Genomic DNA, 121,896 nt, shown 5'->3' on the forward strand with positions numbered 1-121,896 from the left:
TGGCTGCCATGGTACCCTGTCCGCAGTAGTTTCCTATTGCTGCTGTAACAAACTGCCACACGCTTGACAGTTCGGAAACAATACAGACTGATACTCTTATTGTTCTGGAGGCCAATGTCCAAAATTTCTTTGGGCTAACTCAAGGTGTGGGCAGGACTGCCTTTTCGACTGAGTTCTGGAAGAGAATCTATCCATCTCTGGAACTTCTAGAGCTGTATTTCTTGCATTTCTTGGCTTATGGACCTTTCTTCCATTTTCAAAGCTAGCAGGATACCATCTTGAAATTTCAGTCTCTCCTGCTATCTTCACATTATTTTGTCTGTTTCAAGAACTCCTGTGATTACTCCTGGCCCACTGGGATAATCCAAGACAATCTTCTGATCTCAAGATCCCCAATGGAGCCACATCTGCAAAATCTCTTTTGCCGTATCTTTCTGTACAGTCACAGGTCCCAGAGTTTAGGGTGGACATTGTTGTGTCCATGGTGGGAGGGGTGGAGGGGCACCATTAGTTTACCACACCATTTGATGTTGGCCAGCTGCTACTGCCATAAGGTGCCCTAAATTCAACAAGCCACTGCTTGTCAAGCGTGCTTTGTAATATAATACACATCTGAGGCGGAATTTTGATCCTACAGTAATACAGCATGAGAGCTGGAAGCAGAGTGTTTAGCAGGCTCTAGAGTCAGTGTCTTGATTTTAATCCTGGTCTCTGTCCCTTCACCACTTACAAACCGTGTGGCCCTAGGCAAGTTACTTGACCTTTCTAAATCTCAGTTTCCTTTGTAAAATGACATCTGTCTCCCACAGTTATTGTGACAGTTAAATGAGACAATGCTCATAAACTGATGAGTACTGGGCCCAAAACATAGAAAATAATAATTACTCACTGTTATTAGTATTATTGGTCTGTCTTCCTTACTGTACAGATAAAAACAAGAGGCTTAGAAATGTTACCTTTGCCTCACACCCTCCACTTCAGAATCTAGACAGGTGGAAAACCAAGTAAGACTGTTTGGATCTTGGAAAGAAACCCCTGTCCCCTACCTGCCCAAATGCTGCCACTGTCACTGCACTAACACAGTCCCCCACACCAGTCCCAAGGGGCTCTGAGCCTTCCGTCCTCTTCCTTAGCCAAGAGGCTCCTGTCTTCTATCCTACTGCTTTCCCAACATGGACCCTCAAACGTGTCTCAGGAAATGCTGGCTGCATCGCCGTTTTGATTCATTGTCCCACTACAAATGCTCATTCCTACTAATTTGCTATCTAATGTGTATTTCAAAGCCAGTATGTCAAGACCAAACTTTTGAATACCCCCACCCGCACTCCCATGGTCCCTTCCTGAATGCTGCTCATCTCCATGAGTGTGACTGACACTGTTCTCCTAAGTTGTTCAAACACTTCAGGGACCCCCCTTTTTCTAACACCTTGTGTTCAACCTAACCATGAGACTTATGCCTTCTTCTCCCTTCAAGTCCAACTACTTCTCATTACCTCTACTGACACTACCCAATCTCAAGTTCCAGTATCTCACATCTCAAGTATTCCCTCCCAGCAACTCTCCTTGCTTTCTTTGTTACCCTCACAATCCTTCTACAGATGGTTCAGGTAATGTCACTTCACTGTTCAATCTTCTTCAATGGTTTACAGCTAATTTGAAAATTGTGGTCTCCAAGGCTCTGTGTGATCTGGCCCGTGCCGGCTTCTCCGACCTCATTCCCTACCATATTCCCTTACACCTCTTGAGCCACAGTGGCCTTTTTGCTTTTTTGGGAACCTACAAACATGCCCTTGCCTCAGGACGTTCTATGTGCTATTTCCTAGACAGCCTTATGGTTCGTGTCCTCGCTCCTTTCAGGTCTTAGTCAAGTATCACCTCCTCACAGAGGCCTTTCCTGATCACCCTATGTAAAACAATTCTCATCACTCTCTTGTCTTTAGAGTGCTTACCATTACCTGCCAGTGTATCTTATTCTACATCGTTTGTTGCTTTATTATCTGTCACTCCACTGGGATAGAAGTTCCACACTCATCATTCTATTTTCAGCACCTAAAACAGCATTTGGTTCATAGTTGTCACTTAAGATATGTCTTTTAATTAAAAAAATTAAAAGCTTCTTATGTGCCAGGTAGTGTTCTACATACTTTGTAAGTATTAATCATCTTAATCTTCCTAATAGCCTATGAGATAGGTTCTGTTATTATCTTTTCTTAGAGATTCGGGGCAGCTTCCTTCTTAACAACATGATCTACAAGCTTCCATAGTTACCCAAACACCTTTCTCTGTAAGTATCCAGAGCATTGTACAGCAGGTCCTGGTGAGTAGATCTGTGTAGCCTCAGCCTGAGTATTCTTCTTGAGGGAAGGTACTTGAAGGACCGTGTGAGCTGTCACCTCTATGCTTGTAAGGTTCCCCCAAATAATTGGTATTTTGCATTTGTACTGTATAGCCCTTATACATGTGTTCAGACCTCCTTTGCACAACAATTAGATATTTCTGTATTGAATTAGCTTTGTCATTCAAAAAGAAAGCATGACCCCAAACCCATAAGGAGTGTCATGAAGGTAATTACTGTATTGATGAAGTTCCTAAAATGCATTTCAACCTGCCGGTACTTGGTCTTTCCTGCTCTCTGCCAGAGCCTCCAACCAGCATGCACTTCCTGGAAGAGAACCTGGTAACAGAGCCCTGGGCTTGATTCCAAGACCACCTGTCTCACTGAGCTGACCTTGCTGGAAGTTCTAGGTGCTTCACTTCCCATCTGGGGCTCGGGGAACACTAAGTTTATCAGAAGAAGGCTTTAAAGGAAAAGTCAAAATACCTTTCTAAGAGACCAATATACTGAATGAGATACTATTCTTTGTCCTTTCCATATACACTAGAGTCTCTTTCTGTAATTTTTCTGCTTCTTCCAAGCCATTTTGTTTGCTTTTCCTCCGCCCTCTTAGGATTTTGCCTGAAAGCCTTTATTTTTATTTGATGTAAAAATATAGGGCAAAGACTCCCATGTTCCAGATATGTTCCAGTTATGTTCCCATCATGTTTGCTTCATGGGTCAGTGTATTCTTTAATTTTCAGATGCCAAGTCTTTTTAGAGATGATGATGCCATTCCTTGGTTTTTCTGTAGACAGTTTACACTCGCTGGTATTTCTTAGAACCATTTACAATGCCCTGTTGGATGGGCTTTTTGTCCCACTGAAATTCTATCTGTAGTGTTTTTTCCCATTAATTAAAAAATACATGTACACACAGAGAGAGTCTTTTTCTCTCCTACCACCAACCCCTCTTTTGGTTGTACAGTAGCTTTGGCTCCAGAAGCACCCTAAAGTGTAAGATCTTTCACTTTGGTTGGGATGCTCAGGCTACAAGGAAAAAGCTCTAAAAGCTGAGCAACTCCAACAGAAGATTAATGTGTGGGGTGTGCAAGTCAGGGGGTCAGAACAAGGTGGCTGCTGTGCCGGCTGGCGGCAGGCAGGGTTTCCTGCTTCTAGCACCACTCTCCCGAGGTGGTGGTTTGTTACAGCTGCTGCCTGTGGCAGAGTGGAAGTCAGGAGAGGACAGGATGGGGCAATAGCTGGGAGCTGGAGCAATTAGCAACTCAAGGCCAGTCCTGGCACAAGTGGTAATGGGATGTTTTGCTTTTCTCCTTTGCCTCTCTTTCCTTTCTCTATTCTTCACCTTTCCTCTCCTCGAAACTCATGCTGCTTTAGTAGCTTTCTTCTTTAGCATAGAGGAAAATGCTGGCATGAGAATACACTATTTTTTTTAGGATTTTATGTATTTATCTTTAGAGGGGAAGGGGGGAAGGAGAGGAGGAGGGAAACATCAATGTATGGTTGCCTTTCATGCGTCCCCTGCTGGGAACTGGCCTGCAGGGAACCGGCCTGTAACCCAAGCATGTGCTCTGACTGGGAATCGAACCGTGATCGTGTGGTTCGCAGGCCCGTGCTCAATCCACTGAGCTACACCAGCCAGGGCAAGAATACACTATTGAAGGAGTAAAATGTATAATTGCAACAGAATACTGGTGCTGCTCAGGGGTAAAAGTGGCAGCATGGCACAGTTGCCCTTTTGAGCTTTGCTGTTCAAGGCAGGCCATGACCCTGGTCTGCCTTTCCTCTTCTCTGTGCCAGTTCCAACCATCGCAAGAAGTAGAAGGTAGAGGAGATGAGTAATACTGCACGGATGCAGCACGATTAGTCACAGGGCCTGTCTCTGCTTTCTCAAACCTCTTCCATGGGAGGGCCCTGGTTCCTTCTTTTCTTCATACTATGTGCCTACTATATGCCAAGTATTAGTGCTGAGTATATAGTGGTAATCAATATAAAAACAGTCTTGTGCACCAGCAAGGAAAAAAGTTATTGGAGTAATTGCAATTGTGATGTGTTAACCCAAAAGCATATTAAGAACACTAGGGGGGCACACAGTGAGGGAGCCATCTGATTCCCTTTACTGGTAGGCTTAGCCCTGCCTAGGCTATAAGCCTTGTCCATCAGTTAGTGAGTCCTTAGAATTAGACCTGCTGAGAAAGATGTAGAAAGCTGGATGCCTGGAGTACCCATGTAGACCTACCAGACTGCAGCCTTCCCCAGTTATCTATCCGCCATGTTTGTCCAGGAAATTTGGGCTTCATTCTTAGTTCCATTGTCCTGCACTCTAGTTCTTTGCTGGTGTTTGGCCCCTTTCACCCTGCTCAATCCTTGCCTAGTCGCTTTCCCGTAAGACCAACCCCTTTCTCTTGTTATCCTCAGTCACTGACTGAGTTCTGCAAGGACTGGACTGTTCTCTGTCCACCTGACACTGATTCTAGCCTGTCCCTGGGATTCCTACTATCATGCCCCATCCTTCAGATTAGACCACCCGCCCTAACCCAGCCTGCGCTGGTCCTGGACCATGTATAGTTTCCAGAACTGATTTAGTTGTCTTCTCTGTCCTTATTCTACTGATTCCTGGTTTCTCCCCCACTCTACTTCATTTTTTTTGTGACCCAATAGGCTTTGTGACTAAGTTCAAGTTGTGATATTGTTACCCAGAATGCTCTGGGTTTTTTGACAATTGAATACCTATTGATTTTTTTCTTTCTTCTTCCCACACAGTTTTACTGACAATTTATTCAACAAAAATTTTCAGAGTGCTATGTGCCAAACACTGTTCTGAGCAGTGAATAAATGCCAGCAAACAAAACAAGATCCCTGTCCTAAACTTGATCAGTGTGTGTGTGCTCTCTGTGAATACAGATCTTTAAAATCAAACATGCTGTGATGTGAGATCAATTGGGTCCTCCACTCAATGTACAAGACACACTGTACTCCCAAACACCCAAATTTCCCCAAAGAGCCCAGGTATTGCCTTAATGCCACACCTCTTACTTCCTCCATTGAAAATGAGTTCCTGCATGGATTATTTCCAAACCACCCTGTTAGAAGCATGACATCAGCTCACAAGTTGCATCATCAAGTTTATAAACCACAACTGATAAGTGAGTTTAAGGCTTGGAAATCAAATAATTGCTCTTTGAGGCTTGTAGGCTAAACAACACAAATTGCTCATTGTTGACAGGAAGATTCCAAGCTAAGGTTTCTCATTTCAGAGGCTTTAACCATACTATTTAAGGCAACACAAATTTGACTTTTGCTCTGATTAAAACCTATGAATCACTGTTGGATGAATACTCCTTTATTTCGCCTTCTAATGGAAACAGAAACTTGGTGGTAAACACACACACACACACACACACACACACATTCTATGTGGGGTGCGTGTAGCCATGAATGTACGTATAATTGCCTATAAATTTTCTTTAGCTGTTTTCTTCTGTGTTTTGCTTTTCTTCTCAGTCTCAGAGGTTTCCTATTGACTATCATTATTATGGAGCAAAGAGAACTATTACTTAACAAGAACAATTACAATTAGGCAGAATTTTGAAATTATGACCTAGGACTGACCACTTTCCTTGAGCCTTAAGACAAATGTCACCCCACACTCCAGCTGAGTAGCAGACAAGCTGAGGTCAGATGGCCTCTCTGGTTCCTCCAGCAAGCACAGGGTGTGCCAGTGATGTGAGACAGAGCCGGGCAGACATCAGATGGGTGGAGAGGGTAACTGACCATGTGGGGTGATGTGAGAGATTCTCAAAAAAGGGACTGGGTTGAGAAAGCCCTTCCTCTTTGTTACAGATAGGAGTTATTTTTATTGGAATTACTTGTGAGATCAGTCTCATCGCTCTGACTCTTTCTGCGTCTACTAACATCTTATCTCTCTAATAAAGGTTAAGGGAAGTTTAATGACTTGGCCAAAGTCACAGATTTTGAGTGTCTGCATTAAGCAAATGCATATTTAGGTCTGGAGTTCAGCAGAGAAATCTGGGCTATTTCTGTAGATCTAGGATTCATTCACATTAGCATGGCAGCTGGAAGAGTGGAAGTAAATGAGACTACTGATGGAGAATGCTGAAGAACAGAGGACACCATTGTTTAGGAGATAGGTGAAGACACTGAGGGAATGTAGCCAGAGAAAAAGAGAAAAACTGAAAGAAGTAGATATCATGGAAGCCCAAGACTGAAACTAATCTGCAGTCAAATGTGGCTGAGAAGGCAAAATCCAATTGAATGGGAAAGGCTTCAAAGAATCAATAACAGAAGCCATCTTTGTGTGTCAGTATAGATTTACACTATTCTTTTTAAGAGCTGTGTAATAGTCCATGGATGCTGTACCACATTTACTTACCCACTATCTCCTAGGAGACATTGTTTTCTGTTTTTCTAAATTATTAACAAGTGTGAATACACGTTTTCAAATTTGTGTAATGTTGCAACAGAACGATTGCAACAAAGAGCATGTACATCTTATGTTTTGATACTCCTTGTCAGATTACCCTCTGGAAAAGTTATACTATTAATACTTTACAGTACCCTCGGAAAAACGCAAAATAGATATACTTCTCCTAACCTTGTCAATGTGTGAGTTTGAGCAATTTTTAAAAATCTATGACAATCTGATAGGTGACTACCATCTCATTGTTTTAATTTGCCTCTTTAAATATTAGTGTAGTTGAACATTCTTTCATGTATTTATTGACCAGTTACAGTTTAATCACCTGTTTGTCACTTTTGCCCATTTTTTTATTGTTTTTATTTTTCTTTTTTTTTTAATTTAATTTATTTATCTTTAGAGGGGAAGGGGGGAAGGAGAGGAGGAGAGAAACATCAATGTATGGTTGCCTTTCATGCGTTCCCTGCTGGGTATTGGCCTACAGGGAACTGGCCTGCAACCCAGGAATGTGCCCTGACTGGGAATCGAACCGCGATTGTCTGGTTCGCAGTACTTTTCTTTATTTGTACAATTCTTTTAATGTTATGGCTGTTAACCCTTTGCCTTGTATTATTGTTAATATTTTCCTCAGTTTGTCTTTCTATCTTATATGTGATTTTTTTTGCCCTACAGAAGTTTTCAATAGTTTTTACTCAACATTATTTATCACTAGTTTTTCCTGCTCTTTTACTTTTATGTTTTAAAATATTTACATTTAATTTGGCTTGTCTACAATCATTTAGATTTAGTGAGGCCATGACCTAATATTTCCCCTCTAGTTGCTAGACCATTTTCACAACATTTTTTACTGACTCAGTCTGTTCTCCTGTGATTTGAATGCCATTTTTTGGTCACAAACGTAACTAGTACCTAGTTCTTTCCCATTTCCCCACCATCTGCAGACCTGGGGCTCTGCCGTGGTGTCAGAGCCTGAGACCCAGCCCAGCCCCCAATTCACACCCAGCCAGGGGAACTGGTGAGCAGTGTCTCAGATGGAGTCCAGGAAGCAGGGGGAGACTCCACACTTCAGCAGCTCTTGGGGAACAGGGCTCTGACTCATGCCATGACTGGAACATCATGGGCGGCTCCTTCGAAGCAGAGAAATAAATGGGGATCTAACAGCACGGTGGCAGACTGCCTAGGCATTTAGTCCCTGGACTGCAGCACTGGGAGGATGATTCCTCTATTCTGGACATGGCTTTAGGCACTGGCATGATGCCCACGCACAGAACTACACTTAATCAGTAGGGTTCAGGGTGACCGAGACCTCCAGGATAAATGCCGATCTCCAGCCGGTATCAGAAGGCACACCTAGATTCCAGGGTCCCCTCCCTCTGTTCCTGCTTCAGGTACCATTGCTTGTCTTTTGGACACTACCCCAAATGTATTTCTCTTTCTTTTGAGACAATGAGAGTGGCCACCCTATGAATCTGAACACAACCTTACAAAAATGGCATTCCTATATCCTGTTGTTATGTTGTTCTAAGGATAGCTTCCTTAAACCCTTATACAACTATCCCCTTCAAAAGGGAGTTATTTTTAGTGTTTCAAAGATAAAGAAGAAAAAAATGTTTCATTTATCTCAAGGTATTCTGTTATATAAATTCTTTATTTAAAAGCAGCAGCAGCCCTGCTTTAAATTGGGAGAGACAAGCAAGGATCCTCACCATTCTTGCTCCTTCAATCATTTCAGGAAACTTGGAAGCCGGTGCTGCACCTGCTGTTGCTCAGCCCCTAGAGATCACCATTGGTCCTTCTACTCCTGGAGATGCCACTATGGCTCCAATGCCTAGAATGGGTTGTCCACCCCTAGAGTCTTTTGAATTCAGCCACTGTTGTTGCCATTCCTGCTATTGTCTTCTATCACCAAACCCATGCTATTTTCAAGTCTCACTTTTACCAATGTTGGAAGTCCTTCCTTTTGGAGAAGAGGTAGCTTGCTTACCCACAGATACCTGTGCAGTTGGGACCCTGCCTGGCTGAGGGGTAAACATAGGCTGATATTCTACGGTCACCAGAGTCTTGGCATGATGCTAGGGGGTAAGGGGTGCAGGTCTGCCTTGAGGAAGGCTTACCTTTCTAATCAGCACAATGACACCATGGGGGCTGGCAGAAATCTTGGCTATGGGAGGACTTGGAGGAACCATGAGTTAGTCCAGAGTCACATACAGCCTTTTGCATTGGGAGAGCAGACCAGACCCCACACAGTATTTACTGGAAGGGACCATTTCCCATGCTACACATTTTAGGTGCTTCTTGTCAGCTTCTCTCGAGGCCCTCTGATGGGAAGACTGTCACTAACTATACTTCAAGTGACTGTGAGCATTTCACTTCTTCTTTTTAGCTGAGAGGTACCTTTGCTACTTTGATGAAAAACTGTTCTCCGAGGCGAAGTATCTGGTGGACGGCTCTTCACCAGCTCTTTAACCCTCTTTCCAGAAGTTTAGAAGTTTGTTAATAAGTAGAACGGCCTATACCCTCAAAAAGAGCAAAAAACACCTATGGAATTGTCAGCCCAGTGCCCCTCCAGCTCCCTTCTCCTAGGAACATCTCTCCTCCATCCTCCCCCCGACCTTCATCACCATGGCTATGTCAGAAGTGCCATTTTTTTATATGACATATCTCCTAGGTTTGATTCCACCTGAAGCCAAAGGTTGTCTCTGGGATTTTTAAAATTAAAATTGAGAAGAACTGTCCCTCTTTAGGAATAAAGCTGTAAGGTTTTAAAAGAATGAAGGAGTGTGTGGCCAGGTATCCTCCTGGTAGAGAAGGCTGATCCATACCCAGCAAGGGTGGCACATAGACTAACAGGGACTCAAAATGCAGAAGGTTCTGGCTGCTTTCCAGTCTCTGGTTCCCACTGTTCCAGAGGCTCAGCCGCGTTCCCATTTCCACACCATTATTCACCTCCTTGGATTTTTTGTGAGCCAGCAACCCCTGCACCCACCCCCCTCTCTTGGGCTGATTCAAGCTGTGTTTCTATCACTGAGAAACACAGAGCTTTACATATACAAAGACAAATAAAGTACCTTAAGAATGTCTGCTTTTCCAGTTAGACTTTACTGGGCCTGAGCTGTAAATATTATTTCACCTAGATGAAAACCAGAGGTCTACTGGATCGTGTCTCCTGGATTGCTAAGTAGGATTCATTTCCTGCTCAAGTATATCAGTGAAGCTAGTAGTTAAGGAAACAAAGTCTACAAGGGTTTTCCGTTTCACAATGATGCTGATTTCCTGAGAAGATTGCTTGACCCCAGACAAGGCATTTATGAGAATTGTTTTGTTTTAAACAACAGAGAGCTATTGTATAGCAGACATTCTTGAGATGACTTACTTTCTATACACATACGTGAGCAAATTAAACAGGGATACGAGCAGAATAAACAGGACAAACATTGACAATGTGTACACGTGAAGCACAGTATGCAGAATCTCCACCATAGCTTCCTAAGATCAATGTTACTGTAAATCTAGTTTTCACATTTGCATTAATGACAATCATTCATTAATACCTGCTTTGCAGAAACCCTATGGAGGCTACAGAGTTGGACAGAAGAGTTTCTTAATACAGGATGTTCACAACCCTAGTCTGGAAGTACACTCATGAGAAGAAATTAATTCAAGGCCAACTGACATCGATGTGTTAACAGAGAGGATGAAGCATGCTGAAAGCGCCGAGGGAGGAGAGACTAACTCCAGCTGGGGCGAACACGAATGGCAGATTTATATGGTCTAAGCTCAGAGAAAATGATCTGTAAATCTGAAATGTCAGCTAACTATTTTTCAATGATAATTATTTATGACAAGATTCCAGACACTTCTTTGGTTGTACGCAAGCTTACCGCAGTGCCGTTAACTGACACCCAATACTTTCCATTCTGTTTTACGATGAACATTTCTCAAAGTCCCTCACAATTCTAATGCTGCAGATTTTATAAGGTGAGAGGTAAGGCAGTGAGTGGTCTAAGGGATTAAGTCCAAGGGGCGAATCTCTTTTCTTACTAAAAGTGAACAAGGGTTGGCAAGCCTGTTTTGTAAAGGGCCGGATAATAAATATTTTCAGCTGTGCAGGCTGTGAGCTGTCTGTTTCCACTATTCAACATTGCTACTTTAGAGCTGGAGCAGCCACGGGCAATACCTAACTGATGAACACAGCTGTGTCCCAGTAAAACTTAAAAAAAAATTAAATTTATTGGGGGTGACATTGGGTAATGAGATCATATAGGTTTCAAGTGTATGTTTCTGTGATACATGATCTGTATATCCCAAAAAAACTTCATTTACAAAACAGGTAGAAGGCTGGATTGAGCTCACAGGCTGTAGTTTGCTGACACCTGAACTAAAAGAAGAGGAAAAGGTTACGAGCATTTCATAAAAGACAGTACTAGCCCATTATTTTTATAATGTGGAGACATTATAAAAATACAAAACACAGTATAAAAGAGTCCAAAATCCAGTACAGTAGAGACTATCTATAAGCAAGTAACCTGAATATGATGTAAAATGGGGTGTGAGAACCAAATACTTCTGGTTTAGAAAAGTGAAAAGGTACTGGATCTGCTCACCTGGAGAGAGGAAAATAGATTGTATGAAAAGCCTGTAAAAGGTGGACGGGGACAAGAGAGCATGAGGTGGGAACAAGGAACCTTTAGAAGGAAAGTCTGATACATCTGATACATAGTGGTGAGCGTGTCCCTTGTTTCCTGTCTTTGCCTTCCTGGAGCCTCACAGCTGGGTGCCCACTCTAAAATTAGTCTCTCTCTCAGGGCCATCTCAGCAGCTGTAGCTTCACCGAGGTGGCTTGGAATAAAGCCCTGCTCCTGGGGCCCAGGGTCTGGTGGCATCAGCACTCGTGCCCTGCAGTCGTGCCCCCTGAGATTCCGTCACTACTCAATTTTCCATGCCCCGTATTTGTTTTCTCTTTGATAAACCTTAAACTTTGTCTGGTTTCTCCTCCTAAGCTGCTCTGACTAATATACCCAAGTGCCCCTTTAGAAGGAGGACCCAAACCCAGCTGTTCCTCCCTGGGAGGGAGCAGGGGAGAGATCCAAGAAGGCTTGGGAAGTTGTTAGGAAGGCTTCACGGTGGAGGGAGAGAGTAGACTTAAGGCCAAATATAGGAATTTGAAAAAAGAGATATAGTTAATGAACTCCTTTTCTTCCTTCCCTTTTTTCTTTTTGTAAAAGCTGTGTACTATTCCCAGTGGAATTTTCAGGAAAAAAATCTCTTTCAGTAACTAACATTGTTAAATGGAGTTTTGTTTTGGGGAAACAAGAGGATAAGTATACTTCTGGCATAAGGTTTAGAGACATGAAGGAAAAAAGCATATGATTGCAATTTGCAAAAAATCAGTTCATACCTTCAACTACAAAAAAAAGAAAGTTAAGACAATATCTTCAAGATATTGGTTTGAAGAAGCACCAAATGAACAGCTTATCTGGAGCTCATGGATGCATTAATGTAGGCTGGACAGTACTTCTTACACATTACTCTGTAATACTTTACCTTTTATATACTAAAGACACCTGAGGAATGGAGAATTTTTCAAGGTGGTATTGCCTGCTGATTTAATGACACTGTTATTTCTGTTAAACAGTAGTTTGTGCAGTTATTTCAATATTATATTTGCACCTTGTACTTATTATTTAATAAAAGTTAATAAAAAACAGAAAAATAAAAGTGCTGATACTTGTAAAAAGTGTAAAGCTATCAACTTAATACAACTGAGAAATGGGATCTAGGAAATCGAGGATCCGACATGAGAAAGTGACACAGTCAAGTCCCCGGATGCCGGCCTGTGTCTAAAGGCCATGCCTGCAGCAGGGTGACGGGGTTCCAGACTGAAGCATGGGTTCAATTAAATGACCGATGTGTCTGGATTTGAAAAACAACTATTGTTATAAATGCAGCAGAGAGAACTTAAGAATTATGAACACTGAAAATTAAGCAAGTGAAAAAAATTAGTGGTTAACCCCAGGTAAAAATAGAGAGATGTAAAATGAAAAATGATAACAATGAGTACTCACCTTAATAGTGAACCACAATTGCATATTATAATAGTACTATTATAATTTGTATATTATTATACATATAATACTATTATTATAATACTACTGATTTACCCCCACACTGAGTGAATGAGAGTAGAAAGAGTAGTCCTGGCCGGGTAGCTCAGTTGGTTAGAGCATCGTCCCATATGCCAAGGCTGCAGGTTTGATCCCGGGTCAGGGCACGTACAAGAAACAACCAGTGAACGCGTCAATAAGTGGAACAATCAACTGATGTTTCTCTGTTTCTCTCTTTCCCTTACTTCCTCTCTTTCTAAAATCAATAAATAATTTTTTTAAAAGAATAGGGAAAGTAGCATTAGAGCTTTATCGTCTACAAACAGAAGTTAACAGATTTCTAAAATTAGTTAAGTCAAGAAATAATCATACAGGTAAATTATTTAGAAATATGCCAAAAAAATAGATAAAAAATGAAGAGTTGTCTGTTAAGACATATATTGGGAATCGGTAAATGGTGAAGCAGGAGCTGCTGTTTTTTCATTATAAGCCTTTTTTTTTTTTACTTTTTGATTGATTTAACCATACATCTATTGTTTTGATAAAGATTTAGTTAATTTATTAAACAATGCCTTTTTAAAAAAAAGTCAGGTATTGCCCATATCATCTCTTTTATACCTTTCACCTCTTTTTAAGAAGTTTAAACTATCGTATGCTGGTTTGTTCCCTTTGACATATATATATATGTCATATATATATATATATGTCATATATATATATGTCATATATATATGTCATATATATATATACACACACACACACACAACAGATGATACTGACAGGTATTGTGACCAAACCTACGATATTCTAACTTCTGGGAATCACATAGTGGATATTTCAGGATCTGTCTGCGGGGAGCTGTATAGCAGAGCAGCCCACCTGTTGGCAGCTGGTTTTCATTTCTGCTAATACTGGAGTACTTTTGCTCTTCTTCTCTGACTCTGGCCCTTCAGTGTGGATACTTCAGTTAGCTCCAAAGTCCAGTACTTTTTTTCTTCCCAGTTTTGGGTACTTTGGCTTGACACTGTGAAAGTCTATATCCTTCCTTGCTCAGTCTAAGCTAAGTTTCCCTTCTCATCTTTCTGGAAACCTTTTCTCCTTTCCAAATTTTCTTTCAAACTATGCTTTTTCTTTTTTAAACATGCTTTCCTAATTCATCCAACAAGCGTTTTTTTAAGCCACTACCCCTGGTCAAATCCTATGCCACAACCTGGAGATACAGAAAAATACATGGTTCCGTTTAGCAGAAGAAATTAATTTTCTCAAGTTACAGTTTGGATTTCTTTTGTTTTTCAGATTTTATTTATTTTCTTTTTAGAGAGAGGCAGGGCGGGAGAAAGAAAGGGAGAGAAACATCAATCAGTTGCCTCTCGCACGCCCCCAACCAGGGACTACAAGGCCTGCAACCAGGCATGTGCCCTGATGGGGAATCGAACCAGTGACCCTTTGGTTTGCCTTTTGGTTTGCAGAACGACATCCAACCCACTGAGCCAACCAGTCAGGGCTGGATTTCTTTCAGAGGATTAGGGTGCCGCCAGCCCTCTGGTCTTCCAGAAATATGCATGCAAAGATTGTGAGGTAAATGAAAATGGCACATACCATTATCTCATTCCAGACCATAGTCCATCCCCTCAAATTCAAGGCTGTGATAAACTGCAGTGTTAGAGACTGAATTTTGATTCTGGCTGTACTGCAGTTTCCTACTTTGCACATCGGCAGTCAATTTTGGTATGTAAATATTCAGGCATGCTGCTGCAAAGTCACAGGTGGGACCTTCTGAACCAAATGCGCATCTACAGACAAAAGGCAAGCACCACAAGACTTTTTAAAACTAGGCCCCAGGACCTGACCACATGAACCTGTCACTCTGACAGGAAGTGGGAGAGGCTGTGGGCTCCGAAGTGAATAAGAGGACAAGACAGTATTGAGCACTGCCCCTTACCCTTCAGTACAGGTCTCAGCCACTAGTGAAACTGGTTCAGCAAATGTCCCCAACTCTGACCAATCATCTCAGTTACTCCAGAGAGGAGGAACAAAGAAAGGGGTGAAGCAAGAGAGGACAGAAGTGTAGCAGAGTTTTCCTCTTCTTTGGTCTATGGCAAACAAATGGAGAGAAAAAAAAAGGTCCCTCCCTCTTGAACAATATTCCTTACTCACGTGTCATTCTTCGTTTCCTAAAAATAATTAGAAGCACAAAGATATAGAAGTACCTCGGTGTTCAACTAGATTATAATTAAGCATCTTTCCTGTTATTCATTAACATGTGAAAATATTAATGAAGGATATTTATTACATATAAATATGGCTACTCATAAAATGCAAACATCAGGAAGAATTTCCCTCAGGAGATTCTGGGGCTCAGTGTTCTGAGTGCCATAATCACATCACATAAAATTATTGAGTTGTTTCGAGGATTGAGTGAGTTAAAATGTGTAAAGTACAATATATAGAATGGTGCCTGGCATGCAGAGAACCTTAGTGGTGATGGTTGTTATTAGTACTATTAGTGTTATTATTAATTTATATTTGTGTATCATATTACAGTCATTATCACATTTGATTTTTATAGTAACTTGTGAAGGAAGTAAAACAAGTCATATTTTAAAAAATACTTTTGCTGATGAAGCTAGTCAGTACACTAAGTCTGCAATTCAGATTTTCTGATTTTTAGTTTAAAACCTGTTTCCCGATGTGGAAGGGTCTCAAGAAACAGAAAGGTCATCTTCATCAGACAGCACAGCTTCCCATGGCATCAAGCTGCCTCTCTCGTTGGGTAATTCAAAAAGAAATGGGGGCGGGGGAAGAAACATGGTTAGCCGGCAGATAGTGGTAGCAGTAAGTGAACTTGAGTGTTGCTTTTTGTCCTCCCTTCTAAAGTCACTGGCATAATTATGCTTTTTTCATGGGACTTAGAAATATTTGGCTTATTGATATTTTTAGTTGGTAAACAGGGGAGAGACCAATATTTCAGTCTTCTTCCCTGAAATCAGGTAATGCAGAGGCTATTTGGATGATGCAAAATCTCATTTCCAAAGAAAGTTCTCCAGGGAAGACTGAAGCAAGTGGAGTAAGCAATTTCAGAGCCATAGGTTTGTTCATTTTGGATGTTTATTACTCTCTATTTTGCTGAACTAGCTTCCTCTAATCTGTATATTTCTAATGCTATCAAGATAAATTCCTTGTCTCCAGCAGCAGGAAATACATTTCACTTTCTCTAGATATGTTCAAGGGTAATCATGAAGTTTAGAAGAGATACCCCAAGACTTTCCCTGTGCAGTTCTCTGGGCCTGTGCTTTGAGCAGGGATCCGGCTGGTTGATTAATTCTGAAGAACTGAGTGGTGTGCATACAAATAAGGCCTCTCAGAACATGGAAATGTGACATAATGGAGAATACTTTTAGGTCTGAGCTAATCTTAGGAAAATGGTGAATAATTTATTCTCCCAATTAGTTTTCTTAAAATCTAACCAGCGATTGCTATTTACCAGTAATTAGGATCTCCAGTTCAGCTCCTTTCAGAGAAAGAAATAGCAGAATGAATTTTAAGTTGGTAGTGGGTAATTAAATGGTTTTCAACAATGTTTTAAATTTAAAAATATATATTTACTGTAGAAAATGGAAAAAATTACCAGAATCATTAAAACTACTCCTAATTTTGTCAACTAAAAGTAATCAACTTTATGTATATTTTTAATATTTCATACCATTGACACATTGTTTTACATAGATAAAAAATATATATGCATAAAAATGTGTATATATTGGGACCATGCTCTGCACACTGTTTTTGGGCTCAACCATGAATATTTTTTTGAGTCACTAAGTTTTTCTTTTACAACACACTCTCAAAGGCTGCATAGTGCTTTACTGAATACATGTACCATAATTTATTTAACTAACTTTTATGGCTCAACATTTCAATTTCTTCTGGTTTTGCATTATTATAAATAATCTGTGGTGAATAACCTTGTCACTCTCTCACACCCCTGATTATTCCCTAAGGGTAAGTGTATAGAAAAGGAAAAACATCAAGTGTAGATATCCCGTGTTTCTGCCTGCCCAGCGTTCCTGTCCTTTTGCAGATGATAGAACCGACCTCCGATGCCCTGTTTCCATTTTCTTTCAGGAATCCCTTCTCCCCCACCTGGTGGAACTTTCTATCACATGGCTGGGGTTAATCAGAATTAACACAGTGCCTGGTCCAGGAGGGAGCATGTGATCCACACAGGGTCAATACTTGGAATAAAACATCTCTTTTCTTCTGAAATTACAGGTGCCAAGGGCCATTTAAAATGAAACTGACAGGGCCATCTCTGCCATGCTGATGCCCACACGGAAGAAAGCAGAGCTCAGAGATGGAGGGAGGGGGGGGATTTCTGATGACCCAGTTCCAGTTCCTGGTTTTAGCCATGCCAGAAGCAAGATGCTCCCCTAGACTTTTCCAATTACTTGGCCTAAGAAATTCCCCTTTTTTGCTTAAAATAATCTGAGCTGGCTTTCTGTCTTTAGGGCACCAAAACTCTAGACTAATATTGATATAGTTGAGATTTAGATGCATATTTTCAAATATATATTCCCATATATATTGGTGAAATTGGAATTTTGAATTGAATCACAGCTGATATTGCTGTAACTGGCCAGTGTAGAATTACAGTATGAATCAGCCCTACCCCTTCTTTCCATACCCCTGTCCCCTCCTGACTAAAGGAGAGCAACCCAGTGAAATCATCACACTCAAGTGCAAGTGAAGGTGAAGCTTGTGATGAATGTAGACCAAGCTAGGGTTATAGTATGTCTACGTGTCAGGTTGAATAAAAGTTCTTGCTGTCAACGAGGGGAAAATAGGCCAATGTTCTCCTTAGCCAATTATATTGTGAGTCTCCAACACCTATACTTTCTTCCACTCTCAGAAGTAAAAGAGAAGACATAAGAGGAGGCAGTTCCAAGAAGGGAGTTAAATTCTTCAGGAGTAAGTTGTCAACTTCAAGTCAGTGAGTCAAGGAAGAGTATTTTGGAAAGAAACTATGATGGAACTAGGTGGCACCGAAGTTTTGGAGTCAGATGAGAGGCAGGCAGTGGGAGACTGGGGGAGGAGTGGGTGGGGCGAGGTGATTATAAAAGGATGCTGAGAGAACACTGGCAAAAACAGCAACTCTAACATTTCCCTGGAAGGAACTGGAAAGCAGTGTCCTTTAACTCTGGCTTTTCTATCAACTCTTTATGTGGCTAAGGAAATGGAAATTGGTTCCAGGTTCATGAAGGTAGCCACTGCCCCCAAAAGGATATGCAAACAACACTCCTTATTAGCAGCAGCCCACCTAATTGGGGTATTTTTGAGATGAACGTGTATATCAGTGATCACATGAAATTCCTGAATCGATTAATGTGTGGCCTTGGCAGTTTCTTATGAGTGGTTTGTTTGACTCATCCTTTCATGTGCCTCTCAAAATGTTTTCTGCTTCATTAAATTACCAACAAACAAAACTGAAGAGAGAAGAGGGCTTTAGAAAATGGGAACCGGTTGTATTTTTTTAAAGAACATTTCCTATCCTTCAGCTAGTGGGAGTGAATTAGTAAGTAAATCTGTTTCTCAATACACGTTTTATTGATTTAAAAAAGTAAGTTTATCCATGTAACAAAAACTCTCCTTCATTGTCGGTGGGATGCAAAATGGTACAGCTAATTTGAGAGACAGCCTGGTTGTTTCTTACAATACTAAACACCATTACCATATGATCCAGCAATCATGTTCATTGATATTTACTCGAAGGAGTTGAAAACTTATGTCCACACAAAAACCTGAACAAGATATTCAGAGCAATTTTATTCATAATTACTATGCCAAAATTTGGGAGAAAACAAGATATCCTTTAGCAGGTGAATGGCTAAATAAACTGTGGTACACCCAGATAATGGAATCACTAAAAACAAATGGTCTACCAAGTCAAAAAAGATATGGGAAAACCTTAATGTATATTACTAAGTAAAGAAGCCCATACCTACTGTATGATTCCTACTAGATGACATTTTGGAAATGTAATAGGAAGATCAGTGGTTGCCAGAGTTACAAGGAGGGAGGATTTTGAGGGCCCTGAAGCTATTTTGTGTATTACTGTAATGATGGTTTACATCCATCATATATTTTTCAAAACCCATAGAAGGTACAACACCAAGAGTGAACCCTAATGTAAACTATAGAATACAAAATGATATGGGTAATACTGATGTGTCCATGTAAGTTCAATGATTGAAAATATGTACCACTCTGGTTTGGGATGTTGTCAATGGGGGAGGCTGTGCATGTGTGAGATATGGCAGCTTTCTTTACTTTGTGCTGAATTTTCCTGTAAACCTAAAACTGCTCTAAAAATTATATTTGTTATAAAGTGATGAGTACAAGCAATGAGTGAGAGAGAGGGGGATAAAAGTGTTGAATGGCAGATGCTAGTTTTCACCTATGTTACCCTAAAGAAAATTTGCTTTCTTCCCCAACATCTTGTATTTCTCACATCATCCCTACCTCCATTCTTTTAAGCATTCAGTCACTTTGTTTTTCTCCAGGTGTTCATTTTATTAGTCTGATCTCATATTAGTGTTTCTGTATTTCAGGGTTGATACACTTTACACCCTAGGCCATAGATGGACGATGCTGAGACAGTTCCACAGTGATGGGCTCATCCCTAATATGAACACAATTCTATGTGTCTGATTCCCACCTGTTTGCTCCCAGACTTTCTGGTCTCCTCTCATACTACCCTTCTGTCTCTAGTTCTTGGGTGCTCTGGATCCAGAACCCCCACGCTCATAGTATAGTGGACATGCTGGGATAGACTGACCTAACCTGGTCCGGTCATTGCCAGCCCCACACTTCTGAGTGTTTTTTGCCCTCACAAACACCCAGATGACTAACTTGGCCATTTGATTGGGAGTGGGCCTGCAAGGGAGATAGCTAGTGTTTCTCTCTCTCTTTCTCTTTCTTTTTTTTTTTTACATTAATTACATTGTACTTCAGAGGGATTCACCAACTCTTGAGTCAATCTGTAAAGTTTCTCAGTGGACATGTTACAGGGGTCTATGAGATATAGACAGCTTTAAATTGTCACAGTTAAAAAAAATTAAGCCATATAAGAACTACTAAAGATTTTACATCGTTTGAAATAATTTTTACAGATAATTGTATCATACAAAGAAAATAGTGTTTTCACTAAAACTCCAGATTACAAATGGTGTCTGATGAGTTGAATCTTGGAACCAATATATCTGAGTTTAATCTCAGTCGTTCTCAGACACTTAACTCCTTCTCATCTTAGCATCCTCGTATATACAAGAAGGGAGAGACACTAGATAATGTCAAGTGTCTTTCAGGTTTAAAATTTTATGATTTCTATACTTTAAATACAAATGCAAATGATAACTAAGTACAGTTTCCTCCTGTATCGTGTTGTTCTCAAAATGAAACCCAAAAGCCGAAAAAAGCTTACTCTAAATGGCCACATTTCAGATTTCATCAGCTCCCCCAAAAAGATTGTTTATGGCTCAGAAATCCTCATCTTGAAAAGGGGCGAGTCCTAACTTGTACAGATGTTCATTTCACTCAAATGCAGACAGTTTTGTGGAAATAGTAGAAGAGTTGAGCCAGCCAGAGGCCACAGTCTGAGTGCACTGAAATGTCTTCCAACGCAACCACTCCCAAGGCGGGTCCAGTTTCTATGAGTCGAACAAACAGCCCCTCCCAAGCCTTTGAGGCTGAACTGGTTCAGCGACCACCCTTTGAGGTCAGGTCCACTGTAGCTGCCAGTGAGCCTTGGGCAACAATAAATGTGGAAAAAGTGGTCCCTGCTACTTGACATGACAGCAGCCCCTGAAACAACATACCAGGTTTTTCAGTCTGGTAATAAATAATGTGAGCCTGTGCCAAACCTGGAACTCATTCCTTGGTCTATCCTGGCTTATTTCAATGTGGCACAGTCAGGACTGGCTGTGGGGAAACAGGAGCCAGGACTCTATGGGTTGAAGTCTTGTTCTTGGCCAGACTGGGAAGCTATTTGTCTTGGAGTTCTCCTAGTTAGTTCCCTTTTCAACTATCCTCTCACCTCCCTTGTTGAAGCTTTCTACTCTCCTAGCAAACTGGCTTCTCTCCCTGTCTCAGCTGCCTACTGTGATGCCTTTGCACTCAGACAAGGGTCAAGGCTGAAAAGGATTCAATCAAGTCAAACAAGTTTGGAGCAAATGAGAATTTAAGAGGTCATTCCTCTCAGAAGAATTTTTATTTCATAGGAGACGATAAGATTGTAGTCTTCAACAAAATCTCTAACATGGAATCCCACACTTTTAGGAGAGAGATCTGGATGGAGCACTTTTCAACAGCTTCTAATAATGCAGTACTTGATAATACAAAGAAACACTCATTGAATGCCAACCATGTGCTAACACTGTTTTATCTACATTACCAGGGACAACTCATTTACTCCTGACTGCCATATGAGGTAGGTACTTTTATTATTCCCATTTTATAGGCAAGAAAACTGAAGAACACAGAAGTTAAATCACTTTCCCAAAGGTTTCATAGTTAATAAATGGCAAAGCTGGGATTCAAATTCAGTTTGCTTCTAGAAGCCATGCTTATAACAACTCCTGTGCTATTCTGCTTGCTCTGTTTAACACTTCTTCCAAATCCACCCTAAAAGCTGAAAGCCAATAAAAACTACTTCTATCATCGTGTTGAGTTAAATATTTTTCAGTGGAGAGCCACATAATGTGCTATAATTACATTTATTTTCTTGTGCCACCAATTTTCCTTATAATTGGCATTTTTTCATCACGTTTCAGTTAGCACTGCACAGAAAGCCCCTGTGATCTGGCTCCTGCCTGCTCTCTACCATCTTCTCCTGCCACTCTTGTTTCACTCTCGCTCTTCTAATACACAAAACTCATTTCTACCTCTGGGCCGTGGCACTTGCTCTTTCTTCTTCCTGAAACAGTCTTCCCCCAGAGTTTCGTTAGACCAGTTCCTCATTTCGTTCCAGCTTCACCTCCTGTCACCCCTCTGAGAGTCTTTCCTTGCCCACCTTGCCTGAATAAGCACACCTCTCCTTTCGCTATATTTTTCTTCATAGTATTTATCACTTCCTACTGATGCGGACACTGGCCTGAGGTGTCTGTGTCATTATGGATGAAATGAGACATTCACACGAACTACCAAGTCCGGTGGAGGGAAAAGGACAGCATGGCTTTTCTCTCAAGGGGAACAAAAGCCTTGGTCCTTGCCATGACTGGGCTTTACTGGGTTTTTCAGCACATTACATGATGGTCCTCATTTACTATGCACAGGTTGCTTTAGATGGTTACCTTTTACAGAATACAAAGGAGCCAATGCTGCTAATCACATCACAGAAGAGGGATATTTGCAAATGAAAAGGGAAAAGCAGTTGAACTGGTTACACACTCCTCCTTGGGAGGTTTTAGCATGGATTTTAGGAAGTTACTTTGCAGTAAATGTTTGCCACTGGGGGCTGGTCTCTTACATCCTACAATTAGATTATATACATATAAATATGTACATAAATACCTCTCTTTTATCTCTCTTATTGGAATATAATTGTTATTATGACTTTCTTATTAGTGGCTGAATCCCTAGCACCTAGGAAAGTGCATAGCACAAAAAATTATGCATCTATGCATCTTGGAATATAAAACAAGGAAATGTGGCAAAATTTAGAATAAAAAGACATTAAGGTAAAAAAAATAGGAGGGAATGTTAAGAAATAAAGAATCATTCCATAAAGTCCACACTAGCTAAAAAGCATCTCAGAAAAAAACAACAGCAACATGATAGAAAAGTTAAATGGAGAAACATGTAATCTTTACAGAGCAAAAGCCCCTTAATTGCAAAACAGTACAAGTGAAGAGAAAAAAATCCAGCTATGCCCCTGAAAATGCTTTTATTTGCACTGGACTCATTGCATTGTCCCCAAAAGCCTTCTGAATCATCAGAATAGTTTCCACAGAGGAACGTTCAAGAATAATGCAAAATTTGATGCAAATTTATTGCTGTACTTCACAAGTGGCAAACACAAGGCCCACAGACGGAACCTGGCCCACTACCTTGTTTTATCCAGCCCAGCACCTTATTTCTACCTGGTAGCACTACGCGCTCTCCCTTAACCGTGAAGGAGTAGTTACATTTGTACAGTCCTAAAATTACATTCATCCCTTTGAAGGCAACTGCAAGGCTGACGTGGCCCCTGGTGAAAATGAGTTTGACACCCCTGCTCTACTCAGTCATTTTGAATGCAATGGCCACACAGTACACATGCTCACTCAACCACATTTACCACCCCCAGTCACTAGTACAGTGAAGTTGTCATTGTTCACATATGTGCATTCCAGTCCACTCTCCTTGGCTGCCAGGTTACATCGATGTCCCACAAACCATTCTTGTCATATTAACAATGACTGGACTTTTTTCTGCACAGATCTTGTATATAATCATGGCTAGATATAATGGTTGTTTTATTCATTTTAACCACCTTTAACCTCATTTTTATGTATAAAATACGGATATTTAAAAAAACCTATGCAGTACTAATTTATGGTGCAATGATGATGATGATGATGATGATGGTGATGATAGTAGTGATGACCTAATATTACTGTAGGAAGTAATTTAATTCTTGCTTCTATTTTGCCAAAGTCTGTTTTTTCTCACAACATCTCTGAGAGTTCTATTGATGTGTTTTTTGACATTTTACATTTTTCCTAGTGAACCTTCCTATTAGGAAGCTTCAATCCCCTCACCACTTTCATAAATTCTCGTTCTCAGTGTTATAATATACATTTTAAGATTAGTTTCACAAAAAGCTAGTTTGTAATTCTGTTTTTTTATCACTATTTACATATTCACTTCAAAAAAAGTCAAGTTAAAATATTTGGTGGAGATTGCAAAAGCCCATGTCTGATCCATGTGTCAATCTTATTACAGATCAAAGTGAGATTTTAAGTTCATGGGTCCACTGGCCAGTCTATCATTTATTGCTTATCTGGTGGGATCTCTTGACTTTCATACTCTATTTCATTCCTTTATCTTGAAAGAAAAGTGGAAGGTATACTTAGAATGACCCATTGCCCTGGTTTGCCTACTACTGAGGGAGTTCCCAGGTTGCCGGATTTTCAGTGGCAACCCCAAGAAACTCCCAGGAAAACTGGGGTGAGTTTTACGCCTTTAGGATGTGTGTGTGTGTGCACAAGCATGTGTGTGTATGGGATTAGGTCTGTGTGGCAGACATTATTTTCTATTAAATTTTATATCCCATATAACAACTTAAATATATACAGTGTATATATATGCACATATGTACCTATCTATCCATTATTTATCTACCTCCTTTTAATTCTTCTTTAGTTGAGTCATCTTTAAAATGAGAATAATATGCAATGTGCTCACAGGAGTGTTCAATTGCTTAATTAACGCCTGTGAATTGCTTTGGGATCTTTTGATGAAAGCACTAAGTTACTGTGTAAGTTTATAACACTATTATTCTTATTTTATTTGGAAGAACTCAGCAGGATTCAAATACTGATTGAACATAAAGGAATAACTTTACCATTATCTCAATACTATAATTCCCATGGAGGTTCACTAAAAATATTTACATAATATGGAACTAGTTCACAACAAGTTGTTCTTTAAAAAAGTATCAAAAAGAAGGTAAATGCTACAGGGACTTCAGATCTAAAGAACAAAATACACAGGCAGGAAAGAGGTAGCTACAGAAGTCTGAAATAAATGAAACCATTTTGTAATGGCTTTGTAAAAAACTATATAAAGGGGTTCCTGTAAAAAAAAAGGCTCTATTTTCCTTGTATGCATTCTAGGTAAACATATTTCTGAGTGATGTATTTACTCCTCCTTACTGAAGATGTCAGGTTCTCCATTGACAGATACTGTAGTTTTTCCTGGGGCTAATTTGGGAATATTTGAGATAAAAATAAATGTAACGTTCAAATGGAACATTTTATCCTTTTATGCTTACACATTCCTATGTGTGTTTCTTAGGAACAGGGACATTCTCTTACATAACCACAGAACAATTATCAAAGTTGGAATATTTACATTGACATTTTCTAATTTACAAACCTTAATTGTATTTTTGCCAATTGTCCTAGTAATGCCCTTTATGGCAAATTATAATTTTAAAAATCTAGTTAAAGATATAACTGGGGATTAAATATTATGTTTATCTGCTTATCTCTTTAGCCTTTTAAAATTTGAAACGAGAAGATGGGGGCATAAGTAGATATACTTTGCCTCCTTGCACAACCAAAAGAAGGGTAACAACAAATTTAAAAACAAAAAACAACCAGAACTGCCAGAAAAAATGAACTGTATCAGAAGTCCAACAACAAAGAAGTTAAAGAAGCGACATACATCCAGACTGGTAGGAGGGGCAAAGACAGACAGCTGGGGTGGAGAGGACATGTGGCAAGGCTGCAGGTGGAGGACCAGGTGGTCCCACATTCACCTGCAGATAAACGGAGAAAAAACTGGGGACCGAGACAAACTATGCAACTCAGGGTCCCAACACTGGGAAAAGAAAGTTTCAAAACCTCTGGCTGTAAAATCCTATGTGGCAGCAGGAGAAATTGCCAGTTTCACAGGAGAGTCTCTTGGAGGGGGCAACAGGGTCCTAGAACGTACACAAGCCCACCCATTCGGGAATCAGCACCAGAAGGGTGCAATTTGCTTGTGGGAAGCAGGGGAAGTGACTGAAAACAGGGCAAGAGTTGAGCAAGTGGCATTGATCCCTTCCTGACCCCTCCTCCACATATAGTGCCACAATGCAAGTGGGTTGCTCTGCCCTGGCAAACACCTAAGGCTCCGTTCCTTACAATATAACAGGTACTCTGAGATAAAGAAATATGGCCCAAATGAAAGAACAGATCAAAGCTCCAGAAAAAATACAACTAAGCATTGAAGAGATAGCCAACCTATCAGATGAAGAGTTCAAAACACTGGTAATCAGGATGCTCACAGAATTGGTTGATTTTGGTCACAAAATAGAGAAAAAAGTAAAGGCTATGAAAAGTAAAATAAAAAAAATGTACAGGGAACCAACAGTGATGGGAAGGAAACCAGGACTCAAATCAACGCTTTGGACCAGAAGGAAGAAGGAAACATTCAACGAGGACAGAATGAAGAAACAAAAATTCAAAAAGATGAGGAGACACTTAGGAACCTCTGGGACAACTTTAAACATTCCAACATCTCAATCACAGGGGTGCCAGAAGGAGAAGAGGAAGAGCAAGAAATTGAAATTTTATTTGAAAAGATAATGAAAAACTTCTCCAATCTGGCAAAGGAAATAGACTTCCAGGAAGCTCAGAGAGTCCCAAAAAGTTGGACCCAAGAAGGAACACACCAAGGCACATCATTAAAGATTAAAGATCTTGGGTAATGACTCTTAAAAGCAGCAAGAAAAAAGGAGACAGTTACCTACAAAAAAGTTCCCATAAGACCATCAGCTGATTTTTCAAAAGAAACCTTGCAGGCAAGAAGGGGCTGGGAAGAAGTATTCAAAGTCATGAAAGGCAAGTACGTACATCCAAATTACTCTATCCAGCAAAGCTTTCATTTAGAATGGAAGGGCAGATGAAGTGCTTCCCAGATAAGGTCAAGTTAAAGGAGTTCATCATCACCAAGCCCTTATTATATGAAGTGTTAAAGGGACTTATCTAAGAAAAAGAAGATGATCAGAAATATGAATAGTAAAATGACAATAAACTCACAACTATCAGCAACCGAACATAAAAAAGACAAAAACAAAAACAAACTAAGCAAACAACTAGAACAGGAGCAGATTCACAGAAATGGAGATCCCATGGAGGGTTAGCATCGGGGAGGGAAAGGGTGGCAAATGGGGGAAAAGGTACAGGGAATAAGAAGAAGCATAAATGGTAGGTACAAAATAGACAGGAGGAGGTTAAGAATAGTACAGGAAATGGAGAAGCCAAAGAACTTTTATGTATGACCCGCAGACATTAACCAAGCAGGGGAATGTTGGTGGGAGGGTGGTGCAGGGCAGAAGGGAATAAAGGGGAGAAAAAATGGCACAACCGTAACACCATAATCAACAAAATATACTTTAAAAAATAAAATAAAATCTGAAATGATTTCTCAGCCTGTTTTTTTATAACATTTACACTTTAAAGAGTATAGGCCAGTTATTTTGCATAATATCCCTTACTTTTTTGTCTGATGTTTTCTCATAGGACAACATCAGACAAAAATGATTAGGGGCAAGCAGGGTGATACAGAAGAGATGTGACCATATGAGGGTGATCCCCCCAAGAAACTGAAGTTACAATCTGGAGGGTGGGCCCCTTGTAGTACAGGTTAACCCCACTAGGTGAGTGTCCTAGGAACTCACCTGCATCAGTGTACCAGCTGGTGGTGTTGTGAGAGTCTGCGCTTGGCATCATTGAATTTGTTTTGAAGACTCAATGCATTTGCCTATTTCATGATGGGTGATTTACAAGTACACCTGCCCACACCATGCTGAATGTTCAGCAGTTTTTGACAAAAATGACACGATTCCCAAACCCCCCTCCCCATTCACTGGATCTCACTCTGAGTGAGATGTTTTTTGGTTTCCTCAGATGAAAAAAGTCCTCGAAGGGAAACATTTTGCTGATGTGAAAGAGTGAAACAAAGCACTAAAAAGCTTTCAAATTGAATTCAAAAACTCTTTTGAGCAGTGGGAAAAATGTCTCAACAGGTGTACTGCACCAAGTGGAGAGTACTTTGAAGGTAACTGAAATTTAAACATGTAAGAATAAGCACACAAATTTTAATAAATAAATTCCAGGTTTTTCTGGCTTCCACCATTGGTATGACTTGAAGAGGCAAAATAGAATATTTATTGATGTGAAAGCCAAATACAAATTGCTTGCCTTCTGCACCCACCCAGACTGGGATGGAACCCTTAATCGAGGTATGTGCCCCAACCAGGAATCAAAGCCACCACCCTTTGGTGCAAAGAATGATGTTCTAATCAACTGAGCTACCAAACCAGAGCACAATGGAAGATTTTTAAAGAGCAGTGTTTCATGGGTACATGAAACAAGCCTAGGCTGAGGACAAAGCCTTCAGTGGGCTGATGGTGGATGCTGTGGGGCACTACCCAAATCCACAGCTGCTGGGAGAGTTGGTTTCTGACTACCTGTAGCTGAGTACCTTACCAGTTATTCCCTCAACCTATGTAGTGACCTGTTGCTCCCACATTCAACAACTGGCTGAGGTTGGGGCGCAAAGGCTCGGTGAACTCTGAAGAGCCCTCTAAACTCCAGAGTTCCTGTGGGATAGGCTGTGGTTTTAGCTGCACCTGCATCTGCATTCAACTTCTCCCTCTGCCTAATCCTGCTTGTTGCCTCTCTCTCTCTGCCTGAGTTGTTCCAGAGATCATTATGCAGTAATCTCCTGCTCATTAATTAATATGAGACCTTCAAGATTTCTTCCCCAGGAAATCTGACCTACCACTGGGCCATTTTACATATGTTAGTCTTTTAATAATCATTTCAAGCATTAAAACAGGTCAGTTTAAAACATATTAACATTATTTAAGTAGAATGCAAGCTAATCCTCTTACACAAGGTTTATTCCAGCATGATTCTACCATAAGAACTGTGCAGTGAGAGAACAACAATACAAAGATGTTAATAAGAGACTGTATAGATTGCTTAGGATAGTCAGAGCTTTATTCTTAACTGTGCATGTTCAGAAATTTAACTTCATCACAGGTGATCGAAATCAGAGAAACTAATACAGAGTAAGGGCAATCTAACTCAGAAAAGAATGTATAACAATTTTTCCTCTATTTAAATTGAATTTATAGAACAACTCTAATGGCATAATCAATAAAATAAAAGTTAAAAAATATGAAAAATAAATAAATTGAATTTATTGAGATGATATCGACTAATAAAACATGTAGCAATTTATAATGAGGAATGTAATTGTGGAATAAACCAAAAACTCTTATTGGCTAACTGGCATACTCTTATTCTGTAAGAAAATCTACATGGGAAGCCAAATCAGAAATTTACTTGATATATAAGATGATTTATACAACTTTATCTGATTTATCATGATCTAATCATATTTGCACTATCCAGCCCCGGTGAGACATTCTTACAAGGAAATCAGATATTCACTTCTGCTTACCAAGGTACTCTAACCCCAGATAATTTACAATATCCAACTTAATACTTACAAATATAAAACAGCCCCCTAATGGTCCACTAATATCCCTTCTGGTTTCCCACAGACCAGTTCTCCATGTTAGAAGCAGAGTATGTTTTTAAATGCAAATTCGATGCCACCCTCTGCCTAAAACCCTTCAAAAGTTTCTTATTGCTATTAAGTGAAGATAAATCTCTTTAAACGTGTCCACAAGGTCACGTGCAACCTAATCAGAAAGAAAATCAATTATCTGAAAGCCCTATTTGGGTTACTTCCTCCAGGAAACTGAGTCAGCATAAAATGCATGAGGAAAACAACCTGACTCAGAGGAAGGTTGGAAAGTAGAAGCAGACTGAGAGGCAGATCCAGTAACTTCTCCCCACAACCCTTATCTCTAAATTTACAAAACCACCTTGCAAAAAGAATTGTCTTGCTTGCTCCAGATTCTACTTAAATTCTCTATGTTCAAAAAGCCACAGGTTTTATGACTTACTTCCCTACCCAGCCTTGCCCTCAACCTTACCCCAAAGCTGAAGGGAAGAAGAGGAACTTAGATTGTGTGTGGGTGAAGTAGCTGTCATTTTACATACCTTATCTAACTTAGTTTTCACAACACTGTCAGACAGAGGGATAGAGGCCTCCTTATCCACATATTTTTCCCTGAGTGCCCATTGTTATAAGGTTGTTCAAGGAAGCAAAAGTCATTGAAACATGAAAATATATTACTTACTAATTAACCTATTACAAAATGTCTCTATACAAACTTCCCATTCTGCTTAACACTAGGGTTTATCTGTAAATATCATGTCAAGGCCTCAGTCTCTCTTTCTTTGGCAAGATTGAAAACACAAAGCCTAGTGTAAACAAGCACGTGGGAAATGGAAATTTTCTTGTACAGCTTGTTTGTAACAGTGGGAGTTAGTGAACCTCTAAACAGTAGTTTGGCAATAGTAGTTTACATTTTGGAAATGTAAAACGTGCATTCCCTTTGACCCACTTCTAGGAATTTGCCCCAAATGTGACATTCTCTGGTGGGAAGAAATAAAAGAAGGAAGTTCAATTGTTTTAACTATTTTAACCTGATGGAAACTGTTGAAAACAATGATTTAAAATAAAAAAAATATAAGCATTAATAGATCTTAGAGAACATATTTTTCAAGAGCAACACTTTATATGATTGTGATGCAATGTAATATGTAAACTGAGGGATGCCAATTCACATCCTACAATAGGCTAAAAAAATCTCTAACGCGATTTAGTTTTTGTCCAGTTTAAGTAGTGCATGGCAGCAATTGTAACCTAAATTTTTTCAGTTTTTAAAATTATGGTAACATACAGGTATCATGAATTTCCCCTGTACTTACCATAAAACTTCTTCCGATATTTCATTGTTTTTCTGGTAACAATTACCTTCTGATAATGAGGACTTCTAAAATTTTCCCTATATGGATGAGTAAATAGAGGTCTAGAGAGTTTAAGAAATGTGCCCAAGACGACAAGACTAAGGATTCAGCCCTTGGTCCAAATATAGATCTGCTAGTAGCCCCTGTGTTGACTTTCCCTTCAGGCTCAGACTGCAGTAGGAACATGTGTTAGTATCTGGTGCCATTATGGAAGTATGAGTTAGAGACATTCTCCACCCAGCCTGTTTCCCAGACCCAGAAATTTCAACATTGGAAAATAAAAATGAAGTAAAAAAGAAAGTAGGCAGATAATTGAAGGAGTAGTACCTGCACATCGAGTCACTGACTAGGGTGGCTGTAAGAAAAGGAAACATTCCCACCCACAAAGATGGGAAAGGCAAAAAATAAATATCCCCAAAGCCTTTTTAGTTTATAGATTATTTAAGACCTGCCACCCTCTCAAAGCGTTAATTCTAACAATTCAAATAGACTTTGAAATAGTCATAATCACCTATAAAGAAATCAACTTATTTACATATTCCATAATAAAACAGCTAATGTATTGTAGCGGAAGAACCAAATAAAGTATTGGAACTCTAGTTCAGACCCAAAAACCAAACTATACACACATACACACACAACTCACAGTTAAAAACAGGGTGATATCATTAAAATTTCTTTTAAAACTAAAAAGCAATTGCTTTTTTAAGTGTTAGAATCATAAGATATGAGTAGATACTCAACAACAAAGTGACTGTAATAATTTCCTAGGTATCTGAATTATTTTAGCTTTTCTTGGGATGCCTACACTAAATATCAATGTTATTTTTGTAAATTGAATTCCACTATTCTGATGAAAAACAATCTCTTAGGGGTCTTCTTTCTCTTACTTGAGAAAACAAAATTTTTGGACTCAATCCTAAAATAGAAATGAGAAGAGCAGTGAAATTTAAGGAAGAAACACTTTCTGCTTTTAAAAAAGAAAAGTCCTTAGAGTTTAACTATCAGCTTTTATTTAAAAGGTGACAAAAGGGAATCATGTAATATCTAGAATTTTGATAGTGTTTTTTCACATACACAATATGTAGGCATCACTAGTACGACTGCCAAATAGTTCTGGTTTTCTCTCCTTCCTGGAATGTCAAAAATGGTACCTCCTATTTCCCTTTTATTTGTATTGATCCACACAAATACTTTTGGCTAATGGGTTGTGAGTAAAAGTTTCTACTTGAGACCCTGGAATCTTATCTTCTCCTTCTGGCATGAAGGTTAGCAAAGTTCAAGATGACAGCTGCTCCACTGGCCGGGAACCATGTGTGATTCTGATGTGCAAAGCCTTATTGCTGACCTGCAAAGGTCATAAAGCATAAATAAATAAATCCTCACTATTTTAAGCCACCAATATCCCACGATGGTCTGTTACTGCAGCACCACTCAGCCTTATCTTACTTATGCCTGTATTTCCTGTATCACAGATGGAAAATCCACTCCATCTGTATCTCTGTTAGTATCAGAAATTTGTCAAAAATTAATAGAGGAGATAAGAATGAAAGCAAGAAAAGTCTGACAGGGACTTTTTCTCTCTTCATGAATGTAAATTTGACAGAAATGTTCCTTAAATGCAGAGAATCCATTCTATTTATACTTGACAAAAGAAGAGTTTCATTATGAAACATGTTTTTGTTATATCACTAATTATTAGTATTAGCGGCAATAATAATAGGTACCTTGAATTTACTGTGAATATATTCTGGATCCTACACTAGCTGCTTAATTTATATTACCTCATTTAATTTCTCTTAAACTCAGTGATCCTAAGAGGTAGCTATTATTCAAACAGATCTATCCTCAAAACAGCAATATTTCTATTACGGCAATGGTGTTTTATGGTTTGCAAAGTACTTTCACCATATAATATCATATTTTATCTTTGCAGCAACTATTGGGTTAATATTCTCCCATTATACAGAACAGGAAATAGGACTTCAGAGAACTTTTTTTTGATGTGGTAGGTATAAGGTGGTAAAAGTACCAGGTCCTTGGAATATAAATCCCATGTAGTCGCTATACTTTGCAGAGCAATAAACATAATGCAAATAGATAGTTATACATAATATATTTTTTACTTTTCTTTAATGCTTTTCTTCAGGCTTCTGATTTACATAGGTGACATATCACTTTTGGAGAGAAATAGGGTAAATCTTGAAATGCTTTAAACTCTAGGTGATAAATACATAGTTAGCAGTTTAGTCAAACCAGTAAAAATTAAAGCAGGGATCAATTAGAAGTCATTGTTTCCAAGTTTACAAACTGCTTTGCAGAAGGCAGTCTGATGAGAGTTCTGAATGTAATGTCATGTGTTTGAGCTTCATTTTAAAGCAAACAAACTCAATTGCATTTAGTCCTGTTGAGCTAGCTCCTCTTAGAAAGTCATGGCTATGGGTGGGGCCTGCCAGTCAAGATGGCTGCATAGGTAGACACAGCTTGTCTCCACACACAACCACATCTAAGTTACAAATAAACACAGCAAAACCATCAGAAATTGAGTAGAATGGGATTCTGACGACTACAGAATTAAAAAAACCACATCCATCCAGACTGGTAGGAGGGGTAGAGATATGAAATGGGCTGGTACCACATCCACGTGTGGTGGATAAAAATTCAGGAGGCATATCCTGGGAGTGAGGAGTCCCAGCCCCATAGCCAAGGATTCTAGTGCCAGGAAGATAAGTCCCCATAACTTCTAGCTGCAAAAACTAGTGAGGCACACTTCTAGAGTGCCAAGAAGTTCCTCTTAAAAAACCCACACATAAGCTTACTCAAACTCCCTCCCTTTGAGTTCCAGCACCAGGGTAGCAGCTTGAAAGGCACCAGTGGCACACAGGGAGGACCTGAAGTGTTTGGCATCAATGCAGGAGCTGGGGGGACAGCTTTCTCCCAACAGAAAGGCAGGCAGAGGCCACTGTCCCTTTTCTGAGCCCTAACCCCATATAGCCACAGAGCTGGCAGGCAGATGACATATGAGACTCCATTAATCTGGCTAACACTGTTTGCCCTGCCCTGGAGATCCCCTGAGACTCTTACTGGCACACCTCAACTGTTAACAGTGACGTTTCCATATGAATGGGTAATGTTGGCTCATGCTTCACAACTTCCTGAAAGCACTCAAACAAGCAACATCTAGCCTCAATGAGCCTCCAGCCACCATACCTCTTTCTACGTGGCCCTAGGCCAAGCACTAGCAGCAGCCCTCCTACATTCACAGCTTGGCTTCCAGGGAATCTCCAGCACAAGCAGCAGTCTTCTCAAATTGTTTTGTAGCTCAAGCAGGGTAGCCTCGGAAAAAATACAGGTGAGTGTCGATCTTGGCCTGCATTACCTGGAAGCCCCTGAGCCTGCATACCCAGTGGACAGCAATAGAGCAGGTCAGAGCACTACCACCCTGCCCCCCACACAGCTGATTCTCCATGGAGGGCGGAGGTTGGTGGTCAGTGTTCACAGCCAGTCCTTGCAGCTAACTGGCCTGGGTAAATCCTTCCCATTGACCTGCCAACAGCAACCAAGGCTTAAATACAAGAGAAGGGTGTATTCAGCCCACACAAAGGGCACACCTTGAATACCCTCCTTTGGTGATAGGGGAGGCTGTGCCACTGGACCCTACAGTACTCCTACTACGTTAGGCCATGTACCAAGTCAGGGACTCACGGCAGTTCTACCCGTGACGCCCTTTAATTTAAGCAGTTCTTAAAGGGATTTATTTATTTTATTTTTTAAAGATTTTATTTATTTATCTTTAGAGGGGAAGAGAAGGAGAGAAGGAGAGAAATATTAATGTATGGCTGCCTCTTGTGTGCCCCCTGCTGGGAACTGGCCTGCAACCCAGGCATGTACCCTTACTGGGAATTGAACCACGATCCTTTGGTTTGCAGGCCCGTGCTCAATCCACTGAGCTACACCAGCCAGGGCTAAAGGGATTTATTTAAGAAAATGAGGAAGATCAAAACTATGAACAATAAAATGGCAATAAATACATATCTAACAACAATTGAATCTAAAAAACAAACTAAGCAAACAAGAAGAACAGAGACAGAATCATAAATATGGAGAGTGTTTTGATGGTTGCCAGATGGGGGGGAATGTGGGGGAATGGGTGAAGAGATGAGGGGATTAAAAGGTACAAATAGGTAGTTACAGAATAGCCATGGGGATATAAAGTACAGTATAGGAAATGGAGTAGCCAAAGAATTTACACGCATGACCCATGGGCATGAACAATGGTGGGGGATTGTCTAAGGGAGTGGGGGCTGCTGGATGGAGGGAGACAAAGGGAGAAAAATTCGGGCAACTGCATCGGCCTAATCTATAAAATGTAATTTTAAAAAAAGGAACTCATGGCTATGAAAAGAAGACCTAAGAGTCTAGCACGATAGTGCTAAACTGAAAAAACCCATTCAATTTAATTTTTTTCTATCAAATTTACATTTCTCCAATAAGAAAAATAATTATGGATTTCTATTAGGACAGCCTTCCAGGATCGTGAAAAGCACCTATTTTTTCTTTCTCTCTTCTTCTGAGAAAGTCTATTGGCATAACGATGCATATCATAATGGTTTTATTTTCCTAATCACATTGAGAGTAACTTAATTTTAGTGTTTTTCTTTTCAGTCTTCAAATATATAAGCAAATATGTGTGTTATGAATATACACATGCTCACATATATAGTTTTCAAATAATTTTTATACAAAAGATCTTATACCATTTGTAACCTGCTTTAAAAGAACTCCTAACAGTGTCTTCTGAACATCTCCCCATGTCATTAACCCTTTATCTACATATGATTTTTAACACATACATGGTATTACATTGTATGGATCCGCCATAATTTTTGATACTAATCCCCATTTTTATTCATCTAGATTAGTTTCAACTTTTTGCAGTTAATAATTGATGCTAGGATAAACATCCTAGAAAGCACATTGCTGCCCATATATCCACACATTTGAGGGGTGGTCTTCTTAAGACCACCTAAAGTATGGGGATTATCATAATAATAATAGCTAACATTCATTTAATATGTTGTAAACAAGCAAGTGGCTTCAAACATACTGGTTTCTTTGTCTCTAGATTCCATATTTTTGTACTTGTTTAGCATTTCTTTTTCCTGCTATTTGGAATCCAGATTGTTGGCTTTACAACTTGCTATTGGGGTGACTTTAAGTAAGTTATTACAGCTCTCTGAGTCTCAGTTTCATCATCTATAAACTAGGGATAATAATACCTAACTCACAGGCTTATTGTAAAGATTAAATGAGATGGTACAAGCAAGGAGCTGAATGCTTGGTACACAGAAAGAACTCAGTATTAGCTACTCTTTTATTCATGTGAAAGGGAGTGCTCAACCAGCTTGTCTCAAAAGTTGTCTCTTTTTTTAGTCATAATTTTTATGCTTTAAAATTCTCCACACCTCCATTTTCATTCTTACTGCTTGAGTCTTGTCTTTTTTTTTTCTCCTTAACCTGGATTAGGCTTACCAAAGTTTTTCCAGTTTCCTTGACTTTCCAAAGAATCAGACTTTGGTTGTTATTGGTCAAACTGAGTCTTTAAAAAAAATTCCCTATTGAATTTGAATTTGTTAATCATAATAGAATTTAAATTTATTTAAAAAATAGAGTGATATATAGGAGTGAGTGCATATTTCATCTACAATACTTGGTTTACTTAACCGGGGACCTATGGAGGGGCTTCTGCTCTAATCTTCATATGTTTCTACTTTCTTTGGATTTATTTTGTTTTCTGTTTTAGGTTTTCTGAGCTGAGAGCTTGGTTCATTTGCTTTTATATTTTTGTGTATTCTGTTAAATGCAATGAATTACTTTCTAAATACTGTTTTGGCTGAATCCTATAATTGTAAAGTTGCATATATAGAAAAGCAACTTTACTCACTTGGTAGAAAGGTTTTATTGGTAATTTCCTTCTATTATCATTTACCACTGTAATTTGGCATTGACATTGTTATTGGTTATTTACTAATAGGCCAGGAGAGTGAAAGTAATACTAAAAGTCCCTATGGTCAAGGAGCTTACAATTTCACTGAAAACAAAAGTCAGATGAATTCTGAGTGCTATAAAAGTTTTCACCATAATTTTTTCACTCTCTCTGGCCTACAATTTTAGCTTATCAAACTATAGTTAGCATAAATTTGAAGAAACGCATGAAAGATAGCAGATAGCCATTCATACTCAACTACAGGTTAATAAAATTAGCAATGTCCATGGTGTACATTTATTACCTGGGCTTATTACCTGAACTTTCATTCTTTGTCTGAAAACATTGCTACTAAGAGTTTTGGAAGGCCCTACAAATAATCTACTATTTAGGGCAAGGATTCTTAATCTGGGTCTGTGAACTTTGATGAAAAAGTGTATATATATTACATATAATGAATATATAAGCATATATAATGTATATATAATATATACTTATATGTTAACATATATGTATATTTATATATTTTCACTAAACTGAAATAGAAAATGAGCATTTCTTACATTATCAATGTAGCTAATATAACAACCTATGTCTTTGCCTACAGCAGAAATCACACACACTTACTACCACATAAAAGTTGTTGCACATATCTGAAAATACTATTTATGTGCATTACTACAGCAAAATTTCTGTAGGTTTTAATCTTGCTATAAAATGCATTGATAAAGAATCAAGTATATAACTACTAGTTATCTATGGCTATGTAACAAATTGTACCCCAAATCAGTGGCTTAAAACAATTATTTATCTCACAGTCCCCATGGGACAGGAATCTGGCACGTTGCCAGTATCGACAATACTCCCCCCCCCCAAACAAATGGCTCAAACAGAAGATCAAAACCCTAGAGCCAATACAGCTAAGCGACCAAGAAGTAGCCAACTTATCAGATACACAGTTCAAAGCACTGGTGATCAGGATGCTCACAGAATTGGTTGATTTTGGCTGCAGATTAGATGAAAAAATGAAGGCTACACTAAGTGAAATGAAGCAAAATGCACAAGGAACCAATAGTGATGGGAAGAAAACTGGGACTCAAATCAATGGAATGGACCAGAAGGAAGAAAAAAATGACCAAACAGAAAAGAAGGAAGAAACAAGAATTTTAAAAAATGAGGAGAGGCTTAGGAACCTTCAGGACATCTTGAAACATTCCAACATCCAAATTAGAGGGGTACCAGAAGGGGAAGAGGAAGAGCAACAAGTAGAAAACTTATTTGAACAAATAATAAAGGAGAAATCCCCCAATCTAGCAAAGGAAATAGATTTCTAGGAAGTCCAGGAAGCTCAGAGAGTCCCAAAGAAGGTGGACCCAAGAAGGAACACACCAAGGCACATCATCATTACATTAGCCAAGATTAAAATCAAGGAGAGAATCCTAGAAGCAGCAAGAGATAAGGGGACAGTCACCTACAAAGGAGTTCCCATCAGACTGTCAGCTGATTTCTCAAAAGAGATCTTACAGGCAAGAAGGGGCTGGAAAGAAGTATTCCAAGTCATGAAATCTACATCCAAGATTGCTGTATCCAGCAAAGTTTTCATTTAGAATGGAAGGGCAGATAGAGTGCTTCTCAGATAAGGTCAAGTTCAAGGAGTTCATCATCACCAAGCCCTTATTATATGAAATGTTAAAGGGACTTATCTAAGAAAAAGAAGATAAAAATATGAACAGTAAAAAGACAGCAAACTCACAGTTATTAACAACCACACCTAAAATAAAAACAAACTAAGCAAACAACTAGAACAGGAGCAGAACCACAGAAACGGAGATCACATGGAGGGTGAGCAACAGGGGCATGGGAGGAGAAGAGAGGGGGAAAAGGTACAGAGAATAAGTAGTATAGATGGTAGGTAGAAAATAGACAAGGAGAGGGCAAGGATAGTGTGGGAAATGTAGAATCTAAAGAACTTATGACACATGGACATGAACTAAAGGGGGGGAATGTGAGTGGGAGGGTGTGCAGTGTGAGGGGAATGAAGGGGAGAAATGGGACAACTATAATAGCATAATCAATAAAATATATTAAAAAACCAAAACCAAACAAACAAAAGAACACTATTCTGAAAATAGTTCCATAGATTTCAACAAACTTCCAATAGGACACATGACTCTACATCTATTTCAGTTCAGGCACCTTCAACAACCTCTCCAGAGATTATGTTTATAATGGCCTCAATTTAGAAACTAGAGGTCAAAGTTTAGCCTCCTCCATATTATCCTAATCTGATACCCTGTACTAGTCCATATTAGTCTTGTGCTACGAAAAAAGTATGAGACATTTGAAATCATAAATTTGCTACAGAACACTCCATAAACTGTTCTCAATTCTACCCACTTGAATTAGTATGGACACATACTCACAGGAGAGAAGTGTATAGGTTTCTGTCAAGTGTGTTGGATCACAATTAGACCTTCCTATGGCAACTACTATTTGAGCCTCCAAATGATCAGATGATATAGGTGGAACTGATTTCCCCAAGAATATACTAATTACTACACTAGTGCTTTTTCCTCTACCTAGGTATGTATGGAAAAGCACAGAGTATAAAAAAGAGAGCAGTGATGTCATGGTTCTTCCCTAAATCTTCTGCATGGGTCACCTGGTCTTGGTGAAACTAAGGATAATGGTTGGCATCTCTAAATTATATATGTATTTTTTTGCAAGTATAGTACCAACTTTGTGAATTTTCTTAGTAGCTTAAGAGCAAAGGGTACTTTACAAAACTTCCAATATTCATATTACAGATAAATTTGTCAACGACAACTAGAAACAATTCTTACTTGTTTTGTCCAATAAATTTTCTCCTGAAGCACAAATACATCATCTTCCCAAAGCCATCACCTCTGCGTCATACTACAGAGATTTTCCTCGTAGTTCTCTGATCCTCATGAAAAACTAGCTCAGTATTGTCAGTTATTTTAGATTTTCCAAGATAATGCAGGCAAAAATTTTCATGTTTGCCATCAAATTTTTGTGATTTTTTCCCCCCAAGTCTAAGCCCCTCTCGTCTCTAGAAGTGAACCCTAGTGAAATGGAAAAGGGTCAGGGAGCTAAAGTGGTTTCTAGATCCCACAGACAGTGATTAAAACCAACTTGGTCAGCCACCACCTTTATTGACCGTATTTTCCTAATCTGAAAAATGTGTGCATTTATGGACATTCCTTTCTCAACCCCTATTTCTAACACATTTTGCATTACATTATGAAGTCTTGGAAAAAACTCTGACCACATTCAGGACATGTGACTGGTGTGGTAACACACTGGACCACTCACCAGAGAAGCCTGAGCCAGCTCTGAGCAGAAAAGAGGGAACCGGGGTCGGGCTGCTGAAGCAGACAAGTGGTAACTTTCCTGTCAACCGTTCCAGAGCCACTCAAAAATTCACCAGGCAGAAGTGGGTGGGGCAGGAGGTCGGCATTGACGAAAGAAGGCTACTTCCGGTTGTGGTGCGTATGACGTCAGGGCCGAGACGGACCGGCCCAGCCACCAAGAATCAGAGGAGTGAGGGCTCGCGAGAGTTCAGGGCGGCTGCCCCGAGATTCCGGCGCGGCAGCGGGTCCCACCTCCCCAGGGCGGGGCGAAGGCGGAGCTGGCAGAAGGGAGCGGACGAGCGCCGGGCGGCTGTGGTCCGTGCGGAGGCTGAGCCGGCCGCGGGCGCGACCGGAGGCAGGTGAGTGCGCCGATGCGGTTCTCGGCGGCCAGGGCGGGGAGGGCGGCCGGGCTCGACTCAGCTACCCTAACTCTGCAAGCAGAAGGAAGAGATCTGTGTGTCTTTGGGTGTCCAGGGAAAGCCGGGCTAATTTCGGGGCTCGTAATATCTCTGGTGAAGCTTCGACCACGGCCTTGGCCCTCTTGTTCCCCGGGGTAATACTGGCCCCGTGTGTCTGGAGAGGTAGCCTCGAGCCTGGGGAGGAATCTTTGTTCTTCCTTGCTCCTCTCGCCCTTCCACTCGTCGGCCCTCGAGCGCCCGGCTCCCAGTCCCTGCCTGGGCTTGGTAAACAATAACAAATGTCGTGGATCCTCTCCGGGTATCTCCCGCTCTCCTGTCCCTTGCCCTCTGGCCGATGTCACCGAGGGGCAGGATTCTAGGCATGGCTCTTAAATTGTGGGGGCTATTTGTGCACCATTCCTAAAAACTGATGCGTCAGATTGCTAAACATTTTTCAGACACAGTAAAGCCGCCCAGCTCCCAGAAGCCACGGAGTTCTCAAAATCGGTCCCTACCACTGGAACCCGTCGACCCTTCTTTGGACATCATTTTCTCCCACTTCCTTTTTGCACCTTTACTATTGCGGACAAACGAGTAGTCGTTTGGTATGCTAATAAGAAGGGTTGTCCCCGATTAAGTAGAAGACATTTCACCTTTAGAAAGTTGTCAGGTTGACGGCAGAAGAGCAAACTTTTTTTTTCCAAACCAGTGGCCTCCCGTTTACTGATGCTGCTTTTGTGGATTGCTTTTCGGGTTGTAAGTTTAGAGGAAAGATATAAAAAGAAATGGGGGGGGGGCGGAGTTGAGCTGGTGGTGCTGGAAGTAATGGGGGCTTGTCCAAAAGTGTGGTTCTGTTCTTCGCTTGATAAAATGCAGAACCAACGTTCTCGTCTATTTCACAAAACTTCTGATAAGTTGTGCTAGAAGCCAATTGCTTGGAAAAGGCCTGAGTATTAGCTTTATTGCGGGTAAAATCCGAGGAAACAACTTTAAGTGTTTTAATTTGTGCCCCCTTGTTGTAAGATGGGGATTGACAAGTAAGACCATGCCTTTTGGCGGTTGCGGATGGAGTGGGGGCTTAAACTTGTCAGGTCACTACTTTAAAGGCAGGGTCTGTATTTAAAGCCATTTTACTTATCCAGTGAAGGTTTTTGAAAGTTCATTGTCTCAATCATATATGATTATTTAAGGTAATAGAAATCTCTTTGTGCTTAATTTGCTTTCCTGTGTATACCTCAGGATGTATAAAACAATTAAGTTTATTATACTCTCTATCCAGTAGCTCAGAGGTATTGTATGTGAATTAGCCATTCTTGTGAGTTTCTGAGGGGAGGGAAAGTAGTCTGAAATATGTTGTTAAATTATGATGACTTTTGTTTATTGCATAGGTTCATCCAAGAACGAAAATTCTGTTCTAAAAAGAAGTACAATGAATAAAAATATTTTTGGTTTGTTTTGTTTTAGCCTTTTGCACTTCGTGTTTTTCTCCTTAAGATGGCTGGTAATGTTTCCCATTGGTTGGGATGTGTTTAGAATGAGAAACAAATAGGGTGTACTTTTTGTACTCCTTTGAAAAACCCTGCCATTGGGGAATGAAAAAATTAGAAAAACCACATTAAATGGGTGCAGTTACTCTTTAGTCTTTTGTTTTTATGTTTGTTTTAAAGTTGAGAATCAAATTCAAAGAATCCTAGTTTGAGAGTTAAAACTAAGAATATTTGTGCAAGTAAATAGGTGTCCTTAAATAGGAATATTTTTTATGCTGAGAAATGATTTCAAAAGGTAGCACGTTATAAAAACAAAGGGAAATTATACTTTCTAGAAAATGGTAACAAAGCAACAGACTCAGTTCTGACATTCGTTTTCAGAAATGTTCTGTTGTAAGAGCAACGTCATTGTATTACCAAAGTTGGGTAATACTTTAGAATGTGCTTTCTCAGGTAATCCTGGATAAATTGGAGGGGCGCGTGCATGCAGCTTTTTGTTAAGAAGAAGCGCAAATCAAAGCCAGAAAGATTTACATCTTGACATAAAACTAAAATGATTTTATTTTACGTATATAGTGTAGGGTGAATCAAGCAAGCATACTGCCATCCAGCATCCCCATGATTACATTAAATCAGCAGATGGGCAAAGTTATGATTAGGTTATACTTGACATATGCAGAAATTATGCTACTGTTTTTTATATTAAAAACACCCTGGGCTTTTGGAATGAGATAATGAAAATAAGCTTTTAAAGCATAAGATATTTTAGAAAATAAATTAATCTTAAAAGACATTTTTGATCAGTAGTTTAACAATATTAAGTGAATCATTCTTGCCTCCTCTCCTTCCCCAACCCCCAAATTTTTGTTTGTCTTAAGAGAATACTTATCAAAGTGTGACCAAAAACAAAGCTCCTGTCTCCGGTAAAGGTTTGCTAATTAACCGGATATTACTATTCAGAACCTTTACAGAGAGAAATGAAAGGCATCGATGGATAATATTTGCTGCCCGTTACACTCAGATGTGGTCTCTGTCTTCAAGAGGGAGGGAATCTAATGGGAGAGAATTATATCTAAATAACTAAAATGCACAATGTATTTTGTGGAGAAGTTAAGGAGGGAGGGATTAAATTCTACTAGACCAAATAAAGAAGGCTGTGAGTACGGAAAGGCATTTGTGTAGATGATTTAGATGATATAATCCTATGATAATCATAATAAGCAAACACTTCATATAATGCTACTTGCTTGGTAAACCTTTATATGTATTAATTTACCTGGATTTAAGCCTTGTAACAAGCATATGAAGTAGATATTTGTATTATTCCTATTTTGCAGATGGAGTACCTGAGGTACCAAGGTCAGATAGAAAATGATAGAACAAGGATTGCAACCCAGGCTTTCTGGCTTTTATATCTGTATCCTTGTGCTTAATCATTCTCCTTATTTTTCTCTCCCATTCTTGATGATCATTCTCAGGGCTGTAGTTTCAACTAATTGAATTGGGAAAATACATTTTTCTGGCACTTAAATTTAGGGATCAGTTTTCTAGAAAGAGCTCCAAAATAATGAAAACCCAGGTAAATAAGTTGTTTTTGGCATGTTCGATGTTTAATTGGTTTTTGGAAGTTGCTCTTTGTGCAGATTAAAGATAGCCAGTGAGTGGGACTTTTTGATAAGTTTGACTTAATACCTTGTAGCATACATACAAGGATTTAGAAATAAGAAGTTAAAACTATATTAACTCCTTTGCTTAATGGAATTTTGAATCATATATTTTGGCTTGTATTTTTAAAACTCACTTGGCACTGGGTATGTTTTGGATTGAATTGTGAAGTTGGAATATACTTAATGATCAAATGCCAGTCTAAGCCCTTTTAGTTTTTATTTCCATAAACAGCAATGAATCAGAATTAAGACTTTGAATAGAGTGTTGTATATGTATAAATTGAGAGACATTCAATCACTGATACTTTATATTAGGGCAGCTTGAAAGCTCTTCGGGATTGTGAAATAAAAGGTGCTATAGAAATGCACTATCCCTAGCATCGGCCTACTCAATGAATGCTGCTTTGTCGAATGAATGGTTCAGTTGATTGTATTGATGAAGTTTCAGGAATAGTTCACATTTGTTCTTGGTTATCTAAGTGTTGGCATCACAATAAACTCAAGTGGATTTAAAGATGAGGGGAAAAAAGTGCATCTAAGCCGTGGTAGGGGTCCTGCCCATCCCTACCTGTCTGGCCAGATGTGGACCCTTCAGCTCCTTTGTCAGTGCTCTGTTTGACTCAGTTTTAAGTAGAACTCCAGAGGCACAGTCTGTGAATGAATGTAAGTGCTCTTTCCTGGTCTGAATGGGGTAGTTCTAGAAAACTCCCAGAGTAGGATAATTTAATGGTGGATGAGCTTAAAACCTAATGGGAAAAGTAGCAGAACTAAAGTCAGGATGTAAAGCCCATAATTTATATTATTATAGTAAGATAAAAGTGGCAAATTTACAAATGTTTTTTATACTCAGTTTACATTAATAGGCGACAGGATATTTTTTGCATTTACCATGCTGACAAAATTTTCAAGATCTGAACCCGTAATTTCATGGAGATGTTTATAAGCCAACTATGCTTTATTGTAAGAAAGTTATGTGTTCCTCGAAGTACAGGTTGGGTTTTGAACAGCTATTCTTAGTCAAAAAGAAGCCAGGCATACTCGTTCACCTCCTTGCTGGTAGAACTTGAGGGGTGTCTTTTCCTGTAATACACTAGTTTTGTCTACATTGAAAATCTGCTGAGTCCATCTAAGGAGGCCCCCCACCTTAGATGGTCTCTGCATCAGTTTTTGGGAAGACCTTTATTAAATGTCATATACTGAGCTGACCATTCACATTGGTGTTATGTAAGTTCAAAAAAGTTTGAACTTTGCATCAAACTTTGACAATTTATCTGTAGCTTATGATAGTAGCCCTTATACTGCGCTCAGCTTTTAAATTCTTACGCTCGTTGCTATCCCCTTAATTAACACTAGACCAGTTGACAACCAGAACTGATGTTGATTCTCTGGCTGTTTTCCTTGTCTTTTGCTGCTGCTTATTGATTCCATGTAGGGATTTTTCATGTTACAGTATATAAGTCTCTGATCTCTTATGCACAGGGAGCATCCATTGTTTTCTTACCTTTAACAATTATTTGCTCTCTCTACATCTGATTCAGGAGAGCATTCTGTTCTTCCTAATTTGGAACACTTTTATTGCTTCTACATGTACTTACTGTGATGAAGTTAATAATATTTAACACCACAAAATCAACCACAAACACAACAACTTCCCCAGATTAAAGAATGAGATGGCAGAAACTTGAATGGCTGTACACGATTGCTAATACCATCTATTTTTGGCAAGCAGAGTTGTGCCTGTGCTGTGGGGCCTAGGTTTCATTCTATCTATGCAAATTTGGAAAATTGAAAGTTTGGAAACAGAGAAACTTCTGTATATATCAATAAGCACATTTTTTAATTTTTATTTTAATTTTTTGGTCCTGTTCTCCTTCCATACAGTAATTGCTATTCTGCTTTTATGACTTGGAGATACTGGCTTCGGTTCTCTAGATTCTTCAGCAATCCTGGAGACACAGTAAGTAATTTGGACATTGAATATGAAGAATGCTTTGTGCAATCTGTGTTTCTCAGACTTTGTCTCTCAACAGTTATATGTAAACTTCTCTGTATGTCATCTTCCCCTCTGACATGTTTTTTTAACTGTATTTAACTTTTAATGACTAGAATTTTTTAATAGATTTTATTTATTTATCTTTAGAAGGGAAGGGAAGGAGAGAGGGAGAGAAATATCAATGTATGGTTGCCTCTCATGCGTCCCCTGATGGGAACTGGCCTGCAACCCAGGCATGTACCCTGTCTGGGAATCGAACCACAATCCTTTCATTCGCAGGCCCACGCTCAATCCACTGAGCTACACCAGCCAGGCATGCTTTTGCCTCCTTTTTCTTCCTGAATGTCACCAGTTAGGGTAGAGGTATAATAGTAATTCAGTCAATAACAGTAACCATTTTCTTATCACTTATTATATACCAGACATAGTGCTGAGTACTTTATATTAATATTATCTCATTTAATCCCCACAGCGACCCTATGGGGTATCTATCGGTCCTACTTAAAAATGAGGAAACTGGAACCTAGCCAAGTGAAGTGACCAGAGAGGGTCACATATATAGATAGTAAATAAAAGAGAAATTGATCTCTAACTCTAGATCCAGGTTTGCTTTCTCTTGTATTGCTTTATTTTATTATAAAAACTTCCCCATTGCTTTTAATTTACAACACTTCCTTCTTTTAGTCTTACCTGAGTTACCTCCCCCCCCCTTAGGAGTTATTTACAGTTTTGTCTGTCATACATAAATTCTCTTGGGAAAAATATACAGAAATAATTCAGCTCTATTTAGATTTCCTGTAGAGGAGGATTTGGTCTTGGAGAGAGCTTATTGTAAGAATAATATGAGTAATACCTTATTTGTTTTGTGCTTTAGAGTTTTATAAAGCATTTTTATACATCTTACTTAATTCTAATTGCAAACCTAAACTCAGGTCTTTAGATTAAAACTTGTTACAGGCAGTTTACTAAGGACTCCAGAAAGTTAGTTGATGAGACAGAGTTTTTGCCCTCAGCAATTTTAATGGTGAAATGAATGATATAATCAGACGTTCTGACTTCTTTCAAGCCAATTAGGAGTAGATACATATCTATGGCATGGCATTTTCTTAAAAGGTGTTCTAGTTTTGAGTTTTGAGCTTTGTTTTTAGCCAAAATTGAGAGGTTGGAATTTTAGTGCTGTGTTTTGTGAAATGTTAAAGTCTTCATTAACATTTCATGAAATGTTAAAAGCCTTCAATTCTTGTGATTCAGTGAATGATAGTTAGTCCACCTCATTCTGCACACGACTGTTGCATTTAACTAAAACAATTATCATGAAGGAATGGGGTGGAGAGAGGACAGACAGTTTCGAAAGTGAAATGGAAGAATTGGGGGTCCTAACAGAGACTTGTTGAGGTGTCTTATAGTAGCACTGTTACAGGAAATTGGGTGTAGACTTTAAAGTACATACAAAAGCTGTAAGTATTCACCCCTGGAAAGTTGTATTATGCATATTTGTATTATAAAGAGCTTATTTAATGAGCCATTTCTGAAATATTTCCTTGTGCCAGTGACTTGCTTTAATGAATTTAATTTTTACTAAGCTGTGGGCATTTCGACATAGCTAAGCAGTTGCCCATCAACTCGCCCCCATTATGGAAACACCACATCATGTTTGTCCTTCGTAATTTTTCTGCACTTGTCAGCAGAGGCTGGCTGCCTGGTTTACAGCACAAGGGAGTTACCTTTTGTTGTGTTTTCTCAACAGAGGTCCATTTCATTTGGACACATCTTTCTAATCTGCTTGAAAATATTCTCCATATGCCCACTATCATCTAGCGAAACAGAATAGACTTTTTCCTATTATAGTGACTAGAGTGAAAAAATTTCAGTCTGGAATTGCACGTATTTGATCCACTGGTATTCTTAATACTGGCAAATCCTAGAGGAATCACAGACTCATAATGTTTTAGTGCGGTTAACCATCGTAATTCAGCATTTACCCCTGATTTGTATGGCACTGTGTTAGGTACCATGGCAAAATAGAGACGAATAAAATATATTGCCCTTCCATTTAGAAAGGTTTCATCTAGTAAGAGACATAATCTATGAGTACAAAATCAAGTAGAAAGTGATAAGCGAGTCACAGGGTACTGTGGGAGCAGAGGAGGGAAAGATTGCTTCTGGCCGGAGAGATTAGGAAGGTTTCCTATACGTGAAATACGAATTAACCATTTAAGAGTGAAGGACGTGCCAGGCCAAGGAATTAGCATGACTTGGATATACCTCTATATCACCTGATAAATTATTTACTTATTTACTCAATTATTTACTTCTCTCTCTGCCCTATTGCATTTGAGCTCGTTGAACTTAGAAAACAGGTATTTTTCAGCTTTTCATTCTCTGCATCTTCAACTGCTTGACCTGGCACATTTAATTAAAGTTGTAATTTAGTAAGATTACAGTGGCAGTAGTGTATGTGGAATGGATTCAAGGGAAGAGGGCCCAGAAATGGGAAGACCAGTGAAGAGACTAATTTAAGTAATCTAGGAAATAGGTAATGAAGCTCTAAACTAGGCGGGATTGGAAAGAAGAGACTTGGGTCGATGGGTGTTGGGACTTAGGATTTGTGCCAGGAGATGCAGTGGTGGAAAGACACAGTGCTCCCTCAGAAAGGAGGCAGGCCACACTCACAGGCATAGAAATGACTGCACTAGCATATTGTGGTTATAAGGAAGGAGCAGTGAATGGAGCGCATAAGGGCAAGGAGCACAGGTTTGGGAGGATCAAAGCAGCTTTCCCTGGAGGTGGTAGTGTTTGAGCTTAGACTTGAAGGGTGAGTGGGAGTTTTTCAGGCCAACAAGCAGTAGGAGGACAGGATAGCATACAGATGTAAAGACTGTTTAGGCAGCCACAAGAACCTGTATTATTTTAGTGTTGGGACATGAGGCTAGATAGGATAAACGAACTTGTCTTCATAAAATAACTTTTTTTTTTAATAAAGATTTTATTTATTTATCTTTAGAGGGGAAGGGAAGGAGAGAGGGGGAGAAACATCAATGTACGGTTGCCTTTCGTGCAATCCCCTGCTGGGAACTGGCCTGCAGGGAATCTGCCTGCAACCCCAGTATGTGCCCTGTCTGGGAATCGAACCGTGCTTGTCTGGTTCACAGGCCCATAAAATAACTTTTTATGTGCCACATTAAACATATTTATTTTATCCAGCTTTAGCATCGAGCTTTTTCATTGTTTCTGTTGCCTCTTGCAACCTAGTGGAACACCTGTGCTGTTCCCGTGCCCCCACCTGCAAGTACGCTGCCAGGGATAAATTGTCTCTTGCTTCCTTTTTGTAAAATTAAACAGAGAAGGTAAGGATACCGTTAGCCATAGAGATAAAGAGAGAAAGAAATCCATGAAAACCCCTTTCTTTGATGAATGCGTAGAGCAAGTAGGATTGTATAAAGAGAATGCAGCCCCAAAGCTTAACTTCAAGAGCACTTGACTTGAGGAAAGGGATTGGGATAGGAACATAATTATTTACCTTTCCCATAAAGTTATGGAACCCTTAAAAATTTCCCAGAACTTCCATATCTAGTGCTGGAGTTCTTTAATTTTGATCCTAGCCTTGATTTCTTTTCATCTTCTCTACTTAACCCGCCCTATTTTTTAATAACTAACTTAACGTGACTCTAAACCTCATACGGTACCACACATTGTCTCTAGTTTCCCCTGCCCCATCTTTTTTGGTCATTCAGAAACCCACATCTGCAAGTCATGATTCTGAACTTTGTATGCATGAGCTGTGTTAGGCTGCTGGAGCTGAGAAGAACTCTAGGTTTTTTCTTCACACAGGTTACTTTCCATAGCTGATTATTTTTTCTTTTCTGTAAATTGGGCTACTGAAACAATATAGTTAACTTGTTTTGGGGGGGCAACCAAAAATTAAGACTCCAATTATAATTATATCCAATTTACAGGTTCTGGCACAAATAATGCCCCCTCTTATTACAAAATCTTCTATTACAAAGTCATAGGCATGTAATTCTGTAACATAACAATATCACACTCAAGCACACCATATGACATTTTAGGTGAAATGTTTAAGTTAAAACTATAAGTTATTACGCCTATATTATTACCCTCCCAACCACATTCAGGCAGGCCTTACTTCTGCTGGACCCTGTATTTATAGACTTTGGGTTGGCAGCTGTGTTAGCTTTAGTGCTATTAGTGGTAGTGATAAAAATTTATGGGCACTACAGGAAGAAAAACAAAAGACAAGAACAGAAGAAAAAGAAGGCTTTTGCAGGGTGGTGGGAGAGGCAGGGGGTGGCGGAGGGGGAAGGTGCATATGGTTAAAAGAGGTGGTTTCTCTAACACCTGTTCCAGGTGTCACTTGGGACCAGTGCCCTATTTTAAGGTGAAGTCAAACTGCCAATAATCCTGTCTAGCAATACTTTGCGTGTATTATTATGCCAAAAGTGAGTTGGTTTTAATGAAATATTTTCAGACTTAATAAAAAATGTATATGTACCTTTGTTTCTTTGTCTTTAGAATTGAGCAGAAAGGGCAAGAGAAACCAACACACTGTGAAATATAATGAGTGAAAATTATAGGTACATTTCTGAAACGTAAAGCATTTAAGATTTAAACCCATAAATCATGTATAGTCCTAGTTAGGCCGAAGGAACAGAAAGAGGGCCCACCTGTAGGAAAAATGAGTAGAACGTGAGTTTGGATTAAACTGTATTCTCATACCAACCATATAACTGGGCCGACAGAGGGGAAATTAGGGTGAGAAATTCAATCTAGAGCCTGAGCTTTCTTGTCCAGGTAATCCAGGTACTCTTTCCCTTTCAGAAAACAGCATTATCAAACACTAAGAAACTAATTTTTCAAAATGTTTTTTCACTGGACTAACAAAGCCAGGGAATAAAAATAGGTATGATTTTAGTTTTTCTGAATGATAACAGAAAGTTACTTCTCAGATTGTAAGAAATACTGGATTAAACTAGTGTCTTTGACTCCCTTCCAGAGTTGAAAGATGCTGTAGAGGTCATCTAGTTGAATTCTCTACTGGGAATTCCCTCTAATCCCCGACAAGTGGATGCTTAATATCTGCCTAAAGATTTTAGTTCGTTGCCTAAAGACAGGAAACCTAACAGTTCACAAGATAGCTAACTCATGTTCCCTTGCATGGTTATCTTCTGTCCTCTGTCCCCAGTCTGCTTGCTTCTCTTCACACTCTGTACACTTGGGGGTCTGGATGATCTCATGTCCTCTCATTCCTTTAGTGACCACTCTGTAATGATTTCTTCCAAATCTGTGTACCTTGCTGAGACCGCCCTTCTGAGCTTGAGACTTCAAAGAAAAAAATATATATACATATACACATACATACATACATATATGCATGCATATCACATACACACACACTGCCACCACCACCTTGGCATGTTGTACAGGTAAGTAACTAGGATTTCAACTTGCCCAGAGCTGACTGTCTTCTCTTTTCCCAGAATCTTTCTCATGTAACTTAACCTCTCTCAGTGCACGATATTATTCTCTATTTTGTTGCCCAAGCCTTGTTTGACTTCTCCTTCTTGTTTGTCACTCACATCCCATTAAGTCCTCCTTCCTACCTTTTGAATTCTGTCTTTGTTTTCTCCAGTGTTAGTATCTTTATGCAGGCTCCAAATTACTGAAAAAGCCATCTCTCTTACCAGTATTGCACTTCTTCCAGTGCATCTTCCATGTGGCTACCAAAAGGTCCTCCTAAAACATAATTCTGATCATGTAACTCCCAAGCTTAAAATTTCCAATGGCCCTGGCCAAGTAGCTACATTTGTTGGAGTGTTGCCCCAACATGCCAAGGTTGAGGGTTTGAGCCCTAGTTAGAGCACATGCAGGGGTCAACCAACGAATGCATAATTAAGTGGAACAAGAAATCATTGTTTCTCTTTCTCTCCCTTCCTCTCCCTCTCTCTAAAATAAAATTTAAAAAATTCCAATGATTCCTCATAGCCTCCTCCAGACTCCTTAGCAAATCATGCAAGTCTGAGTCCCTTTGGTTTTCTAGCCTAATTTTTTATTGCTCACTATAGTCACAGAACTATTTAGCTTTCTCTGACCCTAGGTGTTACATATTACTTCCTGGAATGCCCTTTCCCAAATTCTTTTGGGTGATTCCTGTACTTTCTTTGGCATTCTGCTCAAGTATTTCCACTTCCAGGGATGCCTTCCTTGACCTTCCACCTCTTGTCTGGCTTAGGTGCCCCTTCTTTGCTTTCCTGTAGGGTCTTGTGTGTATCTCTTTATGATAGTCTTTATATCCTAAAACACAATTATAGCTAACATTGCGAGTATTTACCATGTGCCAAGTTACTGAGCATTTACTATGTGCCAGGCATGGAATAGTATTAGAAAGTTCTTCCTTATGCAAGTTTCAGCTGGTTCTAATCACAGAATTAGAGATAATTTCTTATCACCACAGTGATATTTGAAGACAGCTATCTTACATCAAGGGTCCCCAACCCCCGGGGCTGCAGACTGGTGCCAGGCTGATGAGTATGTTAGGAGCTGGCCGCACAGCAGGACTTGAGTCACGTGCAAGTGAAGGAGGCTTTGCTGGCAGTACTGCCTGAGCTCCGCCTCCTGGCAGTACTGCCTGAGCTCCGGCTCTCCACACCCCGCCGCCCCCCCCCCTTCGCTGCTAATGGAAAAATTGTCTTCCAAGAAACGTCCCTGGTACCAAAAAGGTTGGGGGCCGCTGTCTTATATCATCTGTTTCAAGCTAAGCATGTTTATTTAATTTGTTTAAGTATCATGGATTTTAGGCCTTTTACCCTCCCGACCACTTCCTTTATATCATATTTTGTTAGTTTTCCCTCTTAAAATGTATGATTCAGCTTTAGATAACTTTACAGTTATCATAAAGAGAGGCAGGACTTCGCAGGAGTGTAGTATCTGGATGTGGATTTTCACGTTTAGGGTATAGGCCTCACTTTTCCAGGTGCAGAAATGTGAGTGGTGTGTGTGTGTGTGTGTGTCCGTCCGTCCATCCGTCCAGAAATAAATCAGGATTATGGGAATTGACTTATATTTAGCAAGTGACCAAGACACTCACATAAACACAAGACTCAGTTAATAAGTGTGTTAAATTAGTGTGAATAGAATGGAAACCTGTGTCGTTTGGCTAGCACGCCGTCACCCCAGTAGGACAACCTAGATGGGAAGCCAGTCATTCTATCAGAATGGGCAATCTCAGTGGGGAGTATCACTCAGCCACGGTAGCCTGAGGGAGCCTCTTTTTCATGAGGATGCACCTGCCCAGCACTGCTCTAGGTGCGGTCAGCCCGTTTTCACTTTGGACAGTGTTAGGGGAGTGCAGGCAAAATCTTGCTTGTTAAAGTCCTGTTTGTTCCCCTGCCCCACAGATTAATATAACACTCTTTTGTTAATACAGTCTTTTTAGCCAGAAAAAACCACAATTAGTGAGGTTTCAGTTTTCCTGATTCACATTTTAACCCTGCCTCTCAGAAACTAGACCCTGCTCACTTGATTGGTCTTGTGTGTTCCCAAATACCTTCAGTCACATTTTCTTGGAATTACCTATGTTGATAGCTGTTTTCTACATTCCATTTGATTCCTGCTAATATTACTCCCAGAGGGTGACAATCTTCAAATTATGAGGGCATTTTACTTTGGTTTTTTTTACTGAGCATTGGGCATTACCAAGTATTGAAAACTTGTACAGGTATGAGCCAGCCAGTACAGTGTAGAGTGTGACCTTCACCTTCCTTGTTCCTAATCTTACTTGTCTATTAACTCAGTTTCCTGGCTAGTGTGGCTCAGTGGATTGAGTGCTGGCCTGTGAGCCAAAAGGTTGCTGGTTTGATTCCCAGTCTAGAGCACATGCCTGCATTGTGGGCCAGGTCCCTGGTTGGGGGTGTGAGAGGCGCAACCTATCCATGTATCTATCGCACATCAATGTTTCTCTCCCTTTATTTCTCTCTAATAAATAAAATCTTAATTAAATTAAAAAAAGATTAAGATTGAGTAAAGTTTGGGGGCAGCCATTTTATACTTCTAATTTGTGTTAAGTTTTATTCAACAGAAATCTGTAGTTCTTTATGTATAAACAGTTTATCACAATTTATACTTGTGACAAATACTTATCACAATTTGATTTTTTTGAATCCAAAATATAACTCTTTACCATTTGCCCATTAAGTTTTATTTGGTAAAGTTAATCTTCTGTTAAAATTGTTTTGAGATCTGACTCTGCTGCCCTGCTTTTGATTCTTCTCTCCGGGTTCTGATCATCCTCACATTTTGATAAGCATGTTGTCCAGAGTTTTATCGAGTTCATCATGATGTAATTTCCTAAGCTCAGTGAGTCTTGCAGAATTTATTTATGAGCACTCTGAGTTTTGTTGGTTAATCAGTTATAATATGTCTACTAGCCCATTTTCCTTCATCTTCTTCCCTCCTTCCCCTCCCACCCAAAAGTATTGGAGAGTGGAGCTTATTAAATAATTTTTGAAAGATTCACATAGATTATTTACCCTATAGATACGCCAGAAAAAGAAATAAAGTTCCCCAGTGCGAATGTTCTTCTTGAGCACGTACTGATTTTTAATGACTACCCAGCTTCGATCTGTTCAGAAACCATCAGCTTTCTTATCTGTTGTAGAACTTTCCTCAGGCTGGATGATAAGTACGACAGTTAATATTTTGTAATGTCTATGTTCTTTCATAATGTTCATGTTCTTTCCTTATTTTGAAAGATTATGTAGCTTGTCTCCTGTCTTTCGGTAAAGTGCTCTGGTCTTTCTAATCCATGAAAGAGTACTTCTAGCATTCTGCAAATTTTGTGTGCAGGGTCATGATGTGTGAACTGGTCATGATGTGTGAACTTGGCCAGGTCAAAGGTTTGCAGTGCATTGGGCGCAGCTCTCGATGGCCTCCTGTCTGTTGCGCTTCAGTTCTCGTGTCCCAGCGCTGCGTTTTGGTTTTGGCCTCCATTCCCCCAGGCCAAGAACAGAGGTAGAGTTCAAGTGGTAGGGTGCACGCTGGACTGAGAGTTCTCCTCTATAATAATGAAGGCATACAGGCGTGGTAACCACCTCTCATGGGTGTTGTAAAATAGGAATATGTAAACTCTGAAGTGATATTCAAGGTAGGCATTGATAGGTTTAAGCATTCAAAAACATTACACTTAAGGAAGAGAACTCATGAAGTCATTGAGTAGTCAGTTTCCAAAGTAGCTCCTAATTTTAGAATGATATGGGTATGTGTATTTAAAATAGATCCAGAATAAAACAAAGATTTTAATTTTTTTGCTATTATTTTTTTAATCTTCACCCAAGGATATGTTTAGTGTTTTTTGAGAGAGAAGTGGGGGGTGATGGTGGGGAGGGGGACAGAGAGAGAGAGAGAGAGAGAAATGTCGATTGGTTGCCTCTTGTAAATACCCTGTCGAGGAATTGAACCCACAACCTAGGTATGTGCCCTGATGGGAAATCAGACCCTCAGCCTTTCAATAAATGGGATGATGCTCCAACTGAGTCACCTGACCAGGGCTCTAAGATTTTTAAAAAAATATTTATTTACTTTTAGAGAGAGGGGAAGGTAAGGAGAAAGAAAGAGACAGAAACATCAACGTGTAAGAGATACATCCATTGGTTGTCTCTTACACACACCCCCAACTGGAGAGTCAGTCCGTAACCCTGGCATGTGCCCCAACTGGGAATTGAACCAGTGACCCTTCAGTTCACAGGCCAGCACTCAGTCCATGGAGCCACACCACCTAGGGCCCAGGACTGTAAGATTTTTAAAAAATATTTTATTTATTTATTTTTAGACAAGGTGGGAAGGGAAGGGGAGAGAGAAAAACATCAGTGTGTGGCTGCCTGTCACGCCCCCTGTACTGGGGACCTGGCCTCGCAACCCAGGCACATACCCTGACTGGGGATTGAACCAGCGACCCTTTGGTTTGCAGGCCTGTGCTCCACTGAGCCACACCAGCCAGGGCGGGCTGTAAGATTTTTAAAAAACGAAAATAGAAGCAGAGATTCTTCTTTTTTTTACCCCTGTCATATATTAAACACCATTTATCTTAACCAACTTACCAGGTCTTTTGTACATCATCTCTTCTAGACATATATTCAAAAGCCCTCTTTGTAGCCCTTGATGGTTTTCTTCAGTTCAGCTTATTTGGACATTCTACTTCCTGCCACCGTCCTGTGTCCTTTTATAGTCATCCGTGTTGTCTGAGCCTTCTACCTTTCCCACGTCTTTTAAAATCTCGGCACGTGGGGGCTCTTCGTGCTGCCAGTCTTCTCAGCATCTTCCCCTTTCCTCTGTTGTTAATACCCTGTGCAGTTTGTAACCAATTTTCACTTTTTATACCAGATTATTTCAATTTTTACTCTTCTAACGTGACTAAAATAGTTTTTTCTGACTCCTTTCTCTTTCTTTAATTCTCATCCTTTTCTAGGTATTTCTACTGATGTAGGAGTTATTTAGTCTAAAACCTGGAAGTTTAAACATGGTATTTTTTAAAACATTTATTTATTTTTAGAGAGGGGAAGGGAGGGAGAAAAAGAGGGAGAGAAACATCAATGTGTGCTTGCCTCTTGCATGCCCCGCACTGGCCCATGACCCAGGCATGTGCTGTGACTGGGAACTGAACTGGTGACCCTTTGGTTCACAGGCTGGTGCTCAATCCATTGAGCCATACCAGCCATGGCAGGTAAATGTATTTAAAATAGATACAGAACAAAACAAAATATTTGTTATATATGAACTCTGTATTAAATAGCACTTTGTGTCCATTTCACTCTGTATGTAGGAAAGGTCAGATAATTAAACATCATGTATATAGAGAGGCCTTTGAAGACTCCAGAGGCCTTTGAAGTGCCCATATTTATGAAGTACTACAGCTATGCATATGAAAATATTTCTTATCGGTTGGCAGTTACTATCTCTTAACCAATAGCAGCAAGGCATCTCTTAGTTAATCAGAGGCTCAGTGAGATTTGGTGATTTATGCAGTATCATCTTATGAATAAGCAGGACTCTGCTCAGGTCTTTTGTTTTATTATGCAGTTCCCTTTGACATTCATTCCAATCAAAGTACACTTTCAGAAGACCTAGTGCCTGTTCTCATGGAGGTTGGAAGTTGTTTATACTTAGAGAGAAAGAACCCCAAGTATCATTTCCTAGAACTTTGTCTTTCTTGTCCCTTGGTACGGGGCACAAAGACCCCTCTCATTGCTCCAGTGTTATTCCGTACGGGGCTCCACGAGAATGTGTTTGAGTTTCCTGTGCTGTCCCTTAGGATGATGTCTGACGTGCACAAACTGCTGCTACATGTTAAAGAGAGGCTGGGGCTGAAATTGGTCATTTCTTGCTGGATCGGTCAGCAAATCCTGAGCACTTTCTATGGGCTCTGTATCATGCTAAATACTTTGGGGAACAGAATAAGGTGTGACTCTTGTCCTCAAGGAGTATGGAATTTCACAGATGACTAACATACATGATAATAAATCCTCCTATAATGAGAGTGTGGGAGTAAATGTCTGATGGTAAGATTCATAATAAGTGCTAGACAAATCATGAAAAGTGAAATAAGTGAGGTCAGCACAGTCAAGAAAGGCTTTGTAGAAGAGGGAAATTCATTAGGTTCTTTAAGCACAAGTCGAGGGGAAAGAAAGGACTGTTTTTACGAGTTCAGATATTCCACAGCTTGGTTGTAAGGTTGATTATGGCATGTCTGTTGGTTGATGAGGGGGAGACTGGAGAATAATGGAAAATCAAGTTAAGTAGTTAGGGTGGATCCAAATTATGGGGTTTAATAAAAGCTAGGCATAGATTGGAGTGGTAGAAAAGAGAAGCCTTTAATAGTTTTGGAGCCAACAAATGACATCATCTAATTTTTGTCTGAGGAGCAGGGATTTAGAGGTGGGAGTGAGTGACATCAGGAAGACCCACCCGCATGCTGGTACAGTGATGCCATTGACATTGCCCCCAGGCCGGACTGATAAGGTGGTGGAAGTGAGAATGAAGAGGAAGCTGCACTGGGAGAGAGATTTTGACGTCCATTTATTGATGAACTTGCAATGGGAAAGGGAGAGAGATGAATTAAGGTTGTTTTCCAAGCTTTCTGATTGGGAGAAAGGTTATTGCCATGGTTAGTAATGTGGATGCTAGAAGGTTGGCTGTGGGGAACACTTACGCATTTATTTTTGTTCATAATTAAATATGAGTTATTTGTAAGGCATTTAAGTTGGAATGTTCAGCAGACAGCTAGAAGTATGAGACTACAGCTTGGATGAAGACATAGGGTGTGTTACTACTTGCATTAGTTATGCGCATAGAATATCCTGTAAAGGTCTGAGAAAGGATAAGCTCTCTCTGGGAGTTCAAAGACAGAGAGGTTCAAGGACTGGCGTTGGTGGATGTCTTCTAATACATAAATCTGAAGAGTTCCTAGTATTTTGTTGATTGAAAGTACTTTAACAGGTATTTTTTCCCTTGGTGATAAAAGGCATGTAATGCTACTTTAGGAATTAGAAAATTCAAAAAGGCATAAAGAAAAAAAGATAATTTGCAGTATTTTGATGACTTTTGTGTTCAGATAAAAGGATAGGAAGTATATACATATATGTTTGTACTATGTACATTTTATAGCTTGCTTTTTTCATTTAACATTGCACATAATTTTCCCATCATGAATTACTGCTAAAATATACTGTTCTTAAAGAGCTGCAATTTTTTTCTTCATTTGGATTTATCATTATTTAATCACAGCTCTATCATTGAACATTTTAGATTGCTTCCAACACTTTTTGCTCTTAATAATATTACAGTAAACTTCTGTGAAATATATAGTCTTCAGCTGTTGCTTAGATATGAGCTTCTGAAAGTGGAGATCTCTATCATTTAGCACCTAGGAGAGTGCCCAGACATAGTAGTAGCTTAACTAAAAACAAAACAAACAAAAACAAACAGTTATTGACAGAATGAAACAAGACCATTAAATATTCAGTTCCTCTTAAGTCCTTAATTTAGATTCCATGCATACCCAGGAACCTTTTGATTATAATTTGGCTATTCATGTAAATCTGGCTGTAATTAAAGTATGGGCTATGTATGTCCCTGAAAAAGCATTGTTGCTTCTGTCACAGATATATTTATCATTCTATATTAATAAATTTATATTCTGATTTCTGTTGAAATTTGATTAATTTTTGTTTGCTTCTAAAGTGTGGAGCTGTCTTATTGATGCTAATAAAATAAAATTCCTGTAAGGCTGTAGATTGGGCCTGGGTTGTAGTTAATCACCAAGGTAATAAAGACCACTCTGTTGAGAACTCCCTAAAGAAGACGGTCTCTAGCCTTTACCTGGTAGAAACCTGTGGTAGTGCCAACCACATTTTTCAGTTTGAATCCCTGTGGTACCCTGGAAAGACAGGTGTTTGACTCTTTTCAAACAATATTTTATCATATTTAAGATACAGACACATTGTGCCCTGCCTGGTGTAGCTCAGTGGATTGAGTTGCTGGCCTGTGAACCCAAGGGTCACCAGTTCTATTCCCAGTCAGGGCACATGCCTGGGTTGTGGACCAGGTCCCCAGTGGGGGCCACGTGAGAGACAACCACACATTGATGTTTCTCTTCCTCTCTTTCTCCCTCTCTTCTCTAAAAATAAATATATAAAATCTTTTGAAAAAAGATACAGATCCATTGTACCTCATAATTTTTTCTAAAAAACATGTTTCATTGTCACCCATAAACTAGCTTCTAAGACAAATACCTGTATGCAGAATTTTTTTTTGATCCTCCTCTGAGGGTGAATTTGGGGGGAGGGAGCAGGTGTGTGTTGGGGGTGGGTGGGTAGAGAGCGAGATGGAGCACAACATCAATGTGACAGACATCGGTCAGTTGCCTCCCGTACCATATACGCGCTGACTGGGGACGGACCCACACAGGTTTGTGCCCTGGTGGGGGGTGGAGCTGCCGCCTGTCCGTGCCTGGGATAACACTCCAGTCAACCGGGCCACCTGGCCAGGGCTCTTAGGTTCAGTTTTAAACTTTCCGGATGTTTCTGTTTCAGGTTTTAAATTTTTCTCATATGCTTTATTCTAAGATAGTTAGTTTCTTGGTCTGAAATGTCTTCATTGTTTTGATGATGGTGAATTCATTAAATGGACTTGCCCACAACTCAGCTAAAAGGAAAATGTTGAATTGTTTCTTTAAATTTTGAGGTGCGTCACATATGAGAATTTAAAATATATCTATACAACGTAAAGAAAAATAATGAAACAGACACCTAAGCATCCTCCATGGCAACTGAGAAGTAGGACTTTACCAGTGTCCCCGGAGCTCCCTGTTGTAACAACTGTCCTTAATTTTATGGGAAGCATTCCGTCGCTTTGCTTATACTAGTTTTATCACTCAGGAATATATCCCGTTGATTTAATGTTATTTTTTAGGTTTTCTTGTTTTGAACTTATATAAATGGAAACATACAGTATGTATTATATTCTGTGACATGCTTTTTTTCAACGTTGTTTCCGAGTTTATCCATGTAGTAGTGCTTTGTTTTTTTCACTGCTGTGTAGCTTTCAGTTACATGAATATACCGCAGTAATTTTTTTATCCTTATTGGAGAACATGCTTACTGATTTTACAGAGAGGGGAAGGGAGGGAGAGAGAGAGGAAGAGAAACATCAGTTGAGAGAGAAACATGGATTGGTTGCCTCTCACACGCACCCCGACCAGGGACTGAACCCACAAGCTAGGCCTGTGCCCTGACCAGGAATGGAATCTGCAGCCTTTTGGTTTACAGGACGATGCTCCAACCAACTGAGCCACTCCAGCCAGGGCAGCAGTATTTTTTTTTAATTCCACTTATGTTAGTGGTCACTTGTGTTGCTTCCTATTTATTTGTTGTTGTTGTTTGTTTCTGTAGAAACAGTGTTCCAGTGACTTTGTTACGTGCTGGCCCCTGTTCCACGTGAGCAGGAGGAGTATCTTATGGTATATAGCTAGGAGTAGAAATTGCTCGGGCATTGGGGCCGTGCGTGTTCAGATTTACTGAGTAGCATGTAACTATTCTCCAGAGAGGGTGTACCAATTTATACTTTCACCAGCAGGGAATAAAAGTTCCCGTTGGTCCTCAGCAAAACCAGATACTGACAGCTTTTTAAGTTTTAGCCTATCTGGGCATGTGGAATCATCTCTCATTAGGGTTTTAATTTTCATTTCTCTGATTAGAATAATAGTTGAGCACCTTCTGTTTTGTTTATAGTTTATTTGTGTTTTCTGTGAAATTTCTATTGGGGATTTTTGCTCATTTTCTATTTGTGTTTTTTTGTATTGATTCATAGGAATTCTGTATGAAGTTAAGGTACTTTAGTATTGTTTAGAACAGTGCCTGATACCTAGTAAGAATTAAGTAAAAATAGCTGTTATTACTATAATATATTACTGTTATAATTCTTTGTATTTAATTCTTTGTTTTAGGTGTTGCATATATGTCATTTTGTGGCTTATTTTTTCTTCTATGATACTATTGTGTTTTTTTTTACCTTAGTATTATAATATGTATAAATTGGGTTTTATACAAATAACCTTGGAAACATAGTAATAACCATGACATATTCATTTTGTTTATATTTCATAGCCTGTAACTTTTTAGCCTTTATTACCATTTTTTGTTTTTGCTGATTTTTCTCCTCTTTTTAACATCAGGAAAAATTAACCCATTTAATCCCCTATTCAAATTAATTTTATTTTCTATGTTGTAGCCTAGTTGTAGATGCATCTGTCTTTCCAAGTATATTGTGATTGTTTTTAGCTTCATGATTTCCAAAGGTTAGTACTCATGACTAAGGGAAAGAAATCTGTAACAGTTGCCCATAAGAGGTCCAAATGAATCCTAAACTGCTGTTATAGTTGAGTCTTATGTTGTTAAATCACAGACTTAAGTTCTTTAAAAGATGTAACTTGCTGACCAAACTGTCCATGCATTATTTTCTTTAGCTTGGTAGTAGTTCGGAGATCTAATTACCTTTTAATTGATTTTCCCACACACTGGACAAATGGCAAAAAGGACATATTAACAGTAAAATTTCCAAGTTAACAATAGTTGCGGTAGCAATGGTAATGAAAATCATCGTTTCTTTAGATTGACCACTTACTGTGTGTCAGGTACTGTTCTAAATTTTTATCAACTCGTAAGAATCCCTTTGGTCGATGAGAACACCAAGGCTCAGACAGATTAATTATCCTCTCTGAGATCATATAGGTGGCAAGAGTGGAATCAGGAATTCAAACTCAGAGAGGGGAGGAAGATGGTGACGGAGTAGGACGGAACGTACTCTAGCTCCCCGTACACGTGGGTGAAAAGCCTGGCCGAGCTACTGAGGAATTCAAACTCAGTCAGTCTAGCTGCAGTCTTAGAAGTAGATCAGTAAGATATTTATCAACTTGGTATCCAAAGAAGTATTAATTCATTTTAACCTTTAAGAGAAGAAGTCATGTAAAACTTCTTTTTTTAATGTGAAGGGTAAAGAATGGGAAACACATTTTCAGTGTGCTAGATGGGATCGAGAACTTTTAAGGCAGGAGCAAAGTTTGGAGCTGGAGGTGCCTGGTGTGCCAGCTCCTGTTAACTACAGCTTTGGATCTGTGAGTGGATCGTGGCCCACGAAAGATTGCAGGAAATTCATGGCCTTTAATTCAGCCTTCCTTGTGGCATGTTCAGGTGTTTGGAGAGTAGTCAGTGAGAATAGTTTTTCAAATTCCCCAGAGGGTTAGAGTTGACTTTCCAGCTTGGATAGTTACTGTCTCCTCCTAAAAGTCTGTGCTGTAGGAACTCTCATGCAACTGTTCGGTAATAGCCAGACATACTGGAAAAAGTGTCCACATACTAACTTTAGATTAAGAGAATGTTCCTTACAGTCTTTATTTTGAATTTAAATCATTCTCATTGGTTCATGAAACAGTTTTCTTTATGTTGCTATTAGTGCTTTGGCTGTTGGCTATTTTCAGATATAATTTTCACTCAGCTATAGTTTCTTTATTCATTTAGGTACATATGAAGTATTTAAGTGAATTAAGGTCAGCGCATTCACTTTAAAAATTAGAGGGTTAAGTGACTAAATGAAAAGAATGAAGCAAATTATAGCTTCTTAACCATTCTGAGTAGAATTTAGCACCAAGCCGGAACAATCATGTATAGAAAGGTAGTTAGTATTGAAGTGATAGATACACTTGTAGGGTATTACACTGGTGACTCAGCTAGGGTGTGTATCTTAATGGAAAAGTTTGAAAACTTTGCTATGGGATTTAAATAATATGCTTTTTCCTCTACTGCTTCCCTCTCAAGGAGGGACTAACAGGGTAGCTCTTTCCCTCCCTTGTATGGTCATAGTAAAAGATTGCAAATTAATTCACTGCATTCAGGCATCACACAGATTGAATTCCATATTTGTCTTGGAGGGAAGTCCAGACTTCTGTTTGGGGTGACTGATTCTGAGCTTTGTGAGACTGGGTGCAACTTCCTTGTATTCAAAGGCAGGATCATCTTGTCAACAGCCAAATGCCTTATAAGAAGTAAGTCACTTAGAAGAAATAAGCCCCTCCAATGTGGTTTGTTTTTAATGTTTCTCTCCACCCTTTTCCACCCCTCCCCCACCACACACAATGCATCTGAGAAATACTGCACCTGCTTGCTCTTTGGCAACAGAATCTGTGAGGATTAATTGTAGACCTTGTTTTCTCTTTGGGTTGGGGACACAATACTGCACTTTAACCTTTTCCCAAGTCTTAGATAAGTACTTGGCGGTTGAATATGGACTGTAAAAGAAACATAAATATGGGGAAAACAAATGTACACATCAGAAATCTGAAAAAGCATTATTTTCTAAACTCCTTTTATGATTTGAGTTAAAGGTGGCCTTGATATGTCAAAAAAGGAACTTTATTGGCTTTTCTTTTTTTAGAACCTCATGACCTTTATGCTTTGTTGACAAAGCCATTTTGTGTTTGACTTTTTTAAAGCAAGGGCGGGGATTTTATACTTTGCTAATTTCCGTGGAGCGGGTATGATTTGTTTCATGGAGCAGGTCCAGTATTAGAGGTGGCATGGTCGAGGCCCTGAACTGGGAGCGCATTGGTGGCTCTGTTTCTAAGTGTGTGACTGTATTCAAGTCTTGTCAGTTTTCTGAGCCCGGGTTTTTAAATAGAGATAATGATACCTGCCCACACACCTCAGGTGGTTTGGAAGAGGTAGCACCGCATGGTCATGAAGAGTCCTGGGTGGCTGAATCTGACAGGCCGGTTTTGGTTGTGTGTCATTGGATAAAATACACATTTTCTCTAAGCTCCATTTTTTTAATATGGTAAAATGTTACTTTATGTATATCTTCTTGGCGTTAATGCAAAGATCTAAATCAAATGTGGTAATACATATATAACGTGTTAAGCATATTACTTGGCACGTGATTAATATTTTGGTAATTATTATGAATTATATACCAGATGAGGCAAAAGTAGGTTTACAGTTTTTTATGGAAAAGAATACAATAATTAATAAATAATAATACAAGAATAAACTGTTTCGAGTACTCTCAACTGCAAACCTGTTTTCACCCCACCCTGTATTGCTATTGTCAGTAACATTCAAGGTGGTACTAACATTTTATAAAGTTGTGTGTATGGAATAGAATGATAGATTTTAAGGTTTTGATGTTTAGTGCCACAGGCTTACTGCTGAGAAAAATCAAAGTGTAAAGAAGTAATAATTTTAAAAAATAGGCAAAATTTGCTAATTTCATACTGAGAGAGACACAGAGACATCCTTGTGAGAGAAAAATCAAGAGAGATGGAGAGACATTGATGTGAGAAAGAAACATTGATTGGTTGCCTCCTGTATGTGCCCTGACTGGGAATCAAACCTACAACTTCTGTTATATGAGACAGTGCTCCAACCAACTGAGCCACCTGGCTAGGGCAAGATAGTGGTTTTGAAGGGGAAAATATTGCTGCTGTTCTACAGAAATTGAGACCGAAGTCCATATGGTTTGTGGCACCTGGGACTGATGGAGCACTTTCGATACTTCTCTTAGAAGTGCCCTTTTGGGGAACAGATAAAAGGCACTCTAATGTATAAGGAAAAAATATCTTCTATTACATACTACATGGAGAAATAGTCTAACTCTCAGATAATAAGAATTTAACTGTCCACTTCATTGTTTTAAGAAATAACATTGAAGATTATTGCTGATACCATTTAAAAAGCTGGGGGGGGGGTGGTGTTTAAGGGGAAACACCTTATACACCTTATAGACCTTATAGAGAGGCATAAATTCACCTAATGAATAATTTTTATCTTTCCTTACCTGTGATTTTTATCAAGTGAGCAGAGAGTTAACCCCCTGCACCACGTGGCACTATTGCATTTTTTTCTTAATTAATCACATTCAACACATAACCCAAGTTTATTAAACACAAACTGTGTGCTAGGCACCGTGCTTGACGCTATAACCCATTGATGATGGACAGATGTTAGCATTTCGTGCTGTAGTTTCTATATTACCCTGATGAGGAGGGGAAGAAATGTCATAGTAGAGTACCTAAAATCTGCATTTCTAAAATACCTGCTTATTTTGTACTTTGAAGAAGGAACTAATTATCTTTATTGTACATTAACAACCATTTACTCATGTAACTCAGTATACTTTCCTTTCCCTACCCCAAAACTGCTTTAGCAGTATCTCCTACCCCCAAACTGCTTTATCAGTATCGTGGGAATCCCTGCGAAATACTACCTTGATTCAAGCCCTCACCATATCCTGCAGATCATTTGAGTTATCTCCTAACTACTAGGTAAACCTCCCTTCCCTTCTCTGTTTCTCTCCTCTGTCCTCCCAACCTCACCAACCACCATCAAGTCTAAATTCTTGTTCCAGCAATTTATCTAAAATGTGAAGTGGATTGTATTATTCCCAGGATTAGAATATTTAAAATGCCTACCTTCTCATTTTTCAAGATACCATCCAAATTTCTTGACCTTACATTCACAGTCCTTCTCAATCCAGTCCCTACTTGCCTGTCCAGTCTCATCTCCTGAGACTTTCTTTCACCATCTGCATATGAAGTCATTTGCAGTTCCCTGCTCTCTCACACTAGGAAAGCCTTCTGGTATTTTCAGCTCCTTCATTTCTACCATCATCCCTTAGATTGTGTTGCTTTCAAATGTTTATACAGGTATCGTTTATGACTAGACTGGATATTGAAGGCAGAGTTCTGCATCACTTAACTTTGTATTCTGTCTACATGTAACACTGCCTGGCACATAGTACACATTCAATAAGTGTTTGCCAAATAAATTAATAAATGAGGGATTCAGGCTACTCCCATGTGGCCATAGTCTGTTATTAGTAACATTGGCAGTTCTTAACTGTATTATACAGTAACTGTTTTATGATTCTAATAATCATGTCATAATTAAAAGGGAGCTTAGATATCATCTCCTCCAACCCTTTCATTTTTTTGAGATGCGTACACTTAAAAGCAGAGACTGATAACTGAGACCAGGGCACAGAGCTGACTAGTGCCGGCGTCAGGATTAAACCCAGCCCTGCTGCCCGAGCCCCTTCTCATGAATAAGCCTAACAGATTTAATGTGATTCTGGTTCAGTCATTTGTATCAGTTTGGAATCAAAAATAACTTTGTAATAGAAAAATCTCAATAAACACAGAAGTTAACAGGAGATTATAATGTATCCTCAGGTACCATCACCAGTTTAAATAGCTATCCAACCATGACCAGCTTGTTTCATCTGTATTATCTTGTAGCACATCCTTGGTGTTACTTTATTTCATCCAGAAGTATTTTACTATGTGTGGCATGCATTTTTGAGCTTTGAAAGGGGGTCTTTCTGGCATTCTGAAAAGTCCTGGTACTGGCTGGTGGTCTTCCGTCAGGTGCTCTCTCCTCCCCCTACCCAGCTGCTCCCAGAACGTCACTCCCAGGGAGCCCATTGCACGGAGCGTCCTTCATTTCATCCCTGTGCTCTGGAAGGAGTTGTGCTCTTTAGTTTAAACTCTGTTCAATGGCGGTGTAAGGAAAAAAGATGGCAATGATATTAATAAGGAAAATAGCTAGTAGACAGCGAGATACCCTGTGTATAAAGTGAAGTAGCTTTTAAAAAAATTATCCACAAGACACCTTTAAAATTTTTTGGAATCTTTGTAATTTTTCTTTCTCAAGATATACTATAAAACTTATCATTGAAGTTTTTATTATCAACTATTATAAACATACACAAAATTATAGAGAAAATATAAGGAATATTTATGTCTGCTGCACAAATCTTAATATTTTGCAATACTGGCCTCAGATTTTATTTAAGTAACAAAACTTTACAGATAGAGTTTAAGGTGCCTTTCTAGTCCTTCCCTTCCCTCCCTCACCAGAAATAACCATTATCCTGTATTTAGAATTTGTATTGTTCCCAGTACACGTATAAACATATGTTGAGGAGTGTCTTCTTGTTTTTTATAAAGCAATTTTACTTCTTCACTCGATCTTCCTTTCTAAAAATGTATAGCCTACCAAATTATCCCAGTTTCACTTAATAAAAGCTATAGGGTATGAAGTACTGTTTTATGTTTTACTGTTTATGACTGTTGAGACAGTATATCTCATTACAAATAGAGTTCTGAGGCTTGTGTGTGAAAACTGTTCACACCCTGCTGTGTTCTTTGCTTAATTTGAAGTACTAATAGTTACCTTTAAAAATACAAGCAGCATAATAGGACCAGCAGGAACCTCAGAGGGTTAAATAGTGTTAACTTCCAGGTGAGTTTTCTGCTCATTTTCACAGAAGATACCTACTCTCCCTAGATAACACTTCCAGGTGTGACAGATGAGTAAAGAAGTCATTGAACTGTCTTACTCTCCATTTTCTAACGCTCTGAAAATTAAATAAGTGTAGAGTTTGCAAATGATTTACATTCTTTAAAAGTTTTTACTGCATTTCCTCCCAGTATTCCCAACTATGTTTAGCATTATTTTTTGCTACTTGGAAGGGGATTCAGTGCTCATCCTGTTTATTCAGCAATGACGAAAAGAAGTTCTTTTTTCCCCTTTTTTCTTAAAAAACAAAGAAAAACAAATCTAGTGCTGTTAAAAATTTCTGACTCAGTTATTTTGGAGAGAACTATCTCTTTCCACAAATAGATGAGCCCACACACTAGGTCTTCTGAGTGAACTGGTAAATTTCCATAATGTCAGGGAGCTGGGTGGAGTTTTTGTGTATGCAAGTCCAGTGGAATAGGGACTTTTCAGACCAAGTATAGGGGAAGAAGGACCAGGTTCTGGCATCAAATAGTCCCCCAAACCACAAGGCATTTAGGGATTTCTCAGTGGGGTACTCTATCATCTGAAGTAGCTGCTGCAAGAATAAGGAGAGATGCTCGCTTACAGGATCTCTGACCTTTTATTAGGGTGCCATAAGTGTGGCTCAGTCTTGCTTTTTAAACCAAGTCGAGATCATCACTGTTTTTCCTGATATGGGCTTCTCAATAGGTGTTATTAAATTTTGATTACCGCCAGGGATTCGGTTAAGCTAGAGCTGAGTTACCCAATTTACCTTCATTGAGCACTGCAGCCCACACTGATCTCTCCCTGTTCTGAAGCCCTGCTTGTGTCAGAAAGGCCCACCCGGGCTTATTTGTCATGTGTACTAATTATTTTGTGGGTTAGTGTTGCTTTCGTCCATAATAATATGGAACTGTAGAGTGTTCATGTCATCTCTCTTATTATTTGGGTCTCTTCGCACTAGCGCGTACTGTCTAGTGTATGACAGGCATTACCGATGCCAGCCCTACCTAGAATCAGGGGGACTGTCAGCTTAGCTAGGCTCTCCCTTCTGTTTGTCTCTGGTCAGGCTGCAGCCCGGCTGTCCCGTAGGCACCGCCTGATAGGAATACTAAATACCTTGTTTTACTTTCTAAAATCAATAACAGACACTGGAGTAGTACTTGAACAACAATAAAAGACTAAATAAAAAAATAACACACTGTAATTTGGATGCAGCTTTTTAAAAGGGATTTTAAAAAACCTTAACCTTGAATTTGAATACTTGTTTCTTAAGTGGTAGAAATACCTTGGCAGAGGAACTGAAATCAAAATGGTAATTTTAAGCCTGAGTCTGAGGCTGTGTTAGTTTAAATCATGCTTTTTACTCTTGTCGAAAAGATGATACCCAATTAAAATCCCAACATTATTTTTAATTGTACTTTACAAGCAGATTCTAAAATTCATATAAAAGAGAGTGTAAGAATTTTGGGGGAAGACAAAGGAAAGGGGGAGAAACTTGCTCAACCAGATCCCAAAATATATTTTACAGCTCTGAAGATAAACTAGTTTGGTTTAGGTGTGAGAACAGATAGGTAGTAGATGAATGGATGGATGGATCCAAGCTAAATCTACAGCATTTCACAGTGACCACTTTCTGTAATTAAAATCCTAAGGCTTTCAAGAAGCCTTTAGTCATAATAGTTCGGTTTCCAGAATGGACTAAAATGTCATTCTTCAGCCTTCTGAGAAAAGCAGGTAGGAGTCACTTCTTGATCCATAGATCGACCCATCGTCATGAGATAGGGAGCAGTTATTTAGTGTCAGACACGGACATCGGTGTTAGAACTTACAGAAACCACACAGGCCAGACCCTGGCCTGGCATGGCAGTGCCCTGAGAGCCAGTTTCTTGGCAGGGTCAGTACCCCGTCTGGGAGCTGCCGCGGTGCTGTGGAATCTCCAGCTAGATTGAAGATGGAGTGTTGTAAGCTTTCCCACCAGCTAGCCAAGTGACATCAGCCTCACCTCTGTAAAATGAGGGAGACGGACCAGGTGATATAGTTGCTGTTTTCAAGTTCTGTAATTCTAATAGGCTTACCTGTCTGTGCACTAAATTTACAATCTTAGACTTACAGTGGATTCCAGAAATCCACTATGAGAACAGAATTGAACTTGTAAGCTGATTTATGGGAGGGTATGCTGGTATACTCACTTGAATTACAGGATACCCTTGATATCCACAAACTATACAGTTTACTATATGTTCCATTTTAGGTGTTTTTTTCTCTTCTGTACTTTTTTACAAATAAACCAGAATTGTATTCTAGAGGTAAGTCAGTAAAGTGATGTGGCCCTGCTTGGTGCTTAGGTGGCAAGTTGTTTATGTATTAATTACAAAGGTCACTAACCTTCGTTTTTTATGTTCTGGTGCTTTAATGAGGTGGATACCCCCTGGATTTTCTCACCATTGCAGAAGCCAGGTGGTCTGTGTGTTTAACACAATATCTGAGTCTGATGAGTCACGTGGTATGCCTGCTTTTAGCTGGGAACAAGATTTCATTGGTCACTTGTGATGGTCAAAAAGTCTCTTGGGAGAGTTGACTCAAAATAACTAAAACTAACTCATAGCTCCTTATATTTTAAAATTGTAAACTTGATGATGCCATGTTTTAATTTTAGTCTAATACAATTTTTGCCCTCAAAAGGACTTCTTCTTCTGGCTCGTAAGTTGTTATATTTGTCTGATCTCTTTCAGCAAGTGGTTTTCATTTGAAAAGGAACCACAAAATAACATAGTCATTTTCAAGTTGAAATGAGATATCAGAGAAATTGGTACAGCCCTGGCCGTGTGGCTCTGTTGGTTGGGGCATCATCCCATACACCCGAAGGCTGTGGGTTCGATTCGTGGTCGGGGCACAGACCTAGGCTGTGGGTTGGATCCCTGGTGGGGGCACCTGTGGGAGGCGACCGATGGGTGTTTCTTATATCGATGTTCTGTTTCCTCTGTCTCTCTCCCCCTCTCTTTCTAAAATCAACAAACATATCATTGGGTGAGGATTTAAAAAGTTGGTACAATGGATGAATCCACATTGATCTCTCCTGAAGCACTCAGTGATGCAGAAGCTTTGAATATTTCGAGTGAATGGGAAAATTAAAATATGAGTTTGTATTTTTAATTAAAGTCATGTCTTAGAAATTTATATTTTGCACCCTCACTTCAAATAGTTTATTTTCATGTTCTATTTTGTGTGTGAATGTCAATTTGCTTCTCTTCCTCTCTGCCCCTCTCATTTCTTTTAGAAGCTTACTTTGAAGAAAGCAAAAGGCAAGAATTCAAAGATGACCACATTTTTTATAGTTGGGCTGCTTAGTGATTCATGTGTTCAGGCTGCTTCCCAAAGCTTGCCCCTCCCCTTTCCTTTCCCAGCAGGTCACACCACCTCTCACCACTCCTGGTTTTCCTGTCTCGTCCGTTTATTGGTTGTCCTCTGGTCACACCAGACCTTCACTTTTTAGCACAAAATAGTTGTTTTTGTTTGTCCTGGTGTTCTGAATCAGGATTATTTCCTTTAAAGCAGACTAAGTAGGAGTAAAGGAAAGTGGGGATCATCTTTAAAGCTAGAGCGTTTATTTTGTTTCTTTTTAAGATTTTGGAGGAGTAGTTTCTTACTTTAAATAAGACTTGAAGTTAACTTGGCTTAATAATATTTGTGCTGCCTGCTTTTTGATTCTGATTAAGGGCCTTTTGAGTCACCGGTAGAAAGGCTGTTTCACAAGAAATTGACAGTTCGAGGCCTTGGAAATACGCACAAATAAAAGCCACCAAAAAAACTCTCCCTAAAAGAGGTGTAGGAGATGACTGAAAACATTTTCAGAATTCCCATTAAGTCTCATGGTTTGTCTTTACTTTGATTCCATGACTTCAAATTCTTTTCTCTGTTCTTTATAATTCTCCACTAAACCAGAACTAAGAATTTGGTTCATAGGGGGAAAAAAATCCAAGTCCAGTGATACTGATACAGGGTGCAGCCAAGAGGGGGGCCCCAAAAGGGATTTGGAATGATGTCCAGAACTCAAAGTGCATAGGAATATTGGAGAGACATATAAGATGTCCTCACCCCTTCCCCCACAGGTGTGAGTTGGGGGAAGGGACACATGGAGCAGGAACATGCAGGGCTGTTTTGTACAGCCACAGCCTTGCAGCTAATCAATTGCATGGTCATTTAACATATCTGTAGCATTTGGTGGGTCACTTGGATATGTTAAATGGCTGTGGCCAGGCTTGGAGCTAGGCGGATGGAAGTCACTTCCCCCCAAGATGTAACTGGGGGGGGGGGCAGGTCCCCTGAGTTACAGCACCTGCGTGGGAGCTTGGAGAAGATTGGCTCCAGGACATTGGGCCATACCTGTCCAGACTCATTACGGCAGCCCAGTAAACTTGGAATAATACAGGAATGCTGGCAGGTGTAACTGATTTTGGGAGGAGTTGGAAATTGGGGTACAGAGGAAAATTGTGTGGGGATTTCAACTCAGACATGGCAGCCATTGAGGGAGAGCCACGCACTTTTGGCAGATTAAGGATCTCTGCAGCTTTGGTAGAAGAGGCCCACGCGGCTTTGGGGTGCTCCCTTTGGCCACGTGTCCTGGGAAGCAGAAGAGACTTTGCCTGGAAAAATGGGTACAAAGAACTCTTGCCAGTAGACTGTGGGAAGGTGCCACATGACTTTGGATTAATTAGAGATCCTGCTTGGATGGCCACACAGCTGACGGTGCCAGTGGCCCGAAACACGGACATGTGCTCTTTTCCTGAGTTGCTACGGTACCCCGAATTAGGGCAGGGGGAGAAGGGAGTGCTATGCATAGGTGGATATCCTAAAGGACTTTGATATTTTAATGAAGATGTTAGGATACTACTTTAAGTCTGTATAGCATGAAATAAACATTTCCTTTCCTTTTCACAAATCTCTGGCATTGAGAGATGTCTTTCCAATTGGCAGCGGATGATCGAGCCCAGTGGGTGGCCCGGACGGTATTAGTGTACCATCCTCTGGAGTCCGGGCCCCAGTGTGTCTGTTCTGTAACAAAACCTAGGGAAAAAAACACCTCTTTGGGCTGAAAAGAGAATCTTTTTTACTGCTTCCGTGTCTACTTATATGAAATTGCTCTTAAATATGTTTTTCTTACGATAAAAATGATTCCTTTATGGAAAAATGGAAAATTAAAAAATGATAAAGGACAAAATTTAAATAACCTATAATATGCCCCTCTTTTCCTTCACATAATAGAGTTTATATTTTACATAAAGGTAGAATTTTGTATCTTGTTTATTTAACATTTCTCAGGCTATTATGTTTTTTAGGGGAAATTTTCTTCACTGTTATTTCTATGGCATTTCATGCTATTATCATTTCAGCAATCATTTTACCTATTAAACATTTGTCTGCTATTTTTAAACAGTGTTTTGATTTAATTTTTAAAAACTCTATAAATCTTGGCTGCGATTTTGATTAATTTTTCAAGATAGATTCCTAACGGTGAAATTATCATGTCAGAAGACATAAAAATTTTTAAGGTTTTTGATATAAATTGCCATAGTCCCTGCTAGAAAGTATTACATCTCTACCAGTTAACATCAGCACAGGGAGTGATATTATCAAGGTGGTGACATAGGTCATTCCCAGCTTCAGTCCCCCTCTTAGACCAATTAGCAACTATCTGTGGCAAGACACCATTGTGAAAATCCTAAAACCTAGGGCTGAGGCTAAAGTATCTTCTACCCCAGGCCCCCTTCAGGCCCCCTTGGATACTGTTAATCTTGAACCCACATAACCAGGAACCCTGGCAGTGACTCTGAGCGGCCTTGGAGTCCAGTCTATGGTACTGCTCAGCTGTGGAGCCTAGCCTAGAGCCTTGCACAGTTGTTGAACACAGCTCGTGGCCTCATCCAGGCAGGGAGCCAGCCAGTGACCTCGCCCATTTGCAGAATATAGCCTGTAACCTCACCTGATGTGGGAGCTTGGACAGCAAATCTGCGCAACCATGGAGCACAGTCTCTAGCCTACTAAAATTCAAGATTTAGGTGGACGGCCTTCCCAAGTAGAGAACCTAGGAAGTCTAATAGTGGAGCATAGCCAACAGCCTACCTGATCACAAGCCCAGCCTGAGGCCCTGCCCAACTTCAGGATGCAGCCTGTGGCCCTGTTTGATTGCATAGCATAGGCAGAGGCCCCATCTGACTTCAAAGCTTTGTCTGTGACCCTGCCTCAATAGGAGTCCAGCTAGCAGCAAGATTTGGTCAGGAAGCATAGCCTGGGATCCCACCCAACCAGCAGTGATTACAGAGATCAGGCTGTAGCTGTGTCCAATCATGAGGTTCAGCCTGTAGCACCATCCAACAGCCCCACCCAATTGGGGAGTCCTCCCAGTGGCTTTGTTTGAATGTGGAGCTCAGCCAGCAGGTTCACCCAACCACAGAGCCTAGCCAGCAGCAAGTCCCCCAACTTTAGAGCATGGGCAGTGGCCTCACTCAATAAGAGACCACTATAGAAAGCCCTGCTTGTCCACAGGCACCACCAGTACCCCAAACTGAACTGACTGGCGAAGGTCTTTCTCTGCCAAAGTGAACTTGTAAGTAGGAGTAGGAGACCACTTACCTATATGTATAGATTCCAGCACAGGAAATCAAAAATCACAAAGAATCAGGTAAACATGACATTAATAAAAGAAAGTAACAAAACTCCATTAACTGACCCTAAAGAAATAGAGATCTATAAACTACCTAACAAAGAATTAAAAATAATCCTCTTAAAGAAGTTCAGTGAATTTCAAGAACACAGACAACTAAATGAAATAAGAAAGGCAGTGTGTAAACAAAATGAAAAGTTTAACAATGAAACTATATTAAAAAATCACATGGAAACCTTGACATAAAGAATATGACTAGAGTGAAGGGGGGGAATGGGACAACCGTAATGGCATAATCAATAAAATATATTAAAAAGAAAAAATAATAAATAACTACATATTTAGCTTTAAAAAAAAAGAATATGACTAAACTGAAGAATTCAGTTGAGAGCCGCAACAACACACTTGACCAAGCCTAAAAAAGAATCAGTGAACTAGAAGAAAGGTCATTTCAAATTATCCAGTCAGAGGAGCAAAAAGGAAAAAAAGTGAAGAAAACTTACAGACTTGTGGACATGATCAAGAGAGACAAGTACTCATTATTGCAATCCCTGAAGGAGAAGAGGAAGAGAAAGGGACAGAAAGTCTATTTAAAGGTAATAATGGCTGAAAACTCCCCAAACTTGGAGGGAGAAAGGGACATCCAGATTAAAGAGGCCCAATAGACTTCAAATAGGTTGAACCTAAAAAGATCAACACTTCTTTGTGGGATCTTAAAAGAAAAACAGAAACAGAAACACAGCAGATTAGTGGTTGCCATGAGTAGATGGGTAGGTGGGAAGGGGTAAAGATGGTGAGAATGTACAGACTTTCAGTTATAAGTCCTAGCATGTAATGTACAGCATGGCGACTCTAGTTAACAGTGCTGTACTGTGTATTTGAAATTTGCTGAGATAGTAGATCTTAAAAGTTATCACCAAACACAAAAAAACTGTAACTATATGAGGCAATGAATGTGTTCACTAACCTTACTATGACAACATTTCACAACATACGAATGCTAAATTATTACATTGTATACCTTAAAGTTACACAATTTTATATATCAGTTATCTCTTAATAAAGCTAGAAGGAAAAGGAGAACCACGTACAAGTTCAAATGGTACATGAGAAAGGAATTTTTTGGCCAACTGGACCCTGAGGGTTTTCCCCTAACTAGTGACTAGTTTTATATAGGGAATATGATGCATTACTTTAAAGTTTCCATGTCTTTGATTTACTGGTAAAACTGAACAGTTTTCATATGTTTGTTAGCTACTTTTACTTATATATTGTCTCAATATTATTTATCTTTTTTATTATTAGGATCTGTGTTGTCCCTTTGTAATTTTAATATTAAAATATTTGTATTGTGAGCTCTATATATTTTTAAGAAATATAATCTATTATTTTTAATATATATTTGTACTATACAATTTTTTTTTGTTGCCCCCCATATTACAGTCTTTTAATCTTGCTTGATATACACATGTGTATGTTCCAAATTTTTATATAATGATACCTAGCACTATTTTCATTTCCTTTTAGGACAGTCAGTTCCCTTTCAAAGATTAGCTATTTATCTATATTTTCTTGTAATTTTTTGATGTTTAATTTTTTCTTACATTTATTGCTATACTCTTTCCTTTTCTTCCCTTTTTATTCTTTAGTTTTTATGTTCACCCTTTTGAACCATTTGAAATTTATTTTAGCCTTTGGACTGAAATGAATATCTGACTTTGCTTTTCAAATATATAACCAGTTGTTGCAACACTGTTAATTAATACTTTCCATAATCTGTGATTAGATTACCTGATAAAAGCAGGTAATCTAAAAAAAAACAAACCAGCATTATTCTTAGGTATTTATGAATGTTGTCCTCCATCTCTTCCTTCCTGATACTTTTTGTGAACAGGTTTATTTTCTCATTTTTAAATGCATACCTTTAAAATTATCATTGTAAAGGATACATTTAAAACTTATAAGTCGAATTCTTTATTTAGAAAATAATTTCGTTGTCCTGACTGGGTGGCTCGGTTGGAACATCATCCTTTACACCAAAAGGTTTTCAGTTCCTGGTCAGGGCACATCCCAAAGTTGTGGGTTTGATCCCCACTCAGGGCACGTACGGGAGAGGCAACTGATCGATGTTTCTCTTGTTCTCTCTCCCCCTTCCTCTCTTTCTAAAATTAAGAAACATATGCTCAGGTGAGGAATAAAAACAGTTACATTCACTGACCTATATTCTTCATAACAGCATTGGCAAACACAAAGGAAAACATGGTGTCAGGCTGTGGGGAGCAAAGGGAAGCAAGTATCTGTGAAAGGAAGGGTAGTTCCTTTCCTGTGCGCTGGGGTTTTTGTTAATGTCCTGGGTCCAGACCCCCGGTTCAGAGTCACGGCTTGGATCTGGTAGCCCAGAATTCTCTAGGTCATTGTTCTCCTCCCTCTGTTTCTCTCATGCTCTGTTCTTCCCAAGAATTTCCCTAGGCCGCTAAATTCATGTCCATAAACTCCATAAATTTCCAACTACATGGATTCTCTATATGAATAAAATAAAGATATATCAATTTATATATATTTAGTCTATTAGTTGTTGTTTTCCATATTATTTTTGTTTTATTTTACCTGTGAATAGTTTCTGATTTACAAGCGGCTTTGAAATCCTTACTTTGGTCTCCCCTCACCCCCCCCCCCTTCTCCCTTCCTCCCTGGCACATTGTTATATTTTTCTTTCTTTAAGCTTAATCAAGGTGTGTTCTTATATGTGCCTGTATGTGCAATAATTATTAGAAATAGATTGAACTCTTTTAGGGATGCCTCGATTATCCAAAATTTGGTAGTATTTTTCCATTGTAGTGCTTAATTATAAATATCTGAAGTTGTTTGGCATTACAGCTGAGATAATTAATTTTTTTTAAGTTAACTATAACTTAATAGATTCAGTCAACTATCTTTTGCAGAGAGAATCTAATACATTACTAGGTAGGAAGATAGCAATAGAGAAATTCAGTTATGTAAATATTATAAGAAGACATGGCTTCTTTCTGAATATTTTTGAGAAAAATGGGATTCTACCTTACCTGATCATTAAGATCTATTAACTGGCTGGTTTTTAGGTAAAATTGCTACTTTTTTGGCAACTTTATTTCCTAGTTGGTTTATATTTGGTTCATAAACACTTTTCCTTCCCTCTGCAAGTTAAAAAGAAAAGTTCAGAGGAATTTTTAGTAATTATTTGGATCAACAAACTCAGGTAGTCTGCCATTAATAGCATTACTGTGGCCAGATAAGCATTTGGGAAATCAACCATTGAAGATATATTTGTCAGCAGGAAAAAAATATATCTCTTTCTAAAAACAGTACTGCAAATAAAAATGATAATGTTAACTTCAGCACCATTGCACCAGCTCTGCCAGACTTACGGCTCTCAAAAAAAAAAGGAAAAAAAAAAAGAAAAGAAAAAGCAAGTATCTGTGAATTTACTCCTCTGGACTAGTGAATAGGGCACACAACAAATGTGGGGAGTCACATTAAATAATTAAAAAACAAAACAAAAGCTCTTGACCCTAAATGTAGGAATCAGATTATAAATGAAAAAAACAAAACACCTCATTTGTCAAGTCAAGTAGGTTTTTTTTTTAAGATTTTATTTATCTTTAGAGGGGAAGGGAAGGAGAGAGGGAGAGAAATAGCAATCTATGGTTGCCTCTCATGCGTCCCCTGCTGGGGACTGGCCTGCAACCCAGGCATGTGCCCTGACTGGGAATTGAACTGCGTTTGGTTCCCAGGCCCGCGTTCAATCCACTGAGCTACACCAGCCAGGGCTCAAGTAGGTTTTGAGACTAGGAAAAATAGTGAATATGCACTAGAGACTAAATTTGCAAACTAACTGAGGGCGGCAGCCCAAGGTGGGAGAAGTGGAGGTGGGAGAAGTGGAGGTGGGAGAAGTGGTCAGGAAGACTAGGCAGGCAAGGGAAGAAAATTAATCATTTTTGCACTTTTAATATGAGTCAAGAGATGTTTTAAAATACTTTCTTATTTAATTTATTGATTTATTGAACACTTACCTGACATTTCTCTGTGCTAGGCACTGTTTTAAATCCAAGTGTTAACTTTCCTAATTCTTAAAAGTCTTACATTAACATAATCATCACATATACAAGTTGGACATTGTTACTTTTATTTTCATCAACCTAATACTGAAGCACAGAAAGTTTAAGTAATTTGCTTAAAGCCGCACAACTAGTGAGGGCCTGGGCCAAACCTCAGACCCAGGCACCCCGGCCCTTCAGCACTGCGCTCTGCCACCGCCATGGAGGCACCACACCAACGCGCCAAGGCTGGCGTGTGTTCTCTTCACTGTAGTGATGTGGATCCCGACTCTGGTTAAATGGCTCAGACAGGGTCATCAGCCTCCAAGTAATTTTCTTTCCCCACCAAGTTTGCTCTTCCTATACTGCCTATCCTTACCAATAAAAGGGAAGACCACTTAGCCAGTCATTCAAACGTGAAATCCAGGGATAATGACAGATTTCAAACTTTCCAGCTGAGTACCTGTGCCCTTCTTTTAATCTCTTCTGCCACAATTTTAAAAAGGATGGTAATCTCAAATGCTTACGGGTAATAAACGGAGTGAAGGAAGCGGGGCACAAGGGAGTAAACAGTTGTTGGACTCCCGAGGGATGTGGTGTGGTTGTCCCTGGACATCAGGCTCTTCCACAGGATGTGAGGAAAGCATTCCCAGGACCCAGGCACGGGAGACTGTGGTGTGGCAAGATGGCTTATCGGGTGGAAATGGAAGCTGCCCCCTGGGTTTCCAATGTTCCATCTCTGTCTCTCCTGCCATGGAAGAAGTTCAACCTCACCTTCAGCAAGGCCAAAACAAAAGCCAGAGCTTCTGTTTTGAAGGGAGCCCGTAGCCTCTCCTTCACGTTAACACTCAGTCCTTTGGGAGCCGGAACCATCTGCAGCAGGCCCTGGTAACTGCTAAACCCACATGGTTGCGTGCTCACAGAAGAGAGAGCACACGAACGCATGTGGAGAGTGCATTACCAGGTGGCAGTTGTCGGGGTGGGAAGAAGAAAACTTCTTTGTTACCCTGGGATTATTAGCATGAATTTGGGATGGACCAGGTGGTTTTCAAAAGAACCACCCAAATTCCCACACCCGTGAGGGTTTTTTCGATGGATCTACTCCTTAGCTAGACTTGACAGGCCTTTACACCTGTCTAATGCCTCCCGCTCTCTCTCCCAACAATCTGCTACTGGAGGCTGGAAGGGAGGAGTGTTGATCCCCTTGGCAGAGAAATGCTGTGGTCCCCTGGGGTGTAGAGCTGTAGCTTCCTGGTGAAGCAAGTAGGCTCATGCCTCCCAGTTTATTAACTCAGTGTCTGATTGCCTTTGCTTTCTTTTTTGTTAATAACTAGTTAACTGCCTACGGTAACAGTATTGCTAGGAGGCCGCTGCTTCTCTGTTCCAGCAGACTATTTCCAGGCAGGAATGTGTGCTTATATTTGACAGATCTGAATATTTAGGAGCCTAAAATCTGGATTTTTATGTGAAACCTTCCAATTTTTAAATCACAGTACAATCCAACATAAATGTAGCTGTAGGCCACCAGTTTATAACCCCTGATTATTTATCATTGAGTCCCGCTAACCATATTTGTAGTCCTCTGATCTAATCTACTGCCAGCCTTTTTACCACCCACCCCATACTAGCATCTGTCCAAAGTGGCATTCTGATAGGATTTTAGGGGGGTTATGAGGATTAAATGCATGAACACGTGTAATATTTTTAGAAGACATTTCAGTACTTAAGTAAGCACTTAATAAATGTTCTTTATTGGTAGTTAGTTCTTCACTTAATGAAAAGCCTTGACTGACTCCCACTTAACACTCAGGATAATTTTTTAACATGGCAAAAAACGGTATTTTATCCTAGAAAGGTATTTTATTCCTATCTGTCATTCCACCTTCATCTTCTGCTGTTCCACTAAAAGCACTCAAGCCGTTCTCCACACCCGTGTCAGTCCACGTCATTCTCTTACATCCTCCTTCGAGCCACGCACCTGACTTATGAACTCTTATCTCCCCTACTTGCCATAATGTTACCGAACAACAAGGTCCGAGGGAGGGGCAATACAATATTTGGCCCACCTAGGGATGCCCAAAACTGCTATACAACAGGGGCCCCTCCCAAAGACAAAATACTAAAATCTACTGGGCCCTTCTGTCCGCCGCCAATTGGAAAGACATCTCTTAATGCCAGAGATTTGTGAAAAGGAAACAAAATGTTTATTTAATGCTATTCAGGCCTAATGCCACCACTAAAATATCAAAGTCCTTTAGTGTATACACCCACGCCCACACAGCACTCCCTTCTCCCACTGTCCCAACTCCGGGTACCGTAAATCAGGAAAAGAGCACACGTCTGTGTTGCAGGCCGCTGGCACCGTCAGCTGTGTCACTGTGCAGGATCTCGAGTTAATCCAAAGTACTGTGGTACCCTCTCATGGTCCACTGGCAAGAGTCCTTTGTACCCAGTTCCAATCAAAGTCTCTCTTGCTTTTCAGGCCCCGCGGCCAAAGGGGGCACCCCAAAGCCGCGTGGGCCTCTTCTACCAAAGCTGCAGGAGTCCGCACTCCACCAAAAGCATGTGGCTTTCTTCTTCACCTGGCTGCAGGGATCTCCATTCTGGCAAAGCTGCATGGTTCTTCCCTTTCACCTGGGAAAGAGGGGGTCCACACCCTGCCAAAACCACGTGGCTCCCTCTTTCACCTCACCAAGAAGGGGTCCTCACTCTGCTGAAACCGCGTGGCTCTCTCTCCATCTGGCCAAGCGGGGACCCTTCATGTCTCGGAGCCAGTCTTTTCCAAGCTCCCACACAGCAGCACCCTCCCTCAGGGGCGCAGCCCCTCATTACCTCCTGAGTCCAAGCCCTTCTCACTCAGGAGTGCAGACCTTAGTTTCCATCTTGAGTCCCAGCCACCACCTTCTCCCTCAGGATCCAAACTTGGCCACAGCTATTGAACATATCTATGAAACCAGTTAAAGGTTATAGATATGTTAAATAACCATTCCAGAGGTTAGCTGCAAAACTGTTGCTATGCAAAACAGCTCTCAGTGGCCTTGCTCCATTCGTTTCTTCCCCCTGGGGGGGCGGGTGAGGACATCTTACATGTCTCTCCAATATTCCTATACACTTTGAATTCTGGACATCATTCCAAATCTGTTTTTTGGGCCCCCCCCCCGGCTGCACCCTGTATCAATAAGATTCAGTTCAAGCATGTCTTCCTTTATTAAACCTTTCACTACATTTTCCCTTCAAGAGCTAATTTTTCCCTTCTTTGTGGTCCCCTAAGGTTGTGAACCTCCGTAAAAGCAGGGACTGTATTTTATCAGTCTTCATAGACTCATAAACCCAGTACTTTGGGCAGTGTTAGTAAGTAGTGTACATCTACAGTAAATGTTGGTTGGAAATAATACAACTGGTAAAAGTTAGGGCTGGAACTTGAACCTTTACCTGACTTGTGAATTTCTTCCTCTTTGGATTACACCTCAGAGAGGAAAGAAGCCATGGCTATACTGCTTTTATGATACAGCATAGGATACAATATCTGACCTAAAGATCTTATATATGTAGCCCATGGCATAATGGTTGCACCTAATGATGAATTAGGAAAATTTTCATCATCTGAGGTAACACAGTAGCCTTGAAGATCCTCTTTCCTCTGAAATTTAGTATGTGAAACCTGAGGTGAAACCACCCATTAAATAGTGTGTTTCACCTGTCAGGTAAAGCAGTTCTGTTTTCCTGCTTTAAAAGTTTGATGGTAAGTGGTTGGAGACACCACATCTATTTATAGGTGTCCCGAGTGCCAAATTTGTTATCTCCTTTCCCCAGGCTCGATAAGCGAAAGAATGTTGGACTTAACTATTGGTAGTGTCCCCATTAATGAATCGGGAGCCTGGAGAAAACATGTGAAAAGGAAATTCAAGGGCACCTAGGGTTGTTTTTATCAGTCCAGGAATTCTAGACTTGCAAATTGTATCCTGTTCTTTTTCTGGCTAAAGAAAGGGCTTTAGTAAAAGACAAAGAACAGTGTTAAATCCATTAGAGGAATAAATTTGCAATATAATAAGTGCCAGTCATCTAGCTCATTCTTTGTAATAATTTGGTCACTGCTGGTCTTAGTTTTGTTTAATTTGAATTTTAAAAACCTATTTGTGCCTGGTTAGAAGGAAATATATTATTTTAATTTTAAAGCTAATCCCTAAGAGATACTATTTAGTCAAGACTAAAGGTAGAATTTTTGGCCTTCTCTGCAATTGTATTACTCAAGTATGATTTGTTTCTGAAGGTTAATGTAACACTAAATGATTCTGTAACCCAAAGGAAATTACTGTGTGTGAAACATATATTATTGAAAGTCCATTGAGTTTAAGTTCATTGCTCACCATCATTTATTTATAGAATGCCTACTGTGTGCTTGGTACGTTGTGTGCTTTATGTCAGATGCTATAATACTCTCATTACAAAAATGAGTAGACAGGATTTTCTGATTAGGTTTTTGAACAAGGCATATACACACTTGCACGTATATGTAATTCAAATGAAAGAATATAGTGCTGATGACTAAATCATAAAGTGTCTGGAAGCTGTTTTTCTTTACTTAATGTATACTTCTGGGTTTGGGAGTTAAACGCCTTACTTCCTGTTCTGTTGGCAGAAACCTGATCTTCTGTTTACCCCTCTCTTATAAAGACCTCAGGTTCACAAATCCTTATCTAAAACAACTTCATATTTATTCCTGTATTGTTACTGCAAATAATTCCTAGTTGTTTGGAATTGTTTTCAAATTCACTAATATTTTTTGTGTTTCATAAAAATTTCCCCAGAAGTTTTGCTCTGTAATATTTCTGCCCTCCTCCAGCTCCCCAGGGCAGTTTCATTCAGGGAAAGCCCAGCCAGCAGCAGAGCTTAGAACTGGCCATCTCCAGCCACTTTAGAGCGGGCAGAATTGCCCTGGGCTAGATAGCAGTTAGTCTTTCCTCCTTCTCTCCCTCCCTCCCTTCCTTTCTTCCTCTCTTCCATTCTTCCTTCCTCCCTTCCAGTATACCTTTTCCTGATGCCATTAAATGTTTAAATTGAATAACAGTTTTCTTCGTCCTGATGCTAGGCTTGCCGAGCAATCTGACCCTCACGGCTTTACATCTAGCTTGCGTACAAGGACAGAAGGCATGTGCAAGAAGATGCAAGGATCTGTTCCTTGTTGCTCAGTTTCTTATTGTGTAAATCAGTAAGCTGCCATTTCTCTTGTGAACTGAGAACAAAGCAGCTTCCAGAATTTGACTGCCCTGAGACGCTGCCAACTGCAGACCAGACCTCGCCCCCTGGTCTGCCGTCCAGGGCAGCCTGTTGTGAGGGGCCCCTGGGCAGCCCGTCAGCTGCCTTCCACAGCCACACCCCGAATTCATGCTCATCTTTCTTTTTGACTGCTGAAATATTTACTTACGTGCTATTTCTTTGTGCTTTTTTTCTAGAGTCATTATAAAGTGTTTTGTTTGTTTTTTCACCACAAACTTTTGGAAAGGAAAATACAGACCTCTGATAACTACAGCTGGGCCTTGACCTGTTTTCCCCCTAAGAACTGGCCAGCCAATTTGAACATTCCCTGTCACCTGCAGATCCGGACAACGAGAAAGGACTTTAAATCCCTAGGTGTTGCTCTTTGTTGGAGCTTTTATGCCCCCCTCCCTAAAAAGCACAGGCACTTTTAAACTAGAGTTTGAAGAGAACTGTCTGTGAACTCAAATTTTATATGCTAAAGAAGGGTCCATAATACTACTGCAAAATGTATACCTTATCACCTTTTTGAGGACTTGGGATATATATTAACATATTAAAGATGCTGGGAAGTCTTTCAATAAGAAACTTACTTAATTTTGTATATTTTGAATTTCCTCAACTTATTTGCACAACTTATTTCCACATTATTTGAATTCCTCAACTTCCATTCCCTGCTCCCCAACCCCCGGGTCCCACTTAACGAACACGATTTTTGATGCCTGCCAAACACCACCCCTGTTCTTGTTTCCTTCTTTGATTTTTCTGCATCTGATCCTGAAACACAGAACATGAACCCAGTGATTCTGAGATTTCCTAAAATGGTTTAATAGCACTGCCTTAGATAGCATTCCAAGAAGAACATCTTAATGCTTAGAAATCATTTGGCCATGATAATTTTTGAGTTTCATTTCTTTTTATTATTTATGGTTTTTAAAAATAATACTCATTATTATTAAAGCATTTAGCACATTAAAAAATTAAACTAAGTGTCTAAAATTATGCCTTACATTTGTATAAGCCATTGTAGGTTTGCTGTGTATTGGTCTCAGATGCCCTGAGACTATTCCTGTGAATGAGGCGAAGCAAATATAATGCCTGTCTGGGGGGAAGTGACGCATCCAGAGTGTTCCAGTGATTTGAATAAGACCATATGATCACTCAGCAGCAGGGTCTGGATTAGATTTCTAAATTTTCGGCTCTTAGGTTCTATAATTTCTTCTTCCACGGTTGCTTATGATTGTTAGCTGATTCTTTCAACTCTTTCCCACCCCACATTTGACAGGTTGAGTTATTCATTCATTGATGCCGACTGTGTGTCAGATACGGTGCTACTGTGATAAATAGTCCAGAATGAATCAGGAGAAGTTCTTGCCCAGAGGTGTTGTGGTTTAGTGGGATAGAGAAACGGAGTGACAAGCACCAGCACCTGGCATCATTGGTACAAATGCTAGAGAACACACGTGAGAGCATGCCAAATATGAAGTCTCTCCTGGTCGGGGATGTTAGAGAAGTCTTCCCAGTGAGACTGTGCCTCAAAGCATCAGCAGGACTCCTGCTAAGAGAATTCAGGATGTAACGGATTTGGGGATTGGTTTTGTGAGGGCTTGGAGGCATGAAAGAACCAGGTATGTTGTTGGGAAAAGAATGAGTGGCGAGGAAGGGCAGCAGAGAAGGCTGGAACGCAAGTTGGAGATGGCACCTGGAGTCCTGAGTCCACCCCCCACTAGCTCTGTGACCTTTCTAAGCTTCACCCCTTCCTCTAGAGTGCCCTTGTGAGGATGAAGTGCAGCCATGCATAAGAAGTGCCACTGTCTTAATCCTGAGGACAAAAAAGGGAAATGCAGTGAAAAAGGATCATAAAATTCCTGATACATACTAGCATTTAGTGTACCTGAGTTGTCTTTATCATACTAAGCTAATCTGATTTGCTATAGGCAAGGGAGGAGGTATCAGTGGTTTTAATTTAAACAAGTAATGTGATCAGCTTCTTGTTACAAAAAAACTTAAGAGTAGTCAGCAGAGGAACAAGTTTATGATGCTAAAGTGGTAGTGTTTTAGACAGAAGGATTTGAGGCTCCTCCAGTACATTGAGGCATAAACTCAGTAACATGACAGGGGAACATGACAGTTTCCATGACAGGAGATTGTTTACTTTCAATCTGTGCTTGACATTGAAGCACGGGAAAGCCCTTTGTGTTCACTCCATTATCCCTGGATTCTAATCCAGTTCAGGCCCTTATACGGGGGTCTGTAGCTTTGTCTAATTAAGGAGAGGCAGGTGTTGGGGAGTAGGTGGCAGGTTTGGGGGAGTACTTTTCAGCTAAGAATGCAATGTTGGATGCTCACTCTTGGCAGTTTGGATCTTCTCTAAGTTGGTCTATTGTGATCCCATCCAGACAAGCAAAGATCTCTCTAACATGCAGAAGCATTCTAGCATTCCTTATCTTGTCTGATTGTCCAGTTTATCTTCTTCAAACCAGCACTTTGTGTGGCTGTCCCAGGGGTTTTTCAAAGGTAGCTCTGAATAGCTTTAAGTAGACATACACAAAACTTCCCTATTGTCACCTGGCTTGATTCACACACTTGTGTTTCCTGCCTGGTTTCTACAGGCATTTGAGTGTCATTTGAAAATGAAATGGACCTCATGGTTTGGGAAAGTACACTGGGCCTTGTTATAGTGCTGTCTGAGATGACAGAATTCGGAATGAAATGGGGCAACCATGGACTCCATCCAAAGGGGCTTTTCCCTAAAAGTATTTTCCCGTGAAACGTGTACCCACAAGAATTGGTTCAGACCGATGTTTGTATGCTTACTGATGCAACACTTCATGTTCATAAAATTTATAGAGCAGAAGCCATTTCTTGCTATTTAACTAAACCACATTAACTCCTAGAAGACTTGGCATTTACTGGGGACAGAAGATTAGCAAAGTCTTGTGGATTTTATTTGGTAATCAATAAAACAGCAACACAATAGATTGAACCTTTCTCATTTTGAATGCTTGATGACTACAACCTTTTCTATGTAAATGTATTTGTGTTGAGTGTGGACTGACGCTGGTGCTTCCTTTCCATTCATTGTTCACCACTCATTTTGCCAGCACAAAAAAATTGATTTCTGTTGCTCTGGGAACAGTGCACCTTTCTTTCTTTACTATTACTGTATTATTTATAATGTAAAATGATGGATATCTTAACTGTTGGGATATCATTTTTTTTAGTAGAAATCAAACCATTTTTAGAGTTTGTTAAAATGGAAAAAAAGTTTTCCCCCCCACTGAATGATTTGTGTTTATATGTTATTTCAGTTTCCGTTGCTATGGCAATGACGGCAGGGACTACAGCCACCTTCCCTATGAGCAACCATACCCGGGAGAGAGTGACTGTGGCCAAGCTCACGTTGGAGAACTTTTACAGCAACCTAATTTTACAGCATGAAGAGAGAGAAACCAGGTATAGTGAAGGCTAGTCAATATTCTGTGTAATTAAATAAGCTGGTAACACTCTGAATGCAGTGTAAACATGTTGCTTATGATAATATAAATATTGTGGATCCCTGTGTTAGTTTCCTCATATGGACAGTGGACCTAGTTCTTTGTTTTATTTTTGCAGCATAGGTTCTTGTGCTGTGCACCCATATACTTATTTCAGATGTCAGTTGATGTTTTAAACAAAACGTTTCCAACCATGAAATTACGATATAGCTTTTTACTTGCTTTTAGAAAAATGCATTATGAATAATTGACTTTAATCCAAAAACATTTATGGTGTTGTGTACACATAAGTGGGAAAGGTAGAATTAAAAATGAAAGACATGCTGTTTTGCCTTCAGGAAAATACAGTAAGGGGGGTAATGCACATATATACTGCATGAAAGAGTGAAAAGGGTCACTAAGAGAAAAGCGAAAAAGACATTGCTTTTATCTAAGGCAAGTGGGAGGGCTACATAAACAGTAGTGGCGTTAAACAGGGCTCTAAAGACAAAAGTCTTATTCGACATACGTCGAAGGGAGAAGAAAAAAGTAAAAGAGCAGGAGGAAGCGTATTAGAGACAAAAGAAATCACCATCGGTACTAGGTCAGGCACTGTTCAACTTAGCTGAAGCTGGATGTCAGCATTTCCTGGGAGTCTTGGATGCTTTGTTGGTGTAGCTCTTCTCAGGGTAGTGGAGGGCCTGCATGAGTTTCGAACAGAACAATCAGATGATTGCAGGTGTTTCTCTAGAAGAGCACTTCAATTGTGATGTATAGAATGGTCTGTGGGAGGAGGGATTAGAAACAGGAAAGGCTAGTGATGCAGTCCAGGCAAATATTTAGAAAGGAGACTTGAGTTAGGATTGTGACAGCAACAACAGAAAAGAATTGACCGGTGAGAACGATTGGAAAAAAACGTGGCAACTAGCCAAATACGAAATGTGAGAGAAGCAAGGCAATACTGGCTCCAAAATGTCATGCCTGGGCAAACAGAGTGGTGCAACTTCAGTGAAATAGGACTTGAAGGAGAATCAGGTTTCAGACTTCCTTTTGAACAGGTCTCACTGCAGATTAGACATAGTTGAGGAGAGAATTAGAACCAGAAGATAAAACAACTAATAAGTCCACCTAGAGAGACAGTAAGAAAATGTGAAAGAGTTAAACACAGAGACTAGTGAGAAAAGCTAACACCTTTAATCAGAGTTCCTGAAGGAAGAAAGGAAAGAGAATGGAGCAGAGGCAAGTTAAACTAAGAGTTCGTCACCAGGAACAATTCCAAAAGGTTGCATTTAGACAGAGAGGAAGTGATTACAAACAGATTTAAATGTAAATGGATGGGTAAGCCCCAATAAAAATCAACTGTGTAAAAACAGTAACAATAATAATGATGATGTCTTAAGCATTTTTTTAAATAGAATTGAAATATTTTCTAACATTCGACTTTCAGTCAGGAGGGAAGTGGGATTAAAGTGTTCTTAGATGTCTTTGTATCTCTAGAATAGATACATGTTGCAATACAACATGGGGTAAAGATTAATTTCAGACTTAGACAAATTAAGTGTATATGTAATTTCTAGGGTAGCCACTAACAATAAAAATGAGGTTTGTAACTTCCAAAATTGTAGAAGGAAAAAGTGAAATGAAAGGGCAAATCAGTTCAAAAAAGGCAAGAGAAAGCGAAAAACTGAAATACCAAATAGTGGACACAAATAGAAGCCACAAAATAAGTTAGAAATAAATCAAAGTATATAAGTCATTACACTTATTGTCAATGTAATGAAAGTCATTGGAAGTTATCAAATCATCAAGGGAGCGTGAACAAAATAGAAGAGAACCAGGAAAGAAAGACCTATAGATTTTCAAACAAAGGAGAGTAAAAATCAAAGTGTCTGCTATTAAAAAAAAAAAGTCTCAGCTTGGCAGTGCCACGGAAGCACCGACAGTTTAGGCTGCTCTTTGTAAAGTACGCCATTGTCTAAGCACCTCGCTGTGCACCTGAAACTAATACAAAATAATACTGCCTTTTAACTGTACTCAAAAAAATAAGATAAACAATTACTGCATTATTAAAATGACATTAAAATATATATGCTAAAAAACTGTTTATACTTTAAGAAAACATGATGAATTTGTAAGGCTTAACTAAATGGATAAATACATAAGCCACATAAAGTAACAATGAATGGACAAAATGTCAGCACATTTCAGGAGGAAAACGATTTTTTAAAAAGGTAAAAGAAAGTCATAGGTGTTCCTGGTTGGTTAAGGTGCAAACAAACGAAAGTTACAAAGTTACTTTCTCTCCTTGCTGAATGAAGGATGATTTGATGAAGTATCAGTCTTGGCAAGGAAAGGGGTGGGTAGGGATTTGATGGAAGAACAGAGTTGTTTGTATGTTGCTATCCCTTCCAGATGAATGGTCCTCTAAACAAAAGATAAAAATCGCATGGTAAGCAGCAAGGTACCTATTACAAATGCTTAGGAAGCGGTGAAGAGTATGTTATTAGGTCTTATCTTCTCCATTTAAGTGCTAATTTATGAATGGGCTTTAGACATTTCTGCTAGGACTTTTCCTAAATAAAGAAAGAGCAGGGACTGTAGTGGATTAGGAAAGAACTTACTTGTGGACATACTGTTAAAAAGAATACCAAACAATGTGTGTGATAGTTTCAATTCTCAACCCTATTCCCATGTGGATAAATACTAGAAAGTTTTTCTTGTAGCATATTCCAAAACTAATGAGGAAGAACTCGCTCAGATTTATCCTTAGGAAAAACCAATACAATAGAAATAAAATACTTAATATTCACTTGAAAATGAGTTCCAAAATTTGTACCACAACCATTCTCTAGTTACTAGTTCGTGTGTCCTGCCAGCATCCTCCCAGCCCACAATGCTTAGCTTAACTTCCTTCAGGGACACCATTTAAAAATAATGAATAACTGAACTTGGCTATACCTTGAAAAGTAAATGTTTTGGTAGTTAATGGGTTACATATATATATATATAGATAGATATAAAACTTTCTAATTTATAAAGAATTATAATAGAATAAAATATGCCCAATTGCGTTACCCATCTTCCCTTGATTAAGAAATTAAGCTTAGACTTTAAGTGAAGGATGTAAACAAGCTCATTTAGCTAGTAAGAATTAGAATCAGGATTTAAATGGATATCCACCTTAAAAACTTAGACTTTTAGTCACTATAGTTACCTTTATATGTGTAATATAAACCTGATAAATATTAATGATTTTGGTGGTTTGAACATTAGATAAGAGAGTTTTCCTTTTTAGAATATTAGTCACCTTTGTGAACAATTCATTTAGGCAATTTTAGAAGTAAACTTTATTTGACCAATATGAAAAGCTAAATCTGAACTGGGTTTATAGTTTGAGAAACAAAACTATACTTAGTGGTTATTTTTAGTGAACTTGAAAGATTTTTTAGCATAACAAATTGAAGTGGTAAACTTGAATAAATATATTTTTTAAATGGGAATACTTAGGAATGTATTTAAAACTTAAATTTATATTTTTTTGTTAAGGCAGAAGAAATTGGAAGTGGCCATGGAAGAAGAAGGGTTAGCAGATGAAGAGGTAATGTGGGCTGTAATTACTGTGATTGTGGTGAACAGCCCTGTGTTATGTACTTGAAAACTGCCAGGAGAGCGCATCTTCAGTGCTCTCACCACAAAGAAATCGTTATGTGAGGTGATGGGCGTATTTAACCAGCCTTACTGTGGCGATCGTTTCGCAGCATCTGTGTGGGTCAGATCATGATGTCGTGTATCTTAACCTCACACAGTGTTGGGTATCATTTGTTTCTGAATGAAGCTGGGGGAAATCAGTTCCTCCTGTATAGAAGCAGCCCCAGTGACTTCTACATTTATTGATGTCAGATGAGTTGACAACTTTTATGACGTGTATTTCATTGTTTGAATGTGGGCTTCTTCCTTTGTTGTTATGATGGATATCTTTTAAAAGGAAGCAGGTTTTTTTAAAAAATTCCAAGAACAGAGATTTAGTGAACAGTATCTGCAGTATTTGAGGATGATGGAACAAGAAAAAAGGTTCCCAGGAGAACCAATCAATTGCCAAATCTTCCCAGACTTTTTTCTGCATGCCATCCAGTGCCACTTCCCTAGTTTACACTACCCTATACTCCACCTGAAGAATAACTGTCCCCAACTCATATTTCTTCCTCTAGCCTTGACCGCACTGTCACCTAGTTTTTCTGCTCACCGCAACCAGAGTTCTTTGTCTAAAAACGATTGGATCACATCACTCTTTTTTTTTTGCTAAACGTCCTTCATTGGCTCCTGAGAGCTCTCAGAGTAAGAGCAACCTCTCTGCCATAGGTGTACAAGATTCCCTTATCGGCCTCTGCCTCTCTCTCCTCTCTCTCTGTAGGCTTACCTCTTGTCACCTCACCCCCTTGCTGACCAACATATCGAATTACTTTAACTTCCATGCTCTTGCCCACGGACCATTTCACACGTTATTTCTGCTGCTTAGAACCTCCTACGCCTGCCTCACTCCCATCATTCTTCAAGAAGCTTCAGGTCTCAGCTTAAGCATCACTTCCACAGAGAAATCTTCCCTAATCCCTTGAGGCGTGCCTACATTCTATCATAACACTGTCCCTGTGGTAGCCTTAAAGTACCGTCTTCTCAGAGCAGAAACCCCACAACGACTCATTTAGCGTTACATCTCCAAAGCTTGCAGAGGGCTAGAATAAATATTTGGTGAACAATAATGGACTCTTCAGGAGTTTACAGATTAGAAGGGCAAATTACATAGGTGGGTATATGTGTAAAATGTATATATGATAGAATGTGGCAAAAAATTTTAATATATATTTCATCGATTATGCCATTACAGTTGTTCTATTCCCTCTTCATTCCCCTCCACCCTGCACACCCCTCCCCCACCATTCCCCCCTTTAGTTTATGACCACGTGTCTCAAGTTCTTTAGATTCTACATTTCCCCTACTATTCTTGCCCTCCCCCTATCTATTTTCTACCTACCATCTATGCTACTTATTTTCTGTACCTTCTCCCTCTTTTTCCTCCTCCTACTCCCCCATTGCGACCCCTCCATGTGATCTTCATTTCTATGGTTCTGCTCCTGATCTAGCTGTCCTCTTAGTTTGCTTTTGTTTTAGGTGTGGTTCTTAATAACTGTGAGTTTGCTGTCATTTCACTGTTCATCTTTTTTATCTTCTTTTTCTTAGATAAGTCCCTTTAACATTTCATAGACTAAGGGCTTGGTGACGATGAACTCCTTGAATTTGACCTTATCTGAGAAGCACTTTATCTGTCCTTCCATTCTAAGTGAAAGCTTTGCTGGATAGAGCAATCTTGGTTGTAGGTCTTTGGATTTCATGACTTGGAATACTTCTTTCCAGCCCCTTCTTGCCTGTAAGGTCTCTTTTGAGAAATCTGCTGACAGTCTGATGGGAGCTCCTTTGTAGGTGACTGTCCCCTTATCTCTTGCTGCCTCTAGGATTCTCTCCTTCATTTTAATCTTGGCTGACGTAATGATGATGTGCCTTGGTGTGTTCCTTCTTGGGTCCAACTTCTTTGGGACTCTCTGAGCTTCCTGGATTTCCTGGAAGTATATTGCCTTTGCCAGGTTGGGAAAGTTCTCTTTTATTATTTGTTCAAATAAGTTTTCCACTTGTTCTTTCTCTTCCCCTTCTAGTACCCCTATAATTCAGATGTTTGAGCATTTAAAGATGTCCTGGAGGTTCCTTAGCCTCTCCTCATTTTTTTGAATTCTTGTTTCTTCATATTTTTCTGTTCGGTCATTTTTTTCTTCCTTCTGTTCCACTCCCTTGATTTGAGTCCCAGTTTCCTTTTGATCCCTATTGGTTTCCTGTGCATTTCCCTTCATTTCAATTAGTTTAGCCTTCATATGTTCCTCTAATTTGTGACTAAAATCAACCAGTTCTGTGAGCATCCTGATCACCAGTGTTTTGAACTGTGTATCTGATAGGTTGGCAATTTCTTGTTCACTTAGATTTATTGGCTCTGGGACTTTGAGTTCTTCTTGAGCCATGTTTTGGTCTGTTCTCACCTGTTACATATGAGGAGCGGAACCTTAGTTGTTCACCAGGGCGGGGCCACCCAGGTGGCTGGTTTGTGAAGCTGTATGTGGGGGCGGGGTCAGGGACAATGGTGGTCCCCTCTGCTGCTTTCCACCGCTGGGGCCTGCGCAGTCTGTCTCACTGCTCACTCCTTCACCGGTTTATCTGCGTGTGAATGTGTGACTGCGATAAGCCTGGAATGTGGCAAAAATTTTAAAAACATTGAGATTCCCCTCTTAATTCAGGGGAATTAGAAAATGTTTCATGGAAGATGTAACAATGATTTGAATTTTAATAAAGTAGTTGGAATTCACATAAGAGTTGAGGTCTGTATACAAAATGATCAATACACAGGGCCTGGCAGAGTAAGGCTTGCTTGAATGTGGTGGATAGGGTATGTGGATGTTTCACTTGAGATGGACAGCAATTTGAACATTTCACCTAAAATGTCATAATGGTGTGCTGGAATGTTATATTGTTTTGTTATAGAATTACATGCTTGTGACTTTGTAATGAAAACTTGTGTATTAAAAAAGGACGCTATTTGTGCCAAACCGTGTACGTGCAGGATAATGAATAAAGGGTGCAGTAAAGGAAATAGCAAGGTAAATTGACAGCACATAGGAACATAGGAAAGCTAGGTTTGGAGCAGTTTACTAAGAAATGTATACTTTATTTTTTATTTTCTAGGTAATGGGGAGATGGGTACAACCTAGATTAGTTAGTGTGACAGTTTCCAGTGACCAAAGAGGAATTTATATAGTATTTAATTTTTTAAATATAGTTTATTAATTATACTATTACATGTCTCAGTTTGGCCCCCTTTGCCCCCTTCTACCCAGTACCCCCCATTTCTTTTGGCAGCCCCCCCCCTTAGTTCATGTCCATGGGTCATACACATAAGTTCTTTGGCTAATCTGTTTCCTATACTGTTTGTAACATCCCCTGTCTGTTCTGTTCCTACCAGTTTGTTATTCTTAATCCCTGTATCTTCCCCTCATTCTACCCCTTTCCTCTCCCAGCAGATAGCCCTCCAAATGATCGTCATGTCCATGATTCTGTTCCTGTGCTGCTTGTTTGCTTAGTTTGTTTTTTAGCATCAGTTGTTGATAGTTGTGGGTTTATTGCCATTTTAATGTTCATAGTTTTGATCTTTTTCTTAAATAAGTCCCTTTAACATTTTGTATAATAATGGCTTGGTGATGATGAACTCCTTTAGCTTTACCTTGACTGGGAAGCACTTTATCTGCCCTTCAATTCTAACTGATAGCTTTGCTGGATAGAGTAATCTAGGTTATGGGTCTTTGCTTTTCATCACTTTGAATACTTCTTTCCAGTCCCTTCTAGCCTACAAAGATTCTTTTTAGAAATCAGCTGATGGTCTTATGAGAACTCCTTTGTAGGTAACTCTGCTTTTCCCTTGCTGCTTTTAAGATTCCTTCTTCATCTTCAATCTTTGGCGTTTTAATTATAATGTCTTGGTGTGGTCCTCTTTGCATCCATCTTGTTTGGGACTTTGTGCTTCCTGGACTTCACCAAATTAAGGAATTTTTCTTTCATTTTTTTCAAGTAAGTCTTTAATTTCTTTCTTTGTTCTCCTCCTGGCACCCCTGTGATTTGGGTGTTGCTACTTTTGATATCCTAGAGGCTTCTCACCCTATCCTTGTTTTTGTTTTTGGAATCTTTTTCTTTTTGCCATTTTGATTGAAAATTTTTTTCTCTATGTTGAAACTGGAAAAGCCAGTGTTAATGCTGCCTGTCACCTTCCAGACCCAATAATTGGCAGAGGCAGGAATTGAGTCTTTATGGGCGCTTTATTCAGATGGTTGGTGACCTGAGAAGATAGTGGGTTATGTATCCTAACAGACCATTTTAAATTCCATTTTAAACATACCCTTTTTATAAGAAAAGTATAGGTATGGGGTTTGGAATTCAGGGAAAAAGTTAATCAGATAAAAGCTGCCACATTCTTTCATCTGTATCCTGGGCAGTGGTCATTATCTCTGTCCTGAACAGTGGAAATGTCACCCTGGAGCACAGTGGCTCAGATACCATCTTGATGCCTTGCAGTCCTGAGGCACAAAGGTGGAACTGCTTATGGTTTCCTGGAGTCAGGGTGGGTCATGCCTTCAGTTCCTGAGACAGTAGCTTTTTATATGCACTGATTGCTAAGCTTATTAGCTATTACCTGAAACTAAATTTTTTCCAACATTTGAGTCCCCCATCAATGTTCAAAATTATCGATTTTATTCTTGACTTCATCCACTACACTGTTGATTTCCTGTAAATTACTCTTTATTTCACTTAATGTAACCTTCATTTCTGCTTGGGCCTTTTTTATGCTATTGAAGTACCCAATGATGAGTTCCTGGAGCATCCTAACAACCAGTGTTTTGAACTCTGCAGCTGATAGATTGCTTATTTCTATTTTGTGTAGTTCTTTTTCTGGAGTTTTCTTCTGTTCTTTCTTTTGGTCCTTATTTCTTTGTCTGCTCATTTTGGCAGCCTCCCTGCATTTGTCTTTGTGTATTAGGTAGAGCTGCTTTGACTCCCTGTCTTGGTAGTGTGGCCTGTTGTAGGGAAGCGCACCCCTTAGTTGGATGGGGCAGAGCCTTAGGTCATTCCCTAAGCAGGGCAACCTGTGTGAACCAAGTTGATGGAGTCTCAGATATGGCGTCACTACTCTGTGGCTCTCTTGGGGGGGAGAGCTCAGAAAACAGACATTGGCCACTGCCTCACCTCTGGAGTTTTTTGTCCAGGTGGAAGCTGTCGCTCAGCTCTCACCCTGATGCCAGAAACTTCAGTTTTCCCCCACATGCCACCAGTGCTCTTCAAGTTGCTGCCCCAGTGCTGGAGCCCAGAGGGAGTGGGTCTGAGTAAGTCCTGTCTGTTGCAAGCCCTTTAAGAGGAGACACCTGAGAATCCCACAGTTTCTTCTGCTGCCCCACCCCCTGCTAGTTTTTGTAGCCAGAATTTATGAGGACTTACCTTCCTGACGCTGGAACCCTGGGTTGGGTGTTCTGGGATCCCTCACTCCTGCAGTATCCCTCCCAATTTTTATCCACCACACGTGGGTGTGGGACTGCCTATTCCATGTCTCCACTTCTCTGCCCCTCTTACCTGTCTGAATGAATGTGACTTCTTTAATTCTTTAGTTGTCAGACTTCCAGACAGCTCAGTTTTCTGATGGTTCTGGGTGATAGTTGTTTTGTAGTTTAGTTGTAATTTTTGCTGTGGTTATGGGAGGAGGCGAGCTATATTTACCTACGCCTCCATCTTTACTGGAAGTCTATAGTATTTAAAGAATAGTCTTCCAAAGGATGATTTAAAATCAAACCAATATCTGATCTTCTCTGTACCTTTCCTAGGATTGTACCTGCTTTTGTTTTATATTTGCAGTATTAAATAACAAAATATTTTATGATTTATACCAAAGATGATTACTTTATTAATTTGTTGAATCAATCTAGAAAACTCAAATTTTACTATGTTTTTAAATTTTATTTCTTTAAATTTTAAGTGAGAGGGATAATGGTTTAGTGTGGGGGCAACTTTGCTGGCAAGTCCCCCCATCTGGCACAGATGAAAATGAAACTACCAAGACATGATCTGCTTGGGGAGGAAAGGTGGTCAATCTTTCACAGGAGAAGGACCAAGAGCCCCTTCCTCAAGGGCTTTTATTAGGTTCCGAACACACAGGAATACAGGTAAAGCTCATCAATCAATGTCAGGTGGCAAGGATCAAACAATAGATAACATTTCAAAGAAATCTGAGGGCTTAATCTGAGTCAGTGTCTGTCAGGTAAGGGGGCTGTAAAAACTTTGGGAGACATACTCATTTCCTGCTCGGACCCTTATCCTATGAATGAAATCACTCTTAGCAAAGCAGGCTTCACGGGACTTTGTGAATTCTTTCTTATGCCCGATCACCCTGGATCCCGCTATAGTTGGCAAGGGGCTGCACTGCCTTTCCCATCATGTTTTTAGGCTTAAATGGATTAGAGCCAGGAAGTGCTTCTCCCGGACGGAAATGGGGACTTGGGCCATGTCAGAATAGCCAGGGTGCAAGGGACCATCACATCCTCTTTGTTGCAGCCCCCCGAGTCCTTCCTTGAAGGCCTCCCAAGTGGTCATGTCTGGCTTAGGTTGCCCCCCCTCTGAGGGGTCTTACCTGACCAAGCGGTTTATCTTTTGATAAAGTCATACCACATTGAACTTCACTGAAACAAAACAAAACAAAACAAAATGACAGGACCAGTCCAGTTATGTAAGTCACCTGGTGACTGGCGTCAGTGGGGAAGACCGAACCCATGCCCCTCAAAAGGGGGCTGTCTCTACTGGCCTGGTGTTTTTCAAGAGAAGCTGGAAATCTGGATTTTGATGTGACATCACTTGCTCTGTAAAAGATTGACATGTAATTCAAATTTTTACAAATCGCTGCAGGCTGAGTCAGATATACTGTGAGTTGAAGACGGCGTGTAGCCTCCAGTTTGCAGCCTCTCGTCTGCACCAGGAAGCACCGAGCACGTTAGAACTGTTTCCTTTAACTCTGCTAAATAGCTTGTAGAAACTGGGAAACAATTGTTTCCCTAGAGAATAGTCAGTGGCCCATAGTAACCATCCATAAAACTAATAATTTTCAGTAAAGATATTTTAATTTCACAAATGATTATTGTGGGCCTTAGGTGAGGTCTTACATTATGTCAAATTTTATAAAAAGACATACTTTCTCAACCTAATATAATAATTGTTGGAACTATCTTTATGTTAAGTTAAAATAAGAATCTAGTTTTTTTTTTTAATGAAAGCCAGTGTTCATCTTTAACTCATTCTGTAGTGGAAAATTATCCACGGACATTACTTGTGAAAACTAACCCACGTGGTGTAGCCCTGAAACGCATCCTGAGGCAGCAGTGCTAGCGGACCCTCGTGTGCCCCCAAACTTCTGTGCACGCCGGCTCGTACACAGACCGAGCACCCTGCGGGTTGAGAGTTTGAGGAACGCCCATTTAAGAAGGACTGGAGGACGGAAGAAAGTGATATATTTCTATCTTTATTGAAGTTAGAAAAATCCCATTAAACACGGGATATTGTTTACTCCAATGGAAAACCAATATAGGCGAGTTTAAGCCATAAAAGAGAGCCATGAAATATTGACCTTGTATACAGATTTTTAATGTTTTCTTTGAAAAGATATGATTACCACAAAAATATTTGTTTTTTAAGACAACCTAATTAACACAAGTTGTGACCAGATATGTCGGCATGCTTTTTTTTTTTTCCATAAAATTTTTAAGATAAATTTTCTTTAGCTACCTCTGAATTATAACATGGACTTTTAAGATTTAAGACTAATATCATGGAATAGGTTTTTGTCAGATTATATATCTGTACTTTGGATTCTCCTTTTTTGCTATTAAATAGCTGTCTTCCACACATAAACAATGTTTACTTGCTGTGTTACATACCCTACCAAATATTAATAAACATTAGTTTCTTTTGGCTGCCTTGGTCAGTTTTGAGCATAATTTATGAAACTAAGTCATCTTTTTCATTAAGATTAGACAAATTTCTGAAACTATATCCCACTGTATTGTTTTATAACCGAAGTCAGAAATTTAGAATGCCTCTCAACATTCTTACATGTAATTCATTTATGTCATTAAAGAGGGACCTCATGCTTTACTACCTTGAAAGACAGTCCTGCACTGCCACCATGTGGCCTTTCGAATTATAGTCTCAATGTCTAAAATTACTTTTTTGATCTTTTTGTTTTACTAGTAATTCAGTTTTTTAAAGTGTTATTCAAAAGGCATTTTTGAACAAGTAGTATTCACTGTTTCCAGCATTTATGTGCCTGAGCGTGTAACTTCATTTAGCTGTTTAAAGATGTTTAGATTGAAGACATAATTTCTTAATTTTATCCTTGGATTAACTTTGTTAGAAGTATTGGAGTTCCATTGCATTGCTATACATATTTACGTATTTCTAATTAACAGTTTACCTTACCCTTTTGAAAACATATACACAAGGGTTGGGAACAACTATTTAATAGTTACAACTTGAGCTGCATTTAGGTTTCTGAGCTCGTAATGTTATTTTGACTTGTCTCCTCCTTAGAACTGAACCACTGAAAGCTTTGTAGGGCTTTCAAAGATGAATGGGGTTTAATTTTTTTTCACTGATTTTCTTTATCCCCCTCTATGTTACCTCTACTAGGAGATGTGTCAGAAAACAGAATTTTATTTGGTGAGGGGGGAAACAAACTATATTGGATTGGCCAAAAAGTCCTTTATGGTTTCTTTCATGAAATAAAAGACACATTTTTCGTTTTCACCAATAACTTTATTGATTTAGATATTTTGAGTATGTCAGCTGTCTCCCATGTGGTGTAATATCGATTGTTCTCAATGTCTCCGTTTGATCACGATCAGCTTCAGCTGGTCTTCCCAGCAGTGGAGCATCATCCAGTGAGAAATCTCCAGCACGAAACTTCACAAACCACTTTGACACCTTCATTCAGTCACAGCACCTTCTGCATACACTGCACAAATCATTTTTTTTTTGCATTTCAGTGTTTTTACCTTTACTGAAATGCTTTACTATTTTAGCATTTTATTATTATGCTTTATTATTTCATATTTATGAAGATGTTGCATATTTTCTTCCATCTTCAATGTTAAAATGAATATGCAAAAATTCACCCATGTAGGTAAGTTTTTTAATGCATACTGACTTGACAGCTGTCAGTACAGTGTAACAAAATTGTTTAGAATGAAATTAATGACAACTAAGTGTTTCTAGAGCCATCTTACATAAAAAACGAAAGAACTTTTTGGCTAATCCAATAGAACAATGAAACAAATGCCCATTGCAAATGTAACCTGAAGGTATTTCATAATGTTTCTTATTAATGCTGGTTATTTTTTGTGATCTCTGGAGAATGAATTATGAGACTCCTGACTTGAATATTTTAATGAATTCTTTGAGTAATTATTTTGTTACAATTTTATATTTTCAGGAAGTTGTGTGCCAAGTCACATGCAGTTTATTACAACTTGTCCACGATTAAATTCTACCCTAAGTAAATCTCTGGGAACTCCGCTGTGTTCTTTTGGTGTCATAGTCTCAGTAGTTGTGACAGAGCAAGCTTGGATTTAGGGAACTGAAGCAAAGTAGATTTCTTGACAGTAAAAGTCAATATCAGAATGCATTTTCTAAAGTTTAATTTTTTTAAATTAAGTTAGCACATAGATGAAAGAATACAGTGAATTAGTTAAGATGAAATATTTAATGGAGTGTACCTCAAGAGTAAAGATTTATCAATTGTTAAAATTTTTAAAAAATTTCCTTAGATTGTTTTATTATTTCTATGCTTAACAAATACCTGATTTTGGTAAGTAAGTTATAGCACCAGTATATAATAATATAAGATACGTCACCCCCATTTTTATGTATCTTACCTTTTAATGCTGTAGGTTTCCTTTGAAACAATCTGATTTTAAAGGCATCTTTTTAAACTGTCTTTTTTTGTTGTTTTTTAATAGAAAAAGTTACGCCGATCACAACATGCCCGCAAGGAAACTGAGTTCTTACGGCTCAAGAGGACCAGGCTGGGCTTGGACGACTTCGAGTCTCTGAAAGTCATAGGAAGAGGGGCATTTGGAGAGGTGTGGTTCTTTTTTAAAGTCACTGCTATTGAACGTATGTATCTTCAGATAGGTTAAAATAATGTAATATGTGTGAAAACAGTTTAATTTGAATAGAATTCCTTAAATAGCATGAATGGCAAATTGCAACACTGTTTTCTTTAAAACAATCTCTCCTAAATAAGTAGTGGCGACAGTTTAACATTTATAATGTGATCAATCTTTACATTCTAGGTGCGGCTGGTCCAGAAGAAAGACACAGGCCATATCTATGCAATGAAGATACTGAGAAAAGCTGATATGCTTGAAAAAGAGCAGGTATGTTCTTCAATATGTTAACTAATGGAACATCCACTGACGAGGTATTAGAAGAAGTGCTGAGATTGAAATTTCTTAAAAGAAACCTACACGTTTTGCTATATAATCTATTAATTTTATAATAGACTGTTTCATTGTTTCTTAGTTCTTATAGTAACATATTTTCCAAATTTATAATCTAAATATGCATTAGCCTGTTTGTGCTGCTGTAACAGGATAACGCAGACTGGGTGACTTAACAGAAATTTATTTTAGTCGTTTTGAAGGGTGGAAGCATAAAATAAAGGTTCTGCCAGCTTTTGGTTACTGGTGAGGGCTCTCTTCCTGGCTTTCAGAGAGAAAACTCTTTGATGTCTTATCTTATAAGGCACCCAACTCCTCCCTCCCCCCCCCCCCTTGAACTTGCTTAACTTTAATTACCTCCTTAGAGGCTGCATCTCTAAATCCAGTTAAACTCAGGGTTTGGGCTTTATCATGGAGGTTTGGGGGGTATACAGACGTTCAGTCCATAGTAAAATACCTTCTTTTCTGACTTCAGTGTGAATTAAAGGATAGTTCTTAGTACCCTCAATCCCTGTTACATATCAAAAGTAAGATCAGTCTCCTGAGAATTTACTGATTTTGATTTTATGTATTTCCAAAATCTGTAACCACTCTAATTTCCTACTCCTGGGCTGTCTCTCTCTCTCTGTTTCCTGTGACTTAATGCAGTTTATGCAGCAGCCATAAATCCAAAAGCATCAATAGTATTTTGTGTGTTCTCCTGTGTTTCCAGTCTGGGTAGATACTCTGGAAAACCCTAAATTGAACGTATGTGCCGGTGAAGGTCTCCACCGCGGGGGTAGAGAGGGCGGTGGTGCCACTCTGTGCACAATGCTTCCAGTGCTCACCTGAAGCTTACTTTTTAAAAAAAGATTTTATTTATTTAGACAGAGAAGGGTGGGAGAGAAACATCAGTGTGTGGTTGCCTCTCTCATGCCCCTACTGGGGATCTGGCCTGTCTCAAAACCCAGGCATGTGCCCTGATTGGGAATTGAACTGGTGACTCTTCAGTTCGCAGGCCAGTGCTCAGTCCACTGAGCCACACCAACCAGGGCTAAAGCTTACTTTGTTATCGTAGCAATATAATATTAATTTTTATTTAAATATGGCCCACTTGAATTCTCACTGCATTATTTTTATTTCTATTTCATTCACCCAACAAGTATGTGTATGTTCTAGGTTCTGGGCATACAGTGGTTCACAGGACAAACCTGATCCTTGTTCTTTTATGGGAGTGGGGAAAATAGGCAGGCAGCTATTGAAAACAGATGTCACAATGGAGAGATTCTTAATAACTTGGCAAGGACAATTCCCAAGTGTACTGGAGTGTACTGGAGGGCAGAAGCCTAATTGGGTTAGTGGCAAAGAAAATGGGAATCGAGAAATGGAGATAGTGAGTACAGATAAATCATGTGAGGCAGAACAAAAAATAGACTGGTGAAGTGGAGGGCATGTGGCTACTATCAATGCTAGGGTATGGTTCGTGGTGGTTGGGAGAACCCATCAGGAAGAGGAAAGTTGGTGGTGCAGGAGAGAGAGGGCAGAGAAGTATAGCAATGCACTGGAAGACAGGAGGTGATCTTTGATAGGAGTAGGGGCAGACTCATTAAAACAGGAAGGAAAAGCAGAGAAAATGAGAGCAAATGCAGGGTGGTTGATCCGAGAGTGTAATAAAGTGCCAAGTTTCTGTCTGAGTATGAATAAGTGAGTCATCAGCTTGGAGTAGAGGAGGCAGGTCACTTGTTGGAAGTGTGAGGAGAGGAAGGCATGAAACAGTCAAAACTAGTGACTTGTGATGTGGGAAAGCGGACGTGCTAGGGAAGTGCAGTTACATGCCCACTGAGATTTTCCGGCATGAATGTCAAGTGAAACCAGTGGTATGATTAGGTGATTTTACTCAGGTAATACTTAATTGCTTTTGGGCAGTAGACAGAAAATTGAGGTTAACTAGGGGTGGGGTTTGGCCAGGCAAATACAGTGGAAGGAGAGAAGGACAAGGGAAATCAAGGTATTTGCAAGAGAGTGATCATACTGATGGAATTTAGGCTGGGTAGAGAAAGGAATGAGGTAGTGAGGAGAGTAATAGAGGAAAAGTGATAGGGTCGTGGAATGCAGATTGAAGTGTAAGAATAAGAGACTTGGAAGGTTAAAGGTGGAGATCAGAAACAGTTCCTTAAAGTTGAGATTTTAGAGGAGGGATGATTATTAATGACGAGAAAGACAAGGTTATCATGGGTGGCTGAGAGGTAGCAGGGGAAAAGATCACTGGAGGTGAGGAAGTCAAAGCAATGTGCAGGTAGGGTATTGGATGGTTCACCCCTGGGAAGTGGTGAGCCAGGAGCTGAAGTCATGAAAGAGGAGGGTTGACCAGGAGTTCTGTAAAGGACAGCTGTGAAGAAGGATGACGGCTGATGCAGCCTCACAGCATCTGCTTCACGGGAGCTGGAGAGAAGGAAAGTGTTACTGTGGTTCAGGAGCAGCCAGGAAATGCGTAGGAAACCCAGCCCCTCACCAGCAACATGTGATTGAAAAGCAGGCCCTTCTTGAGAACTCAGCCTGCAGGATGACAGAACTCTCAGTAGACGGACAGCCTGGTTTCATTTAGGATGAAAAGGTGATAGGAACCATTCAGAGATCAGGTGATTTTTGTTGAAGACAGATTGATTACAGAGGGTTTGGATGGCAAGAAGATCGAGATACTGAGTTGTATTAGAGGGTTACAGATAATGAGGGGAATAGGTGTCTGGGTCAAGGTGCACAGCTTTAGAGACAAGGAGATAAACTGCAGTCTAACAAAACGACACTGGGGTTAGGAAGGGCGGCCGTGAGGTCTAGCTGTCGTCTTTAGTTACTAGCCACATGTGGATACTGGGCACTTAAAAGTACCTGGTCTGAATTGAGATGTGCTACAGATGGAAAATTCACAGCAACTTGTGCAGACTTGCTATGAAGAAAAGAGTGTAAAAAAATTTCGATAATTTTATATTGGTTACACTGAAATGAGAACATTTTAGATATATGAAGTTTTTAAACTTTATTATTTGAAAAAATTCACTTGTTTGTTTTTACTTGTTATGTGACTCCTGGCAAATTTGAAATTACACTTGTGGCTTGCATTATATTTCTACTGGACAGGTGTGGTCTAGAATATTTTGCCAGAATTTGAAGAGCCCCTGACCACGCTGTGTTCCTGTGCAGGGTGGTTTCAGTGGGACTTTGCCCTTTGGGGTTGGTTTCCTCCTATGTAAATAAATCTGCATTTGTCACCATTGAATTTCATTTTAGAAAATCTTTTCCCCACTCAATTTCAATTCGTTAATTTTAAGTTTTTATCTCATTTGGTTCAATGCTAATTACCCCACAAAATGAAGTGGCAACTTCTGTCTTCACTGCTGTGGTACCAGATTACTGTGCATGGCACTTGCTGTCCTTTGGAACCAGGGTGCATTTTGAGAACATACTCTGTCATCTGGCTTTTAAGATACTTAAAGATAACCAAGCCAAGTTGGTGGTGTGGTTGTTTTTCCTGACAATACTAGAGGCAAAACCAAAAGTTTAAGGTTTTTCCTTTACCATCCTAGAATGCTTTGTAGAAGACAATGGGTAAGAATTCTGAAACAGATCCAGAGAGATTATAAAGTTTTTTGATGCCGGAAAACAGTTTCTTAGTTTTTGGGTTTTTTTTTTTAAGATTTTTATTTATTTATCTTTAGAGGGGAAGGGAAGGAGAGAGGGAGAGAAACATCAATGTATGGTTGCCTTTCATGTGTCCCCTGCTGGGAATTGGCCTGCAGGGAACTGGTCTGCAACCCAGGCATGTGCCCTGACTGGGAATCGAACTGCGATTGTCTGGTTCGCAGGCCCGTGCTCAATCCACTGAGCTACACTGGCCAGGGCAGTTTCTTAGTTTTTATCTTTTATTCTTTTGCTTTGATCTTAGAGCATTTACCATATTAGAGAACATAATAATCTCAAATGGAATATTTTAAGCAGATATTTTATTAACATGAAAAGCTTTATAAATTCTGTGTTGTCATCTGCTTTGGGCCTGACTCTGTAATGATGCACAATGTAAATAGCAAAAGCATAAAATCAAATCTTATTGTTAGTCTTTCAAGAAAGAATGTATAAATATATTAATGCAAAAATACCTGAAAATTGATCGTATTAACTCCACAAATGACTCAGTTTACAAAACACTCCAGCCTAGAAGGTGGACATCTTGTGATTGTGCATTTGACAGAAGTCACTAGCAGCCTCCTCAGAATCACATTAAATTGTTATAGGTCACGTTTATAGATACTACAGAAGTTTTAGGTTATAACAGAATAACAAAGTTACTCTAAATGTTTCTACTTCTTAAGACAACAACCAAATGGTTAAAGGTCAGGACAGGTCTTTTGTTTGACTACTAACAGTTAAAAATAGTTTGCTAAGGACCCTGATTTTAGCAATTACCATGTCAATTTATAGAGCATTTCTTACTGTTAATTTTTAAAAGTCAGGCAATGGCCCTAAATTTATAAGACGAAGCCAGGATCCTTGCTCAGGTAGAGAATCTTGTCAGAAGGGTTTTAGACTACTCATTTTTGTACTTCAGAGGCCTGAGCTTCCTCTGATATACCTGTGGATCCCACTTTTTTAGGCCTAAAGAGATAAGCTAAAACTAAGCTATTTCCTGAGATTCTCCATATTTAATGAGAATATGAACATGCATATATGTTTCAAATCTTTTCTGAAACTCCAGCTTTCCTTCGTGACTTCTAAGGAAATGGATGGATAATTGTAAGAGGTAAGCTTGAAAAATGTGTAATGTGTTACAATTATTTTTTCAAAATGCATTCATCTAGGTGGCTCATATTCGAGCAGAAAGAGATATTTTGGTAGAAGCAGATGGTGCCTGGGTGGTGAAGATGTTTTACAGTTTTCAAGATAAGAGGAACCTTTATCTTATCATGGAGTTTCTCCCTGGAGGTAAAAGCAAATGAAACAGCACTGACAGACTGACACGAGCAAACCACTGTGTGTGATTACACTTTCATTGATTAGGCTTCACTTTTATGTTCCTAGCTCTGAGGTCGCACATAGTTGGGAATGGTTTTCCAATGGTTGCTCCCATGATAATGCTAATTTTGACCACAAATCAGACTGTTTTGAAGGGATGATAAAGTTGGCACATTTTAAGTACTGTCATCCTGGGTTTCCTGTATATAATTAGTTAGAATGTTTTAAGTCCAGAATTAAGAACAAGTCACTAAAGAAAAAGACACCCCATGGGCTAATGATAGACAACATACTGAAGAGAACTGTGGCTAGTGTATAAATACATAGGAAAATGTTCAACTTCACCTGTATTCAGGGAGATGCAAGTTAAAGCAAGAAGGAGATAACCATTTCATACTCATCTGATTAGTAAAACATTCAAAGTCAGATGGGACTGTGGGGAAACTGGCCTCTCGTTTATATGAATTATAACTCTTACAGAGAGCAGCAGTTCATGCACAGCAGTGAAGTGGAAGGTGCAGATGCCCTGCAGCCTCACTTCCACGGTCAGCTGTATTGTCTGCAGACTCCCCCGTACCCACGTACAGGAGACCTGTAAAAGCATGCTCATTGCAGCAGCATCAGAGTAGTGAAGAACTGGATGCAAGATAAATGCCCGCCCATGAAAGAATGGATAAATAAGATGCGGCATAATTATGTGATGACATTTTTACAGCAGTTAAAAGTCAGGAGCTATATTTGGTTCAACAGTGAAATCTCAGAAACAGAGTGGAGAAATAAAGCAAGCTGTGTGATTATGTGTACAGTTGATACCATTTTTGTAATTAAAAAAAAACCTACATAAGAATGTAAGTCCATAGATTAGTATGTAAGTATTCTATATGAAAACACATTTTAAAAATAAGCTGGAAGGATACACATAAACTGAATGCATGATAATGGTTACTCAGCAGAAAGGGAAAGAGGAATAGAATGGGAATGGAGGACAAAGAATATTACTGTTATTTTTTTAAAGAAGTCTTGAAGCATCATGAAATATTGACAGTTGTCAATTTTGAGTTATAAGTTCACCAGTGTTTGTTCTTTACCTCCTTTTAAAGAAAAAAAATCCCTTGAAACTAAAGAATGTCTACAGGTGAGTTTCTTAGTGGAATGATGTCCTGTTTTTGCTAGCCCAAAGAGCTCTGAGTGTTTTTGGAACTTGAATTTGAAGAAATATATCCCATCTCTGGGTGTGCTTATTGACTTATTTTCCAATTTGACATGTTTTTCTCAGCAACTTATTTTAGAAGTTGAGTGGTGGATATAACTTCCTTATATCTCTGCTTTGATTTGATTTCACATATTCTATTTAAAGCCATTAAATATAATAAAATTTCTGCTTATGCAATGATACTCTTTATTTGGCCCTAGAGATGGTTGGAGGTATACTGGGTGGATCAGAAAATGCAAAAATCAGGCAACATTATATAGATACAAAGAAAGTTTTTGAGGCATTTTTGACACACGAAACCTATTTTTCCTTATTTTTCACGTATAGGTGACATGATGACATTGCTAATGAAGAAAGATACCTTGACGGAAGAGGAAACACAGTTCTATATTTCAGAGACTGTTCTGGCGATCGATGCCATCCACCAGTTGGGTTTTATCCATCGGGATATTAAACCAGACAACCTTTTGTTGGACGCCAAGGCATGTGAATAAACTGGTGAATGATTAGGTTGCTAAGAATTTTATGGAGAAGTAATAGAGCTGATTTGTGACTGGCAGTCGACAACAGCAATTTATTATTGCTAAACTATAATACATTGTTGCATAGATGATGGAATCATCAAATATTTTACAATTCATTTGTATGAATTGTAAGCTGAGAATTTTTATAATAATTGAATTTTGAAAAGAGTTTATAATAAAGCTTTTGTTTCAAAGTTAATAGCAATATAATCCACTGATTTCATTAGTTTATTTTTGGGGCTTTTTTTTTAGGGTCATGTAAAATTATCTGATTTTGGATTATGCACAGGATTAAAGAAAGCCCACCGAACTGAGTTTTACAGAAACCTTACACACAACCCACCAAGTGACTTCTGTGAGTTTGTTTTTGTTTGGATTAAAGTAGTACAGCTGTTCTAATTCAGTACTGTTTAGAAATGTTCTTTCCCTCTCCTTACTCCTTAAACCAATGCATTTTTTAAAAAATAGTTATTTTTTTAGAGAGAGGGGACGGGAGGGAGAGAGGAAGAGAAACGCCAGTGTGGGAGAGAAATATCGATCAGTTGCCTGGTCATATTTGTCCCCCGCCAGGGACCGAACCTGCAAGTCAGGTGTGTGCTCTGACCTGGAATCGAACTGGCGACCTTTGCTTTGTGGGACGATGCCCAACTAAAAGTGCCACACCTGGCAGGGCAACCAATGCATTTTTAATGTATATGTGTGAATTGGTTTGGGGGTGAGAGTTTTTCTTTTGTGGTTACAACTCTGTCTTGTTGAAATTAGCATTTCAGAACATGAACTCCAAGAGGAAAGCAGAAACATGGAAGAAGAATCGAAGACAACTGGTGAGTTAGCCACGTTTTTAAGAAACAGTTTTGTGCCCTGGTTCTAAAACCTCCCTTGGGTTTTGCTTGATTATTTTGTGTCTTTCACAAGGGTCATTACTTACTTTACAGTAATGATAGGGCTTGTTCTAGGGTCACACAGTTTCCTTAGTTTCTCTGTAATGTCACCTTGCCTATAAAGTGAAGTGCTGATTTTTACTCTATAATTTAACTTTAGAGTACTTTATCAAGCATGTTTATAATTAAATTATTTACTAGTAATTAGCACTTTATGTAAAACTCACTGAGATAAGCATAAGTGTACTGAATGCCTTGCGATGTCTCTTTCCATTTTCCATACTTGTCCTGATACAACAAATATCAATCAGCACTTGTAATGGGGTTGTGTGTTTCTAAGAACTTCTTTATAAAGTAAACAAGAAGCTTGGTGTGTTAACAGTCCTACAATAAATACAATTAGAAAGCAGACTTTACCACAGACAAATTATTCCTTCAATGTGCAAAAACACTGTCTATTCATAACCCTACACAATTTCTCCTCTTTTACTTTGCAAATATAAGAATCTCTTGCCCCTTCCCTCTTTTCCTTTATCCTGTTAACTAGGTCTTTGAACATTCTCACTGTTAGAAATGTGCCTTTTGACTTTGTTTTCCTATTTTCCTGTACAATGCCTCACAAATATAGATACTCTGTAAATATGTTAAATTCAGCAAAGTGATGAAAGTGAAATTCAGCATTCCCTCAAGGATACCCTCTCACACCAAATAAAATGACCTTTGCATCATTGAGCTATTCTCTCATCAGCCCAGAGCACATAATTGCAAGCTTCCTGAACAAGTAAAACATTTCTGTGCTTTTAAAGGCTTTAAAAATGTTTTTAAAAAGTGTTGAGTTGCCCTGGCTGGTGTAGCTCAGTGGATTGAGCGCGGGCCTGCGAACCAGACAGGTCATTCCCGCAGGGCACTGCCTGGTGCCTGTTCCCTGCAGGCCTGTCCCAGCAGGGGATGCATGAAAGGCAACCGTACATTGATGTTTCTCTCCCTCTCTCTGTCCCTTCCCCTCTAAAGATAAATAAATAAAATCTTTAAAAAAAAAAGTGTTGAGTTATGCATTAACCATGAAAACTTCCTTCTACTTTAAATGTATCACTTTTAGATCAGATTTTACCATTGATTTCCTACTTTAAAAGGGAAAAATGAACACTGCTTAAAAATATGGTGGGAATTCTATAACCCCTTATTTTCAGAATATTTACAGATGATTACTTCGGTACATGTGTTACTGTTCTTGTGGCCATCATCATAACTTATGTAGCGTTTCCCAAAGGAGAAGTCAAGGGGGCTCGATTGAATTTTGGGCAGGAAATTCCTTCAGAACCTGTATCCCCTGCCCACCCAGTGCCAATTATCTCCTCCCCCGGGTCATTGAAATGACAAAATTGCTGTCACACATTTTCACACGTCCCTTAGAGTACTACCCTTAAGAGGAGAAATCTTAAGTGGTTTTTCTTTTAGGCTTTATATGAGTTAAGAATTGCTTCTTAATGGATGAGCAGTGGCCTGGAATCCGGTTTGTAATGAAAACACCTGACGTTTATTTATAGTAGGTTGTAGTGAGTTAAAAAGCACACTCCTTTTCTTGTTCTACCCTCATATCAGCTGCTCAGGCAGGCTCCAGTTATTACTTCAGTTTTATGTAAGCAGAAGCTGAGGCTCCAGGAGGTGTAATAACCTAAGAACATATTAATAGTGGGGGGGAGCCAGGCCTACTGGGCTTAACCCTTTTAATCATTTTGAACTGGATTTAGGACTAAATGTATTGGTAACTTACAATAGTTGAGCTTTTGGGGGGGGCAGAAATCATGTCTTAAATAACATTATCTGATTCAGTACCTATCACTTAAGCCTTATAAATGATAAACATGCAAAACAAGTATTAGAAAACTGACTTTGCTATATATTGCTTTTTACAGTAGTGAGTCATACTCATGTCTTTCAAAAAATATATTAAGAATGCTGGTTTGACAAGCTACTCCTTTGCAGGCATATTCCACAGTTGGGACACCAGATTACATTGCGCCAGAGGTGTTCATGCAGACTGGTTACAACAAATTGTGTGACTGGTGGTCTTTGGGAGTGATTATGTATGAAATGCTAATAGGTATGTTTTGTCATTCATTTATGTGCATACTATATAAATCGCCTTGAGTACTGCTGATTGATTGACATATGCAGACACTATAGGCTAACACATCAGATTCTTTTAAACCAATTTCTGACACGCACACACCTCCACCTTTCCCCGCCCCCTCCACAGTGAGCTCCCTGGGGGTCCAGTTTCAAGAAGTGGGTATTTAACTGAACCCCCATGTATCAAAATTGTATCTGCAGGGCCTTTCAGGTGAAAGTGGGGGAGGAGAATGCTTTAAATCCTTTATCTTACTGACTTCATTAGGAATTTTATTGTGAATTGATGACTGGTGGTATTTTTATTGTTAAATAGAGCACTCAGGGCTTTGTATATAGCAAGTATAGAGCATATTTGATCATAAAAGCTGACAAAACTTTTGTTTTCTTTGATATGTAGGGTATCCGCCTTTCTGCTCTGAGACACCTCAAGAAACATATAGAAAAGTGATGAACTGGAAAGAAACTCTGGTATTTCCTCCAGAGGTGCCTATATCTGAAAAAGCCAAGGATTTAATTCTTAGGTTAGTGGTTCAAGTCCTAGAGGAGTTTGTCATGTCTTAAAACTTCACAGGTACCTAAAAGACCAGATTGGCCGTTTCACTCTTGTGGGAAGGAAAGGACTACCACTGATATATACAATTGAACAGATCAATAAAGAAAAGGTGTTTGGGTTTTTTTGTTTGTTTGTTTGTTTGTTTGCTAATGCAAACTCTTAAAGGGAAGTATGCAGGGAAAAAAAAAACAAAGAGTTAAGAAGAGAGCAGAGGTCTTGTATTGCTTCAGAGGTCACTCCTGTGAGACTGCAGTGATCCTGTCCCATTAAAGAGAAAGGAAGACTGTTGTTAGTGGCGGTTCATATCACAAAAGTCTTTCTATGAAATCTTATCTAAGCAAAGGGTTCCATTCTGTTTCTCAGTTGAGATGAAGGGTTTTGATTCTGTTGTGAACAGCTGGAAGGAATACATACTGGCACAACTATGGGGACAGCCACTGACAGCGTATTGTGATCATTAAGCTGTATTTGGCTTTTGACCCAGAAATTCTACTTTTAGGGATTTTGTTTTTACACAACGTGTGTAAAGATGTAGGTACAGTATGTTTATCATGATACTGGTTTCCATAATGAAAAATTGAAAACTATCTAAATGTTCAGCAGTAGTGGACTGGCTAAATAAATTATAATATTTTCATATATAAATTTCAGGAAATGAAGTTATAGAAAAACTTTTAATGACTTTGGGAAATTTTCTCAATATATTAAGTGAAAAAAAATCCTAAAATAGTAAGTAATTTATCAACATAATGTTTTTAAAATTAAAATACTAGGATGATTTCAAACTGTGTATAGTAGTTATCTCTGAGTGATGCAATTACATATAATTTATGTTTTATCCCACACATCCCATAATAAACAGAGCTACCTTCTGTAAAAGCAAAAGTGAAAAGCTTGAAGTAATGAAAATAGAAAACCTTAGATGTAATTTGCATATGATAATTTTTGTGTGTCCACTTTCTAGATTTTGTATTGATTCTGAAAACAGAATTGGAAATAGTGGAGTAGAAGAAATAAAAGGTCATCCCTTTTTTGAAGGTGTAGACTGGGGGCACATCAGGTATGTTCACAGGCTCTGAATGGAAAAGGGATGAGTAAAAAATGATTTAGTGATTCATTTGTCTGATTCTGCTGGATACAAGAGGCAACGCTGTCGTATTATAAACTCAGTGTTTTTCAGCTTATGTGAGACTGTACTATAGCTGAATGACTGGTTTTAACTGGCATCTACTTCAAGGGGAAGATCACACACTGTACACTGTTTGACTTCTGTACCCAGAGTTATACGGTGAAGGCTGGAGATGCCAAGCTGCATCTCCATTTCACACCAGAACCTTTCGTTTTTGTCCCCTTGTTAATATACCCTACTTTGTCTCCTTTATTAATTTATGAGATTCAGTGCCTGTTTACACATTGTGAGGAAAATTAAATAATGTAACATTACAATTTGCTTATATTTGTTAATTGTGAGCACTGGCTTTTATTCAGTGTATAGCCAAACTATCTTCAGTAATTCTGATGTGTTCTCCACATAGGAACAGTTTAGAAACAAATCTCATCATGCTATTTTCTTCCTTCCCTTTGCACTTAGAACTCACTTAAGGATCCTTAACTGCATTTCAGGACTGGGGGGTATGACTGACCTCATCGCTACAGGTTTCCTCTTACATAAACCTTCCCGCTCCTACCTCACAGCTTTGTCCTCTGCTTTTCACTCGGACTGATAGGCTCTCCTCCCTGCCCTCGCTTGCGCTCCTTTCCATCTTCTCAGATGGCTTATGTGTCACTTCTACCATGCAGGTCTTCACTGGAGCTTCTACTGCGGGTTAGGCACTCTGTTATAAAAACAGCGAATTTTTTGATTATTTATTAATAGGTTCAGCATTTTCCTAAGTACTTTATGTAGATTTCTTATCCTTATAATTAGTCTATTAGTCTTATAAAATAGGCACTTTCATTTTCCTTATTTTACCAATGAGGAAGCTGATGCACAGAGAAGTGACTTGCTACAGTGCCACAGCCAGTAAGTAGCTAGAATTACTAACTAGAGTTGGACCTGGCCAGTTTTGTTCTGGACTCCTGCTGCGTCGTATTCTACTGTATACATATATCTATCATCTCTGTGAATGGGACTATGATTCCCCCCTTTTTACAGTTACTAGGGTGCTTAGAGACCACCAGTCCAGTGTCTTGGCTTCATAATAAGGAAGTGGTCGCAAAGTAGAGGCTGGCTTGCCTGGAGTCATACTGCTAGGTAATGAAAAGGGAGTAGATCTGGGTGGACAAGGGTCTCTGGCTCTTTCCACTAAACTCATATAAGTGTATTACATAGAAATAACTTGGAGTAATTCTGGGAAAGTATATACATGCTTTTGCATAATGTAAACTTAATCTGAATAGATCCAGTAAATATTTGTTAAAACTTATAGAGGCAATAAAATTTGATAGCTTCTTTTAACCATTTTTATACTTTAAAACTTTTAGCCTGGTAAGAAGGCATTTTCATGACTGGTATTTTTAACCCAATGTCCCTGATTCCCTTAGAATTTATATGACTCCTAAGAAGTTTTGGATTCAGATTTCATCACAAACGTGTAGTCCCATCCCCCTTGGAGCCCCTTATTTTCCCAGATGACTTGATGTATGGTTCCTCTCTTAGAAGAATTATATTCCTAAGTTAATTAGGTAGGATCCAGTCCCAATAACTTTCCTTGGCTCTTCTGACATCTATAGAACAGCATGAAGAATTTTCAAGTAGAATTGTTTTTTTGAAAGTTAAAGAGTTCAAGAAAATTTATCATGGCTACTCAATACCTTTTACAGGGAAAGGCCAGCAGCAATTCCTATAGAAATCAAAAGCATTGATGACACTTCAAACTTTGATGACTTTCCTGAATCTGATATTTTACAACCAGGTAAGGCAATTGACAACACAACTAACACCATCAAAAATCTATAAATGATTACATTTTCACTAACAAAATTCTTTTGCTCTTGGTTAATTTTTCTATCTTTCTAGTGCCAAACACCACAGAACCGGACTACAAATCCAAAGACTGGGTTTTCCTCAATTATACATATAAAAGGTTTGAAGGGTTGACTCAGCGTGGCTCTATCCCCACCTACATGAAACCCGGGAAATTATGAGTGAAGATCACATTCTCCCACAACCAAGAGAACTCAGGTAGCTGCATCACCAGGCTTGCTTGGCGTAGGTAACAGCGCACTGAAATACTCCTGAAGATGGTGGTGCTTATGCCTACAAGAGGAAATTCTACAGGATTAGGATTTCTAAGACTACTATAGGAATTGGTTGGCAGTGCCAGCTGGCTTTTTTTTTAAATATTTTATTATTTTTGTTAACTTTATTATACGAAGGTACTGGAATAAAAGGAACGTACATCCCTTTCTAACTGCACTGCCTACATGCGTGTTAAGGTCCATTCTGCCTGTGTGTGCTGTGGCTTTGTACTGTAACACCTTTAACCAATTCAGGAGCAACATATCATTTAAAGCAACATAGGCTAACCTGTAGGTAACACTGCAGTACTGCTGTTTCACTGCAAATCTGATGGGTCTAGATAATCAATAAAAGCCATCTTCCATAGTTGGTGTCAGAACACTTGCCCTACTGCTTTGGACAGCTATAGATACATATGAAGACAATTTCTATAATGGTTTTAAGAAATTTTAAAAGAAAATACACTGGTTATTTAAAAAATAGGATTTATCATCATGTTATAACACAAACTCCACAGTAGGGAGTGACAAGTTTGTAACAAGGAGGAAGTTTAACATCTTCACTCAAGCACTCCACTAATATATTTACTTTGCATTCAGAAACACTGATGACCTTTATATACTTAGTCTGTGTACTCATAGGGGAGATGTACTATATTATATAAAATGTAAAGTTGCTTTTCTTGTGACAAGAGGACTTCTTTTTTAACAAGAGGACATGGCATTATTTTAATTTGATTATGGTGAGTTGAATATAAGAAATGACCATGAAGGCTGCTTGTAGAACCTAGTGTATTTTTATTAAACTATTTTTTTAAATGTCAAACTTCTGATCATGTAAATGGACTTGTAGAGTACAAAGAGCTATTTACTTTGGTCTTCTAGAAAGTTGTTACATATCATGGCTGGTTAACTTTTATTTTTTTTAATGAAAAATTTTCCTTTGATAGTACTTGTATGATTGTGCCATTATTTTCTTATACTCCAAATGTACCAAAGATCCTGAACAGAGTGGATGTTCACAGCGAAGTGGAATTTTGCTTTCTTGTGGGAATACCATAATCAGACATGGTAGACCTTTGATGTAAATCAGCTTACTGAAGGGCAGTGTCATTCACGTGTGGCTACATTACTGTGGAGACCGGGAACGGCGTTGAGGAGGTAGATGGAGGCGGAGGTGTTGTGATTAGATGATGGTGTCAGCATCAATTTCTTTGGCTATTTCCCTAAGAATTAAATCTTTCTAGCTCAACATTTTAATTCTAAAATGACTCTCTGCAGTATTACTTTCGTAAATACTAGTTAAGGAATAATACTTTATCAAAGAATGGCCTAATGTTTGTCTGAACTGTTGATTGAATTTTTTAAAAGATACAACAAATATAACCATTATAAATGATCTGTGAGCAAAATCGAAAATGATGATTTATCTTTAGGGATATTTTCCCTAATTGGGAAGAATTCCATAGGATCATTATGCAAATCTACAAAAGGTGTTACAAACGTTGCTGCTAGGTCGTTCCACAATGTTTCAATGAGGCCGTTCTGGGGACTCCCCCACCAAATTCACTCCCTTCTCTTCTTCCCTCCTTCCTCCCTTTCATTCGTATATTCTAATATTAGTTTAATACTTATTATGTGTTCCTCTAATAGTTCATCTCCACTTTCTTGTTCAGATCACGTGGCCAAGTAGAAGAACTGTTAAAATTCTGGGGTTATCTCAATTTTACTCACTCAGTTTTTCTAATCATAACTGCTGCTAATTTGAAAAGAAATCTTTAACTTCTGCTGAACTTTAGGAGATTTTTCTCACCACACCTCGCTGCCACCCCCCTTCCTTGTTAAAGGACTGTTTTGCTAGTGTTACAGTGAATGAGTAATATCTGAGGAAATGGCAACATTCCCTAGTTCTTATATGGTAACTGTTTCGGTACAGAAAACTATCATCAGTCCAAGTCGAGAGAGAGATAAAGGAACTGACTTGTCTAAATTTACTTTTTAACTGAATAAGAAATTGAGCATTTTAGTTTTCTTCTCCCTCCTTTTTGTTAACACGTGGAACTTGGAAATAGCTCTGTGACTTCTGGCCGTGAAAGGCAGTGGCGGAAGCTTACTGTGTTTAGGGTCTCACTTCCCAGGAGTTAACAGAGTGATTCACAGTGTCTGGGTTTCCTCCTTATCAAAAGCATTTCTTAAGTGCCTATCTAAAAGCAATTAAAGACTGTGTCAGCCCTTTGGAAGCTAAGAATTTGATTCATGATGCAAGCTAGCTAGCAAATTTGTGAAGTACCCTTGAGATTGAATCTTCTCTATTGTACATTTTCCATATTTCAGGTGAACCATTTAATTTAAATGACAAAACTCTTATCTACTCAACTGGGCATAATGACATTTTCTTTAAATTAGACTCTATTTTGAATTAAAGAGTTTTATTATAAACTGTGTGTTTTTGGTTTTTCTAAGTATATAGAAAGCTTGTATAATTCAGATTTATTGATTTCCTGATTTAATGTAGACCTTGACTTTTTTATTAAAAAAACTTTGTATTAAAGCAAGTTATGTTATTCTTTTATGCTTTTCTTATTAACATAGCTTTAACTCTTTATATTGAAGCATAGTGCTATCTAAATATAAGGAATTTCTTATAAATCAACCTTTTTTTAGTTGAATATATAGCTGAATAACATAAGTGGAATATTTAAAACATTCTTTGGTTGCTAAGCTTAAAATAGGCTTTTATTTATATCTATAAAAGCACACTTTTTTATTTTTTAAAACACCTGTTTATATAAATCTATAAATTTTAAAATATTTTAAATACATTTATTTTTGGTGTTTCATTGCAGAAAACCTTTAGATAGTGAGTCAATTAGTATCTACTTGTAAGAGAAACAGCTATCCATCTTTTGATGATCTACAAGTGAATGAACTGAAATTTCAATCGGTAGAGAAGTCCCTGCTGCAAAATACATTTTCTCTTTGAATTGCTAAGATTCAGAATGACTGCAACACTCATGACTCTTTCTTCTTGTCTTTAGACTTTATTTTCTCTTTAGAAGTGCACTTACTTCAGAGTAATTTTAATGAAACAAATACTTAGAACAAATGTAAATGTAAGACAGTTGGGACTACTAGAGATATTTTATGTTTTTATGAAAAGATAAGATATCACTACTTTAAAAAGGAACAAAGTAATAAAAACAGGTCTTAGTTGTTTTTTGAAAAGCAATGTCAGATACTCAGCAGTTGTCTAGAAAAAGAATCATCGGGCTCTTGAGCTCAGTGTTCAATGACTGAGTTTCAAAATATGTCTTGGTGGCATGAGGCCCTTTTGGGTGAAGGTAAGAAAAGAATAAAAGCTACGTTTATAGTATTCCTGTTGGTGAGGGGTTCTGGGGTTTCATTTTTGAGTTTCGAGATAGGTGTTACCCAAAACTCAAGGAAGACCATTTCGTAAATATATCTAATTTTTACACATAAAGACCACCTCAAGAACACAATAAATAGTTGAGGTTTCATTTGTAGTATGTTTAAACAATCAAGATAGTTGTACAGGTTTATATACAGATCCCGACTGGGCCAAAACCAGTTAGCAGAATTGAAATAGAAAATGCCTTAAAATAGCAAGGAAACGAGCAATACAAGTGGTCAGGTACGCTGGTACCACTACATTTCTGTCCCACGAAAGACACTTAGAATCAGGATACTCCTGCTGAACCCGAAGGGAGCCGTTCAGAATCCCGCCCCTCCTGCCTGTGCTCCCAGCTGTGCCCTGACAACAGTGCCCACTGGGGGGGGGGGGGCATCCAACCTGCGACCCTGGGGCGAACTTGGAGACTAAATTGATCTTTCTAAGACATTTTGTGCTAAAAAGCACATTTGTATACAAAATGCTTTCACTTCCATTATTTTCCTTTTTACTATGAAATAAAGATAATTAGCATCATTTTACAGATGATGAAAGCAAGGCTAAGTGTGACGCCCAAATGCAGGTAGTAAATTGCTCTTGAACCCAAGTCCAGGGATCCTTCTCCCTCAAATCATGAGGCATGCTTCACTGGTCAGTTACCTCATATGCTTCCTGACCTCAGAAAATACAGAGCTAGTGACAGTTGTCACTTTGGGTACTTTTGACAGCAAATGTTAGAAGACCAAGTAAAAATATGTTCAACATAAGGAAAATAAATGTGTAACAGTAAGACCCAAGATAGGGAGTTGTTACAGGGGAGTCAATTTAGCATCTTAAAAACACCAAGGATGCAGGTTCTTTCTATTTTTCTACTTGGTCATCCTTGGTCTTGTTTTCTTAGAGGCTAGATGGCTAGAGGGACTAAGTAAGCATCAAATCCTCATGCACCATGTAAGCCCTTAAAAAGAGAGCCATTTCCTGTGTACCCCTTTTTCAAAGAGCAAATAAAATCTTTTCCAGAGGATTCTAAGCAAAATAACTCCCAGATTTTATTGGCCATGATTATGTTATCTGTCCTCTCCTACAACAGTACCTGGCATGGTTATTGACTTGAAACTAATCAGAATTCACATCCCTGGTACCTGGGTGAGGTTCACCCAAAGCACATGACCACCTGATACCAGAATAAAAATTGGAGTTCTTTTAACAGCTTCCAAATAGAAAAAGGTGCCACACAGGTTTGTAGTGATGGTTTTTACACGAAGCCACTGCTCCTGGATTTTTATTATCTGGTTCTGCCATTGCCTGTGTATGAACAGAAGGGCTGGTCCACTAAGGTCCTTCCTGTCCCATCTAAAACAGTGCCACGTGCCACTGTGCTAGACCGTGACTCAGTTGCTAGGATCCCAGGTTTTCTGTCCTTCAGAGAACAAGGAATAGAAGTGGGTCTCTGGACATCATACCGGATGGAAATCAGCCTTTTGTCATCCTTCCTAGCTCCTATCACTTTATTGATCCACCTCCCCCCAAACCTGTTATTTCAGCAATAGGGATCCTCACCAGCTTCCCTCCAAGACCCAGATGGGGGTGGGGTGGCCTCATGACTATTGACTCACCTGCTTTGTTTGCTGTTCGGGTGTCCAACATTTTAGCATCTCTGGGCCACACTGGAAGAAGAAGAGTTGTCTTGGAACACACATTAAATAGATTGCAACATGTAGTCACAAAAACATCTCATCGTGTTCTAAGTAAATGTACAATTTTGTGTCAGCCTGCACTCACAGCCATCCTGGGCCGCACGCGCTCCGTGGCCGCAGGTTGGACACCCCTCGCTGGACAAGATGGGCTCTGATAGATATCAAACATGTCTCAGGTGCGTTTGTGCTCACTGCCACAGAGTTACCTCTGAGTTCCCTTACTGCTAGTACTAAAGCATTTCCTACCAAACCCTAAACAGGATGATGTTTAAGTCTCTTCCAAAAGGAAAAACATGAAAGGGAAGCTGCTTTTTGCCTGTCTTGTCCTCTTGGGTAAGATAATCCTGAACAGAATTTGAAGAACCCTCCTGGAGAATTCTAACTTGAAGAATTCTCCTGTAGGACTTCCAGCCAAGAGGGAGGTGTAGGGAGACACACTGCACCTCTTTGCACGACCAGGAAGAAGGACGATTTAAAAACAAAAAACAACCAGAACTGACAAAATCAAACTATGAAAGTCTGACAACCAAGGAATTAAAGAAGAAACACTCACCCAGACTGGTTGGAGGGGCCAGGTGGCAGCTGGTGGACTGGGCAGTCACACATTCGTGCACAGATACACCAGGAGGAGCACCTGGGGAGCGGGAAGGTACACACAACTCGGCCCCAGTGCAGGAGCGGGGGAGGAGCTTCAGATCACTGATTGAAAACACCTGTGGGGGGTGAGGTGGCAGCAGAAGAAACTCCCAGCCTCACAGGAGAACTTGTTGGAGAGACACACAGGGTCCTAGAACATGCACAAACCCACCCACCCAGGAATCAGCCCCAGAAGGGCCCACTTTGCTTGTGGGGAGCCCGGGAAGTGACAAAGCCAGCAGAGAGAGGAGCAAATGCCATTGTTTCCCCTCAACCCCTCCCCCACATACAGCATCACAACGCAGGCACGTGGCTTGCTCTGCCCCTTATACGTAGCAGGTGCACCGAGATAAAAAAAAAACCTAATGAAAGAACAGACCAAAGCTCCAGAAAAAATACAAGTAAGCCATGAAGAGATAGCCAACCTATCAGATGCATAGTTCAAAACACTGGTTATCAGGATGCTCCAGGAACTCACTGGGTACTTCAACAGCATAAAAAGCACCCAGGTCGCATTGTGAAATAGAAATCTATAGGAAACCAAAAGTAAGGGGAAGGAAACTGGGACTCAAATCAACAGTTTGGAGCAGAAGGAAGAAAAACATTCAAGGAGGACAGAATGAAGGAACAAGAATTCAAAAAAAAAAAAGAATAGAGGCTTAGGAACCTCCAGGACATCTTGAAACGCTCCAACATCTGAATCATAGGGGTGACAGAAGGAGAAGAGGAAGACCAAGAAATTGAAAACTTATTTGAACAAATAAGGAGAACTCCCCCAATCTGGTGAAGAAAATAGACTTGCAAGAAGTCCAGGAAGCCCAGAGAGTCCCAAAGAAGTTGGACCCAAAGAGGAACACTCCAAGGCACATCATAATCACATTACCCAAGATTGAAGATAAGGAGAGAATCTTAAAAGCAGCAAGATAAAAGGAGGCAGTTACCTACAAAGGCATTCCCATCAGACTGTCAGCTGATTTCTCAAAAGAGACCTTACAGGCAAGAAGGGGCTGGAAAGGATTCCAAGTCATGAAAGTCAAGGACTTACATCTAAGATTGTTTTATCCAGCAGAGCTATCATTTAGAATGGAAGGGCAGATAAAGTGCTTCCCAGATAAGGTCAGGTTCAAGGAGTTCATCATCACCAAGCCCTTATTATATGAAATGTTAAAGGGACTTATCTAAGAAAAAGAAGATAAAAAATATGAACACTAAAATGACAACAAACTCACAGTTATTAACAACCACACCTAAAACAAAAGCAAACTAAGCAGACAGCTAAAACGAGCAGAGCCACAGAAGTGGAGATCACATGGAGGGTTATCAGTGTGGGAGTGGGAGGGGGAGAGAGGGAAAAAAGGACAGGGAATAAGAAGCATACATGGTAGGTAGAAAATAAACAGGGGGAGGTTAAGAATAATATAGGAAATGCAGAAACCAAAAAACTTATATGTATGACCCATGGACATGAACTAAAGAGGGGGATGGAATTTGGGGGTGCAGGGCAGAGGGGAATAAAGGAGGGAATGGGACAACTCTAATAGCATAATCAATAAAATATATTTTTAAAAAAGAATTCTGTACAATTCATGGAAGACTGAGGAGGACCTGGAGCATCACGCTTACTTTAAGAGTGTACAAAATTTGCAAGAGTAAAAATTAGCATTTGACACATAAACACACACAAACACAATCTAATGGAAAAAATAACTTGAAGCAATAGCTCTATATGCAAAGAAA

At 39.3% G+C, this 121,896-nt stretch overlaps 1 protein-coding gene across 2 annotated transcripts; it reads left to right on the plus strand.

Moving 5' to 3' along the window:
- The first annotated feature begins 40,126 nt into the window (after positions 1-40,126).
- Positions 40,127-116,968, plus strand: STK38L (serine/threonine kinase 38 like). Of its 2 annotated transcripts, XM_037144853.2 has the most exons (15): positions 40,127-40,234; positions 45,309-45,384; positions 86,606-86,750; positions 90,317-90,368; positions 100,408-100,530; positions 100,744-100,827; positions 105,720-105,843; positions 107,414-107,568; positions 107,863-107,965; positions 108,373-108,434; positions 110,478-110,595; positions 111,022-111,145; positions 112,142-112,237; positions 114,001-114,092; positions 114,197-116,968. In XM_037144853.2, exons 3-15 carry the CDS (start codon positions 86,617-86,619, stop codon positions 114,322-114,324), a joined length of 1,395 nt encoding a protein of 464 aa, XP_037000748.1. In that variant the 5' UTR covers positions 40,127-40,234; positions 45,309-45,384; positions 86,606-86,616; the 3' UTR covers positions 114,325-116,968. The 2 variants fall into 2 exon arrangements, with proteins under 2 accessions (XP_037000748.1, XP_053517767.1); XM_053661792.1 differs by lacking the exon at positions 45,309-45,384 and having other exon boundaries at positions 40,132-40,234.
- Positions 116,969-121,896: the final 4,928 nt, after the last annotated feature.

The sequence above is a fragment of the Artibeus jamaicensis genome, unplaced genomic scaffold (assembly GCF_021234435.1).
Source record: "Artibeus jamaicensis isolate MK-2021 breed Jamaican fruit bat unplaced genomic scaffold, CSHL_Jam_final contig_233, whole genome shotgun sequence".
Taxonomy (NCBI): domain Eukaryota; kingdom Metazoa; phylum Chordata; class Mammalia; order Chiroptera; family Phyllostomidae; genus Artibeus; species Artibeus jamaicensis.

What these genes read in the sequence shown, in the direction of transcription:
- STK38L (XM_037144853.2), top strand. Translation starts at nt 86,617, where the DNA reads ATGGCAATGACGGCAGGGACTACAGCCACCTTCCCTATGAGCAACCAT. An exon ending in ATATGCTTGAAAAAGAGCAG is followed by an intron (nt 100,828 to 105,719) that starts GTATGTTCTTCA and finishes GCATTCATCTAG; the next exon opens with GTGGCTCATATTCGAGCAGA. An exon ending in ACCTTTTGTTGGACGCCAAG is followed by an intron (nt 107,569 to 107,862) that starts GCATGTGAATAA and finishes CTTTTTTTTTAG; the next exon opens with GGTCATGTAAAATTATCTGA.